Raw genomic sequence first — 144,179 nt, 5'->3', positions numbered from 1 at the left:
TAAAGCACCAGTACACCACCAGACCTATCTATGTTCCACGTGCGGTGAAGAAATAATGAACAGAGTACAACCACCATTTTCAGTCACAGTCATATCTATTGCTGTGGAAACCACAAAAAGTAAATAAATAAAATTCACACACTTGTGACCATGTGTACCAAGTTTGAAAAAGCTAGCATGTATAGTTCGGGCGTTCTGCTCCGGACAAGAGTACATCCTCATAGCCACAGCCTAAGTGGCGTTTCCATGGAAACCGCAAAAAATAGAATTCATTTCTGAGTCTAAACTCCAAAAGGCACATCTATTGATCAAGGTTGATATACCTACAAAGTTTGGGTGAGCTATCTCCTGAAGCAGAATACCCAGGTTTGATTCCATATATGGCATCAATGTGATAAGCTCATTTCCGGTGTCCTCCGCCCTGATATTGCTGGAATATTGCTACAAGCGGCGTAAAACCATATTCACTCACTAATTAGCAAAAATGAAACATACAGCTCTATGGATTACAAGTTCTTGTTTATTACGTTGACCAACGTTTCGATGTTGATTCTTACATCGTTTTCAAGCTAAATGTTTTCAAGCTCAACGTAATAAACAAGAAGTTGTAATCCGTAAAGCTGCATGTTTCATTTTTGACTCACCAACTTCTAGAATGCCCATTAAAGAAGTCATTAGCAAAAGTTGTTAAAATGGGTGTAGGACTGTGAATGTGGGATTATGGTCTGTTCTAATTAGTTCTAAACGGTTTTACATAAGAGCAATCATTGCCTCAGTTATAATGTTTACATTCATGCTAAAAATTAAACCAAAAAATTGAAGAATGACCATTTATTGCACAAATATACTTATAAATAGCCAGATATGTTACAAAAGCGACCAATGAGAAATGTTATGAAATATAAGAAGATATCCCTTTGTACAATGAAAACACATGTCAGTCTATAGAATTTTTAAAAAAATGAAAAACACCAAAAAGTTATTTGGACAGCAAAAAGTGTCCATGTATTAAAATAGTACAGCAGGTTTTGGCTAAACCAAAGATAAACTCTTTGCGTGTAAAAATAACGGCAACTTGCTGAGGTGCTGTAAAATCAGTGAAAAGGGAAATTTAAAGAAGCAAAGCTTTTAATTAACAAATCAGCCGTAAAATAAGTATATGGAGGCCAGTTCAGTAAAACACCAGTTTCATCTTCAACATAGTTTAAACAATTCAAGCAAAATCTATTTTCTACAGGGATGTCCTCATATAGTCCTGTCTCAAAGGGGCGACACCACATCTAAACGAGGAAGACGCACTTCGATGTTTCCTTGGCACAGTCACATTGATATATTTTCTACATCACCATTCATGTTTAAAAGCCTTATACGTCTTCAGTTTTCTATTGGTAGCTGTATTCAGTGCATTTTACCAGGTTGCATATAACGGCTTGCGGGCCGGAAGTTTATTTCGCACACTGCTGACAGTCCATATTCACGCTCCACACTTATCCCTATCTGCGTACTGCTGCAGTAGTGGTGGTGAAGTCAATTCTTGCATGGAAAATCTTTAAGTTGCAATGTATCTTCCAGCTGCCACCGCCTCAACAAGTAAAGGTGAGGCCACATATAATACATAAACGATTGTAAACAGCCTGAAGTTATTACAGTCGTTGAATACAAGTAAGTAATCTACTGCTGGCAGCGAGACAGCAGTTTCGAATCAATCGAAGTGTCAGACGTGCATATTCGGTTTGAAGGTTGGAATATGCAGGTTGTGAACTTGTACGAAGTACTTAATTCCCCTCTTCATTGTCTTCATCACTGGTGTTATTTGTTGTTTTGATTCCCCACTGGTCTCTTCCAGTTTACAAATATGAAGCACTTGTTATTTTACTACACGCTGTTGTTCACTGTTAATAAAGTTGTTGGCACAACATACCACGTTTAGCCTGATAACGATGTAAGAATCTAAATCGAAACGTCGCTCAACGCACTGAACAAGGCGTTGTAATCCATATAGTTGTATGATTCGTTTTGGACTCACCAACTTCTAGAATACAATTGGACATGCTGTTTGGGAGTTTACTTAATGAGTGAGAGGATGTGTGGGCATATGAGAGAGTGGGTGGATGTGTGGTTATGGGAGGGTGAGTGGACATGGGAGAGAGTGGGAGGATGGGTGGGTGCGTCAGATGATGGGTGGGCAATTGAGAGTGTGGGTGGATGAGTGGCACAAACAGCATATCTTAAAAGACATGATGGCATGGCTTCTGATACCGTCCTTGTCATGCCTCTGGCTTTGATTCTGAGGCCCATCAATGATGCGAACCTAAACATGTCCAGGGCCTCATGTAACCTGATGCCTTAAAACTTCTTTGGAATAGGCCCATATGCACCCTGAGATGAATTCCGGCCAACAAACCTGATCTTGTCCTTTTTGATAAAGCCAATCAATCTATTCTCATCACTGAATTTTCTGTCCCTGGTGACAGCAAAGTGTTTGGCAAGATTCGGGAAAAGCATGCTTAGTACGTGGACCTCACCTTCGACGCTTGCATCCTGTACACTGTCGTTACACTGCCTAATGTTCTCGGTGCCCTTGGTTTGTTACTTCCTGATCTCTTGGTACAGATCAGGAGAGTGCCTGGGTCCTCCACTGGGAGCACAACCCGTCTGGCACTCTGGGTAATGCAGAAGGCTTCAGTGTTGGGGAGTCTACACATTCTCCGGAAAGTCATTGGTGGGTTCAAGTAGACATCGTTGATTGTATTGACCTCCCTGAGCGACAGTTTGATTTACTCAAGTCTTTAATGAGCTGCTAGTTGACTTAACTTGAGATGTACTCGCAAGGGCAGCTTCAAACTTCGGAATATATTCCAATCAGAAGAGGAATATTCCAAAAAGATTCCTTAGTCCTTTGCTTTATTGTCAAATCCTTTGAGCTTTCTATTCAGTAAAGAGGAGGCCTACAATTCAGTACAGCATGTCTCTGATTTTCAAACACAGTAGGTTTATCTCCATTCTACCATGACCCATTTAAAATCGAACTTCCTCGCTCTGCGGAAGACACTGAGTGATCCGGCAAAGGATGAGAGGCGAGTTAATCTCGTCTGTGAAGGGAGTGGTTGGTGCCTTTCGTATTTTTTACACATTCCAACATAAAAAATATTCTGTCTAAAGAAAACAAACAACTGTTTATTCAATGGAATAATGTAATTCCTAAGAGCCTGTTTTTATCACCCCAACTCTACACGACTGAAACCAGCTTATTGTTTTGTTTGTCGTGATACTCTACCCCCTTGGTTGCAAAAACTGTTGATTTTTACGCTCGGCAATCGATTGTGCTTTCGTGCACTTGCCTCCAACCCGGCACTCGGCAAAAGGTGACAGTGCCGTTTTGTCAAAATGTGTGTACATGCGACTAACTTGGGATTCCTGGAAACTTTGATTTCATCATCGATGGATTGAGGCCAAGGTTTTCTCAAAGTGTACGAACATAACAGTGACATATCAAAGTGTACGAACATAGTGGATGGATACCAAGTATGTGTGTGTGTGTGTGTGTATGTATGTATTTATGCATGCATGCATGCATGCATGCATGTATCTAAGTATATAGGTATCTAGATATGTATCTATGCATCTATGAATATTTTTTCAGATTTAAATCCCGAATCTGAATATTTTGTTCATATTCGGAGATTTGACCAACAGTGTCAATATACATTATCTCATCCCTTGTAAGGTACTAGGGACCCCTAGTAAACCTGGGTATCTTAAATAAAACATGAACACCCAAACCTACATTTTTCCATATTTCAGCCTCAAGTTTGACTTTTCTTTATATTCGGGTTTTGGCATTTGAATCCCGAATCTGAATATGTTTTTTCAGATTTGGGATTCGAATGCCGAATCTGATCCCTTCAAATGTACTAGCTATAGGTGCTCCTTTGAGCCTTTGAGAGTGAGTTAAGATTTTAAGTCACACCTGCAATATTTCAGCCTTACGGTGACTGAATGACAGGTTATATAATTATTTATTATAGATTAAGGCAAATTAGGAAACTCCCTGAACAAAGGACAGTAAGATAACTAGTTTAATTTAAAACTAATGATGAACTCTAAAATATTTAACTATGTATAACAATTGAATATAAAGGCAGGCTATATATTGCCAGCGGCTGAAGGTAGATCACCATGCTTGGGACCATCGGGGCCTAGAGTACTTTTGCTTCATGCATGGACCGTAGCTGGATTTAAACTATCCCTTCAGCTATTAGCAATTTAGATAATCTAGCCACACATTTAAAGAATACATATACCACGATTAAAACTAGTAGTAGGTTTAAATTTTCCTTGAATGCTTTGGGACATACGTACCCTCTCAGAAGGACAATAATTTTACAATACTTCAACACCTTTTGATGGTACAACCAGTAACCATTTCAGTTATTCATCTAAACTACCAATGATAAAATGTTTATCTTTTTACAAACCAGGTATCAAAATTATCATTTGCCGATACACTGACATTGTGTGTGTGTACAGAGACGATCTGTTTGGCATTTTAGAAGTATGGTGAGTTATAAGATAGTATGATTCTTTCTGGGTAACAAATTATTTTATTGTATACGATGCGACGTTTCGATGTGGATTCGGATACTGTTGTCAAGCAAGAGTTATGTTATGCTCTCTTAATTTGCGTTCAAACCAGTTAAGAAATACCGAGATGGTGAACTACTACCTGGCTGGAAACTGACGTTCGTCCAGGTAAAAAGCAGGACTTGAAACAGACAATCAGAGTTTTCCACTTTCCACTTCGTCAAAATGTCGCGTTGTCGCATTGTCGCGTGTCGCGTTTTTATTATTTACAGCGGAATCTAAAAACTATCACAAGCATGATTATTTTTATATGTTTTTTAAGAGCTGAGATATCCGTGGATCGAACTCAGAACAATGATAAATGACCGCCCATGTTGCCGTGAAGTGTGTGGGTTGAGAGTGCGTGGCTAATGGAATGGCGGATTCAAACTGTCCATTTTGCTGAAAAATATTATGATTGATTTGGTGCATGTTTGAAACGATACAAGCACATAAGTATTGCTGGATATAGTATCCATTTGAGGAAAGTATGAGATATATTGTGAATCATCGCATGTGCAGGGTTAATAAAACAGGACTCAAATAGAACTAAAAACAGACATCGCAACACATTATTGTAATGAAATACTTTGATAATTTGCGAAGGTTCCTAAACCTTGAGAAAGTGGAGGAGTGAAGGGGTTGCGGAGAGGAGCGGAGGAGTAGTGTGGAGCGAAGCGGAGAGCAGTGGGCTAGGGTGTAGTGGAGCGGAACGGAGCGCCGGAGGACTGAAAGAGGGGGAGAGGAGTGGTGTGGTGTGGGATGGAGTGGAACGTCGCAGAGTAGGAGGAGTGCGGGAGGGAGAGTTGGTTTCTGGCACTTCAAGGGTACGCAACACAACCAAGCGATTTCATCGTTTCTAATAAAGCATCCCTCCAAAAAAAACGCATTGGCGATTTGTATCTTTAACAACTCTACTAATTACCTGTTGTGTTCACACAATCGTCAACATATGCAACAAAAGTGTTGATAACATGATTTTACACAATTTACTGACTGGCAATAAAAATCCAGATTACTTTCCGAAATTGGCATTCGTTTTGAAGGCGTTTCAAGGTCAAATCACTACGTCACGTCTTGACACGACACGGAACATCGCCATTGAAAGAGTGCATGCTGGAGATTACCAATCTTCTGTTGCCAGGCGTCTGAATGTTAGTCTGAGCAAGATGTAATGACTTGCAGCTCGTTGCAACCAAACAGGTATAAGAAATCACCGGTCCCGTGCAGGCAGACCTCGAGTTACCACTGCAGCTCAAAATCGCTACATCCGGGTACTACAGTTGCGTGTCGTACTCCCACGGGTGAGAGCACAACAGCCAGGGCACCTGGGCTTCAGAGGATATCCGGTGAAACTGTATTGAACAGGTTGAATGAGATTCGTTTGAGAACCAGAAAACCCGACGTCGGGGTCGTGCTACGTCGTCATCATCGCGCTCAACGTCCTCGCTATCTATTCTATATATATTCTTTGTTTTATAGACATTACCTACTTCTAAGCTCATGCACTCATTACTCATGTACAATTTCATGCACTAAAGTCTATTTATGGACGAGTTATACATGTTTGAACATTTCGCAACAGATTTCTCGTCTATGCGTTTCTTTCTTGGGATAGCATATCACAGTGATAACAGCCATTTGTATGGCGTTTTCCCATTATCACGTTCAAAGCCGACATAAACTGTCTTTGAGGTGTTGGGTGTCTAAGTGATATTTCATTCTACTTGGTATCGATCCACTGCTGGCTGAACAGAGGTAGATCTCGAACAAATTCATCAGCGTCGGATAGGACTGCACCATGAAACTATGACAGGAGCCACACGATCGAACATAGTGACCCATTCGAGGACATCACCTGATGTTTCTGCCGATGTGGCTTGAATTTTTACAATATTTCAATTTTTCACAACCTGTCATCCAAATGTCCAAAGTGATTAATGTGTATGGTGCTGGGATTCGAAATGGTTCATGCACATGAAGCAGACCTGCTGGGTTAGAGTAGTGAAAAAAGGTCTGCTTCGTGTGAATTTCACCAGAAGTGTTAAGCCAATTTTAATTATGCCAGCTAATCCGGATAATATGGATTATGCGCATGGGTGATCAGCTCATTAAGCCTTAGGTCTGCCTCAATATAAGGAATTCAAATTTGATAAATGTGTTTATTTACATTACATTTTATTACATTTACATTTATTCATCATTCAGCATACATTTTGACACGGTTTAGCACATTTTCAAGTTGCAAAGATGCAGAATTTGCATAGTCCATTAGTGTAATTTTGTTGTTACGGAGGCGTTGCTTCAGGTTCTGGAGGGTCTCCTCCATCTTCACATACTTCTTCTGAATTGACTTCATGAAGGTGATTGCCTCAAAGATGTTGGGATCGGCCTTCTTCACAATCTTGTTAAGACGACTATGATAACCTTCAAGATGATTGATGGTTCGTGGCCCCGTGGTGTCGTGGTGATTCCACTGGTGGGTATGGAGATCCCCGTCTATCCACTGGCTGGTCACATAGTCTGCAAGGCTGGTGGAGGCATCATCGGGCTTGTTAGAACTTGTATTTTGAATAAAGTTCAGAGTCAGTCTTGATAACTATTCCTGATTGAACACTATTTAGGGAAATGATTAGCTAATAAGGGCATCTCATAGTTAAGCCCCTAAACAAACACCAATCAGTTAAAAAACCAGATTAGTGAACATCAAAGGAAATATAAGGTCTGCTTCATGTGCATAATTCGAAACCCAAAGGTCTGGTCGCCTTGAATGACAGGGCAACCGTGTGCCGTGATTACAATGAAAAGTTGCGCAAATAATTGTCTTGCTGCTAAAACACACTTCACTGACTAAATACATTTTTAAATAAAATAATTTTCAAACCAACAATGAAGATTTGCATTAAGTTCAAGAAAAGCAGCGCAACTGACATTTCGAGCACTACTTCATTTTAAAAACCATTGGAAGTAACAAAAAGACCACTAAAGTGTGAAATAGAGTTTAACTTTTCCTGCGCATGCGTACTATAATTGACTTTCTACACATGCGCACCGGTAATCGAAAAGGGCGACAACGCGACAATGCGACATTTCAACATGTCGCATTGTCGCGTGTTGCGTTTTAGTAAATGTTTAGTTTTTTCTTTACACATCTTACATAGGGTGACAACGCGACAACGCGACATATTTTGACCTTGAAAAGTGTCGCTATGTTCGTGGGGAAACAGAGAAAATGTTATTCAAAACGCGACACGCGACATCGCGACAATGCGACAAATGGGCGAAATGTCGCGTAGTCGCATTGTCGCGCTTTGGTTAATTTTTGCCTCATTTTGCTAGTTTTTGACAGGGCGACAACGCGACAATGTCCCTTCTCGGATTCCATAGAAAATACACGCTATCACTGCATTTAGGTATGTTTCCATAGATTTACCAACTTCGTTCATATATTTCATACAAATCTATACATTTGAAACATTAGCTCATGGTTCATGTCGTATGCACAAGCACCTCGTTCATGTATGCACAGACCGGATTGTCAGGTACTTCCAAACATGAATTTCAAAACAAATACCCCAGTAAATATATGATTATACAGTATTGTATTTCCAGTGCTTTCCTTTGAATTGAATTTCTATGAGTGCTTAAATATCCGGGTTTACTGAGCTTAAAAACGTAAATTTACGTAGGTAGGGAAATGTAACTTTTCAACTTTGCAAAGGTTTACACACCTTGGATATTGTTTGTATCATAACGGGCTTCAGGGCCGAGTGTTCATCACGTGAATTAATTGTTTCATGTAATTTCATTTTCACAATTTTAATGCTTTTGAAATCAACGTTCACGTGACCTCATTAGGCCTGTTGGACCTCCGAGCCTTTTGTAAAATTCGCCTTCATTCCCCTGTTTAAACTGACAATCGTTAAACTCAGATTGCGAAAGCAAAGGCGACACGAGTAAATGTGACGTTGCATTGCTGTAATTCCTTCTTACAAGATATATATTCCATTGTTTGGAGCAGGTCCAAACAGTTAAACAGCTTGTAGACCTTTAGTCCGACACAGACAAAGACCTCGCATGTTCGTTTAGATCTGAAAATATTGATTCTGACATGAATGCAATAGCTCAACGGTTTATTGTTTTCCTAAGTAAACAGAGTGCATCCTACAACACTGGAGATAACTGTACCGTTGTTATTGTGATATTCCCCCGAAATGAAGCTCTTAAGATTCTTAGTTAAAGATTTTTTCAACTGATCAGATTCTTCGACCTTGTAGCAGTCGTTTGAGAACATTAAAAGAGGAAGGGGTCATGCGTGCCTCTTGATGATGTATCTAACGGGCGTATATGGAGAACGTTCGGAGAATGTTACTGTATAAATACAATAACAGAAATACCGGTTATGTTTAAAAAGCACCCTCAATCTGATTGGCAGAGACATTACTGTGAAAGATCACAGTATGTATCATCATAAAAGGACCAAGATAAAAGTACATGTCATCCATCCCCACATTCTATCCCCTCTTGAATAGAGGACAAAATCCACCCGGACAAAAACCACCTGGACAAAATCCACTTGATTCTGTCTATTTGTTTATTTTCTTGATTAGTTATAGGAAATATATTGCCTCTACGCAGCGTACGTTTCCTGGAGTGAAGCTGTCGACATTCCAGTCACCAATATGATGTATTTATCCGCGTTGTGCGAGTCTATACAGGAAAGCAAAATATTGCTTTATTTAACGATATTTTATTTTTTTAGAATGTGGGTAATAAATGGGATACAAAACTCGCTAAAGCTCGTGACAAGCCAAAATTATTTCACTTGGGACATATAGGACATCAGATCCTATAAATATCACAGGGTTGTCATTGTAAATGATAATGTGGCATATTCTTTATTGCCTTATTCTTTAATCAGCGATTAGAATTTAAATCAGTTTCACGTGATCACCTTAAGGGAAAAGCTGTAAAATGAAGAGCGTTGTAATTGAATCTATAAGCCTTTGTGAAAGCGAGTTTCAAGCTACCATGATGAAAACAGTTTTCATGCTAATCCATGGCACGATTCCGACAACATCATGAGCATGTGTTTGTGAATCATGACCAAATAGTAGTGTCACAAGGCTCCAATGCCACGTCAACAACACATGCAAACGCACGAGAATTGCATACGGGACCCTAAACCACTGATTCTCCTGACCTAGCGATACCTGAATGAGCGTATGTACGGGCACATAATCTATACAGACTCTGAAGCAAATATACCTAAGCACGCACAATTCTAGAAAATGTGTCAAGTCTAGATATCTACAGCTTCAGTAAAAAGTCTCCTTTTCATTATAATTTGTGTATTGAAAATGTGTTCACTTCAGAGACGAGTTAATAGTCTAGTAGAGACGGGTAGAAGACAAAAGGGATAGTCCTGCTGTTATACTTTTGAGTTATATTTAAACATTCGTCCTTGTCTCGGGATAAATGTATATTTTCCAGTTTCAACCAAATGTACATTCGAAGGATATCGGCATTTATTTAATGCTATTTGAATCATATGTACAATTACCAGAACCAAACAATAGTCTGTTGTCCCTTTTTAACCATTGTCTTTAGAACCACTGAGATGCACGTTAACTTAGTGTCAATCTTGTAACACTCTATTTATCCAGTATCAACTATTTACGCGGGTACTAAATATATAACAAACCCAACCCTGGTCATGCGAGATTTCAATGCATGTTTATATGCATGTCCTACAATCACAACATTTACATATTACATATGCTAGAAAACAATGCCCAGATTTACACGCCTGTGAAATACATGTAAAGAGAGGAGTGTTCGTCTATTTTCACACCCGTGTAAACGTTCGTAAATCTGACAGCCATATGACACGTAAATTCCAAACGTTGTCCATATGGCCGCAGGATGATATGTATGTTTCCCGACGTTATTTAATTTGGAAAATACAGTCTTTTTGTGTGGTGTTGTGATACTCAGTGTTATCAACGTTCAACATATTGCGACTATCATCACTGTTATCACTGTTCAACATGTTGCAGCATTCATCATTGCAATCAACATTCAACATGTTGCTATAATTGTCATTGTTATCAACACTCAGCATGTTGCAACAATCATCATTTTTATCAGCGTTCAACATGTTGCAACAATCATCATTGTCATCAACGTTCAACATGTTGCTACAATCATTATTGTATCAACGTTCAACATGTTTCTACAATCGTCATTGTTATCAGCATTCAACATGTTGCGACAATCATCATTGTTATCAACATTCAATGTGTTTCTACAATCATTATTGTATCAACGTTCAACGTGTTTCTACAATCGTCATTGTTATCAGCATTCAACATGTTGCGACAATCATCATTGTTATCAACATTCAATGTGTTTCTACAATCATTATTGTATCAACGTTCAACATGTTTCTACAATCGTCATTGTTATCAGCATTCAACATGTTGCGACAATCATCATTGTTATCAACATTCAATGTGTTTCTACAATCATTATTGTATCAACGTTCAACATGTTTCTACAATCGTCATTGTTATCAGCATTCAACATGTTGCGACAATCATCATTGTTATCAACATTCAATGTGTTTCTACAATCATTATTGTATCAACGTTCAACATGTTTCTACAATCGTCATTGTTATCAGCATTCAACATGTTGCGACAATCATCATTGTTATCAACATTCAATGTGTTTCTACAATCACCATTGTTATCAACATTTAACATGTTGCGACAATCATTATGGGAAATTCAGTTTATAGCATTGGAAATGTTTCTGTCAACAAAATAAAATGTCAAAGTGTCGAACTGAAATCATTGATTTGAAACTGGTACACTTCGTCCCATTCCTGAAAAGTAATGGAGCGAGCAGATTTGCGAACGGAATGACACACACATATACTTTAAGTTGCGACAAATATTCTTAAGGCAATATCTTATCCAGAAGCGTGAATACAAAACAATTTTAGCTCCGGAATAATAATATACACCATACAGAATGAGTAACTAACGTGCCCTACCTTGCTCGCCTTCTACATGTACGGTAACCAGACTGACGACGTTCATTGAGAAAGAGACGTAGGTCATACGTTTGATGTCGCTTGTTTACCTCCCTGATAAGCTGTCCAACACGTTCTTCAACGTCACATGATGAGGATGTGATATTGCTGTTTACAGCCAGCACTGGTGCGTGTTAAATGGCAGGTGCAGGTTACCTTCAGAAGCAGGATGCACTGCAAATAATAATAATTATAAATCTTCCAACTTCAAGTAGTCATCGAGTGTATCAACTGGGAAATAACAAGCATGAACATTTGTGTAGTCATTAATCAGTCAGAGGCAGAGGGGTAGCTTAGTGGTGAAAGTGTTCGCTCTTCGCGTTGAAGACCCAGGTTCGATTCCTCACATGGGTACAATGTGAAAAAGTAAATTCACTCACTCACTCGCTCACTCACTCAGAATCAGTTACGAATCAGTAATAATAAGACTGAGATTTTGAATAAGGGTAATGCGAAATTGAAACAGAGTCACTGGTTATTTAGCATCATGGGGTCTGGTTCTGCTGAAAGCATTTGATACTGAATACTGGGTACCTGTTATGGAAATTGCAGAGCAGGTTTTAATGTTACTTTTTATATCCACTGACCATATTTTGCGGTGCAGTCAAAATTTTGTAGCAACCTTTGTAGCAATATTTGCCAAAACGTCACCAAGAAAACAAATTGCACGTGCAAGTAAGCGGGAAGGCATTTGTATCGATCACTATAAAATACTAGACCTCTAATGACGCATGGAACGATCGATGGATTGCAAATGTTGAGTCTTCGATAGCAACTAATCGATGGTAGAAACGAAAAACCATTGTTGCATCGATAGTATGATGACTAACGATTGTTTAGTAAATGACTTCCAATGATAAATGCAGACAAGATGTTTGGGTTCAGACATCCAAATGCGCTGATTTTATGTTTTAACTGTTTACTTGATATGGGTTTCAAGTTTCTTGTCAGTCAGTAGAGTCGGAAACTACTTCATTCATTATTATTTATTCATACAAACTATACATTCATTTGACAATTCAAGGAGAAATACTAAAAAAGTGGTATCGCAGCAGTAACTTGCAACAGACTATCGTTATCGCAATAGTTGTTTGCCTCTCAGTAGTCACCCCTAATGAAAAGGTAAACGTTGTGTTAAATCTTGTCATTCTTTTTGCCTGGAAAAAAGGGAAATATCATGTCAAGACTGAGTGCCGCCAATCAAAACATCGCCATAGGCCACCTTAAACCTGGGTAGTTGCAGTCTGCAGTTGCCAGATATTTTTTAGTCCCATATCTCGCCTATGGGAAGGTTTCCTGTAGACAATTCCGCCCAAGATCGCCCTTTGTTAGTCCATCTTAGTTTGTCTTACGAAGTTCTTTTTTCACCCAACAGTTGTGAAATTGGAATTGTTTGCATGTAAAGAATTATGCAATAAAGATGACGCGGGCTTTAGAGTTAATCTGCAATCGCGAACAAGTTTTATTGAAAAGTAAATAAAGTACAAAGTGAATTAACCTAAGCAATTGTAAGTCTGTCGTAAACATTTTCAAGACCTACTGAAGTTGTAACTCCAAGACAAAACATCAATGTCACAATATATTTGATGCGAGATTCTCGTAACGACCGTGATGAAAGCAGAAGGGTAAATCGTCACGCTCTCGAAAAGAGCTGTAAGGTCTGTTGAACTGGACGCTGCGACCTCCTATTCGCATACACGGCTGTCTGTGTTGTACACTGACGCCAGTTTAACGAAGGTGGTGGTGGTTGTGATGGATTTCAAAAGGCACACGTACCAGTTTCGTTTCGTGAATGTTATATGAATGCTGTAATGTCTCAAAGCGTTGTAGCAATTTGTGAATATCGGCCCAAACGAGTACTCTGCACACTGACATTAGTTTCAGTACAACGTTAACGTCTCTGAGTGGCATTTCAGAAGTTGGGGAGTACAAGATTGACAAACTTTATGGATAACAACTTCTTTGTCACGATAGTACGACGTTTCGGTACAGATTCATTCACCGTTGTCAAGCAGGGATGTAACATACTGTGGTGGTAAAGTATATATAATGAGGCTAACAAAGACAAGATAACAAGGTAATTAACACAATAGGGTGGGGACTGAGGTGGCGAAGCCAGTGGGTAGACACTGGGGTAGGAAGTAGAGGCCAGTGATGTACAAATATAAGGGATGGTTTAAGAAGGCAGTGATGTTTTATACAACTGATTGGACTTGGATTAGTGCATCATAAGCTGATGGAATGTAATAGCCTTGATCTCGGTTGATGGTAGGCTTTTGACGTTTGATATGAATGGCTTCGGTGAGTTTGCGTTTGGTGAAGCCCTTTTGGATGTTTTCCAGGATGGTGATGTCAGTCCAGTTAATGACGTGATTTGGGTTAGACTGGATGTGACCAGCGATGGCTGATTTGCTGTCGGACTTTGTGACTTATGTCTGGTGTTCTTTCACACGGGTGTTGATCGGTCAGGATGTTTCGCCTATATAGCTCTGTCCACAATCACACATTTCGGGTTTTTTGTTGTCGGCAGTTTCAGGTTTTATACAGTTGGCATGGAGAAGGTTGTTGAGGCTGAATGATGATGTAAAAGCAGTATCGATGCCTGCTTGCTGTTTCAGGATTCGGCTGATTTAGTGAGATGGTTTGCCAATATAGAGGATGGTGATTTTGATGGGGGCTGACTTAGGTTTGTGAACCTTTCAGAGGGAGGTGACAGGGTAGCAGCTATGGTTCTGTGTACTATTTGGGGTGGATAGTTGTTCAGTTCTTCTTCAGATGTTGAATTTCATCATGCAGGTTTGCTGAGTAAATATTTTTCGCCCTTCTAGTTATGGCAGATGTGATGTCAGTCTTACGTTTGGGAGGATGATTGGAGCTGTAGTTAAAGTACTGATCTGTGTGGGTGGGTTTTCTGTACACTGTGGTCTGGAGATGGGTGAAGGGGGTGCGGCGAAATTGGTTGAACCCAGGCTATAGAATTGTTGTTGGCAGACGATGGAGATTCTGAAATCTGATGTTTTACTTGTGTGAAGAAACGAGTAAAAAAATGACCGAATCGAGAAGCCAATATCGAAAGTCAAATCGAGGTCTAGATGAAACACTGCAGCCCGACTGACAAAGCAAGGAACACGATGGCACGAGCCAACACTCGAACCACCAATCATTTCCGGTGTGTCCAATGGGTGTAACTCTGCACAGTGAACTCTAGGCTTCACACGACTGCGCCAGCGGTGCTCCTCACGTCCATGAAGGAAAGCAGTGGGTCTGATGTGGATATATAAGGAAATGCCCATCGTAGTTTTCACAGGTCAATAACAGAAGAAAGTCATCTTGGTGGTGGCGTGTGGTCCTGAGCGTAGAGCTCAGGTCACCCATCAGTTGACGTAAGCAGCGTTGGGCGGGGAGAGTTCTTGGATGGGTGACCTTGTGTGACAGCTTAAATCCTGAGCGTTTCTAGGAATTCTGTCCTGCACCGCAACGAAGCACACGTGGAACATGCGGTGCCCACTTTGCTAGGGAGTTTTTCAAGATTGCTCTCTATTCACCCAGCAGTAAATGGGTACCCGGTGAAAAATTCATAACGCCTAACAGACAGCTTCGGGAGTAATAATGATCAGATTATGAGCAAGGTATTTAGCCTAGAAAAGTGTAAATATTATCTATATTGCATTTGACCACTTTCTAAATGGCATCGTGTAATCATATATAATTGTTATCAGAATAAGCGAGAACTTTGCTCCCACAATGACTTAACCATGGGCAAAGAGCTGGATTGTCCACATTGAAATAAACACAAACATGGTAGGAAATGCATGCTATGACCGGACCTGTATGAAAGATTAAAGCAACTATAGCTGGGCGTAAAGACTGCATTTAGGCCACACAGAACAATCATATCGCATTACACACCTGTCATCTCCCTTCACTAATATTTCCAAAACCTGTACATCTCATATTTACAAAATTGTAAATGTACTGTGGGTACATTTAAAATGTACTTTTACGACTTTGTAAATGTCTCTTTAGTACCTTTACAAATTTGAAAATATCTTTACCAGAGTTACGACAAGTATGGGTTGCTGAAGAAGGGACTTGTTGCTATTGTGTAAGTGCTGTCAAATGAGACAGGCATATTACATATTACCTGCTGCATGTGCATAATTTTTATAACGTGTATTCAACACTGAGTAATCAGAGTATGAACATCCGTAATTTTCAGAGTCAAAGCATCTGACATAAATCCCTCCTTCAAATCAATCAATCTATTTATTCAGTAGAATGGTCACATGGCATAGAGTACAGTTATATGAAATAGCGACAAACATGTTTTAGGAATATTGCAAAGGATCTAAGGATCTGATCACATTTGTTTTTAATTTAACAAGTTTATCATTGTATACATATTCTTAACGTGATATTAGTAACTACATTTTGCTTATACTTCTCATTATATTTGTGAAACTGTACATGTTACATAGAATCAATCCGGTATACATTTTGCTATGTTTCGACATCGATAGGCGTGGAAGAGAATGTGTCGGAATCGTGACATTGCTAGCTAGCCACAACTTTCTTAACGTGCTTCTTGGTTCTTGGTCACTTTTCCGTTTCCCTTCTTTTCTCATTGTCGGTCGACTGTTGCTGAGTAACAATGAATGTCGTCAGTACCAACTGGCCTCTGAGTAAGTCGTATGTCACAGCAGGAATGGTCAAGTTACTTGTAATCACTTTCAGCTGTTCACACACAAAGTGGTGTTAGATGCATAAGAAATAGGTTATGGACGGAAAACCTTGCTTTGTCGTATACATATTGACAGCAGCTTGTGACCCGCAAACCCACTGTCTTTCATTTCTGGATTTCTGTATGTTGTATCAGAGTGCCAGCTTCTTAAAACAGTAAAATCCTTTGTGGACTTTGTTTAGTTTCTTTTAATTTACCCTGAAAGAAAAAGTAGAGGATTGTGTCTGTCGTTGACAATGATATCTAAATGCTTTAACCGTTTCTGTGATAGCTGTGTTGCGCATCACTCAAAGACTGCCCTCGCCAGATTTAAATTAGCTTTGAAAATTTGCTTAAAATGGCAAGACGGTACATGACTATGGCCCAGGCCATGGGTATGGTGAGATCATTCCCTGATGAAGTTGCAGGTCACTTTGCAAACACTGAGTAGCTCATCTCGACTATCTCGTCTTATCTGGGGCAGACTGGTGAAGTTGCAATGGGGAAAGGTGTGTATCTCTCTCTCTCTCTCTCTCTCTCTCTCTCTCTCTCTCTCTCTCTCTCTCTCTCTCTCTCTCTCTCTCTCTCTCTCTCTCTCTCTCTCTCTCTCTCTCTCTCTCTCTCTCTCTCTATCTATCTCTAATAATAATAATACTTCTACAGGATTGAAGATTACCATAATGTAGACAGTTTACGTTCAGAAAGCAGGAAATCGCTTCCGAGTGCATCTTATTTAGCAACATTCCGGTCAGTGGGAGCATGACCCTGACCCTCCTTGCGTGCTGGAGAAGTGTGGAGAGTGTCCCCGCTTATTACGACGACCCTACCAGTGGTGTGACGATTCATGAACACGCATCGAAGCATCGATCTATGCGCCGCCGATACAGTGAATAGATTTAAAGTATTACATATCCCGATACGATACTTCAAATGAGCCACGATACATCGATGTCTAAACTGCCGAATCGCGATACCTGTCAAGAAAAAAGACTTACTTTTGTTTGAGAATAAAAATATATGCTTACTTACTTTCGTTTCATAAGTAAATGTAAGTAAATGTTTTCTCGGAAATTCTTGCGTCAAAAATTGTGTCAGACGTAGCGCTCGCACGTTATCACCATTCACAGGTCCGTGCAATTATCGTATTTCCGATGAACATCGAACAACGCAGGCAAAGTTTGACGAAATACTATAAAAATGGTTCTGTTTTGATCTTGCGGTGCTTTATAGTTGGATGTGCTAGGTTGGAAGGTTCTTGAGAGGTGTGCCCCGCCTCGAAATTTAGATGGTCTCTTCCAGTGCCTCCACCAGTGGATTGGTATCTCGAGGGCCACAATAAGGACACTGATAACTGGAAGTATGCTCAGACGTTGCTAGACAGTTGCGAGAGCACGTAGGGGACATAGTCGATACCGACTTTCTTTATCTAAACTGAAAACAATATATCAAATCCAGATTGCTATGTTTGATTAAAATCTGAAATTTCATGTGATCCCTTAGTGTTTCTCTCAGTATATTATGATGTCCAGATAGTAGGTAGTTCTATACAATGTCAGACGTTTGATGGGCATAAGGTGGAAGGTAACATAACCCATTCACCTGATGAAGGGGCAAGAGCTAACCCACAATCGTCGTGTTGTACATATTAACGGCGAGGAAAATACATACGTATATACCATACGCTGTTATACTATGCATTGTCATTTAATCACCTTGACATTATTGAACGACTTTGTTGGAGACACGTTATTCCACATGTTATTGACAGTTCTGTAACTTACCGCCCACCTAACAGTATATACAGAGAGAGATTTTAGGGTTGTGTATTGACATATGTATTGTATTGCAATAAATTGCGATCCGCGTACTTGTATTCCGATATGTTTTGCGATATACTGAGTTTGTCAATGGTTAGATTTACATGCCAAAATTACGGCCTTGATAACGTTAATATTATGTTTACGTTATTAAATGACATAGAACTGCCAAATATCTATAGATTAGGGTTGTGTATTGGTATATAAATTGTATTGCAATATTTTGCGATTAGCGTACTTGTATTCCGACATGTGTTGCGATACACTGAGATCTTCAATGGTTAGATTTAGATGCTACAGAAACCGGTAGATACAATGAGACATAATTTAAGGACAGGGTTTGTTTATTTTGTAAACTTAAGGAAATATATGTCATTGAAGATGAGCTTAAGATACTGTTTGTCTGTGAAACTTAAGATATTCTTAGAAAGAAATACATATACCCGCTTATACCGCAAGTTAAATCTCGTTATGTGTCGTAAGATATGGTTATTTTACTGACATCAGTCAATGATTTTACCTTGTTTGTATTCAGGTATGGAAATTGAGAGCCAACACTACGAACCCACGAGTACTTTGCAGTTATAGCAGGTACACAGTAAAGTCTCTTACCTGCACAGTATGCATCTGTATGTATATAAAGTATGGGAAATGAGCGCCAACATTGTTAATACTTTCGCACTTAGTTTTGCAGTTATTATTACTACACTATAATGTCTCTATAATGCATAGTCTTGCCATAAAAGACGACTATGCTTGTCGTAAGAGGCGACTAACGGGATCGGGTGGTCAGGCTCGCTGACTTGTTTGACGCATGTCACCGGTTCCCAATTGCGCAGATCGATGCTCATGTTGTTGGTCACTGGATTGTCTAGTACAGACTCGATTATTTACAGATCGCCGCCATACAGCTGCACTATTGCTGAGTGCGGCGAAAAAAAACTCAACTCACTCACTCACTCACTATAATGCATAGTATACATAATATTATGTATTTGACTTAAAGTATGGAAACTGGGAGCCAAGATTGTTAATCCATAAGCACTTAGCCTTGCAGTTATTTCTGGTACACACCATAAGTTTTGTAAATGTCCATATAATGTTATTACAAATTTTCACACCTGTGCCTGTTCAGTAGCTACATTATCATTCATTTATTATATGACATCACCGAGAAAGTATAAACATAGGCTCAAGGCCTCTTTATTGAATAAATCTGTCTGTCTGTCTGTCTGTCTTTATACTCACGGGCACACTGTAGCGAAAATGGGGTTGCGCAGCATAGAGAATATAACAAGTCTTCTTATATGCGAGCGAAGCGAGCAAAATTTGGCAACGTATACGTACTCTCCTCGCTTCGGATCGAAAAACATTTTTCATGTCAAAATATGATATCGCCACTATCAAAAGTACACTCCCATTTCCTCACTTGGTTGTACTCTCAGATTTCCTACCCCATGCCTAATAATTACTACCGTGAAATATGTTTTATTCAACATTTTAAGCGCCACTCGTAGTATTCAGATTGTTCTTCGCCTCCGTTACCCCTGCCAGCTTCCGTTTGAACGGAGTGATGGAACAAAAATAAGGAGAAATTAAAAAGAAATACCATATTGCCAAGTTTATCATCAACCTGTTGGAGTTTATTTGTTTTATCTGTCGTCGGTACTATATGAATTTTCGTAACATTTATTCTACAAAAAAAAAACACTCCTGGCGTAATGGGCGAATGAAACGAGAGGTCACTGTAAGTATTCCATATGGAATAATACCCTCCTGTTCCTTCACTCCTTTGAACCGGAAGCTGGAAGGGAGAATGGAGGCAAAGAACGGCCTGATATACCACAAGTTCCGCTTAACATGTTGAATAAAAATATTTCACGTGAGTATTTGTTCAGCGTGGAGTTGGAAATGTGACAGCACAGCCCGGTGAAGACATGGGTGTATACATTTCACGGTGGCAATATTGTATTTTTCATGATGTGCAAACTTGGGATTTATCGGCAGTGGCAGAAACATCCCTCAGCACGGTGCTCGGGACAAGTTAGTTTTCATTTCGGACAGTTAAATAATGGTATCTTACTTGTCGGGGGGTTACTACATAATTTCCACATTTTCAAACTGTAAACAAATTTGAATTTAATTTCATGTCTGCTCAAAATGTAGCCAATAAATTTCACAAAGATAATAAAATAGTGTTATCTTTCTTTTCTATTTATCACTTATCGATAAACAGTCCAGTAAACATTAACATCAAGCACCGTGTTGATGTATTCTTTCATAATTACATGGCCATGATTATGTCATAAAATCAGGACAAGTGGAAAACTAGTTAGAACAAGTTACAAAAAACACACGATACTAATCTTTCGATCTCATGTCAAATATTTAAAAAGCAATGCCTCAAGGCCCTTGATTTGCTTAAAGTTATCTCTAATACAAAGTGGGGAGGTGATCAGAAAACTTTCCTCAAACTCTACCAAACACTCACAAGCTCCAAACTGGATTAGGAGTAGAGAGAGTGTTTATTTCGATAAGGGGGCCACCGTCCCATTATATATTAAGTAAGTTCACGCTACATATGTTGACGAAGCCACACGACATTCACATATACAGGTATGTGGTTTAATGCAATAGTGATGGACATTTACAGCATCAACATGATGCAAAATATTTATTTCATTTCTTCTCGGCTAAAAAGATATGTTTAGCAAGATTGTTTATGACAACACTGATTCTTGATGTAAGTAATGAAATAAGTTTGTTGCATGATGAAAAGACATTGTAACATTCTTGCAAGAGATATGAACGAAGGTCGTGATAAAATGGACATTCATGACAGAACTGTATGATTCAATAGTGGTTCAAACACAGAATGGGCAAAGACTATCTTTGCGGTGACGTTTGAGACGTCTTCCATACTCAATAGTCCACCCACACCTGTCCAAAATCATAAGTAAACAATATAGTTTTATCTTTTCGAGCCCAGCAGTCAAGGGTGTTTTTTAGCTAAACCAAACCGACACTTATATACATTGTACAAAATTACATCATCCCACTGGCATGTACATCTGATCCAATATTTAATTATCCTAATATATGTATTGGCATTCAAAGACTATCTATCTAGTTCGCCACGAACTACGATGTTCGGTGTACCTGAAGAGTATTTAGTGAGGGGAGGAGGCCCAAACAAACTTCCACTCCATACAGCAAAACAGGTAGAATTTTAACTCAAAGATGTGCCACAAAACCTTTATTGGTAAACTACTGAAATTATTAATCAATGAACCAGTCAGTGACACAACCTTCCATGCCGGTTCTCCTATTCCCCTGAGTGATATACCAACTACCTAGAGTGAACGCCCAAATATTTGTAAGATAAAACGATATCTATGTTCACTCCATTTCTCATGTTTCCTTAGTCTACCGGCTTTCCTAAATAACAATAATTTTACTTTTATCAATTTTCAACTTCCACTTTAGGCGATATGAATTAAGTTTGTTTATTTTCTTTTGCAATGCAAGTGTAGTACTGTCAAACAAAACACTATCATCAGCCAAAAGCAAGATAAACAACTCTATGAAATCTAAGGTAATGCTTCTTTTAACATCGACGCCTAAATATCCACCAAATCATTAATGAAGAATGAACAGAAGGGAGATAACTGACAACCTTGACGTACGCCAAAAACACAATAAAAAGTAGTATTGCGCTTTTCCAGTGAAACACAAGATTTTATATTCATATACATATTTTTTAGCAAATGATACATTCTACCTTTAACATTAACATTGCCAAACCAGAGTTTATATAAAAGGCATATTCTGTCCACAGAATCAAAAGCTGCTTTTAGGCCTATGAAGGCACAATAAAGTCGGCCCTCCTACAACGACAGGTATTTTGTTACTAAAAGTTCTTCATTCTTCATCCCAGTCCCTGTTTTACTAATAACTTTAGCAAATATCTTTCCTGAAATTTCCAGTAATGTGATAGGTCGATAATTAGATGGTAAATTAGTAGTGCTCTTCTTATACAAAGGTAATATCACATCTAAAGTCCAGTCAGACCCGAAAGTAAAAATGCATTAAACAAAAACCATGGCAGGTGGATTCAACATTCTGGCGCGTTCTTGAAAAGAACGGTACTAATGCCAATGAATCTCGGGGCCTTGCCAGGCTGCATTGCCCATAGAGCATCGGTAACCCCCTGAAGGGATGGTTCCCCACCTAGTGAATCAATTAATAGTGGATCTTTATCAATGGAATCAACATGTCCTCACAACATCACTACTTTCCGAACGCCCTTCGTATATATCCGTTAGAAAACTCACTCATCCACCCATCTCTACACGCATTTACGTGTGTTAGATATACCCATTAAGATCTGTCAATTCTTCCTTGATTTCCATTTTTGCATGGTATTGTCTAAACTTTTCTGTTTTTAAAAATATATACTAGCTACTTTTCTATCTTTTGTGATACTCTAGTTATTTTACAGTCCGACGATGACTGTTTTTTTTAACTACTTGTATTTATTGTGTATCTACATTTCCCGATGTGACAATATTGCCGATGTGACGTTAAATTTTAACTCATTAAAATTAAAGTAAATGAAGTTGTAAGGATTTAATCAAGGCAAACCCTCAGATCAGATTTTGTTGTTGCCTTGAAAGTTATCTCCAGGTCTCTAAATTCAACAGGTGTCGGGGAATCATGCCACGACACCTTGGTACCAAATTTGAACAAAATTCATCATTTCTTTCTGAGTTATCTCCGGAACAAGCTTATACAATCTATGAAATACAACGAAACACGAATGATTAAAATATTTTACATAAATACTTATTAGATGTCACCGCAACTAAAATATTACAGATTATGTGATTTTTGTATTACAATTTACGTCAAGGACTTATAGGGACTAGCTTTTGGCCTAGGACCAATACGACAGAATATTAATAAGAAGAGGGGCAGTGAGGCACCCTATAGTGGTTACAGTGTTCGCTCGTCACGCCGAGGACCTGGGTTTGATTCCCCACATGGGTACAATGTGTGAAATCCTTTATTGTGTCACCGGCCATTCCTGGAGTTCCCCCGCCGTAATATTGCTGTAATATTGCTAAATGCAGCATGAAGCCATACTCATGCACTCACTTTGGTTTTCCGTGTAACTTGACCATTCCCGCTGTGAGATACGATTTTTACAGTTGGCACTGGCGACATTCATTGTTAGGTTCAGCAAGAGTCGACCGTGAATGACAAAAGAACGGAAAGGAAAAGTAACAAACATAACAAAGAAGCACGTTAAGAATGCTGTGGCTAGCTAGCCGTGTCACGTTTATCGACACCTTTTCTTCTACACCTATCTATGTCTAAACACACCGAAATGTCTACCGCATTGATTCTGTGTAGCATGAGCAGTCTCTCAAACAACGTGACAAGTACAAGCAAGAAATGTAAAACGAATGTTGAGTTTATGCAGTTATGACACGTTTCAGGCAAGCTTCTTTTTTCTAAACCTATTCCCTGGGCTTAATTTCCAGTTGTCCAAACGTACAATTTGTACAGTTCGCACAGGAGAAGAAATATACGGTGGAAGCTGTCTAAATGATCCGGTTAAGACAATGTGCTGGATTGTAGAGCTGGTAATAAATGTACAAGCTTTTATGAGGAGTGTTGGCAACTTAGGCAGGTTTTGAGAGCTTCCACTGTACATTTTGTTTCGGCGGCATTATCATTTTTTTACGTTTACTTATAAGGATTTTATCACCACTTCTTTCAGTTTCTGCTTTCTCTTTCAACTTCATTTGGTGAAACGGGTTTGACCTCGAGGTTAAGAATACTTCGTTCATATGTGGGTGCGTGTGTATGTGCGACTGCTTGTACTAGCCCCGACTTGGTCTGCAGTGCTAGCTCAATGACATACCATACCGCAGTTAAGTATGAATACCCCACTCAGACACATCAGACGAGTCCGAGCCGACCAATCCTTGTACCACTAATACCGAGCGCCCGGCAGGAACCAACAAGTACCGTAATGTCTTTTGGTATGACGCGGTCGGGGATCGAACCCGCGACCTTCCACTCTCCAAGCGGACGCTCTAACCACTACACCACGGAGGCGGTAAGTTCAGTTTGAGTGTGGCTGGTTATACGTTCTTGCATATATTGTTAATGAACATATCCCCAACTTACCCAACTGTACGCATGTGAACATGACAGTATCGCTATAGTATGTTCTCCGGGACCACAACATTTGGACCGTTATGGAATAATTTGAATGAGTAAGTGAATCTGGTTTTACGCCGCCTTTACCAATATTGTGGTAGACAATATGGGACTCCATAAATGGGCTTTACACATTGTACCCACTGTAGGAATCGAACTCGGGTTTTCGGCGTTAAGAGCGAACGCTTTAACCCCTGGGCTATCTCACTGCCCCTATAATTATATTAGAATGTACAGTAGTTATCTCCCTTCAACACAATATCCTAGCACTATATATAAAATTCTGATTGTAACAAGTAAACCCCTTTAAACTGAAAAGGACACCACAGATTCAGACTTGAAGAAATGTATACTTGCTTTATTTTGGACTTTAACATTGCAGGGACGGCTAGGCTGTAGGGAGGGGAATGCTGCTATTGAAGTAACTGGGTTTGTCCCACCTGTCTGGTTTGTTTGATTTGTCGACAGATAATCCCGGACGGGAGATTACTGTCTTGTCTTTGATGTACCGACCATAGCTATTTACCGACGTTCCCTGCTTGTTGAAAGTTGCCGATCGTGTTTCTCCGAAACACGGTCAATAGAAAGTGCGGTAAAGTAAACTGTGCTTTCCCAACAACTAACAAGACAACTAACAGTTGTCTTTTCTGAATTCAGCGAATGTGACATAAATTTGGTAATGAAACTATTGTGTTTCAAACCTTGACATATTGAAGAAATTTCAAAACTGGTATTTATTTTTTAAAAAAAAAAGAAATCTGAAAGAACAAAACTCGCTCTCTTTGTGAATGTTGACGGGTGCTGATATTAGCTGGCGGGAATAATGGAGATATTGTCACACGGTTGATCTTGTCAAAGTTGACCTTTTGAGTAGTTGTTTCCAATTTGGTTTGTTTTCTCTAAGAAAGGAAATAGAGCTAAAGGTGAAAATTGACAGTTTTATTTTGTGCCTATCGTCTGCATGGTATCTGTCGAGTCCATAAAACCAGGGAGACTGTATAGAGGCTATATAAAAAGTTTGGGTGTATTTGAGGTGTGTGAAAAATATGACATATCGACGATCTGATCTGATCGCCATTGATGCCTGTGATGCTTGGGGGTTACAGCTCCATAACTTCTTTCTTTCTTGTTGATCTTATTATTTGACAAAACTGGAAAGGTGTTTACAATGCTTTGTGACAGTTTTACACATTCTGTTTTAGAGGGTTGTATGACAGTGTCAGTTAACATTTTGTTGATGTCCACTCCAATACCCACATGCAATACGATATCTGAATTAATTATTAATGTAAACAAAAATGTCTCATAGAAGATTTTTAAAAAAGGATAGATGGAGTTAACACTTGTGTTCTTGTGGAGCTCGCGGTGTATCATTTATTCTTGCATTCATTCACATATGTACTTCTTTCTTTTATTGTGTTTCTTTATTTCATTCAATCACATAATTCTTGCTTTTACTTCTTACTATAATTCATTCATTGCAAAATCCCGACAGATACACTAAACTGGCTGAAGTTCTGTTAAACACGTGAAGTAGCGCTGGGAACAAGCCAAGTCACTGTGTGCGTTGGAGCATGACGAGGAACTAATTGATTAGTACAAATGGTACAGAAAGCAAGCGAGTGACCTATCCCTGTTGTAGATTATCCCTGATAAAACTGAGATGGGAATTTAGGTCAATATTCAACGGTTAGTCATTGAGTGTTGCATTTCTTATGGATATGTTTAGACAAAATAAATCTTTCACTTTTCATCGGATGAACTGTAATGTCATTGATTAACAATATAGCCAAAATGGTTTTCCTTCAATTTTCATCATTGTATTAAATTTCATTTCAACACACTAATGGTCACGTGAAATCCCACGACGTGCTATGGTCGAGGCTTCGAGGAGGGGAATCATATTTGTCATGTCTACAACGTAAAATACTTACAGTGATTTTAACTCTCATAAACTATCGCTTTTGTGACGTGTGAATGTATGAAATACTACGGGAAACAAGTCAAACTGTCTGCGCAAACGCTACAGACAGGTGTTGGAGATAACTGGTTGTGGTAGGCGGCGATAACAGGTCGCTGGCCAGTACAGTATTTTCGCGGGCTCTCTGTTATCGCGGCAAGTGCAAAACGACGAAAACTCATGCAACTTGCGTAAAAAAGGTTCATCGCTCTTGAAAAAGTCATCTATTTCATTGGAATTTCATGTCTAATCGTAGAAATATTGAAGTATGCACCATTTCACTTCAGCTTCCGAGATATTTGAAACTAGCATGACCCCCACTGCTATTACATCTTGCATGAATCAAATCTTAATTCAACAACAGTAATCCTGCGATAAGACAATTTGCATATTTTCCGTCCTAAAATTATAACAGGAAGTGACGTTTTTGCAAATTCTCGTCGCACACGGCAGCAAATTGTATGGTACGTTTTGCGGTGGCAAAACAATATTTTGCAATGTTGTTACCTTGTGTCCAAATGAATAGAAGTTCCAGATGTTTGGGTTGAAAACATGATAAAATTACTAACGTGAATGCATTTCCTAAATATTTTTACCAATAAAACTGAAATTCGTTACTTGTCTCAGTAAACGCTTCAGTGTCAATTGCTTGTAATGTGTGCTATAGCTAGTAAGAAAATAGCAATAACGCGATGATATAGAGTTGCTACCCCGAAAATAGAGGGTCCCATAACTAGTGTGGCCCAACACTCCTTACTAAGGCCCAGGTAAGCACTGACGTCCGAAAACGTGTGATGTCCCATCAACGAAAACAGTGTCTAATCTTTACAAAATTGTTTGGGCTCTATATATTTCATCAATACAAAAAAAAATTACAGCCGGGCGTTTTCAACAACGGTCACTCCATTGTGCTACTACCAGTTTACACACCTGCTGCTGCCTGTATCTTGTTGGAATTGTAGTCCGTAAATCATCGTTCAAGTTTAGTCTTCTTACCTTCCCTCAGTTCCAGCGATCTTCTCTTCGAGGTAATGTTTCGAAGCTGAAAGTTGTACATCGAATGAAGGCTCTAAGCTGCAGTGTTATTGCTACGGCCGAATCACAAGGTCATCAAGGGCAGATAACTACCAAGTCATACTGTTTTCTGTACGACTTTCTATATACAATGTAAAGTCCTGAACGTACCCATCTAAAGGTGTCACAGGGGAAGTCACCGTCACCGTGAGTGGGTTAAATAATACGCCATACTTACCATATATTGCAGTTATATGACGGCCGTGTATAAATAATCGAGTGCGTACCAGACAGTCCAGTGATCAACAGCATGAGCATCGACCTCCGCAATTGGGAACCGATGACATGTGTCAACCAAGTCAGCGAGCCTGACCACCCGATCCCGCTTGTCGCCTCTTACAAGCATAGTCGTCACACAGGATGAGCTCAAGTGATGTTCAGATATATATATTTAAATTAGTACGTACTATCAAAATAGTATTTGGAATATTCCACCTTGTGGGATATTATGTACGAACCAACAGAAAGTGGTATGATTGTATCTGTATCTGTATTATTCCATTCAAAACGAGCTCATAAGTTCGTGCAAACACATAATTTGACGTTTTTCAAGATGTGCACGTCAATCTGGTCGGTAAGTAATGTCACGTTAGGAATGGCTGCCAGCATTTGGACGTTGGAGCAGGACAGAGGTTTGTGGCACGAGCTCATAACGTTTCACGGTCATTAAAAATCATTTTTAACACGATACCGGTAGATAAATAACATTGATGACATCGATTCGGTCCACTTGACAGTTCTACGAAACCGTGGTCAAAGTGCCTCTCAAACTGGAGATAGAAACAGGTTGTGAAATGACAACAGATACAGGAGTTACAGCGACATGACAACCAATTCATTATCGCCTACATAGATGGAACATACCATCCCGACGTCCACGCACTAGAACTCATGGAACGTCTTATTACTGCAAACCTTTGTGACAAGAGTTATAAGTGGCAGAGCTGGGACCAGTGTACGAAATAGCCACCGGCCCGCTATCAAGTGGCTAAAAGCAATCAAGACGGGCCATTAAATTTCCACAGTCACTGGCCCGGCCGGCTAGTGAATTGTCATGGGGTAAATATGTACTCTCTCCGACTTGTTAAGTTTAAAGTTTTAAATCATGCAAGATTACGGCCTGGTATATTGGCAGCGTAATGATGAAAAGCGTGGCTCTGTTCAAATTTCGGACAAGTGAATTATTTTGTGGACTAGTGACTTTCAGGCACAACCAGGCCGACTCGCTAGGAAAAATAGTAAACTATCTGACTGGGACAAACGTTATATTTTCACATGGAACAATGATGGTTTTCATGTCAGAGGTGGGGTGAGCTTTAACGTCCCAGTTAACAATATGTCGGCCTAAATCACGACGTGCATGCGTGAGCATGTGTGGCTGCTTGCACTAGTCCATACTACAGCTGGTTTTATAGTGCTAGTTCACTGAAGTTCCATGCCGAAGTTAATCATTAATACCCAACTTAGACACAGTATACTGACTCCGAGCTGACCAGTCCTTGTTGTATCCATTAATGCCGAGCCTCAGACAGTGAACAAGACGTACCATATTTTAAAGTCTTTCGGTTTGTCGCGGCCTGGGATCGACCCCCGACCTTCCGCTGTCCGAGGCAGTCCGTTAGACATAGTACCGTGAATAAAGCAAATAGCTAGTACACTTTACAGATCCTCACGAAGTGGACACGAGGAGGGTAACAGTGCCCCCCAACGACCCCCAAAATAGGAAGCATTGAACATGGGAATACGATAATCTTTATTCACAACAGATAAATTTGACTGTAGACGTTGCAAGAGGTTTGATACAACCTTTATCCCTTTCATGGTTTACTGTTTAATTACAATTGTTCAGGAAATCATTTGCCAGAATCAAATACGTTGTCGACGTACCACCTCGCACACTCCATTATGCCCGTATGTGACACTTTTCTACTATTTCACCAACCCTACTCCCGTCCAACCCAAGCAACTCTAAGCTATATGTGATGTGCGTCCACACACATACACCAACCTCAACCATCACCACGATAATGAGGTCTCTAAGCCGCATAGGATATGACACATCCTCCCTCCAAATCCTAACCTCTGTCGACGCCAGCTACCGAAATGTATGGGGCGTGTCCACCCACCTATTCCTACTACTCCCTCCCCCAACCCCCAACCCCCAACCCCCAACCCCCAACCCCTTCCCCAACTACCCTCCTCACCCTACTACTGTCTTTATGTACCGTACCACTCACTCACCCCTGCCCGCCCTTCACCCTACTACCGTCTCAAGCCTCTGAGCTATAGGTCCTGTGCTTCTCGGGGAGCGAGATGGAAGGGGCGGGTCTCCGGCTCTCCCAGAAGTCCTTCAGGTTTTCCTTCATGTACATCAGATGCTTGTAGAAGGTCGCGAGATCCAGCAGCAGCATCACTGTCAACAGCACTCCCATGATGCCGTACGCTACTAGGCCGACTCCAACTGAACCGGAAGCTTCTACAGCTTCCGGTTCAAATTTCTTGATGACCCCTATGATTTCAGCAGCCGATGGCTTCTCTGCATGAAAATGTAAACGTTACAACCTGCCCAATTAAAAACGTTATCTAAATATATTTTACAAACAAAAATCCAAAAGAAGACCATGCAGGACAATATTCAATTTCGGGAGCTGAAATAGCCTAGACTTGACATATCTTTGTTTTACTCGTGTTTCATTTAGGGTCTGGGAGACAAAACGTTTAAACACATTTATCGCTTGTCTTACAAAATGTTTACACATATATGTTTCCAGTAGGCAGCATAAAATATATCAGTTTCTTTGTTGTTGATGCCGCACTCAGGAATATTCCAGCTACTGTAAATCATGAAACTAATGCGTCATGAATTTAATGCGAGCTCAGGAAGCTGTGTTGATCAGAAAATGCGACACCCTGATTCTTTAATGTTCATTTTCTTTTCGTACATGACGCCTGGTTTTAAACAGGGTCTGGACCAGAGAATCCCGTGATTCCTCATATGCATCAGCGACATCTTGAAATATATCCATTACATTATTCATGAGGATATATACTTGTGCATGATAACGTATCTGCGGGACATATTTATAGAGGAATATCCAAATTATATTATTATATGAAGGCAAAAGTACGAGGCAAATCTTCCTAAACTTCCGCAAAGTATTTTTTTGTTTTGTCACTGGACATCATTAGCTTCAAGAACTGGCCGGGCAACAAATCATTCTGAATAAAACGAGACCCCTTAAGATCCGGGTTTGAACTGATCTTCAGAAACCCATTCTTGTCACAAGAGGCGACCACGGGGTCGGGTGGTCAGACTCGCTGACTTGGCTGTCACATGTCATCGTATCCTAATTGCTTAATTGATCCTCATACTGAAGATAGATCACTGCATTGTCTGGTCCAGACTCGATTATGTACAGATTATGGCGCGGCGTAAAACTACCGGCGCACATTCACTCTGAATAAAACGAACCTTTGCACTTTAACCTTATCCCATGCCATACTCCCTCATCAGTGCAGACAAGGGTGTTGTTGCCGCCATCTTCATCGTAACCAAGGTCACAGGAATACTTGGCTGTTGATTGGTAGGTTCGAGTGTTGTTCCTGGTGAGGTGGGCGTGGCTTAGTTCCGGCGGAGTGGGACAAGTCACGACTGGAAGCACAAAGTTTCCATCGAATACTTAATTCGGTAAATGGTACAAAATGATCTTTTCATTATAATATAGTTTGGAGACACAAGTTGTCAATCAGTATTTTAGGAGCTGTGGTTCATGTAATCACAATGTTTCGTATTTAGAACACGTAACCTCAAATCCTATATTTGAAACATGAATGACAGTAAACTATATTTCTGTGGACGGAAGGCCAAAATTCTACCTATAATGAAGGGGCGGTGGGCAAAGCCTAGATTTAAAGCTTTCGCTCGTCACGCCAGGTTCGAGTCCATACATGGGTACAATGTGTGAAGCCCATTTCTGGTGTTCCCGTCCATGATACTTCTGAAATATTGCTAAAAGCGGCGTGAAAGTTAATTCACTCATTCGTATCCTCACCGAATCATGATACAAACTGATCCATTTGTGCTCTGGGTTTAACGCCAACCCCATGTATGGTTTCACACCGCTTTAAGCATTACCACGACTTGAAATACTGTTCCCATGTGGGTCATCAAAGCCAACGACGAACATCAGTTGCGCTTCACATTCCAGGTCCGTAACGCACTCCTTACTTGAGTGAGTATGGTTTACGTCGCTTTTAGCAATATTCCAGCAATATCACAGGCGGGGACAACGGAAATGGGCTTCACACACTGTACCTTAGTGGGGAATGGAACACAGGTCTTAAGCGTGATGAGCGACCGCTTTAACCACAAGGCTAACCACAAGGCTAACCACAAGGTCACCCCACCGACAATGAGATGTCATTGCCCCTGTTAGAACGCTTTCGCCACCAAACAGTCGACTTTGAACAATGCACGCGTCTCTTCGTCTCACGTTCACTTCGCCGTCTGTACACCCTTGCCCTGGCATGTGAGCTGTCCAGGTGAAATCTCGACTTGTCAGTGAACAAAACACCATCCTTATTATGTCTCCTGCTTCACCAGGCCAGACGGGACTGTCGGTGACCTTGGAACAAAATTGCAGGCCATTAGGGCCGGATGCTGTGCTCCCTCAGTCGGTTCCGTAATACCTGGGACTGATTGAACGTAAGCCAGGAATGGTCCCAAAAGTCAAACTGGCACTCTGCAATCGATTCCTCAGATGGGTCAGCCGAATGTTGTTGCCTTTCTAACGCCCTGCACGAGGCACGTGTTCAGATTTTATTGAAAACGTCACCTTAGAGATGTGGATGGACACCAAAATGCCTAGCCACTTCATTTTGGGCCATTCCAATCTCCAGCATACCAATGGTGTGAAGGCGCCGAATTCTGTAAGCCGTGGAGTTCACGCAAATGCAGTATTGGTTGAAACTAACGTGTTATATAACGATTCAACTAACTTGTCATTGTCATTAAACTAAATTACACATGACATGTAGGAATTGTGAAACACGTATATAGAACAGGGTTTACACAGGGAAACAGTTCACACCTTCTCTTACTGACATCTGACCGATACAAGGAGGCATTCGTTTGTTTCGAAAGCGAGGACAGTCAGTGAGGCGACCTCAATTTAACACAGCTGTCAGGAAGTATGTAGTGAAGGTATTTCACCTGTCCGACACGAGACATCACGGATTCTATAACAGATTACATGGTCTCTGGTTGTTCTTGTTTGACGAGAGTACGAGTCCGACTGGCCAGTGTAGGCCAAGGTAACACAGTAGTCCTCATCAAGGACGCCCAGGTTAACTTTGTTATCTCCTCGCTTACGGTAGACATCCACATAACCCTGGAGCATATACCGTGGATCATGTGACCGCAATTTACCTGCCCTTGATTTATATATACATTTTACCAATCAGACGTTGAGAGGATAAAGGAAACGATGTTCGTAACTACTCGCGTGATTCCGGCAAGCTTCTTGTAGGTTACGGAAAGAGGCGAGTAGTTGCGAATGACGAAACGAGTAAGGTAACTCATATCGCCTCAAAACCCATTCGTGTTATTCCGGGTGTACCCGGGTGGCACTTGCGGTTTACAGGGAGGGGTGAGTGGTAACGAATGCTCAAAACCATGTTTCGAAGGACACGAAGACAACGTTTCCAAATAAAGGATCGTTAAGACTTTCTTTTGCCTGGCAATAGCATTTTCAGTGTGGAATTTCTTGCGACCTCAGTCGTAAACGGCAGGACTGAACACGGTGTTTTCGATATCTTCAATGAACACTGAGGCCTTTAAAAACTCACATTCAGGCTGATCCGTCAGACAGGTGATGTGAAATGGGGTTTAACTTCGCATATATATATATATATTGCTCAAATGACAATGTGCATGCGTGTGTATATGATTTTAAAGTGCTAGCCAATTGACATACCATGCCTCAACAATCATGCACATGTACACTCCTTCACTCCGAGCCGATCAGTCCATGTTTTACTCATTAATATCGAGTGCCACTCAGGGACCAACAAGAACCATATTTTAACTTCTTTTGTTTTGACGTGACCGGGGATCGAACAATCAAATGACGCCATAGCAATATGACAATGACATAAAATATGACGCCACTGTATGCAGTTATTTCGTCACCTAAAGTAAGTTCCATACCATCACACTTACATTTGAATAAGTCCGAATATATGTGTGAATGACTTTGAAACATCCAAATTGAAGAATCTTAGACACCCCAATGTGAGATGGTCAGTAGTTGCCTTTCGCCTGGGAAACTCACTTGTGCAGTTGAGATCCACACCGCTCCATTTGCCGAACTCGGTGCACATTTTGCTCTCACTGCCACCGTCTACCTTGTATCCCACAATGCAAGAGTAAGTGGCGTTGGCCTCAAACACGCTTCCGGTACTGGTATACGTCGCCTTGTTAACTTCCGGCGGAGGCCCGCAGTCCACAACTGAGAAGATACCGGTAAGATTTGTCAATATTCACCCAATCAATGAGTTACATTCAGGGAGCGTGAACATGAGTATTATCAAACAAACATATTATTCAGCAAACAAGTAGTAGTGATGTCTTTTTCTTAGATGCTATGGAAGTCAAAACATTGATTACACAATAGTCTCGTTTCCCGTTGACTGGGTTCCGCCCTATTGCCCAGTCCTAATTTTTTACAGTAATTCATTTGCCTGGATACATAAATAGTAATCAGTATGGTTTGATACAGCTAGGCACTGGTATATTGTAACCATGCTCTTTCTTATCCTTTCACACACGACGTACAGCGTGCTCTGTCAAACGGAAGCTGGAAATCGTGGAAATCTCAAAACGAGGATCTGCCCCCTAGAAAACTTTGGCGGTCTGTTACGGACTTGATATTGTATTATTCTCACTGTGCGTTACAGAACTGCGTTGAATAGCGCAAAAACCACCACAAATTAGGTGTATCCAGATGCATTGTGAATCATCTTAGGACCTCATCAAACAGGGACAGTCTGACGTCTTAGTTAAGGTCGTGCAGCCTAACCCACGACATAAAATATAGAAACACGGTGTTATTAGAGTTTAAAATAAAAAAAATAAGTTTGTAAATACCAACAAGGAGTTGGAATTCAATGCAACCAGAGTTGTTTGTGATGTCTATTTTCACTTCCACTAGAGAAAATTTGGATCGGCTTAAAAGTAGGTCATTGTCTGAAAAGGTTAATGAGACTAATGTTTCGGTGCGGAACGAATATTGTATTGTACCCAGCGATTCAGTCCGCCAAATAGACAACCATTTTATACAATTTATGGGTTTTTGAACTGTTACTTTCCGTTTTCGGTTCATTTTCATCTGGGGTGGTTGGGAGCCAGTGGCTAAAGGGTTCGCCCGGGTTCGATTCCCCATTTGAGTGCAATTGCAGGAATATCGCTAAAAGCGGTGTAAAACCATCCTCACTCACCCATTTTCTTCTGTTGATTTTGGTCAAATGCTATGGTTGTGTTTTCGTTAAATTTAACACTTACTCTCACAGTTGAAGTCGGCACTCTCCCAGTGACCAGTGTCTGCGCATGTCTTCTTGCTGCTCGTGCCGACTAAGTTATACCCATGGTGGCACGTATAGGTCGCTTCTGACTGGTAAGTTGTACCCCGCACTGTGACGTCAGCCATTGCTACTTCCGGTGGACTGTTACAATCAATAACTGAAAGACACGCATGGAAACGCCACTTATTGACTTAAACACGCTACATATTCTAGGGGGTCTGTATAGACTAGAGGTGCATGGTATTATCGGTATTCCGGTATATCGCAATACGTCTTAACGATATGTATTGCAACTTGTTTCCTCAGAACCGTTACACTGGGTAATAAGAATATATGTATATATAAACATTTGGGATTATCTTACACTGGGTAATAAGAATATATCTATATATAAACGTTTTGGGATTATCTTACACTGAGTAATAAGGATATATCTAATAGTATATATAAACGTTTTGGGGTTATCTTACACTGGGTAATAAGAATATATCTATATATAAACGTTTTGGGGTTATCTTATGGTTCAGTCAAAATCTACACAGACCTCCATTCACGCTGAAGTTTTCCATTACATTGCATTTACAAAACAGCATACTTTGCTTAAAATACATTTTCTGAAACTTAACGTACAACCCCTCAAAATTGAATTTAAATTCATGGTTTCAGTTATCACAATCATTTGTATTTAGGGCTAAAGAGTGTAGGCTCCGTCTTTAAAATTAATGTCACTCACCGTCAAACGCTGAAGCTCCCAGCAGATCGCAATACGTATCGGAAAACGGGCACCAGAATCGCAACATATGGCAATACAAATTATCCACCAATACAAAATTGCTCACATAAACGTACACACTGTTTCTACCGGATGTGATGCCAATTTCTGGTATCCACTGCCGTGATATTGCAGGCATATTTCTAAAAGCAGCGGAAAAATATACTAATCATTCATTGCTACTAGCATTTTTTTCAGTTCCTGGAGGGAGGGGTGGGGGGTGCTGTATATCAGGATCAAAGACGCTCCAAAGACCAGCCCGATCAGGCTTTCCTCATACCAGTGGGTGAGTTTAGTTTTATGCCACTTTTAGCAATATCCCAGGGCTTTAACGTCGACATGGGGTCGCGTGGTCTGTGGCGCCCAGTCATTTTTGGAAAAATCTCCCAAGGTCTAACAGAGGAGGTGTTTCATTGTGGAGCTCAGTTATCCTCTCTATTTCAACAACATGACGTTGTTCATGAGATGGAGCGACACCAGCTGCAGTATGGAGACGTCAACGAAACTTCTACCGATTCGGATCGAATAAAAAAGTTACAAGGCTGTCACAGTTGCCAAAATACTGAAATATTAAGGACCAAAACAAACGTATTTCAACGGAAATGCTACATAAATTCTCTTACAAACGCAAGTTCGTGGTTTGGTTACCGACACTGATCTTGTCGCCAAATAAGGTCCGTTTTATTAATTGTCGCAGGACATATATAGGTTTAGTTTGAGGAGAATACGTACTGAAGCACGTCGGTAGGGCGCCCATCCATTCTGCCGACTCATTGCATGTGATGGTCCAGTTGGGCATGGAAGAGTTATATCCCTTGATACAGCTATACTCAACAATTGATCGGTAGGTGGTACTAGTGTACATCCTGTCGGTGTTGGGCACGCTCGGAGGGGTGCTGCAAGCGACAGCTGCGGGAGAACATATATTTTGTTATTTCACATGTAAAATCACGTTGTTTTCAACATTTTTAAACTGATTACGTTGCATCACTACCTACATGACACACCATGCCATCTTTACGTCCAAATCAGTGACAAACTAAGCGCCCCACCCCCTTCTCCAAGCACACCACCCACCCATCCACACAATCCCTACCTCCCAGAACAAAATCGCTCACCCCTCTATGAATCATTACTTCCCCCACCCCACAACACCCTGTTGCCATAGATTATGAACAGTCCCATGTTGAACATTTATGTTTGAACATTTACGGTATATGTCACTGCTACCGTATTTCCTGTTTTCTCTAAGACACTCTTTACATTTCGACCACTTACTTGGTTTTAATCGAGGAAATACGGTAAGTCAGTAACCACGTTCTTTAATCTTTCATGAAAAGCCCGAAAAAATATGGATGCCGGTATGTGTCAATACCTGTGCACACGATATCCAACCCTTGCCAGTTGCTGGTGTGGTCACATGACCTGATGACGTCACCTCCGGTGTGGTTGTAGCCTGTTTTGCACATGTAGGTGGCTTCAGAGAGATAGGTGTCGTTGTTGTATGTGACGTCAGCATTGGCTAACAATGGCGGAGATCCACAATGTTTGACTGAAGATGCATGTCACATGTTCAAGACTAGGGTTAGATATACAGATCAAATTCTAGTAAATTTTAATGGTTCTTCAAGACATTGTATACATTATCTTAAACAGGTATCGTTTTGTAAGTATCACTGGTAGGCAGATCGTTACATTGACATTCGAGGTGATGGCATAGCTTTGTGTTTAAAGCGTTCGTGTCATGGGTACATTGGGCGAGGACCAGGTTTTGGTATCAAAACCACAGTCAGTCACTCACCTACTCACTCAGGATTTTGTTGTGGCCTTGATCGTAAATGATGATCTTGAACTTTCAAATCTAATGAAGTCGATCGTTTTACAATGACTCTGTGATATTCTGTGTGTTGTGAGATGGCCATGTTATGTTCTGGGTGCTTACTTTCACATTGTAGGTCGCTCCCATCCCACGCCCCAGTCTCGCTGCAAACCTTGATGCCATGCCCTCCTGTCTTTTCATACCCAACCACGCAGCTGTATGCGGCTTCTGATTGGTAGATGTGGAACTGGGCCGACCACTCCGTGTTCTCCACGTCAATAGGGGGGCCGCAACTAACAGCTGCAAAGAATATGATTAGTGAATATTTAGAAGTAGATGAGAGTGATTTTATGTTTTCCAAGTTTTCTTTTCTTTTTGTGTGTTAGTTTGGTTAAAGTCTCTATTAGCAGACTTGCCTAAAATCGATAACTGAAATTTCGAGTTTAACAGCTTCCATACAGACAACACTTGCCATATAAGGAATGTTAACAATTGCTCCGCTCATCGAAAACAGTGATTGAGACAAATGCATTATTCATTTTCAAGAAGTGTGTTGTGAAAGTGGCTTTTACTATGATCCCGTGACATTTAGTGGTTGACAAAACATTCAGTAGGTCAAGGACACTCACTTTCACAAACAAGGTCAGATCCCGTCCAAGACGCGTTCTCTGAGCACACCTTTATAGCTTCTCCTCCCACGGGGTTATGCCCCTTTGAACACGTGTACACTGCCTCTGACCGATAGGTTGTGTTGACATGCATAATTCCCGTGTTGTTCAGGCTTGGGGGCTCCCCGCATGAAATCACTGAAATAATCGGCAAAATTAGAAGAAAAAGGCATTTGGCTTTTCAGTAAAGACATTCTGAATTTGAAGTATGTAAAGGAATCACATACCCGATTTTAACGAATCAAGTATTCTTCATTGCCTTGGTACAGTTTGAAATGAATTCTTAAATATGAATTTATCAAACCAGATGTCAAACTGATTCCGGAGTATACAGCATCTACGTACCCGATTTTGACCAATCAGAATCAAGTATTCATCAGTGTGTTGATTCAATTTGAAATCTTCTTATCGTTAAATGAACACAACAATTATCAAAACAGGTGTCAAAACGATTCTGGAGTACACAACGCCTTAATGAAAGAGGTTCATTTTTCTCTTTTCATTTGTTCTTTTTTCACAGCCTTTTGGGTCATGTTTTCCGAGTGAGTGAGTGAGTGAGTGTGTCAGTATTTATAGCATTCCAGTTGTGTCAGTTGCGGGTGGTACAAAACGCAGATACGTACTGCACTTTCTGAAAATTCACAATCAACACAGTGATGACAAACCTGGAAGATGATAGAAGGGAACCGAAATTCAAACCCCGAATCACTGTGCCAGATAGACTCCATTGGGTTACCTGTGTCCCCACTCACCACTACCCCCATGCATCCCCCAACACCCACAGGATTTCCTAAGTTATTTTCAGAAATATTAATAAGTGAAAAAATAAAGCATCTATCAACTGCCTGGAAGAACACTTTTCTGCTTAAGTAGCACGGGAGGTGGGTTAACCTAGAGGTTAGAGCGTTGGTTCGTTAAGCCGAAGACCTGGGTTCGAATATCGACTTGGGTACAATGTGTGAAGCCCATTTTGCGGGTCCCGCCACGAGATATCGATGGAATATTGGTAAAGGCGGCGTAAAACCATACCCACTCACTAGTATCTCAAGTAAAAACTTGAAATTGCATTTATTATCAAATCTCCTGTTTCACTGTATTTTTGGCTCTATTATGTCTCACTTGTACACTCGAGATCCGGCCCCGTCCAGTTGCCGTAGACGGAACACAGTTTGACGGCTGATGGCGAGGTGGCGTTGTACCCGATATCACAGGTGTACGTCGCCTGCACGAGGCTGAAGGTAACGACGGTGTGGTTTATGGAGGGTGGATCGCCGCAGGTCACCCCTGTGTATAGGGTAGATACAAATCATAAGTAGAAATGCACCTCACAGCAAATACAATACACGTGTATAATACATGAACTTTATATCTTACTGAAACTACTGGGTACAATATGTGGAACCCATTTCTGGTCCTGGGACGTCATGAAAGTGGACATTTGACATCAACAGTTTTGAATGTTTACGTAAGAAGTGCACACCGGAACATATGTCTCATTAACTTATTCAGGCAATGACCTACTTTTCAGTCGGTCCGAATTTTGTCCGAAAGTAAATAGAGACACCACAAACAACTCTGGTTAATCTGACTTCCAATTCCTTGTTTCATAAGAAAATGATATTTACAAATGAACTTTAATTTTCAGGCAGCATACCCTAAATAATAAATCACAGACTACTCGCTGGTTAAACCTTTATTTATTTGGGTTTTTTTCTTTTGGAATCTCTTACTGTAGATTTCTTCTATCCACAAGTTAAACGTGTTAAACTAGTCTTAGCCTGTATATACCTTATGCCACATAAAGCGAAACTCACTTTTACGTTATTGAGGCAGCGCAACAAAGGGTCGGTACCATATATGGGTCGAAACATACCCATGACTTAAAGCAAAACCAGTTACATAAGTGTCGAGATACTACAAGAAACACTGGGGTTACCAGTGCACTCAGAAAATACCGAAAGTCAACCCAGGTGCTTACTTTCACACACGAGGTCCTCCCCTAACCACGCTCTGCTTAAGTCACATGTTCTGACGTCATTTCCGCTTACAGCTTCGTAGCCGAGTTCACAGGTATACACCACTGAGTTGTTGAACTCAAAGGAAGATCCTTCCCAGGACGCATGCGCAATAGTTGGAGGTTTCCTGCATTCTATCACTGCAAATAGTATTAGAAGCCTGAGTTTTAGTGAGGAATCTAAGAGTGTTTTCCGTGTGTGCGAAAACTTTCAGCATCTGCGAAATACGTCAAGCCAGTAACTTTTCTCGTAGCATCCGTAGCTCCCGTGTTACAGTATAGCAGGAACGATGGCTACGAGAAAACGGGGCCCAGAACACCAATCCGGATCGGGACGAGCTTTAGACAGGAACCGAATATAAGTGGATCTTGACAGATAAGAGGCTGCTTAGATACTGAAAGAAAATATCTATATGAAATATCCTGAATGATCTGTTGTTTATCTCGTGGACTTTTATTTAAGACTAAATTATCATAACTTCTTTCTATGACTTTTTGTTGTTATTGGCAATATTTCAGCTGTATAGTTGAGGTTTCTAAATGATCAAGTTTGGACCAGACAATCTTGTGATCAACATCATGAGCTTTTATCTACACAACTGGGATACGATTACGTGCATTAACCAAGTCAGCTAGTCTTACCACCTGATCCAGTTAGTCGCTTTACGAAGTTTAATTAATTGAAGATCAATTCTAACTCGGATCTTCACGGATGTTGACTGACATTCTGACGTAGCGCAAGAAATGTAGACGATCCGGAAGTCTGGTCTACACTTATTGCATTGTACATCATCTATAATCCTATGTTCCACTACAATAAGGTTACGGTTTGAAATACAGATTTATATAACCATCCTTGTTTAAACTGACAGGTTGCAAATACGTTTCCAAATTATCCTTTGTTTTGTCTCTGCTCAATGCCCAAAGATGAAGGTCATCAAGAGCGTTCAGAACACGTTGGTACATGCGTACCTACACAGTCGGGGAATGTGACTTTGCGAGCGTACTTCCACTGCGCTGTCTCGTTGCAAACCAAAGCAGGCTCGGACCCCACGTTGTAGTAACCTTCGTCGCATTCGTAGTTCACGGTGTCGAGAAAGAAGTACTTGTTCTTGATGGGGACCGTGTGCGCATGGGGAAAGCTAGGTGCATCTGGGCATTCCAGCACTGGAAATCGGATATAGGTATCGGTAATTAACAGGCATTCTTTTAGAGTCTCTAAATCTAAGTAGACTATAGTTAGTGACAGAAATATAATTATCACCTTTACAAATATTACATGTATATCCACAAACTACAAATATGATATCCAAATGCAATCCACTGTGGTGTTGTACAAAGGATGTTAGCTCTCAGACTACAGCTCAAATATACTGGGTCAAAAAAGAAACTTCACATTCTTTCTTCAGGGCACTACCAAAGAACAAGATATGGTGAGATGGTTAAATTGTTATTATTTCATTGCCGAGATCTGTGTGATGTACACCGATACACTGACAGTGCCACAATCAAACGGCTACACCGCAGTTTCAAAACATGGGTATACAGAATGTCAAGTCAGAAGAATAAAACTTGGAGATTGGCATCCCGCAACCGCTTCCGAATGGTCTGTGAGGACAGTCGACGTCTAAACATCTCAGCCCTGGTTCATGTAGCCCGCAGAAATATGTCACGTTGGTGACGTGGGACGTTTTGACGGTCTTCTGCTCGTGACGTCACACGTGGACGACCCGACCTTGGGCGATCAGAAGTGGTGCCAGTTTGTTGTAGACGCCCTCGCAAGTCATACACAGTACGACGGCTGCATCCCACTGGCCTTCTCGCTTGCAACATGCCAACGTTGCACATTTGACAATCGTGGCATTTCAAGTACCGTTAGAACTTTGGTTTAAAAGTGTGTCTTTTTCCAGTTCTTGAGACCCATGCAAACACATGCAAAAATAATTAAGAAAACCTCGATGCGAAGATCACGTGATCGACTGCACGTGCAAAACCTGATTTGCCACTAACGTCATTTGCACGACGATGTTTTTGAGAGGATTTTGCTAACGTTTTTTTCTAGCGTCGAAAGATAGGGATCTCATTTCGGATATCATCATTATTTTTTAAAATAACATTTTGTGAAGTTTCTTTTTTGACTCGGTATATCTGAACTGACATTCGTAATCGTAAGTCCCATACTTGAACACAGACATTCGAGTATTATAGTGCGAAGGTGATCGTAAGTCCAATATCTGAACACAGACATACTACCCTCATACCAGTCACAGCGCTATTAGGTGATCGTCAGTCCCACATCTGAACACAGACATTCTACCGTCATGGCGCTATAAGTTGACCATAACTTCAATTCCTGAACACAGACTTTCGACTGTCGTAGCACTACTTTAGGTGATCGTAACTCTCAAATCTGAACACCGACTTTCGACTGTCGTAGCACTACTTTAGGTGATCGTAACTCTCACATCTGAACACCGACTTTCGACTGTCGTAGCACTGCTTTAGGTGATCGTAACTCTCACATCTGAACACCGACTTTCGACTGTCGTAGCACTGATTTAGGTGATCGTAACTCTCAAATCTGAACACCGACTTTCGACTGTCGTAGCACTACTTTAGGTGATCGTAACTCTCAAATCTGAACACCGACTTTCGACTGTCGTAGCACTGCTTTAGGTGATTGTAACTGTCAAATCTGAACACAGACTTTCGACTGTCGTAGCACTGATTTAGGTGATCGTAACTCTCAAATCTGAACACCGACTTTCGACTGTCGTAGCACTACTTTAGGTGATCGTAACTCTCAAATCTGAACACAGACTTTCGACTGTCGTAGCACTGCTTTAGGTGATCGTAACTCTCAAATCTGAACACAGACTTTCGACTGTCGTAGTACTGATTTAGGTGATCGTAACTCTCACATCTGAACACCGACTTTCGACTGTCGTAGCACTGCTTTAGGTGATCGTAACTCTCACATCTGAACACCGACTTTCGACTGTCGTAGCACTGATTTAGGTGATCGTAACTCTCAAATCTGAACACCGACTTTCGACTGTCGTAGCACTGCTTTAGGTGATCGTAACTCTCAAATCTGAACACAGACTTTCGACTGTCGTAGCACTGATTTAGGTGATCGTAACTCTCAAATCTGAACACAGACTTTCAACTGTCGTAGCACTGCTTTAGGTGATCGTAACTCTCAAATCTGAACACAGACTTTCGACTGTCGTAGCACTACTTTAGGTGATCGTAACTCTCACATCTGAACACAGACTTTCGACTGTCGTAGCACTACTTTAGGTGATCGTAACTCTCACATCTGAACACCGACTTTCCACTGTCGTAGCACTACTTTAGGTGATCGTAACTCTCAAATCTGAACACCGACTTTCGACTGTCGTAGCACTACTTTAGGTGATCGTAACTCTCAAATCTGAACACAGACTTTCGACTGTCGTAGCACTGATTTAGGTGATCGTAACTCTCAAATCTGAACACCGACTTTCGACTGTCGTAGCACTGCTTTAGGTGATCGTAACTCTCAAATCTGAACACAGACTTTCGACTGTCGTAGCACTACTTTAGGTGATCGTAACTCTCACATCTGAACACAGACTTTGGACTGTCGTAGCACTACTTTAGGTGATCGTAACTCTCAAATCTGAACACCGACATTCGACTGTCGTAGCACTACTTTAGGTGATCGTAACTCTCAAATCTGAACACAGACTTTCGACTGTCGTAGCACTACTTTAGGTGATCGTAACTCTCAAATCTGAACACCGACATTCGACTGTCGTAGCACTACTTTAGGTGATCGTAACTCTCACATCTGAACACAGACTTTCGACTGTCGTAGCACTACTTTAGGTGATCGTAACTCTCAAATCTGAACACAGACTTTCGACTGTCGTAGCACTACTTTAGGTGATCGTAACTCTCAAATCTGAACACAGACTTTCGACTGTCGTAGCACTGATTTAGGTGATCGTAACTCTCAAATCTGAACACCGACTTTCGACTGTCGTAGCACTGCTTTAGGTGATCGTAACTCTCAAATCTGAACACCGAATTTCAACTGTCGTAGCACTGATTTAGGTGATCGTAACTCTCAAATCTAAACACAGACTTTCGACTGTCGTAGCACTACTTTAGGTGATCGTAACTCTCAAATCTGAACACAGACTTTCGACTGTCGTAGCACTACTTTAGGTGATCGTAACTCTCAAATCTGAACACCGACTTTCGACTGTCGTAGCACTGATTTAGGTGATCGTAACTCTCAAATCTGAACACCGACTTTCGACTGTCGTAGCACTGCTTTAGGTGATCGTAAGTCCCACATCTGAACACAGACTTTCGACTGTCGTAGCACTACTTTAGGTGATCGTAACTCTCAAATCTGAACACCGACTTTCGACTGTCGTAGCACTACTTTAGGTGATCGTAACTCTCAAATCTGAACACAGACTTTCGACTGTCGTAGCACTACTTTAGGTGATCGTAACTCTCAAATCTGAACACAGACTTTCGACTGTCGTAGCACTACTTTAGGTGATCGTAACTCTCAAATCTGAACACCGACTTTCGACTGTCGTAGCACTGATTTAGGTGATCGTAACTCTCAAATCTGAACACCGACTTTCGACTGTCGTAGCACTACTTTAGGTGATCGTAAGTCCCACATCTGAACACAGACTTTCGACTGTCGTAGCACTACTTTAGGTGATCGTAACTCTCAAATCTGAACACCGACTTTCGACTGTCGTAGCACTACTTTAGGTGATCGTAACTCTCAAATCTGAACACCGACTTTCGACTGTCGTAGCACTGCTTTAGGTGATCGTAACTCTCAAATCTGAACACCGACTTTCGACTGTCGTAGCACTGATTTAGGTGATCGTAACTCTCAAATCTGAACACCGACTTTCGACTGTCGTAGCACTGCTTTAGGTGATCGTAACTCTCAAATCTGAACACAGACTTTCGACTGTCGTAGCACTACTTTAGGTGATCGTAACTCTCAAATCTGAACACAGACTTTCGACTGTCGTAGCACTGCTTTAGGTGATCGTAACTCTCAAATCGGAACACAGACTTTCGACTGTCGTAGCACTACTTTAGGTGATCGTAACTCTCAAATCTGAACACAGACTTTCGACTGTCGTAGCACTGCTTTAGGTGATCGTAACTCTCAAATCTGAACACAGACTTTCGACTGTCGTAGCACTACTTTAGGTGATCGTAACTCTCAAATCTGAACACAGACTTTCGACTGTCGTAGCACTACTTTAGGTGATCGTAACTCTCAAATCTGAACACCGACTTTCGACTGTCGTAGCACTACTTTAGGTGATCGTAACTCTCACATCTGAACACCGACTTTCGACTGTCGTAGCACTACTTTAGGTGATCGTAACTCTCAAATCTGAACACCGACTTTCGACTGTCGTAGCACTACTTTAGGTGATCGTAACTCTCACATCTGAACACAGATTTTCGACTGTCGTAGCACTACTTTAGGTGATCGTAACTCTCAAATCTGAACACAGACTTTCGACTGTCGTAGCACTGCTTTAGGTGATCGTAACTCTCAAATCTGAACACAGACTTTCGACTGTCGTAGCACTGATTTAGGTGATCGTAACTCTCAAATCTGAACACCGACTTTCGACTGTCGTAGCACTGCTTTAGGTGATCGTAACTCTCAAATCTGAACATCGACTTTCGACTGTCGTAGCACTACTTTAGGTGATCGTAACTCTCAAATCTGAACACCGACTTTCGACTGTCGTAGCACTACTTTAGGTGATCGTAACTCTCAAATCTGAACACCGACTTTCGACTGTCGTAGCACTACTTTAGGTGATCGTAACTCTCACATCTGAACACAGACTTTCGACTGTCGTAGCACTACTTTAGGTGATCGTAACTCTCAAATCTGAACACAGACTTTCGACTGTCGTAGCACTACTTTAGGTGATCGTAACTCTCAAATCTGAACACAGACTTTCGACTGTCGTAGCACTACTTTAGGTGATCGTAACTCTCAAATCTGAACACCGACTTTCGACTGTCGTAGCACTACTTTAGGTGATCGTAACTCTCACATCTGAACACAGACTTTCGACTGTCGTAGCACTACTTTAGGTGATCGTAACTCTCAAATCTGAACACAGACTTTCGACTGTCGTAGCACTACTTTAGGTGATCGTAACTCTCAAATCTGAACACAGACTTTCGACTGTCGTAGCACTGCTTTAGGTGATCGTAACTCTCAAATCTGAACACAGACTTTCGACTGTCGTAGCACTGATTTAGGTGATCGTAACTCTCAAATCTGAACACCGACTTTCGACTGTCGTAGCACTGCTTTAGGTGATCGTAACTCTCAAATCTGAACACAGACTTTCGACTGTCGTAGCACTACTTTAGGTGATCGTAACTCTCAAATCTGAACACAGACTTTCGACTGTCGTAGCACTACTTTAGGTGATCGTAACTCTCAAATCTGAACACCGACTTTCGACTGTCGTAGCACTACTTTAGGTGATCGTAACTCTCACATCTGAACACAGACTTTCGACTGTCGTAGCACTACTTTAGGTGATCGTAACTCTCAAATCTGAACACAGACTTTCGACTGTCGTAGCACTACTTTAGGTGATCGTAACTCTCAAATCTGAACACAGACTTTCGACTGTCGTAGCACTACTTTAGGTGATCGTAACTCTCAAATCTGAACACAGACTTTCGACTGTCGTAGCACTACTTTAGGTGATCGTAACTCTCAAATCTGAACACAGACTTTCGACTGTCGTAGCACTACTTTAGGTGATCGTAACTCTCAAATCTGAACACCGACTTTCGACTGTCGTAGCACTACTTTAGGTGATCGTAACTCTCAAATCTGAACACAGACTTTCGACTGTCGTAGCACTACTTTAGGTGATCGTAACTCTCAAATCTGAACACCGACTTTCGACTGTCGTAGCACTACTTTAGGTGATCGTAACTCTCACATCTGAACACAGATTTTCGACTGTCGTAGCACTACTTTAGGTGATCGTAACTCTCAAATCTGAACACCGACTTTCGACTGTCGTAGCACTGCTTTAGGTGATCGTAACTCTCAAATCTGAACACCGACTTTCGACTGTCGTAGCACTACTTTAGGTGATCGTAACTCTCAAATCTGAACACCGACTTTCGACTGTCGTAGCACTACTTTAGGTGATCGTAACTCTCAAATCTGAACACCGACTTTCGACTGTCGTAGCACTACTTTAGGTGATCGTAACTCTCACATCTGAACACAGACTTTCGACTGTCGTAGCACTACTTTAGGTGATCGTAACTCTCAAATCTGAACACAGACTTTCGACTGTCGTAGCACTACTTTAGGTGATCGTAACTCTCAAATCTGAACACAGACTTTCGACTGTCGTAGCACTACTTTAGGTGATCGTAACTCTCAAATCTGAACACCGACTTTCGACTGTCGTAGCACTACTTTAGGTGATCGTAACTCTCACATCTGAACACAGACTTTCGACTGTCGTAGCACTACTTTAGGTGATCGTAACTCTCAAATCTGAACACAGACTTTCGACTGTCGTAGCACTACTTTAGGTGATCGTAACTCTCAAATCTGAACACAGACTTTCGACTGTCGTAGCACTACTTTAGGTGATCGTAACTCTCAAATCTGAACACAGACTTTCGACTGTCGTAGCACTGATTTAGGTGATCGTAACTCTCAAATCTGAACACCGACTTTCGACTGTCGTAGCACTGCTTTAGGTGATCGTAACTCTCAAATCTGAACACAGACTTTCGACTGTCGTAGCACTACTTTAGGTGATCGTAACTCTCAAATCTGAACACAGACTTTCGACTGTCGTAGCACTACTTTAGGTGATCGTAACTCTCAAATCTGAACACCGACTTTCGACTGTCGTAGCACTACTTTAGGTGATCGTAACTCTCACATCTGAACACAGACTTTCGACTGTCGTAGCACTACTTTAGGTGATCGTAACTCTCAAATCTGAACACAGACTTTCGACTGTCGTAGCACTACTTTAGGTGATCGTAACTCTCAAATCTGAACACAGACTTTCGACTGTCGTAGCACTACTTTAGGTGATCGTAACTCTCAAATCTGAACACCGACTTTCGACTGTCGTAGCACTACTTTAGGTGATCGTAACTCTCACATCTGAACACAGACTTTCGACTGTCGTAGCACTACTTTAGGTGATCGTAACTCTCAAATCTGAACACAGACTTTCGACTGTCGTAGCACTACTTTAGGTGATCGTAACTCTCAAATCTGAACACAGACTTTCGACTGTCGTAGCACTACTTTAGGTGATCGTAACTCTCAAATCTGAACACCGACTTTCGACTGTCGCAGCACTACTTTAGGTGATCGTAACTCTCAAATCTGAACACCGACTTTCGACTGTCGTAGCACTACTTTAGGTGATCGTAACTCTCAAATCTGAACACCGACTTTCGACTGTCGTAGCACTGCTTTAGGTGATCGTAACTCTCAAATCTGAACACCGACTTTCGACTGTCGTAGCACTGCTTTAGGTGATCGTAACTCTCAAATCTGAACACAGACTTTCGACTGTCGTAGCACTACTTTAGGTGATCGTAACTCTCAAATCTGAACACAGACTTTCGACTGTGGTAGCACTACTTTAGGTGATCGTAACTCTCAAATCTGAACACAGACTTTCGACTGTCGTAGCACTACTTTAGGTGATCGTAACTCTCAAATCTGAACACAGACTTTCGACTGTCGTAGCACTGCTTTAGGTGATCGTAACTCTCAAATCTGAACACAGACTTTCGACTGTCGTAGCACTACTTTAGGTGATCGTAACTCTCAAATCTGAACACAGACTTTCGACTATCGTAGCACTACTTTAGGTGATCGTGACTCTCAAATCTGAACACCGACTTTCGACTGTCGTAGCACTACTTTAGGTGATCGTAACTCTCACATCTGAACACCGACTTTCGACTGTCGTAGCACTACTTTAGGTGATCGTAACTCTCACATCTGAACACAGATTTTCGACTGTCGTAGCACTACTATAGGTGATCGTAACTCTCAAATCTGAACACAGACTTTCGACTGTCGTAGCACTACTTTAGGTGATCGTAACTCTCAAATCTGAACACAGACTTTCGACTGTCGTAGCACTGATTTAGGTGATCGTAACTCTCAAATCTGAACACCGACTTTCGACTGTCGTAGCACTGCTTTAGGTGATCGTAACTCTCAAATCTGAACACAGACTTTCGACTGTCGTAGCACTACTTTAGGTGATCGTAACTCTCAAATCTGAACACAGACTTTCGACTGTCGTAGCACTACTTTAGGTGATCGTAACTCTCAAATCTGAACACCGACTTTCGACTGTCGTAGCACTACTTTAGGTGATCGTAACTCTCACATCTGAACACAGACTTTCGACTGTCGTAGCACTACTTTAGGTGATCGTAACTCTCAAATCTGAACACAGACTTTCGACTGTCGTAGCACTACTTTAGGTGATCGTAACTCTCAAATCTGAACACAGACTTTCGACTGTCGTAGCACTGATTTAGGTGATCGTAACTCTCAAATCTGAACACCGACTTTCGACTGTCGTAGCACTGCTTTAGGTGATCGTAACTCTCAAATCTGAACACAGACTTTCGACTGTCGTAGCACTACTTTAGGTGATCGTAACTCTCAAATCTGAACACAGACTTTCGACTGTCGTAGCACTGATTTAGGTGATCGTAACTCTCAAATCTGAACACAGACTTTCGACTGTCGTAGCACTGCTTTAGGTGATCGTAACTCTCAAATCTGAACACAGACTTTCGACTGTCGTAGCACTACTTTAGGTGATCGTAACTCTCAAATCTGAACACAGACTTTCGACTGTCGTAGCACTGATTTAGGTGATCGTAACTCTCAAATCTGAACACCGACTTTCGACTGTCGTAGCACTGCTTTAGGTGATCGTAACTCTCAAATCTGAACACAGACTTTCGACTGTCGTAGCACTACTTTAGGTGATCGTAACTCTCAAATCTGAACACAGACTTTCGACTGTCGTAGCACTACTTTAGGTGATCGTAACTCTCAAATCTGAACACCGACTTTCGACTGTCGTAGCACTACTTTAGGTGATCGTAACTCTCACATCTGAACACAGACTTTCGACTGTCGTAGCACTACTTTAGGTGATCGTAACTCTCAAATCTGAACACAGACTTTCGACTGTCGTAGCACTACTTTAGGTGATCGTAACTCTCAAATCTGAACACAGACTTTCGACTGTCGTAGCACTGATTTAGGTGATCGTAACTCTCAAATCTGAACACCGACTTTCGACTGTCGTAGCACTGCTTTAGGTGATCGCAACTCTCAAATCTGAACACAGACTTTCGACTGTCGTAGCACTACTTTAGGTGATCGGAACTCTCAAATCTGAACACAGACTTTCGACTGTCGTAGCACTACTTTAGGTGATCGTAACTCTCAAATCTGAACACCGACTTTCGACTGTCGTAGCACTGCTTTAGGTGATCGTAACTCTCAAATCTGAACACAGACTTTCGACTGTCGTAGCACTGCTTTAGGTGATCGTAACTCTCAAATCTGAACACCGACTTTCGACTGTCGTAGCACTACTTTAGGTGATCGTAACTCTCAAATCTGAACACAGACTTTCGACTGTCGTAGCACTACTTTAGGTGATCGTAACTCTCAAATCTGAACACCGACTTTCGACTGTCGTAGCACTACTTTAGGTGATCGTAACTCTCAAATCTGAACACAGACTTTCGACTGTCGTAGCACTACTTTAGGTGATCGTAACTCTCAAATCTGAACACCGACTTTCGACTGTCGTAGCACTGCTTTAGGTGATCGTAACTCTCACATCTGAACACAGACTTTCCACTGTCGTAGCACTACTTTAGGTGATCGTAACTCTCAAATCTGAACACCGACTTTCGACTGTCGTAGCACTACTTTAGGTGATCGTAACTCTCAAATCTGAACACAGACTTTCGACTGTCGTAGCACTGATTTAGGTGATCGTAACTCTCAAATCTGAACACCGACTTTCGACTGTCGTAGCACTGCTTTAGGTGATCGTAACTCTGAAATCTGAACACAGACTTTCGACTGTCGTAGCACTACTTTAGGTGATCGTAACTCTCACATCTGAACACAGACTTTTGACTGTCGTAGCACTACTTTAGGTGATCGTAACTCTCAAATCTGAACACCGACATTCGACTGTCGTAGCACTACTTTAGGTGATCGTAACTCTCACATCTGAACACAGACTTTCGACTGTCGTAGCACTACTTTAGGTGATCGTAACTCTCAAATCTGAACACAGACTTTCGACTGTCGTAGCACTACTTTAGGTGATCGTAACTCTCAAATCTGAACACCGACTTTCGACTGTCGTAGCACTGATTTAGGTGATCGTAACTCTCAAATCTGAACACCGACTTTCGACTGTCGTAGCACTGCTTTAGGTGATCGTAACTCTCAAATCTGAACACCGACTTTCAACTGTCGTAGCACTGCTTTAGGTGATCGTAACTCTCAAATCTGAACACAGACTTTCGACTGTCGTAGCACTACTTTAGGTGATCGTAACTCTCAAATCTGAACACAGACTTTCGACTGTCGTAGCACTACTTTAGGTGATCGTAACTCTCAAATCTGAACACCGACTTTCGACTGTCGTAGCACTGCTTTAGGTGATCGTAAGTCCCACATCTGAACACAGATTTTCGACTGTCGTAGCACTACTTTAGGTGATCGTAACTCTCAAATCTGAACACCGACTTTCGACTGTCGTAGCACTACTTTAGGTGATCGTAACTCTCAAATCTGAACACCGACTTTCGACTGTCGTAGCACTGCTTTAGGTGATCGTAACTCTCAAATCTGAACACCGACTTTCGACTGTCGTAGCACTGCTTTAGGTGATCGTAACTCTCAAATCTGAACACCGACTTTCGACTGTCGTAGCACTGCTTTAGGTGATCGTAACTCTCAAATCTGAACACAGACTTTCGACTGTCGTAGCACTACTTTAGGTGATCGTAACTCTCAAATCTGAACACAGACTTTCGACTGTCGTAGCACTACTTTAGGTGATCGTAACTCTCAAATCTGAACACAGACTTTCGACTGTCGTAGCACTACTTTAGGTGATCGTAACTCTCAAATCTGAACACCGACTTTCGACTGTCGTAGCACTGCTTTAGGTGATCGTAACTCTCAAATCTGAACACCGACTTTCGACTGTCGTAGCACTACTTTAGGTGATCGTAACTCTCAAATCTGAACACAGACTTTCGACTATCGTAGCACTACTTTAGGTGATCGTAACTCTCAAATCTGAACACAGACTTTCGACTGTCGTAGCACTACTTTAGGTGATCGTAACTCTCACATCTGAACACCGACTTTCGACTGTCGTAGCACTACTTTAGGTGATCGTAACTCTCAAATCTGAACACAGACTTTCGACTGTCGTAGCACTACTTTAGGTGATCGTAACTCTCACATCTGAACACAGATTTTCGACTGTCGTAGCACTACTTTAGGTGATCGTAACTCTCAAATCTGAACACAGACTTTCGACTGTCGTAGCACTACTTTAGGTGATCGTAACTCTCAAATCTGAACACAGACTTTTGACTGTCGTAGCACTGCTTTAGGTGATCGTAACTCTCAAATCTGAACACCGACTTTCGACTGTCGTAGCACTGCTTTAGGTGATCGTAACTCTCAAATCTGAACACAGACTTTCGACTGTCGTAGCACTACTTTAGGTGATCGTAACTCTCAAATCTGAACACAGACTTTCGACTGTCGTAGCACTAAGGTGATCGCAAGTCTGTATCTTTACAGAGGCATTTGTTCGCCTTAGCTCTAAGGTAATCGTAACTACGATATGTTAACACTGACTTAAGCGCTAAGGTTTCTTTGCACGTGTCAGTCATTCTACATTCTACATGTGATACAGATGAGTTTGTACGGAGCAGTAGGTACTCACGGTCTCGGTGCTCGCAGGTAGTGGGACAGTCTGCCCTGACAGATGAGGCGTGACACAACCCTTGTTTGGCCAGACTTCGGCACTCGCACTTGGTGTCGTTAGAACTGGTGGCTATGAAACAAGAACTATGATAAGTCAGAACACCATGTAATGATATGTTCGTTATCTGGGCTTCTGAACGTAATTACATACTTCGTGGTTATCATATATAGTGTAGTTCAAGTGCCCTTTACACTCTATGTTGACGCCGGCATAGAATATGTTGTTGTACCTGCATTCCGTTATAAATAAGTCTGTACAGGATTTAGAAACGTGCCCAAGTTATGTAAAGGGGTCCACAGCTACATATACAGCGTTCCCTTCTATAAGGTGCCCTACGTCTGTACAAGTGTCAACAGGTATCTCTATAAGGTGCCCTACGTCTGTACAGGTGTCAACAGGTATCGCTATAAGGTGCCCCACGTCTTTACAGGTGTTAACGTGTACCCCTATAAGGTGCACTCCATCTGTACAGGTGTCAACAGGTATATCTATTAGGTGCACTACGTAGGTACGGGTGTCAACGGGTATCTCTATAAGGTGCCCTACGTCTGTACAGGTGTCAACAGGTATCGCTATAAGGTGCCCCACGTCTTTACAGGTGTTAACGTGTACCCCTATAAGGTGCACTCCATCTGTACAGGTGTCAACAGGTATATCTATTAGGTGCACTACGTAGGTACGGGTGTCAACGGGTATCTCTATAAGGTGCCCCTCGTCTGTACAGGTGTGAACGGGTACGTCTATAAGGTGCCCTACGTCTGTACAGGTGTGAACGGGTACCTCTATAAGGTGCCCTACGTCTGTACAGGTGTGAACGGGTAGTCCATAAGAAATGTCACTCCCATGATACTCATCAGTCAGCACACGTCTACATCTGTGTTAAGACATCGTATACTCACGGTCACACGTGCTCGGTTCGTTGCAGGACTTCTTACAATGACACATGGTGTAAGCAGGTGTGATGAGACACTCGTCCACGCTTGCCCAGTATTCACACTGACCGTTGCTGTCCACGCACTGACCATTCACATCTGCAGCATACGTGATATATTCACAGGTCTGTGCAATTAACATATCTTGCGCTGGACTGACCTCAACATCTGCAGCACAGGGTAGGTGGGGTAGCCTAGTGGTTACAGCGTTCGCTAGTCACGCCAAAGACCCAGGTTCGGTTCACCATGTAGGGAAACCCGTGAAGGTGCATGGTAGAATAGGCCTTCAGCAACCCATGCTTGCCATAAAAGACTACTATGCTTGTCGTATGAGGCTACTAACGGGATCGGGTGGTCAGGCTCACTGACTTGGTTGACACGTCATTGGTTCCCTATTGCGCAGATCGATACTCATGCTGTTGATCACTGGATTATCTGGTCTAGACTCGATTATTTACAGACCGCCACTATATAGCTGGAATATTGCTGACTGCGGCGTGAAACTCAACTCACTCACTCATTCACTCCTACATAGGGACTCTGTGCGAAGCCTATTTCTGGTGTACCCGCCGTGATATTGTCGGAATATTTCTAAAGGCGGTGAAAAACTGAAACTCACTCACTCACTCATCCGCAGCCCGTGTGATATATACATAAGACGGTACAATAAGGCATATATCACTCTGACAATCATAGCTAGTGAGCGAGTTTAGTTTTAGTTTCACCAATATTCCCGCAATGTGAAGGCCCGGGACCCGAGAGATGGGCTTTACACATTGTATCTTTGTGTGGAACTGATCCCTAGTCTCCGACATGATGAGCGAACGAGAAATATCATTCAAAATGGCTAAAAGTCAAACTCACACGCTCACTCATGGTGGTAATAGCAATGGTAGAACACGTTTGAGTATAACTCTTTACGTTTGCTTACATCAGAATGCACTTTGAAGATTACAGCATTATCTGTTTGCGATTAGCCGAAATCAGTTGGTATTTGTTTAAGAGAGCTTGATGCATCTCAGTGTATGCTTGCACTTACCATGTACGAACAAAAGCAGAACTATCACAACAAGAGTTAGTTCCCTTCCTGACCGCATTGTTTCTTCCGTTTTTTACAGTCCAAGCGAAATCAGGATCATCTGAAATATATTTTTCTAAAATGACGGCAACATAGCTTTTGCAAATTTTCAGCATCAGCAACTATCTATCCCTGGCACTTTGTACAACTGAAACCCACATGTTGATGTGAACATACAATCGATGGTTTCATTTCACAGATTGTGCTCTTGGGATGCTGCTTATGCTCGTTGCAGGATCCGCTGATTGCTATACCGTCCAAACTGTCATCCTTGTACTGTCAGATTACTTTCACATTTAGGTGATGGGCCGGACCGGAAGATCAGTTTTGAGTTTACACAGCCTTCGGCACAGTTTCAGCAACATCACGGCAAAAGGCACCAGAAATTAGCTTTTCTTATTGCATTCACGTGGGGTATCGAACCCGGGCGAACCCGCATGCGCGCGAACGCTTTAACCACTAGGCTATACCAACGTCCCGTGGTAAACAGTACTTACTCACTCACTCCTTTATAAGAAAAATTGTGAAAAATCGGATAGATATGAGACCAGCACCGACTCATCCAGGATATACGTATGTGTGCTTGTACTAGTCTCAAGTAAAGGCAGTTTCACAGTGGTAGGTGTCCAGTTGATAACGCGCATACTATAGTCTGGTTCATAATTATTGAGAATTTTTCTTCTTACTTTGAGCTACCATAACACCTCAACCGATTCACTGATACTTAAAACTAAGTAATGGTATAAGGGAGGTAACTCATCTTGGCCTACTGAGTATAGTACAATTAGAGTTACCTCCCCTGAATTTGTAGCAGACGTCATTTTCCTCAGCACTGTCAACAATGTCTGCTGAAGATAAAAGAAGGTTGATTTTTGAGTTGTATAATCAAGGAATTGATGATGTAAATACATTGGCAGAGAGAACAGGAACTCCTCTTTTTACTGTGTATAGGATTAGGAAGAATTTTAAAGAGGGAAAGGATTTTGGGCACCAGAAAGGAGCAGGGAGACCCAGAAAATTGGACTTCTCAGATCGCGCCCGGCTGGGAATTTTAGCGTCTAAAAAGCAAAGGGCAAGCATCTCCAACATCAGGTATGAAATGATAGAAAGGGGATCAACAGTTGTATCAAAATCTACAGTTAGAAGAAATTTGATTGATCTTGGATGGGAGAAAAAGACTGGAATTCCTTCTCCTCTCATGAAACAAGAACATAAAGACAGGCGTGTTGAGTGGTGTTTGGCACATGAAAACTTTGACTGGGAAAATGTGATTTTTACTGATGAAAGCTCAATATGGGTATATCCCAATAATGTGAAAATATGGACAAAGTCTGCGTCAGCACCGTTGTATCGACGACCTAAATACAGCCCAAAGTTTCATGTATGGGGAGGGATATCCTTATTAGGAACGACCCCGCTGTGTGTGTTTGAGGGAAATCTGACAAGTCAACGCTACACTAACATATTAGATAATTTTCTCCTTCCAAGTGCACATGTGTTTTATGGAAATGACTGGATTTTGCAACAAGATAATGATCCTAAACACACCGCAAAACATGTCAAGCAGTGGTTTCAGGAGAAAAATGTGACTGCATTACCATTTCCTGCATATAGTCCTGACTTAAATCCCATTGAGAACATTTGGGGGATGATGAAGGAATGTGTGAATCAAAAGGGGTTGACAAAAATTAAAGACATGAAGAGAGAAGTGGTCCGATACTGGGACAGCATAACTCACGAGACACTAACCTCTCTGATAGGAAGTATGCCTACCCGTCTTAGACTGTGCCGTGAAGCTCAAGGAGACTTGATAAAATATTAAATTGTTACCTACACAACATGAAAAGGTCAGTTCACTTTCACAATACATTCAATTTTATCTGATTTGTTCTCGTTTAATAATATGAAATGCTTTAGCTATTCTCAATAATTTTGAACCATACTGTAAGTCTTATTGTCTATAGACACATTATACCGACTCAGAGCCGATCGGTCCTTGTTTCATCCCTTCAACGTCCAACGCCAGGCAGGGTAAAAACAAGAACCATATGTTAACGTCAGCATGGCACGTCGGAATCGAACTACCAACGCTCTATCCACAAGACCAAGACATTGCTTGAAACCAATATGGTTCAATTGAGTTGAACCACGTGATCACTCAAACAGTTATTTGAATGCTGAAGAGTATCAACAACACAGCAAGTTTGAGTAGAGTCCTACCTGCATGCTGCATCAACTGTAACCAGCTGTAACCAGCTGTAACCACACTCGACATCAATGTTGGAGTGAGTCCTGCTGAGGTACATACAACGTTCCCATTGCCACCCCCTGAAGGAAACAAGAGCAGGAATTAACACTAAATACGTCACCTCCCTGTCGCTACACTGGCTGAGAGGACTCGTTGACGAGTTATTGGTCCTCTCGGTTGCGACACAAAACACCTCCCGTTTCGAACTCATAGGTTTTTCTTGCTTGTTTTTACGCCGCACGCAGCAATATTCCAGCTGATATGGTGGTGGTCTGTAATCGGATCTGGGCCTGACAAGCCTGTGATTGACATCATGAGCATCTGCTTACGTAGTATATAATCCCTGCTACCACGAGGATGGGTGACGGGAACGCATGTATACTCAAGACATGAGCTTCAGGGCTTGTTTGTTATTTAACGTCGCACTCAGGATCCGAAATATAACTAATCGAGTCTGGATGGATCTGACAATTCTTTGACTGATAGCGTGAACATCGATCGCATGTGTTAACGAAATCAACAAGCCTGACCACACAATCATTTTAGTCGCCTTGTACAAGCATGGGATGTTGAAGACCAGTTCAAACCCACTGTTCACCTGTAAACATTAGCTTGTTAGATATAATGTAAATTAGCCTGACGGACAACGCAAACGCCCACTGGTATGTACATGTCTATGTTCGACTCTCAACAAGCCATTAATTGTGCTTAGAGGGACAAGGTGTCGAGGGTCTAAATTCTGTTATTCAGAGTTGTCTCCCTTAGTTTTAAGGATCCCGCTTGTTAGTTAGATTCCCCTGCTTATATTTCTACCCTCGGTGCGTCAGTGCATGCGCAGTCAAACATAAGTGTGTTGAAGTTAAAAGAACCAACGCAAATACATCAGTTAAGAGGTTCGACACAGCCGTTAAATAATGACTAAATAAGAATACGCTGGGATCAAGTATTTTACTTTGAAACAAACCGTAAGTTCGAAAATACAGAATTTGAATGTATTTGCACATTTGGTCATCTGCTCTTGCGATGGAATATTGTATGATCATTATTTTCGAATGAGATTGTTCAAGTGTAAAATCTGAATGTCTTGTCAATAGTTCGTGAAATTAACGGATTGTCTGGTAAAGTTATTCTTATTCATGACAGACAGGGGCGGTGGGATTCCTGATGGTTAAAATGTCACGCTGAAGACCCAGGTTCTATTCCCCACTGGAATATTGCTAAAAGCGGCGTAAAACTATACGTTCTCACTCTTAACTGACAAGAACACATGCCTAGAGATAAGCATATAAGGTGTACAAAGAAGTATATTTCTCCTAATGTCTTGGCCTGGCAACGGTTAAAGGGTTAAGGTAGTCACTGGGCGCGCAGGGGCCCTGGGGATTCCCCAGCAATAGTGCACGCAAGTATACGTGAGATGTTTTTGTTTCAAAACGAGGCGAACCAGAGATCAATCTTAGCTGACAATAGCGTGGAATGCATCTGTCAGTTCAGAACTCCAGTCTCAACAACAACGTATTCATGGCGATCGTGTCACCACTGTCGTTGCTGTGACTAAGACGAATGCGTTGTTACTGTTAAGTCTTCAGAATGCCTTACCTCAGAGATTAATTAACTGCCAACAACACACATTAATTAAGCATGTGAACTCACATCAAAGCGCGCGTGTGTGTATGATGCACGACTTGGGCCTGTCGCTCTATTAAGTGGCCCAAACTCTGATTTATACGCCAATACTTTCCACGCCGGTGTAATTCATGCAAGGCTGTACGTCGAAGATGCTGTTTGCAATTGGTTCTGTACTTACAAGAAGTATTACAATATTCAATGGATTTAGTGAGTGACGTTTTACTCGGTGTTTGTGCAAATACTGGAGCAAGTAACAGAGAGTGGAATTCGACCTCAGAATATTCGAATTTCAGGGCGAAGTGAATACATACTATACCTCGGTCTGTGCCAGAGTCACACAACTTCTCGTGTACTGAACCTATAAATGGATACCGGACGTTTCACTGACCCATCTCTCAAGGGCTCCTCTTCAATAAACATGGACCCGATGGTTTCTGTCCATGTTTTTTTCTAAAGATTTTCTGAAACTAAGCGTTAGTCCACGAATAGCCAATCGCCCCCTTTTTGCAGGGCGCCTTGAATCTTCCAGTTATCTTAGTGACAACTTATGTTTAGGTTTTCGCCTTACAAGACTTGTAACATGGTAGGGCTTCTGTCAACACATCCACTACACATGGTAGGGCTTCTGTCAACACATCCACTACACATGGTAGGGCTTCTGTCAACACATCCACTACACATGGTAGGGCTTCTGTCAACACATCCAGTACAAATGGTACAGCTTCTGTCAACATATCCAGTACAAATGGTACAGCTTCTGTCAACACACCCGGTACAATTGGTACGGGCTCTGTCAGCACACCCAGTACACATGGTACAGGTTCTGCCAACACACCCCACTATGCTTGTCGTAAGAAGATCCGGTGGTCAGACTCGCTGACTTGGTTGACACATGTCATTGGTTCCCAATTGCGCAGATCGATGCTCATGTTGTTGATCACTGGATTGTCTGGTCCAGACTCGATTATTTACAGACCGCCACCATATAGCTGGAATATTGATGACTGCGGCGTAAAACTCACTCAGTCACTCACTCAACACACCCAGCACACACAATAGGAGCAAAGAAAGCAGATGACAGTATCATACAAACAAATGACAACAAACCAATTACATACTAAAATATAGCTTTTACTTTGTTTTTGATACAGGACCTATCACAAGGCATCTATAAAGTATCAAAATGTCTACACATACACAAGTTCAGCGGTTATCCCCCCTTGTTGAGAGTTATGGATTCAGCCACAGGTGGCAGCACAATACAAATAATTTACAAGCGCCTGCATGCCACCTGCAATAGCGGATAATGAATTATACACTCAGGATAAATATCTCATTATTAGCTGCTGGGTAAGCAGATTAAATTGTTTTATGGCAGGTCATTACAAGACCCCATCCACATTATTATCTTAATATTAACATTCTTATTTTGTTTACCCCGTGAACAATAGCTATCAAAGCAGCATCAACACATTTATCAACATCAGTTGATATCAGATGAAATCTCAATAGGCATGCCACAGAGATTTAAACGTGTACTGAACAGTGTCAATATCTTTGATTTCAATCTATTCTTCTAACTTTTCATTTGTAACCAGTACTAGCTAATGTCTTGGGGGTAAACAGAACAACTACAACTGTATTCAGTAGAAAGCTTAGTAATGTCATCTGACTGTGATATCACTCTAACCAGAGATGTCACAATGGTCTGCAAAGCATTGTCATGCAATTTTATTGCAATGATTATTCATAGGAGACATTGAATGATTTTACCCGAGAGATATCTCCTGTATTTCGTATGATAAGGTGACTTGGTCACGGTCAAGTGTGGTAATGTGATGCTGAATGGAAAATCAAGCAGTTGTAAATAGTTCAATGTAAACTGACTGCTGACAGTAAGTAGAAACACTTCCAACTGTTTTTATCCTCTTGGGTTGGTATCAGTATTCATTGGCAAAAAATAATCTTGGAAAAAACAAACAAACCATAAATATATTGTTTCAAAAATAAAAATTTGTAGGACAAAATAAAGTGCCAAATCAAAAAATATTATTTGTCATATTCTGTGAATTCATTCATGGCCAAAAACAAAAAAGGAGATTTTTTGTATGGGATAATGACACAAATCATTTGAATAGAATTTCCCAAGATGAATGGTTGGGCCACCAGTCACTCTACTGACATCCTTGACAGGTTATGTCCTGATGGACAGTGTTGCTGACACACAGGCTGCTGTGACACAACTATCTGAGGGTCAGTGCTGGTCCTGTATGGAATGCATTCAAAACTTGTAACATTTAGATACCGATAGGAAGAGATTTTATCAGTGCTTCTAGCAATGCTGATTGTGCACTCAGGTAAGTATGGAGGGAAAGGACTGTCAAAACCAGAATAATATTCTAACATATTAAGCAAAGGGTCTCAAAAACTAACCATGTGTTATATTAGCACAATAGGAACGCTTTGCTGTAATTTTCCCTGTGACGGCTTCTCAACCCAAGACAAATTTCACACTCAGCTTCTATAGGGCCCAAACCATGAAGGACAAATACTGCATCTACACTGCTTGGTAGACACAGCAAGAAATCCCTACACTCATCTCTGCTGAGGAATAATATTCCCCATCCTCCTTATCTTTACTGACACAATTTGAGACTAATAAAAAATCTTAAAGGGAGACAACTGTTCAGCAAAATGGTTTTGGTAGGGTCACTACTAGCCAGTTTGAATAGCAATGGAGTCTGACATCGTTAATGCTCTGACTTTCAAGGGCCATGATCTGACGTTAACACACTACACTGCTCATCAGAGAAGACTGAGTATACAACTGAAAATTTGTAACACACAATGCAATGCAGGATACACTACTCAAAAGAACTTAAGGATCACTATATTTTCATATGGCAGATTAATTACAGTTATGAAACAAATGTGTGTTCTTAACCTCTTTTGAGTAGCTTATATGTCTGGTCCAGTCTACACTAATATATAAACCCTAGAAGAAGGTCGTGTCAGCCAACCTTTTCCACTGACCAATGAGAACACAGCTTACCAAGTTGACATTCATTCGCACCAACCTTTTGAATCTTGACCTCGAAAAAAATAATACCTGAAAGATTCCGAATGATACTTTCTGTACGATCACTTCCGAGTGATGCACATGAACCATGTCACAATGAGCAAATGGTCGTTCAAAATAGCTTTTTTGTCAATTTTCAAGAATGTCAGCTGGCTGAAATATTAGCTAATGGTAACCATGTCATCAGAAAGCACGTTACTGCAGGTCAAGCATCTGTGTCTTATATGGATTTTCATTTGCTGAGAGATGCTGAGACAGAGTCAGTGTAAGGAGAATTTTACAAGTTGCACCCATCCCTAAACAGTGGCCACTGCCCAACCGGTTTAATCCATTCGGCCATCTCGCATTTGATTGGACAGTCATAGATCTCTCAAAGGTTAGCTGAAAAACCTTCTACTAGGGTTTGTTAGACTCAGTGTAACAAATAATACTGTGCCTAAGCTGTCTTAGACTAATCCAATGCTAGATTATGCCTGCTGCACAGGACCACACATCTACAGCTTGTCTTCTAAGTCTACAGGTCAGAGAAGCAGTTAATATCACATGAAACACATGGCAAACAATCAGATTATTGCTATAGGAATTATGGCAAAATGGCGGTCACTGGCCAGAGAAAAATAGATTATTCATAAATGTTACAAACATGAATACAATTGGAAGAAGTCATCAGTCTAGAAAATAATCTGTGTAGACACCAAACATCAGAACAGAGAAAAGAAATATGTTTCCATTAAAACAGACTGCTTTATGGCACACTTTCCCAACAATGGTATTGATATTTTTATTCGTAGCAAGATTTAACACTTCAAGGAATCACTGAGATCATTCTTTTCATCCAATATTCACAAGTCACACATACAATAATGGTCGGCACCAATGTTTGCAGACAGAAATAAAACTTTTACATTGTCTGACTTTGTGACAAATAGAATGGATGAATAAGTATTAGGTGGTTATCAATGTGTCACAGTAATAAAATGTAACAGGCCCTTAGGTCAACCCTGTTCTTTTATCAACTGGATCATGGGTCCATTTTCAGAAAATTGGAATGAAAATATATTTAACATACTCACACACATAAGAAATGCAAGTGTTTATCCAAACAGGAGACAAACTCAGAACCCTAAACTTATATGAGTTCTTGGAATATAGTGAAGACTGAAGGTGTTATCAATAATTACTTTGTGTTTTCGAAGGCCCAAATAAAAGCTCATGAATAGAAGGAAACACCAAAACGCATCATACCAATGATTATGTAGGTATCATGCACACACTTCTCGTGAAATCGAACAAGCACTAACAGTCACCACCACTGGTAGGTATAAGACTGCACAAAAGTTGGGTCGGTCACTCATTGTTCAGCAATGCCACGCTTGGAGGCTGGAGTGTCTGGTCAAAATGTTGCCCGTCACTTCTATGTAAACATAACCACAATTCATCATCTCCAGCATCTATACAATGCAACACAGACCACAGATGACCTTCCTCAGAGTGGTTGTCCACGGGTCACCATCCCTCGACAAGATCGGCACGTTTCCAGGCAACACCAGAGAGAAGTGTTCCTGTAAACCCCTTTACCTTTCAAAAACTTAATAATGTCAACACTAGCGAGATCCTGTTTACCTTCCAAAAACTTAATGCCATCAGCTGTGGTAGTCAGTGAAATGTCTTCACTCAGTGCTATTGTCTGTCGAAACCTGTTTGCATTCCCTGTATGTAATACTCAAAATTACATACATATATTCTTTATACATGACTTGCGTTACTTTTGTATGTGAACATGTATTAGTGTTGCCAATGAGACAGTTATAATGTAAACACAACTGCCACAAACAGTTTAGATCACAAACAGGATATAATTTGTGAATTTTTTAAGAAAGAGACAGTTTTTTTTGTGGACAGTCAGTAAAATACCAGTTGATGTTATGGCTCATTCCTCTCCAAATGTTGGGTCAGTTTATCAATAACTGAATCAATAAGAAATGGTTTTCTTTTCATATTTGATCTTTAAGCTTTAGGACTAAAGAGTGAGTGAGTGAGGGAGTGAATGTTTTACTCTACTTTTAGCAATATTCAAGCAATATCACAGAGGGGGACACTAGAAATGAGCTCAAATGTGGTGAATTGAATTCAGGTCTTCGACATGACAAGCAGATGCCTTAATCATGCTACCCCACTGCCCCTAAGGGCTGTAGAAACATGTTCATATACTACTCAAAAGAAGCCCTAGAACACTTCATGTTTTTCCCATGTATCTACCACTCATCATTTTAGTTGTATTGCAAACACTGAATTCTATTTGGAATAGCTCCTTAACTTCTTTTGAGTAATAAACATGACAAATGATAGATTTCACTGATCAAAGCAGTCAAGTGAATTTGCAGGGAATTTGAAAGAACATAGAGGTGACCTTCACTTTTAACAACTGCCTTCTGCCACTAAATATTATATCTACATCTGCAATAAAGATACTATATTCCTTACCACCACTTCTTACAGCACTTTTTAAAGCTAGTTAATCCATAACAATGCCCAAAATAGGAACAAGATATGAGTACAGCAATCAGTACTGACAACAAAATTGATAATCATATCACAACATAAAACATTTCAGTAGCACTTCCTGAGAACCATTCAATGCCTGAACATGATAGTCCACTTGTCTACAGTAAGAAACAAAAGTTGGTTGGAAGCATGTGTAATGCCAGAGCATATATGGATATAAGGACCGTATACATCAGCTGTCTGTCAGGGGTTTTGGATAATGCCTATACACTACCAATTACTTGGGCAAATACACTTGTATACAACAGCTGAGGTATTTCTGTGATTGTCTGAAAAGCTAGAAATTTCAATAATGTATTCCAATACATATTTGTAGTGTTCTACAGCTATTGAAAATGGACACAACTTTGATATCTGACAGATTGATATACAATGACTGGAATGCACTGATGTGTTAGGATGTATCTGATAAAGATGTATACTAACATTTCTACAGAAACAAAATATCCATTTTAATGGGTTTCATTTCATTTCCAACAGTTCATTTTAAGTAAAGAAATTATGGTTAATTTTATGGAAATAAACAAAAAAACAAATCAAACTATATAAATCAACTTCTTATCTAACCACGTCACATTATGAAATTAGCACAGTGGAGTTATCTCCCTCAAATACAAATTGACGGGATAGTTCACAATTTCTTATTTGTCTGAATTATTTTTTAACATCCATTATGTCATTAAATCAGGTTGTTAACTTCTGTAAGTATAATGAAGGATTTACATAGACTTTGCAAAAGGTAGTTACAAAGATGTTGTGGAGATTTTTACTTTGCTGTTGGCCTTTGCTGTACAAACAACACTCCATTTTCAATAAAACTGGGTCTACATCCGCATAGAGACAAACCCTGCAAATCCAGATGGTGCTTCCTACTATATGAATGTCAGTCACAAATTCATAGGGTTTGGTTATTAGAGTTCAGATTTACTGGCTCTACATTGTAGAATTACGGGGTTCAGACTTATAGCGGTTTAACCATTCTGTAGAATATAGACTTGCAGGGTTGAGCTGTATTGTAGGGTTCAGACCTACAGAGGGTTAACTGTTCTGTAGAATATAGACTTGCAGGGTTGTGCTGTATTACAGGGTTCAGACCTACAGAGGGTTAACTGTTCTGTAGAATATAGACTTGCAGGGCTGAGCTGTATTGCAGGCTTCAGACTTATAAGGTTTCTCTCAACAACTGGGTTCAGACTTACAGGTTTACTGTATTACATGGTTCGGACTTACAACGTGTTGCATTTCATCTCAAACCAGGGACCCGTTTCACAAAACTCTGGTAAGCCTAACATCTCGTAACTTTTCTCGTGGCATTTGTACCTGGTATACTGTAACACAGGAGATGCATATGCTACAATGAAAGTTACGAGATCTTAGGCTTACGAGGGTTTTGTGAAACAGGTCCCTGGCCCATGTCTTCCTCATGCCCTGATACACGGAAGTTATCACCTTTATCTCCACCCTCATGTTGTAGACAGACACAAAATAAGATAACACTTGTATAAAACATGACGGCTCAGTCATCCATATCTCCAACATGCAGCCATCCACACAACTGCTTGGTCGTCTCTGTAAGAAACCCACTGCAAAACAAATTCAGTATACAAAACAGCAACCTGTTTAAAATGTCTTACAAAGAGGTTGCAGAATTCTCCACCATAACTGCAGAACACAGTCTAACAATGTCACACATTGTGCTCAAAGGGCAACTTCAGCTAAGGAATGCATCAGGTGGTTCAATTCAACCAATCACAGGTGACGTTACAAGTGAGGGCACCTGCTAGCAAAAGGACCTCCTCATGTCACCTTCAACCTGAGACCAATATTACGCAAAATCTGTACAATTGCTACTGTACAATATAAGCACATGAGGACAATGTCGATCCAATATGTACAACACAAATCTGTCATTTGTATATTATGCAAGGACGGTACCTCCTTGTAGCTACAGCAACAGATCCACAACTTCTTGTCTTCATGGTAAATCTCCCTCTATTACCAATGCTACTCCATCAGATGCACCACTTTCTCTGGATTATACCAGCTCATACAACTATCAAACACTTTGTCAGCAAAGAAAACTCTCTGTTTAAATCATCTTTTCACAATGCAATAAAAGCCTGGCAAATATGTAACCATGGTGACATCCTGTAGCTACCTGCCACCTCCATGTTGCCACAGACACAACTTGTGGCGGTACTTGTATCAGGCTAATATTTTCCAGAATCACTCACATGAGGTAGGGTAGCACAAAGCTAGTTTATACACATCCAGTACACAGTGCCAACATTGTGTACCATTCCACATTAGTTCTCCTTCCTCAAAGCAGACAATAGGGTTGGTCTCATACAAGAATGATTACTGAAGTTCAAATAAGAGGCGGCATTGTTCCTTTTGGAAATGTCCAACCCAGGTTTCTGACTCGATCGTCACGAAGCATCATCGTCATGGACTGGTGTACTAAGTATCATGTGACCACCTACAGTAGGCACACCAGCCGCAGCATTGGCCAAAGCTGTCGCCGCAGAGACAACAATTGGTTGTGACGGTGAGGTAGACGGTGCCGCTGACACATTTGGAATGACCAGGCTACCCGCAGTGGACATGTTCAGTGGTGCACTGTTATTCACAAAAATGTTTTGAGTCTGAGGTGCGGTTACAAGCGTCTGTGTTGGAGACGAAACATTCATGCCAGCGTTGGTGCTCTGGGTGGTGTTCTGTGGACTGAGGAGGTTCTGACTCATGTTGATGCCACTCATCAGCTGCATCTGGGTGGAAGTCAGCGAGGACGGAGGATTTATACGCTTCTCCTTCTGGCGCCGGTTACAGAACCACACACGCACTACCTCCTTCTCCATGTTCAAGTTGTCAGCAAGAATCGTGATCTCCTCAGATGATGGTTTAGGATTCTGAAGAAAACTCTTCTCCAACGCAACACGGACCGATGTGTCAATACTCGTACGTTTCTTGCGACGCCGACTGATGGATTCTGGAGTGACAGAGCCCCCACTGGCACTGCTAATGGCTGCAGGATTCTGTGACATGGCGTCTGCATCTTGAAGCCACTTGTGGAGCAGAGGTTTCAACTTGCACATGTTCTTAAAGCTGAGGTTAAGGGCCTCAAAGCGGGAGATAGTGGTCTGGCTGAAGTCGTTGCCATAGAGCTTCCCCATGGCTAGGCCAACATCACCCTGCGTGAAACCTACATGGAGAGAAGAGGAGAACTTGGAACATGTTTGGGTTTTTTGTATTGTACAATATTACACTTACATTTAAACACTCAGCTCTATAGTTTACATGTGCAACTTCTTTCACAATAACACCCTCTTAAATGATATACAGTGAACCTCTATTACAGTTGGAAAATTTCAAACTCTCAGGCTTGCCAAGACACAAGGGTTACATGCTCTTTTCTACAAATTTTTTCCTGCAACTTTTTCACTTTTCAGTTCCTAAATAGGACAAAAGAGGATGAAATAAATCTTTAAGCAAGTTAAGTTTTACGTCGCTTTTAAGCAATATTCAAGCGATATCACTGGGGACACCAGACATGGGCTTCACACAGTGTACATATGTGGGAAACCCAGAACTTTGGCGTGATGAGCGAACTCTTTAATCACTAGGCTACCCCACTGCCCCTTGTATCCTTGATATGACTTCAGACTCTTGAACATTCTCCTTACCAAGTTCAATCCGTCTCCTCTTGAATGTCTTGGCAAACTGCTCCAACTCCTCAAGGTCAATGTTTTCTTCCTGGAACAAAGAAGGTGAGGTGAGGTGAGGTGAAAACGAGGTGAGGTGAAGAAAGGTGAGTAGGTGAAATGGAGTTCAATTTAACAGTCAATGTTACTCTTCCTAAACACAATGTTCTCTTGAAAAATAAGATGAAAAGGTATACTCTTGCAGTGAAACCCTTGAATACATGAGGCTGCTGCATGCTCCAGGCGAACAATACATTGGCTGAAACATGTTAAATGTGCATGTATTCTGTTAATCACTTGGTACATGACAACCATAATGTCAAGCTGCATTTGAACAGCTTTGAACAGTTTTTTATTATGTTTTAGTAGCTTGTTTGATGAAAATGAAAAACAATTTTTAGGGATAGGCAACTTCTTAATGCAATAGATGCATCAACTGATGCATAAAAATTGTTCCTCTCCAGTGACAATAATACATCTGTTTCAAAGCAAATACTACAATAAACGTCTGCATGGTCAGTTGCCACCGTTTTGTAGTCATGGATACAGGGGAGACCAACATAAGAAAATCAAAGTATTTGTAGTGTTCAGTTAGGAAGGGAAACATGAAATCCTGTGTAGACTGAAGGTAATAACTGTAAGAACCTTGTAAATTCTGTATTTCCTAAGGAGCAGTACCCTTTACATATCTTCCACCCCCAAGTCGCGCAAGTAATGGCTCACAAATACTGTAGAGGACAGCCAGAACCATCCAGCCGTAATGTCAGGAACTGTACAGTTCCTGTGCAGTGCCATAGTCGAGGCTAACACTCTTGTGCGGATTGTTAGATGACAGGTGTGGAAGGTTGTGTGTGTTGTAAGCCGCCAGGATGGTCTGCCTCGACCATAAGGATACTGTGTTCCTGGTGACTTTCCCTCTAGTAGTCATGGAAAAAGGCAGGAACAACCTCTTCCTAGTTCCCAGACGAGGAGAGGACTTTTTTGATATATAATCTAAGGCCCCGAACCGGACAAAGTAACTGCTCTTCCCAATCCTCTGGTCCGATGATGGCAGTAAGAGGGGGGATGGTGAATAACCTGTCTGGTTGACCTCGCAGCTGGTTCTTCGCCAGGAAATCCCAGAGAAGGCCCAGGCGAACAGCCCCATGTCTGGTGTGTTCAAACCGGACCCCAATCACATCCAGCATGTGAATTTCACTACCTCTCAAGTGCTGTAGCGGTGACCTCTCAAGTGCTGTAGCACAACGTTGAGGTCCCACGCCAGTGGCCAAAACTTAAGCTTGAATGCCTTCAACATAGCGACCAGTTCAGGGATCTTCAAGACCTTCCAATCTCCTCTGACAGCTAACACTGAATTTAATGCTGAAAGGTAAGTCCCAATGGTACTGCCCCTGAGCTTCCTCAAGCACTGCAAAGAATGTAAAAACACCGCCAGAAACTGGGGTGATGCTAGCAGCTGCGACTTTTGGGCACAGAACTTCTCAAATGTAGCCCACCTGTCATCATTGAGTGATCAGGTGGAAGCTCTGTGCACCCAGGCAATGATCTTCGCAACTTGAGATGAGTACCCTTTGGCCCGCATAGTCCTTTGCAAATGGTGGAGGTGCATAGATGAAACCATGCCAGGTCCGGGTGCAGTGTCTGGGGATGGCACAGCAACTGATCCCACTCTGGGAGCCGGAACGGATCTTTTTCTGCGAGGCGGCATATTCTGGGAACCACGTCCTCGCTGGCCACCAGGGCGCGACCAAAAACAGACGGATCCTCACCATGAGCTTGAGTTTCGCCACTACTGCTGGTATTAGTACTGGTGGTGGGAAGGCGTACGCGTCCAGTCCCTCCCAAGACATCAACAGTGCGTCGACCGCCCAAACTGCTGGGTCTGGTATTGGAGACACGTACACTGGAAGCTGACTGTTGAACGTCGTGGCGAATAGGTCTATCAGCGGGCGCCTATGATCCTGACATATGAGCCGAAATATCTCCGGATGAAGCATCCACTCAGTCGGGGACGGCTTGGTTGGGAGAGCGCATTGGCTAGGACATTTCTGCAACCTGAGATATGACGAGCTCTGGCCTTGATGTTGTTTGCGTCTAAAACGCTGGCTAGGCGGAACATCTGATCCAGCAGGGGCTTGGACCTGGTTGTCCCTTGTCTCAATATCAGCCATACGACAGTATCATTGTCTGAAATAATCAGTAGGTTGGAGTGGTGTAGCAACGGCATCCAGTGGCTTACAGCTAGAATCAACGCTTCCAGCTCGAGATTGTTGATGTGCCATCCTGCTTCTACGTTGGACCAGAGCCCCGAGGTTGTTTGATCATTTAGGTGTGCACCCCAACCCTGAAGTGACGCGTCGAGAAATAGTTCATGGTCCTGCACAAACTTGGTCAAGCAAACTCCTTTGCAGACGTTCCACTCGATCGTCCACCAGCACAGGTATTGGTGCGGATGTACCGGAAGCAACAGCCACATCATAACATCGTCTGTAACCTCTGTAACACTCATAATATCATGTGCCATCTGCGTGTTAAGTCCTGCGCGGACTCCCTGTGAAGCAACGGCTCCAACAGTCCCTTCGCTACAAACAGAGAAATCTTCTCCCTCCAGTCGAGACAGATCCGAACACGGTCGTACTGTGTCTGGAACAGGCCCCTGATAAACACCAATTCCTGCATGGGAAGCAACTGCGACTTTTCCCAGTTGATTATCCACCCCAACTGCTCCAGGAGACAGATGGCAAAGTCTAGCTGTCTGCGTAACAACTGAGGTTCGAACTGGTTGAGCAGGCAATCGTCTATGTATGGGTCGAACTCTATTTGCCTGAGATGACATGGGGACATGCAGGTAAGCATCCTGTATGTCGACACTGCACGTTCCCGGGACCAAGTTGAGGCACAGCTGTTCCAGGGATACCATCTTGAAGTGAGGAGGCTCTATCAAGTAACGATCGTTGTATGCAGTCATGTTGTGAATCATGCGTAGCTTATCGGAGTCCTTCTAGGGAACGAGGAAGACCAGAAGGTAGAACCCTGGCAAGAGGTGTGGGTCCAGCACTTCCTCAATGGCACACTTCTTTAATAACACCTTGATGTTGTCTGCCAGCAACTGATGAATACCTCTGCACCTCTGGATACACACTTGTGATGTTGGCTGGGATGTCAACGGTGGAGGTTGTATGACCGGTAGCTTGTAGCCCTTCTCTAGGATTCTGGTAACGTAAGGATCTTTGAGGATGGACCAGTTCCTCCAAAAGATGCCCAGTCTCCAGCCTACAGGTGTAGGGAAAACTGGCACAGCTTGGACTGCCGTCATCGCTAAAGCTGTATGGACATGCCCAACAGGTCATGAGGCACCTTGCCCTGCCACAGGAATAGCAACGACAAATGCTCCAATTGTGATTCGTTAGCCTGCGTCCAATCCACAGCCGCCGCTGATGTAGGTGATGCTAGCGCTGAGACTGGCTTCAGGATGCGCTGCAGCTCTGTGTCAATAGCTTGCATCCTGGAGTCCTGTTCCTTATAGTGGTGGTGGAAGATAGTCTTCTAATGGCCTCATCCAACACCGCCCCAGAGTCCGCAAAGTCGAGACTATGCACCTTATAGTCCTGCTTCTACTACTTCTCCTACGGTGGAGGGATCTGCCCCGACGATCCAGTGATCTGGATGACAAACGGCGGCACTGACATACGCTGGACGAACTGCTCCAGGGATTCTCGACCTTGATCTCCTGACACTCACTCGTCCTGCTCTCACTCTTCCGCAGGTGATAGTAGTGGAGCCCCTTGGTGCTCCATACGCCACTGCCTCCAACCCTGGCGCTGATCTCTCCAAACCCAGCGTATCTGTTACTTGAGATGCACCCACAGGCGCTGACGTCTCTTGGCGTCACTTGGCGTCACTTCTGTGAAGTCCAGAACCAACGGAGGAGCCCTAGTCGGAGGCGCCATCTGATCCTGAGATACACAGGGGCAGGGGCAGGTACAAGCAACACTCGAAGTATCCGTTGCACCTCTGGATGCGCCAGAGCATCAGACTTGGACAAATCCACTCAACCTCCCGTCTGGGTGGTAGGCGTTGGTATCGGTATCGGGATAGGCGTCGGCATAAGTAGCGTCGTCAAAGTCTGCCTCAGCGACGGCTCCTTCCTTGCAGAAGTATCAGACGCACTGTGTGCATCTCTAGCATACAGGGTACAGATAATCTGGATCCAGATGAGGACGCAGGGGAACATGACATCTTCCGCAGCCTCCGAGTCTTCCTCTTCCTGACCACAGCCAAAAACGCCTTAAATTCAGCACTTAATAACCCCGTACACGCTGCACAGCACTGCTGAAGGGTGCACAACACCTTACCACAGACCAGGCAATAAGGGTGAGGGTCCTTTCCGGACTTCAGGCCTTTGCAAACCACACAAAAGTGACGTGTCATGCACAACTACTGTGATAAACCGAATTATAAATGTGATAATAAGGATAAAAGAAAAAACACCCTTTACCACATAATGGACTGCTCCACTCACATGTGCAGCAGCATGCTTGCAATAGACAAGGGAAATGGCTGCCACTCCGAAAGGGACAGAAAATTAACACTAAATACAGCACTAAGGGACAAAAATTAGAGCACGAAGATTATATACAGCGGAAAACTATCAACAGAAAACAAACCGCTGATAAATGAAATCGAACCGGTAAAAATTACGGAGACAACAGCGAAAACGGGACACACTACCGAGTCTCGTACGAGGTAGCCGACAAGCGTACAATAACGAAATTATACGTTACAACCGACACAAAGATTGAAAATATTACATACCACAACACCAAGAACCAGTAAGGGAATTAATGCAAAAGCATAGTAAGTCAAACTTTATAAGCTGACAAAAAAGATAGTGCCCCAAACACATCTAGACAAGACGACACTTGAAGTAAAAGTGAAGTTCTTGTGGAGTTTGCGCACTTGCGCAGTGGGGAGATCCAGATACTTCTGTATCATGATAGTCGTCGTTTGCTAGGTAGCCATTCAAGATTGAATAGCCATTCAACTCTGTCAGATCTCCTACTAAGTGAAGCTTGAAGTAATACGCTATAGACCTATGGTAAGGTAAGTAAAAAGTATTTTATTTCACAAAAAGGAAACTATGGCATCATTGTTATTACATTGTAATTACTCATAATTGTATAAACCAACTCTATAAAATTTCAAAGCAATCAATCATTTGTCAGCCATTTTCCACCTAACGTCAAGGTCATTTGTACAGTGTTGGAGTGTAGTGTGTCACATGACAGATTTGATGGGGTGTACAGTTGTACACCCTCGCAAATTTGCCTACTGATACATGGCTTCATAAACTTTATTTTACAGATAATAATGAGCAGTATTAGCAGGAAATACCAACCTCCATCACTGAGAGTTGCATAGTCTGATGAGTCGGTGTGGTTGGGCTCATCGCTGTTGTTGTGGCCATGGTTGTGACAGGGCTGGTCTGCTGTACTTGCGGCTGTTGTTGTTGTTGTTGTTGTTGCTGCTGTTGCTGTTGTTGCTGTTGCACTGCCTGCACGGCCGGCTGTGCTGAGGGTGTCTGCTGTGGGGCCACTGCAACAGCTCCAAGATTTTGCAGTACTGGGAGGCTATGCTGTGGACACAGAACATGAGGGTCAGACAAACCAGTAATTGATACAACGAAACCTCTGTGTGTGCTGGTTAGAGCATCCACCTGGAAAGCAGGTGAGAGTGTATGTGTGTTCGATCCCCAGCTGTATTGTACCAAAAGATGTTAAAATATGGTACTTTATGGTCTCTGCTTGGCACTTGGCATTAATGGGAACATCAAGGACTGGTCAGCTCGTAGTCAGTGTAGTGTCTGAGTGGGGTATCATGCTTTACTGCTGCATGATATCACAGTGAGCTATCACTATAAAACCAGCTGAACCCTAGGCTATTACAAGCAGGCACACATACACTCTCATGCTCAACATCATCTGACCAAACATTCTCAAGTACAACGTTTAACCTAATTACACACCTTCGAGTCGCTCTTTCCTTTTATTTAGCAGGGAAAGAAACCTTCCAAAATTTTCAGTCAGTGGACAATAATTAGAGGTCCTGCCTGTACTTCATTGGACCAAATTAGCATGCATAGATTTATGTAGCTATCAATACAAAATTCACTGTATTCAATTCACTGTATAGGCTGTTTCTGTAACTCCATCATTGAGCAATAAGATGACTTCTCTAAGTTGCTAAACAAGCCATGATTGGGGCTAGTTATAGGAGGAATACTGCCTCTACCCACCTGATTCTGCACAAGCAGCTGAGGCTGCATGGAGGTCAAGGTCGTGGGGTTGATAAACACAAGCTGCTGCATGCCGGCTAGAGCCTGTCCCCCAAGTTGGGCAGTCTGCAGTTGGATGGTCTGGACCTGCAAGAGAAACCGTGGGATCTTTCCATACTGCTGAGATCATCCAAACCCAAGGAATATGCAACAGACTCAAGAAGATTCAGGATAGTATTGTTCCTCATTCACCCAAGCTTCTTGTAAGGCGTGACTAACTGAGATAGGATGGTCCAGCTTGCGGGCTTAGTTGTCATGGCATCATATCCCAATTGTGTAGATTACTGCTCATGATGTTGATCACTGGATTGTCTGGTCCAGACGTGAATATTTAAGCACCATTAAACGACAATCCAAACAACCTGAGTACTATCAACTTATACAAACTGAAAATTCAGCAGCAATTTCTCATCATCCTACTTGTTCATTTACCCCCAAATCTACAGGAGAGTAAATATCATGAACAAATCCAGAAGCAGGGTAGGCACCCATACATGTCGGGCACACTCATTCCCCTCAAAACAGTTTCCATGAGGAGTATTTCCCCCAAACCTTTAGACTTCATGATTTATGTACACCCTACCCTCTCCAAAATCCTGGGTCCACCACTGAATATACTATTTGAATACCATATGACATATCACTTCTATCAATGTTATGTGCCCATTCTCTTGTGTGTACTTGATGCACACTTGGGAGTCACATAAAACTCTGTTACATATCATTTTCAGGTACAAACTCCTTGTACAGCCACACTCAAGAGGTGAAGTTCAGCACTGTAAAGGGAGATAACTGAAATTACATCCCTTCCATCAAAAAGAGAGCATTTTATATTCTGCTGCACTAAATCAGAAGTAGTTGTGTGGCCAGCTGCTTGTGTTTGCAGTGAAGAAGTGAGCACCTGTTACTGGTTGGTAATGTGTAACATTTACATGCATCATAAATCCACATCCACGTAGTAATTTATACCAACCATGTTTTTCAATACAAGTCCTGTTGTTTTTAACATCATGACTACACTGAAAGTGTACATAGATATTTCAAGTTTTTACAATTAGATGCAGAACTGCAGTTTGAGTGTTTTGTTCTATGTACTCGGAACTGACATAGCTACCTGTATTCAGTGATTTCCCACTCAAATAAGTTATACCATGTAATGTTTAATGTCACAATGCCCCATTATCCCATGCCTGTGTTATGCTTCATATCATTGTACCCCATCCCTGTTTAAGCATCATATCACTCTACCCTACAATCCCATCCCCATGTTATGCTTCATATAATTATACCGAAAATCTCACCTGTTTAAGCATCCTATCACTCTACCCCACAATCTCATCCCTGTGCTATGCTTTATACAACTATACCCAATTACCCCCATCTCTGTGTTTGGCATCATATCATTATACCCCATTATCCCATTCCTGTGTAAGCACCATATCATTATACCCCCATTATCCCATCCCTGTATAAGCACCATATCATTATACCCCCATTATCCCATCCCTGTATAAGCACCATATCATTATACCCCATTATCCCATCCCTGTATAAGCACCATATCATTATACCCCATTATCCCATCCCTGTATAAGCACCATATCACTATAACCCATTATCCCATCCCTGTATAAGCACCATATCACTATAACCCATTATCCCATGCCCCACATGATAAGTGACCTCCCTACCTGTGGCTGCAGGGTGGCTGCTGACTGGCCTGTGGAGACTGGCGTGGCAGCCTGGAACTGGATGCCAGACATCGCCTGCTGGGTTTTGACAGGTGTCTGTGTCGGCACCTGCACCATGGATGTTGTCTGGGCCTGTCGTGTGGATGAGGGCTGCTGCACGGAACTTGCTAGTGTTGTCTGCGCCTGTTGTACCTGATAAATACCAAGACAATGATTGAAATTATAATCCATCTTTAGCAATATCATATTTGACATGCAGGATAGTTTATACAAACAACAGTGAGTTGCTAAGATGGTGGTCTTCTCCACAAATAGATCGCAGCACTGATCGTACATAAAATCTTGGGACTTATGATGATTTTAGCGGGACCTTAGTTTATTTGATTAGAACCCAAATCAACTCATTGTAACCCTCCGATCCATGATCATAGCAATGACGCTAGGCAGAATCACAACACAAACACAATCATAGGAAAAGGGGAGTTGTGACGAATTGAACACTTTAGACAATTTCTTTAACATCACCCACTTATTCAAGTATCACGTGGTGTTGCTACCTGCAGTTGTTGCTGTAGTAGTAGCTGCTGCTGAAGCTGCTGAATGTCCTGGGGTGTGATGGACAAACCAGCCGGGAGCGCAGCCGTCACAGGAATCTACAACCAAAATGACATCATCAACAAACATTCAGTAACAAACGAAAGACATCACACCCAAGAATACTTAATTATCGTTATTTCAAAGATACACAAAACTGTTCCACAAAATTTCCTTCTTTTTGAATGCTTACACGTTTGCTGTCTTCGCTTGGATGTTTAATATTTAATGCACACTGAGCAATTTTCCACTATGGGATGGCAGCCCCTGAATAACACTTGTTAGTCAGACACTTGTTTCTTGGGTGAGTAAGAGAGTTGAGTTTCCAGTAATGTCACGGTGGACTTCACACAATGTACCCATGTAGGGAATAGAATCTAGGTCTTCAGCATGTTGAGTGAACACTTAACAACTAGACTATCCCACCACCTGTTTCTTGGTGGAGAGTAGGGGAGTGGTCTCAAACACCAAACTGGCAAGCACCCAGTGCTGAGATTGTAGATAGCACTGATTGACCAGAATGTTATTGAACGGACCAAACATGTTTACAGGTCTTTACAATGTTGTCACTCCCCCAATGTGCACTCCAGAAGGTAGAAGCACAAACACAAATACATGCACCCAAAACAAAGGTGTCAAAAATGTGGTGTCACAACCACGGTAACACTACTGAGCAAAGGATGTGGTTCAGACGTGTCAGATGAGAGTTGGTACAGTATGTGAAGTCAATGTGAAAACTCTCTTGCTTTTGTTTGCTGTTTAACACATAGCAACCATGTGATCTAGTGATCAACAGCATGAGCATCAATCTAAGCAGCTGGGTTGCAATGACATGCATCAACCCAATCACCAACCCTGACCTCCTGATCTCGTCAGTCACCTCTTGTGAAAACAATTCGTTGCTGAAGACAAATTCTAACCCGGATGTTCACTGTTAGCTTCAAGAGAAGCATGGCTTGCTCTATGTATGTCACATATACTGTATGCAAAGAATCTAAGAATCTGCATCTATGGACAAGCAAGGACATAAGCGAGCTGTGTGAGTTCTACTGGGTACGTACAACAGCATGTTGTCCAAGGTGGTTCTGTATGATGATGCCTGCAGCTGACATGGTGAGAGGTAGTTGTTGGGGAAGCAGCTGCTGTATCTGTTGGGTTGCTGCTGTATTGGTTGGGGTCACGGCGGGGGCATCAGTAACCTGCAACACAAGGTCAATCTCTGAAAACTGGTTAGGTATAGACCCACTTTGAGCACGAACCAACTAGACTGCCTCTCACTTTTGACTAGTGTATGCAACGTATCCACCACCTGGAACCACTGTCCTCCAGAGGCACAGTGATGGGTTGACTGTCCGCCTGTGTTTGCAGTGATCACGTGCTTGCTTTGGTGGCGAATGTATGATCAGTGTTAAAAATCTAGTGACCATTTGAGAAACACGAAAAATATCGTATAAATATTAACATTTCACGAATGCATAGGGTCTGATGGTGATATATAGAAAGTTTCAAGTTGCAGGCTTAAACATGAAGAAAGCAATCGTCGATTATCGGCAGAACATATCTTTTCACGTAGACAAATACTGATTTTATTTCAAATATATTTCCATTTTTCTTATGAATGACAAACAGAGTTAATAGGTATCACCAGCAGTACCCTCTGTGAAAAGAGGAAGTCATTCAGATCAAAACTGAAGATGTTATTGTACAAAATGTAAACCTGACATTCAGTGAAGTGATCGCGGGAGTACAGTGAACACATAATTCAGTGATCGGAAATTTGGAATATGCAGTGATCGGAACTTTTTGTATACTTTTTCTTTAAAATTATCGAAAATATGAAATAAATAGGGTTTTCAATGTAGCAAAGTATATTTTCAGTCAGTTTCAGACCGAGCAACATGAATGGCGGGGTTAGGTGTGGATATTGCCCTTCTATGGATGACTTTTCTGCAATCACTGTTTGCAGAAACACGGAGATTTGAAAAGAGAGACAATGACCATAACGCTTAAAAAAAACAAAGGCAATAATTCATATTTACCATGCATACACATATGACAATGTATATCAAGGCAATTTGAGGGTACTAAAAAGACATTACCCATCTGCAAAAACACAAAATCTCAACCCATAGTACCTAAAGCCTCAGCTAGTCCCCTATACAAACCGCGAACCAGAGACACATGGATGTATCGCCAAAGTGTGAAAATTGATCAGTGATGTCATTTGGCGGAAATATGCGTCAGTTTCCATTAACATACTCACAACTACTCACAGAGATTTGTTGTTGACCAACTGATCAGTGGTCACCACACAAACAAACATTTATAGACGGAGAAGGTTTCCACAGTGTGGAGGAGATACAATTAATCTGCGTATCATATGAGACGTGGAAAGAGAAAAAAAAATTCGTACTTTTTGTACTAATTAAATATTCTCTGAATAAATTCCATAAGACGTATTCTGGGATATTGGTAGATCCAAATATATTAATAGTATTACACATCATTAGTATCATCAATACCGGTATTGTGAATTTAATTTTACGCAGCCTTAACAATATCCCAGCATTTAGGAAATCTAGGCTTGCTTCATTTAGGACTTTAGCACTGCAATTCAGGAACTTTGAGAGTGTCAGACCATAGGCCTGGTCAAATGCAGCAGTAGGTTGTAATCCGCTTTTATGTGAGTCAGGGTGCTGTTGGTAGACTGTGACAGAGATTTCAAGGATTCAAACTAGTCAGCAGTCATAGATGATAGGCACATGATTAACGCTTCAGTATGACACCGATTCCTTTAGAAGCAGCAGATCTTCCAACAGAACACTTGAATGTTAACAATGTGAGGATATCCAGGAGCACCGGTCGTCGACGTTTACAGGCAGCTGGACTCTGCTGTAGGCGACTTGCATTTCGTCCACCACTAACACCACCTCACAGGCAAGTGCGTTTGAGATGGAATAGACATCATGGCCAGTGATCTCGTGTACTCTTCACAGATAAAAGCAGATTCAATTGGTACATCCAAGGTGGTCGGCAGAGGACAGACAGACAAGGCATTGATTGTATCTCCTCTCCACCTCCCCAGGATAACAAACCCATGCAGCCACTTTTAGCATACACACAATACAAGTTGTTCACTGGTCAGGAGGTGAGCATGGGTTGATGTACCCTTGATGTTTGTTTATGTTCCCTATGTTAATTTTTAATTGTTTGAAGCAAGGGTACAAAACTTTCTGTAGCCATTGCTAGAATTTGCTAAGAGACCAAATTTTGAGTTATCTCCCTTCTATCGCATTCGCAAAATATCAATAATTTCTGTATATCGTACGTGATTCATTGTAACTCGAGATAAAGAATTACTACAACAATGTACCAAATGAGGTCGGCATTCCCAGCGGCGGGGTACATAGAACATGTTACACACTTGTAAGCAGGGTATATTGAAAATAACAGAAAAGCGCTCAGCCAATCACCAAGCAACATCTAGGCGTGAAGTGTGATAAACATTATGATGACACACTTAGTTCTATTATTTCTAATAAACGTTTCTAGGCTTGTGTCAGGCTGTACATCATTTGACCCTTTATTAATGACGACTATAGTCCGTTGGCTCAAAAGAAGACGATGAATTGCAATCTAACTCGGAAACTGTTAAACATAGCATACTCAGTGAAACGCTGATCATAATAAAACCATCACACCAACTATGTGAGGATTTTTTGTCCTAAAAATGAAAGTTGTTTATCATATTAAAATATTAACAGTTCACAGTTAGTTTCGAGGGAGGGGTGCAGAGAAACGGACAGCCACATGCACAAGTGCATAGAAAGTCATTTTTTCATTAACGTGTGGTATGCCGTCTCAATCCTTTCTCGCACAGTAGCTGGGACTTTAATTTCTGTTTCTATGCCAATAAAGCTTAGATCCAAACAATATATTTCAGTCATCTTCACTTCTATATGGTCCATGCATATGTTTGAAAAGACTGTACGATACCGATCACTGCAAAGAAAACATGATCACTGCAAGCATGCACAGTGGGTGTACAGTCATAGGAAACCGATCACTTCATGATCACATTTAGATAGATAAAATGAATATTATGCATTCAATAGGGCAAAGACGTCACATATATGTGGAAAAGTGTATCATTAACAATATCGGCTTATTAAAATGCTATAAAATCAAATGTGGGTTTCCTGAACACTACTATGACTGCAAGTAGACCTCAGCAACATTTGTCCCTTCAACTTACCCACACACTGGGTTGTGTACACTGGCAATGGTCACACCAATGTTAAGCTGTGAGATTGAGAGCATCACTGATAAACAGTTCAATGGAGTGCAAATATATAGATTCTGAATCATTACTAGGCCTTCCCTAACGAGGTTGTTTTGAACCATTTGTGAATCAAATATTTTAACAATTTTTAATGAAACATTATAATGTTTTAACATTTGGGAATCAAACATCTTTACAGAGGAACCAAACCTTTAACTACTGTGCTTTCCCAATGAATATGAAATACAGAGAGTTTGAAATGATCCCCCTCCTGCTTACTTCTAACTCTCCGGTGGCATTCTTTTTCCACCCCACTGTGTCAGGTGGCTAGACAGCTGTAATTGAGGCGAGACACATTTAATCCTTACTTGCAGTAGAACTATGCCCACACTTAGATTGCTGACTTGTGGTGATTTGGAGCCTGAATCTGAGAGTCTAGGTTTGAATCCTGAGATGGGAAACAATATGAAAAAATTACTAGAATTTCCACTGAAAAAATGGTATCACAAATGAGCATATGCTCACTTGACCACTTTCTAAATGGCCAATTTACACTTGTCTGAGGGATACACAGATCACATGAGGTAGACTACTAGCTGTCAGACTTCCAATTAGTGATTATTGAAAAAAATATTCATTCATGCATTATGACATAACCAGAATTTTCAGCAAAATGTTCTTTCATTTGACTTCAATCTCCTTTTTTCAGAGTTTCTCAATGAACTGCTTTCTTTCTGATTTTCCCCAGCTGAGATTACTGAATGTGGTAACTGTTTATATTGCGACACATCACTCCATATCCTCTCGATTCAGGACCAGCTGCCACACAGACAGCTAGATATACAACCTATCTATATTCATTGAATCCATATTCATGCATAGGTTCATAAACAAATGGAGTGTTGTGATTACTACTAGCTGAAAGGTCCGTGAAGTGTGTTAGAAAGATAAACACCAGTATCTAGGCTAACATGGCAGGAGGGGTTTGGGTTAGGCTGGTGGATAGAGTGTTCACTTGTCAAACCCAAGACCCAGGTTTAATTAATAGTGTTTCATAGTCACAGGACATTGGGTCCTGTAAGATTCAGATGTCTGTCTGACCCATTGAAAATTCACCCACAGAAAAAATTAACCACACATTTCATATTTAACATTTCTCATTATTGGCACTGAAATTATGAACACTATATAATGACAAAGATTACAAACATACATTGATAAACTGTGAACATGTGTGCCATGCCACAAATAACGACTTCAGACAAGTTATTGTGATATATTTAGTCAGACACTGGGGCCAGCAGGTTGGGAACTTCTGTCTGACTGTTGGCAAATCTGCCGGATTTGTCAGAGGGTCAGACACTATTCATGAACACTGCCCATGTATACATAATATATAGACCCAACATCAAACTAATCTTCTTTGTGTGTTATAGGGTCAGTTGGGTAGCCTAGTGATTAAAAAGTTTATCACATCTAAAACCCAAGTTCAATTCCCTCTATACATGTACAGAGTTGAGACTTTTTTAAAGTGACCTTAAGAAAGTAACTAATTTTCCACTTGACTTAATTTTTATGACATAATCATGATGATATAATTATGAGAGAATAAATCAACGTGGTATTTAATGTTAATGTTTACATGACTATTTTCGAGAAGAGAAAAAATAAAAAAGAACGATAATTCTACTTTATCACTATGAGGTTTAATAGCCACATATTGAGCATATATGAAATGAGGTCCAAATATTTTTGCAGTTTGAAACTGTAGGCGAAAATTATCTAGTAGTCCACAGACATGTAAGACACCATTACTTGACTGCCCAAAATGAAAACTGACTTGTTCTAGGTATCGGGCAATGGGATTTTTTAACCACTCTCTGTACAAAAAGTAAATATACCAAACATCAAACGAATCTTTTCCTTGTGTTAAGAGGGCGGTTGGGTAGCCTAGTGATTAAAACATTTGCTCAAGATGTAGGTTCAATTCCTACCATACATGTGAAGCCTGTTTGTGTCTCTAACCTGAAAAGAGGCACTAAGTCATACTCATGTGGGAGGAGCAGGTATGGTTTTACATACTTCTACATACTTCGTATTCCAGGACCTACATTTACAAGGTTTTTCCAGTGTTAAGATGGTCTTAAGTGCCATACATTAACGTACAACTGTCTTTTCCATGTGAGCTTTGAAAATCTTGGCTCAGGAGATTTACAGGGGGAACACCAGAAATGGGCTTCACATATTATACCCTACTATGGCATCAACGCTGGATTTCAGCGTGACACTCAGTGCAATTAACAGATCCTGGCATGACTAAGGGAAGCAACAATATAACTGCCAACACAGGGAATATTTGTTTTTATCATAACACAACACACCACAGATACCACACTTTTATGGGGTGGGGGGTAGTCTCGTGGTTAAAGCATCTACACTGAATACCTGGGTTCGATTCCACACATGGGTACAATGTGTGAAGCCTTTTCTGGTTGTCTGGTGTCCCTCAGCGTGGTTTTGCTGGAATATGGTAAAAGTGGTGTAAACCATACTCACTCACTCTATTTGTTCTACTGAACTTCCAATCACAGACTTATGTTTTCAGTGAAACATTTGTCAGTATTCAATGTCCTTCGCTGAGATGCCAACCCTGAATCTAACAAAAGTGCATGGAGTCATGACGTGCTGGAAGTCCGACTTGTGTACCAAAGGTGAGAGTTAGGGGTCAGCATGTGGTCTGCACAACCATTTTGTTTCACTTGCATTCAGGCTACGACATGCATTCGCAAAAACACTTTTTCATCAATATCATGCAACGTGTCATAATCTGAATCCTGCTGTAGGAAGCATTCCCTATGCTTAGTGTGCTGTGGTGATTAATTTCTACTGAACAAGTTCAATAAACATCTACGCCAGTATAAGATGCACACCTTTTGAGTTACAGTGAAACACATGTGTGAGCTTAATCAGTTCTGTTGAGCAGTTTTTGTGGAGAAGTGGATAGACTTAATCCCTATTTCAATATCATCAGAGATAAATTCCACGAAATTTATCTAAGTTCAGACATCTCTAAACTTAAAAAAAAACCCAAAGATACAAAAATAAAATATGAGATGCACACCTTAAGAGCGTCTTTAAAAGACATATGTAAGCTACATGAGTTTTGTGCAATGGTTTTTTTAGGAAAAGTGGATAAAGTACACCCCCTGTTGTATGGGACGAACAGGATTAATAGAACCAAACTCTACAAAGTTCAAATATCTGTAGAAGTGACAAAATTAAGAAATTGGATGAACTAGGCATGAGATGCACACCTTTAGCATCCCAATGAAAAACATGTAGAAGCTCAATCAATTCTGCTGAGCAGCTTTTGTGGACAAGAGGGTAGACTTCATCCCCTGTAAAACTATATCAAGAGAGATAGTCAACGAAATGTATGTAAGTTCAAATGGCACTAAAACTGGACAAAACTAACTAAAATACAAATGAGATGCACACCTTTAGAATCCTCATAAAGCACATGTGTAATCCAAATGAATTCAATAAAGCTGTTTTTGAGGAAAAGAGGATAATGTACCCCCTCCCCACATCCCCTATTCCACTATCATCATAAAGAAATACAGCAAACTGTACCTAAGCACAAATGTCTCTAAATTTAAAAAAGATATAAAATAAAATACAGAAACAAAATATGCGATACACACCATTAACGTCACAAGAAAGCCCATGTACAACTTCACTGAATTCCACAGTCTGTTTTTTGTGGAGAAATGGATAAAGCACATTCCCTGTTTCGTACATATGTACAGAGGAGGGTAACCCTATATCACCCCTGCCATATATGGCAGGAGCATAAAAATCAAAGTAACTCCACCAGAATTTGAGTGGCTGGCATCTCTGCCTTTGGTTGCAAGAGAAATTTGAGCTTCAGCTTTTCCATCAGGATGGCACTGATGCTAGTTTAAGTGCAATTTTCTCATGGTTGGTTTCAAAGACAATAACAATACTCTGGTAGTTCTGACCCATCAACCAAGGATCAGGTGAATTAAATCATTATACCTCAAGAGACCACTGATGGGGAATACAACAAAGGGCAGAAAATTGAACCTACAGTATATGTGCAGTATCAAATATACAGCATAAATATACTTATATATACCACACGTTCTGAACAGAACATGTTTTTAAAGGATAAAGTCAACATGCTTCATAATGTAAAAATGTAACTGACTTGTTTTTAACAGATGTGTGTTGAAACAGATACATCGTTGTAAAAATACTGTCTGGATTCCAGACCAAACCATATATTTCCATCTCATATTTTTCAAAATGGTAATCACTTAGTCTATACCATTTACATTAACAGCAATGGGGTAGCCCAGTTTAGTAAACCTAGGATTGATTCCCCACAGGGGTACTATGTGAAGCCTATTTCTGGTGTGCCACCATATTTCAGAAGTACCAAGAAAGTGTCACCAAATATGGGCTACACATATTGTACCCAAGTGGGGATTTGAACCCATGTTTTGGTGTGACAAGTGAACACATTAACCACCAAGCTAAGCCACTGACCTTATACACAGTGAAGGGGAACAGTTTAGATTTGTGGAAAAGACATGGATGGTGCTTAAAGTCGTGGCAAGAAACATTTTTTGACCAAACAAAACAGTGAGTGAGTGAGTGAGTGAGTTTAACAACATTCCTTCTATATGGCAGTCTGTGAATAATCAAGTCTGGATCAGACAATCCAGTCATCAACAGCATGAGCATTGATCTGCACAATTGGAACCCAGGTATCAGACCAAGCCATGGTTGGTGTCATTTCATTCTGAGACCACACCAATTTCATTTCTTGTTTGTAGTTGTCAGTTGTATTTTTTTCAAGAATAAGAAAAACAATACTCAAAAATTTCCCCACTCAAAAATTTAAATCCTAATGCTAACGTGATGTATGTCAAATACTCTTGAAATCAAAGCAAAACTTGAACTCACCCAACATATTTTCACTTGACACAAACACACCAAAAGAGGGAACATGGAAACTCATGTGGAGTTTTGATTTCACTCATGATTTTTCTTTAAAAAACTCCTCCTGCCCTTAGGTTTTCTGTGGACCAAATTCCATAAAACAAGATAAAAAATGGTCTGAAGAGGACGTGCCTAATTATAAGTTTAAATAACTACACAGACATGTGTAACAAGCTCCAACTGCATTCACTGTAACTGCTCAGAAGAGACTATCAAAGCTATACAAGCTGTGGTAGCATGGATATTCCAACAGAAATATTAGATTCATGGAAAGACAGATATGGTAATTGTGGACGTCAGCATCAGAATGCCTAACTCGATTTACTATTGATAATTATCTCATAAATATTTACATTATGACACTGAATTGCATATTTGTTAACCTCTGTCAGTGCCTGTTTATTAAAGATGCACAGCTACTCTGCAAACATGCAATTCATCTTTATGGTTAGGTGAGATGAGATCATGTAATGGTAGGTGTCTGTCTGTCTGTCTGTCTGAGAGCATCTGTATGTTCCTCTATGTGTGTCTGCCTCTCTCAGAGTCTGTGTGTCTGTCTAAGTGTCTGTTTCTGTGTATGTGTGTTTCTCTGTGTCTCAATGTCTGTCTGAGAATGCATGCCTTTATATGCCCCTATGTATGTTGTCTGTCTGAGGATGTGTCTTTATATGCCCCTATGTATGTTATCTGTCTGAGGATGTATGTCTTTATATGCCCCTATGTATGTTGTCTGTCTGAGGATGTATGTCTTTATATGCCCCTATGTATGTTGTCTGTCTGAGGATGTATGCCTTTATATGCCCCTATGTATCTTGTCTGTTTGAGGATGTATGTCTTTATATGCCCCTATGTATGTTGTCTGTCTGAGGATGTATGCCTTTATATGCCCCTATGTATGTTGTCTGTCTGAGGATGCATGCCTTTATATGCCCCTATGTATGTTGTCTGTTTGAGGATGTATGTCTTTATATGCCCCTATGTATGTTGTCTGTCTGAGGATGTATGTCTGCATGTGGCTGTTTATCTGTTTGTGTGTGTCTGCGAGTCTGTTTTTGTGTCTGTGTTTATCAGTGTCTGCATGTCTGTCTGAGAATGCATGTCTGCCTATGCTTTTTTATGTGTCTGTCAATGTTTGCGAGTCTGTTTCTGTGTGCTTCTCTGTGTCTATGTCTGAAAGTGCATGTCTGCATGTGCATGTGTATATCACCAATTAGGGGGTTAACACCTGAAGGTGAATTTCTAAAAACAAACAATCTGAAAACAAAATAAAATTAATCACATTTTTCTGGCTGACTTCAAAAAGGCTTGTCTAAACAAACGCCTGAAAAAATCAGACTGGCCATTTTCAGGATTATTAGCCATTTTCTGAATTTAAAATTGGACACAGCCCTTATGTCAATAGTAAACTTCAAAATTTTAATGGGCCATTTTGAATTCTAAAGTGCAAAAAGGCCCATGGTCCCTGCCTTTCCCAATCATTGGTAATCTGGGTTTGAAATAATGTTGGTGACTGTAGAATTAACATTTTTCTCATTTAAAAAATTACAAAGAAGTGATTTATAATTAGTTTTTATAGACTGGGGTATGTAGCTTATCATTGTTTACTTAAAACAAACATTCTGCCTATTCATTGCTCACTTTAACAGTCATAAAGGGCTGAAAGCAGATATATAACAGGCAGAAGTTGAAACAGACTTTTCAAATCTCAATCAAACTGTGGAGGTGAATCAAGGTTTTAAGTTCATACAGAGAAATATATAATATACAAAGAAAAATAGATAGAATTGTTCTCATTTGTACACCTCATTCAACTGACATGCTACCACATTCCATAAAACTGCCTTTGACTTAACACTATATACCATATGCACCATATACAACCAAAATACCTCTTACTACCACAACACTACTTCCCGCCCCTCAGAGAGATAATATACCACACCACTAGTAATCACCCCTCAGAGAGATAATATACCACACCACTAGTAATCACCCCTCAGAGAGATAATATACCACACCACTAGTAATCACCCCTCAGAGCAACCATACCTGAAACCACAAATATTCTTCCCTAAGAGCTACTACATCCCATACTACTACTACTCACACTCAGCTGCTATATACCATACCATTACCGCTCACTCCTATGTGCTACTACATACCACACCAGTACCTTGCCACCACCCTCAATGACACTATATACCATGTAACTACTTCCTTTTCTTCAGAGCTACTATACACCAGATCCAACAAATCACTCTAAGAGCTACTATATACCACACTACTAATCAGTTTTCAGAGCTACTACATACCATACCACAAATGCTTACCCCTTACTGCTACTACATACCTCACCACTACTAATCATCCCTAACTGCTACTACATACCTCACCACTACTAATCACCCCTACAGCTACTACTTACCTCACCACTACTAATCACCCCTAACAGCTACTAAATACCTCACCACTACTAATCACTCCTAACAGCTACTATACACCACACCACTACTGATCTCCCCTAAGAGCTGCTGTACATTACACACTACTAATCACCCTTAGAGATACTATATATCACAAAACTACTAATCACCCTAAGAGCTACCATACACCAGATCCTACAAATCAACCTAAGAGCTACTATATACCACACCACAAATGCTTACCCCTAACAGCTACTATATACCACAGCACTATTAATCACTCCTAAGAGCTACTATGCACCACATCAAAACTGCTCATCCTTAAGAGTTACTATATACCATACCACTAATAATCACCCCTAAGTGTTTCTACATACCACACTACCACTTCTCACCCCTCAGTGCTAATATCCAACACAACTAGTTCTGATTATTCACAACTGATTTGCAGTTTAAAAACAAAAACAAAAAAACCCTAACAAATATTGAAATAAATATCTCACCTGGCACATCATGATGACCACCAATGGGGCCTATGCTGACGTTTAGATGACCAATAGTTGTACACAGATACTATACACCTAACAACTCCTCCTTTCTTTACCCCAGATATGTGCCCAGCTGAGTGTCCCCCATATCAGAATACGCATGCATGATATGGAAATGAGACACTTAGTAGTCATGAGATGCAGCCTCACAATGAAATATTTTATTAGCAAATCAGCTTATTTGTATGCATGAACCAACCACAGCTTGAATATGGAGATCGCTGCTATTCTCCTATTTGCTATTCTGGGTCTGTGACAGAGATGAATTGCAAATGTCATTTATATGCAAAATGGTCTCAAGTGAACCTCTCTATTACACTGGATGAGATTATACCAATGACTTGACTCAGTTTTCTGTATAACGCGGGGCATTGTGGATGCATGGACAAAAGCCCACTTTTTAAACAGTATGAATAGCTGTCTTGGATTAACAGTGTGTCCAGTTGTGAGAGCAAGGTTCAACCTTTGGCAGAAGTTCTGCAGTTTTAAAAAGGAGTTTCAGAAAAAAACCAACTCCTTAGTCATCTTCCTGCAACATGAGTAGAGTTTCAGTTTGGACTTATACTGGTATTGCATAAAAGTTTATGTACAGTCTAGACACAGGTACAGAACGTGGGTTATACACTACAAACCAACTTACAGGTATACAGGTATACAGGTACATAATTGCATTGTACACTGGAAGTAAATCTGTGCCTAGATGCTGACATATAGCTGGGATAGTGCACTGCAATACACTGATAAGATCTTTAATGGAATGAAAGAGGCTGTTGTACTGGTGTATAACATGGGTTATACACTACAAGCATACTTTAGCAAATTCTGTATCATTTGTTTTCATATCCATAAGAAGCATGTCAGGTTGGGGCACTATGAAATTCTGCTATTTATAGCCACCCAGGCAATACTAAAGAAACTGCAGTGATTCTAGAACAGTTTCTGTTAAACATTTCACGTTATCACACAGCTCTACTCTGTTATGAAATGTACTTTATGCACTGCAATTGTAAATTGACGTATTGTATGGCTCACCAAAAATACCGATACAACAGTGCCTTATCATTACACTGGTGTAATTAATATAATTGAAACGGTCAGCATAGATGCACTACAGCAACCCTAATTTTAGCTAATCATGTTGCATGTAATATACATGATGATGAATATACATGCTCATGATTTATGAGTCAAAGAAATTGGTACATTTACTCTGCCATACAAACTTAAGTCTGAATGAAGAATCAGTGTTATCAGTTGCAAGCAATGAATTCATGTAAGACTGAAGTTATTTATTCATGTCTGTTCAAGACCCAATATTTACTCCTAAATTAGCAGCAAATGACACAAAAATCCTGAAACTTTCCTCGAGTCCAGACTATTTACCTACAGAGGGCTTTTAGTTTAGAATTCTTGATGCAACCTTCATGTGGCTATTTAATATTCTGGTGACAAGACTGGAAACAAACCAACAGAGTGAGTTAAGTTTTGCACTCAGCAACACTGCAGCTACATTGCAGCAGTCTGTAAATAATCCAGTCTGAGCCAGACAATCCAGTGATCACCAAAAGAAGAAGACTTACAGAAAACAACTGAAACTATTAGAAAAACAAATATTTGCCTCATGAGTTTCCTTTGTTTGTTTGCCACATGAGTTTTGTTTGTTTGCCTCATGCATTTTGTTTGTTGTTTCACACCACACTTGGCAATATTGTAGTTTATATGGCAGCAGTCTGTAGACACTCAAGCCTTTTCCAGGCAATCTAGAGATCAACAGCACAAGCATCGATCAAAGAAATTGGGACACAATGAGATTTGACAACCAAGTCAGCAAGTCTTAGATCCCCAATCCCATTCGTCACCTCTTACAACAAGCATGGATTGCTAAAGACCAATTCCTCCCTCAAGCCAAGATATACTGTCTGCTCCATCTAACCACAACACTATAAATAAAATATGCCTTATTTATATCAGATTTACCAAACTACTTACCTATTTTTGGAATGCCTAAATGTATGACCTTTGTCGTCCAGTATAAGGGAAACTGCATGTTTTATAAAGGACAAATAAACATTCATATTTCAAATGAAACACAACTTACAAACATACAATACTGTGAACATGATAATAATATAACTGAAAAATGCAGTAAATCAGGAAAAAAAGTAATAAATCCTAAGTAATCTTCAAAGTTAACCAAACAATATTCTCTACTAACAATATATTTTACAAATATAGGTATAGACAGGTACTGGCCACCCCCAATACGATCTTGTAATGCATGTTTGTAATATACACTATGAAAAAGTCAAAGAATGATAAGTAAAACAAACTGGAAGAAGAGACACCAATAATAATCAACTGACGAAAAATAACAACCTGACTGAGATGTTATAGGAGTTATATCATGGCTGACAGACATGAGAGTCATTAATAGAATTAGCACTTTACTAAAAAAAGTGTTATCCCGAATATAACATGTTACAAAGGGAGGTAAGTGCTGGTCTTTTCCTCCAAGACAAAGCTAGGCCGAATGAGTGAGTGAGTGAGTGAGTGAGCATATTTCCACACTACTCTTGGCAGTCTTCCAGCAATATCACTGCAGGGGACACTAGAAATGAGATTCACCCATTGCACCCATACACGGAATCGAACCCAGGTCTTCAGGATGATGAGTGAACACTTTAAACTACAAGGCTACCCCAAGCCCCAGGTGAGCGAGGACAATAAAGCTAGAAGCATGAAATCTGGTCTCAGGTAAAGATGAAAGGTCTGGAAGACAGTCCAAAGCCACAGACGACTGTATTTGGAAAATAAGCAAGGCAGGTGACAAGATTAAATGGTAGTAGATTGTGAAAACATAGAGCTTTCTGTTTTTCAAAACAACTGTCACAATTGCAGGTTTAGAGGTACCTATAAACAAGACACTCTACCCTCGGAAATGTAGAAGAATGGATATGTACTACAGCAACTCACATAGGTACACCTCATATTACATCACTGAGGCATGCCCCTCTGATTGGTTGAAACGTTGTCAAAAAGGTTGATTTAAGGTAATGTTGACATGAGAAGTTTTACTGACAGGGTTTAATTTTTAATGACGTCAATAAATGATCTATGGATTTGTACCCCCTTGAGTATATATGATCTTTAACAGCCACTATGGCAACAACAAGCATCATTTTGGCATAACACACCTAGGTGCACACCCACCTGCTCTGACTGCGTTCGGTATCCCTGGGGCTTCATAGTAAACCAAAGTACAAAATGTTGCACTCTTGATTTGAGATTGTACCCTTATAATGTTGATATTTGTTTTTTCATAATAAGAAATGCATATATGTCGTGAATAGATGATAACTGTGTTTTAATTATGTTTATTTTGTTGGTTGCATCTAAGCTTTAAGTTAACATTTAATCATCTGTATTGTTTATGAGTACTCATTTTATGCAGAACAGGTCATAAAAATGTTCCCAATACATAAATGAGATGTTTGTATCTCAATACAATGGTCCTAGCATAGAGATGTTTGCATCTCAATACAATGGTCCTAGCATTGAGATGTTTGTAACTCAATACAACGGTCTTACTGTTGAGATGTTTGTATCTCAATATAATGGTCCTAGCATTGAGATGTTTGCATCTCAATACAATGGTCCTAGCATTGAGATGTTTGCATCTCAATACAATGGTCCTAACATTGAGATGTTTGTATCTCAATACAATGGTCCTAGCATTGAGATGTTTGCATCTCAATACAATGGTCCTAGCATTGAGATGTTTGCATCTCAATACAATGGTCCTAGCATTGAGATGTTTGCATCTCAATACAATGGTCCTAGCATTGAGAGGTTTGTATCTCAATACAATGGTCTTAGCATTGAGAGGTTTGTATCTCAATACAATGGTCTTACTGTTGAGATGTTTGTATCTCAATACAATGGTCTTAGCATTGAGATGTTTGTATCTCAATACAATGGTCCAAGCATTGAGATGTTTGCATCTCAATACAATGGTCTTAGCATTGAGAGGTTTGTATCTCAATACAATGGTCTAACTGTTGAGATGTTTGTATCTCAATACAATGGTCTTACTGTTGAGATGTTTGTATCTCAATACAATGGTCTTACTGTTGAGATGTTTGTATCTCAATACAATGGACTTAGAATTGAGATGTTTGTATCTCAATACAATGGTCTTACTGTTGAGATGTTTGTATCTCAATACAATGGTCCTAACATTGAGATGTTTGTATCTCAATACAATGGTCCTAGCATTGAGATGTTTGCATCTCAATACAATGGTCCTAGCAGTGAGATGTTTGCATCTCAATACAACGGTCCTAGCATTGAGATGTTTGCATCTCAATACAATGGTCCTAGCATTGAGAGGTTTGTATCTCAATACAATGGTCTTAGCATTGAGAGGTTTGTATCTCAATACAATGGTCTTACTGTTGAGATGTTTGTATCTCAATACAATGGTCTTAGCATTGAGATGTTTGTATCTCAATACAATGGTCCAAGCATTGAGATGTTTGCATCTCAATACAATGGTCTTAGCATTGAGAGGTTTGTATCTCAATACAATGGTCTTAGCATTGAGATGTTTGCATCTCAATACAATGGTCTTAGCATTGAGAGGTTTGTATCTCAATACAATGGTCTTAGCATTGAGATGTTTGTATCTCAATACAATGGTCCAAGCATTGAGATGTTTGCATCTCAATACAATGGTCTTAGCATTGAGAGGTTTGTATCTCAATATAATGGTCCTAACATTGAGATGTTTGTATCTCAATACAATGGACTTAGAATTGAGATGTTTGTATCTCAATATAATGGTCCTAACATTGAGATGTTTGTATCTCAATACAATGGACTTAGAATTGAGATGTTTGTATCTCAATACAATGGTCTCACTGTTGAGATGTTTGTATCTCAATACAATGGTCTTACTGTTGATATGTTTGCATCTCAATACAATGGCCTTACTATTAACATGCCCATAACCCCCTATGATCATCCTAGTTTTAAATACTTTAAAACTCCCATTATTCTGCTTATTGTTAAGAAAAAACTCCCTACAATGGTCTTAGCATAAAGATATATGTAAATTCACATAGTGCTATGATGTTTCCACTCCTCATGATACCACCCATGACATTTTAACTCCCTTCATATCTAATATATAATATCTAATCCCTAATATCTTTTGATGAAGATTCACTATACCAGAATAAAGGTGGCTCAGAAACATGTAGTGATCTTGTATTTTCTTGTGTTTTGTCCAGTGTCCCTAAATAGTGTAGTGAGCCACATCTATGAACAGGAAACAGCTCAGATGGTTCCTTTCTTTATCACCAACATCACTTGATTACAGCATCTCTTGATGCAGCCAATGCTAAGCCAGAACAAACATACAAAGAGCCTCATGTGATATAACACCATGAACATGTGCACATTTGCAGGAGATAAGGTCAATATATACCAGAAAAACAGCAGCGTGCAGACTGCAGCATTTTAACAGAGAATCTTTGTTTAATACACAATATGCTATGTTTTTATCTGTCTAGCTATCATTATTTGTATTTTGTATTATAATAACTGAAGAACAAGATGGCTCTCCTTGTCAGTAAGAACAAGAGTCAGCTTGGTTCAAGCTTTATGACTGTGCCAAACTTTGTTTTGTGTTGTTGATGCCATAGTCAGCTTTATTCCACTTCTATGATAGTCAGACCAAACAATACAGTGACTGGCATCCTGAACACTGAAACAGAGTCTTACCTAGAATACAATCAAGTCTGTAAGTCATCAATTGCACCAAACACAGGAAGATCTGGTTAGAATTGGTCTTCAGCCACTCATGCTGGGTGTAAGAGGTGACTTACTTATGGGATCAAGTGGACAGACTCATTAATTTGGTTGACACGTCATTGTATCCCAATTATGTAGACCGATGCTCATGTTTTTGATCACTGGATTGTCTTGTCCAGACTTCACTACTTACAGACTGCCACTATACAGCTGGAATATTGCTGAGAGTGGAGTTAAACAACAAACACACAAAACAGCTAGACAATACAGCTTTATTGGTTGCTCATCAAGCAAAACATCCAGGTTTGATTCCCCACATGGGTACAATGGGGTGAAGCCAACTTCTGGTACCCAAGAATATTGCTTAAAGTGGCATAAAATCTTAGTCACTCACTGTGCTGCCTATTGTGCAAAATAACACCATCTGAGATACATAAATTCTTCTCCTGGCAATTGAATTTTACATTAATATCAATAGACATCCTCAGTCATCCCTCCGAAGAAAGAACATGACTTACATCTCTTTTTGCAACAATTTACAAAAACCCTTTTGTACAGAACTCAGTATCCTCTGTTCACACCACACATTTCATACACTCACAGAAAAAGAGTAAAAAGTATTCAAAATGCATAACACACCTCAAAAACTTGCCCAGACACGTCAGGTGAGCTAACACACCACTCTCTGCTTTATGCCTTCAAAATCCACAAAGGGGGGCCATTATTACTGAATTATTCCAGCAAAATTGTCTTGCTATGAAAGCCGCATAAATCTCGCTCGTCGATGACCTCTGCCTGATTTTCTGCGATTCTGCAACTGATATGATGTATGGGGTTCCCTTCACATCTTTATTCATGAATGTCCTGCAGCTTCTTTCTTCTGTCTGGCCGCTATGCAAATACTGCTGATGAAGACATGCATTATTCATGACAACTAGCTTTCTTAAGCCAAACAAAAGTTCACTTAGCAGCAAAGAATGTGCATGTTGTTCCAATGGCTTCATAAGCAGTTGTCTGCTAGTAGTATAAAAAGTATTTCAAGGTGCTGACACGGCAGTAGAAATCATTATTACAAAATTCTGCCTGAACAGCCAGGGGTATTGAGACTGTCTTCACTTCCTAGAACATTTTCTGTACCGACTCTACTCGAGAAAAAGTTAATTCTCAACAGTTCCAACCCCTACTCTCAAGACAACTGATCAACATGACTAGAGCTGCAACCAATGCACTATGAAGATATGGTAACATGTATGAACACTTGCTAATGAATACTTTATGGTTTATATCAAGAAATTAAAACGTATTATTTAATTGCTTAGGTTAAAAGACTGCAGGTATGCTTTTCTTATGGTCAAAAAGCTATACATCATGATGATGAAGTCTTGGGAAAATCACAAATTCCACTATACGTAACTCACATTGGTAAATAATGTCTGAGTTCCAAGTCATATACACTCTTTTAAAAAAATTTTTTAATATTCATTTTTAGAGAATTGCGTTCATGAAGCAATATGGTTTGATTACCAAATATGCAAGTGAATCGTTACCAGGCTGGACTTATATACATTACTCAGTAGCAGTGATTAGTTATTTGGTTTTAATTGTTGATTTACCAAGATTTACCAAATAAACAAGGTTAAACTGTACAGAGAGGGTTGCACTTAATGTTGTGTGCTTGTGAAGATTCAGGTTAAAGTCAATATTCAATAACCCATACTTGCTGTAGAGGCAGCTAACAATATGGGTGGTCAGGCTCGCTGACTTGGTTGACACATATAGATAGATACATATATTGATGCTCATGCTGTTGATCATTGTATTGTCTGGTTCAGATTTTATTATCTACAGGCTGGAACTATATGGATGGAACATTCACCAAATACGCAATCATTATTGGACTAGTTATGACTTGTATACATTACTCAGATACTAACACTGACTGGTCAAACACATGGCTGCCTCACCACCAACTTCATGTTATGACTAACTGCTGTGTCCATAGTCACTTCAGCATCATTTCAGCTAGATGTTTCAAGAAAATTATTTTCTTCTCTCAGTGCAAATGGATGGAATGTGCACATACCAAAAAAGACTGATTATCTCCCCTTTCCTGTTTGCTATGTGTTATACAAACCTATTCATCCATTTATACATAAGGAATTTATACTACTCAGAAAAAGTTACAGAACAACAGATTATGTCATATTATGTTATGAAAGAGATACCTGTTCTTTAACTTCTTTTGAGTTTTAGATATAATTCAGCTTATCTACGGTAACATACGGTAATACAGTAAATAGTGAAAACATTTAAAAAAGTACACTTGTTCGGTTTTGAAGACTATTTTCATTACCTTACTAGATTTATATACAAGTCACAAGTAGGTAATGTTGCATGCCACTCTGACAAATATTCACCCCATACTGCTAAAGCAATTGCTTCATTATTCAAATTATTCAAACATGACACTGTCATCATGTTCATGCAAAGGTCTTCTATGACACGGGCAGTGGGGTAGGCTTGTGCTTAAAGCTTTTGCTTGTCATGTAGCGACTTCTCACTCACTCACTCACTCACTCACTCACTCACTCACTCACTCACTCACTCACTCACTCACTCACTCATGTTAACCAGCCTCCTGGCCCTTCTAACACATACACACTTGTTAAATTTAACTTGAATAAACCAATGCAAACTTACCAAACGAACATCAGCAAAATTACAAGGTGAAACAAGAATATTTCCTTCCTTTTGTTTGCTTTTAGTAAGTGTGCTTTTTTAGAATTACTGAAATAATACAGTTGTTTTTATCATGTAAAAAGACACTCCTGATGTTTATTCAAATAGCTGACCTGGAGAAGATTTTAATATGAAATGGTGATCTTCTGAATAATTTGCTCTCTTACTGTCATATCCTAACATTAAATGCAAATTAAATGTCCCTGTAACAATCATATTCTAAACTTAATTATTTTTTATCTTACTTTTTTGACAGTATACATTTCACCAATATATAACTTTATCAGCATTATAAGATCCCTGAATTATGTATTAAATTCAAATACACACAGAAACCCAAGCTTAATGTGCCCTGTTTCTCTGATGTATCTCTGCTCTGTTTTACCTTGACTCACAAACATGGGGGTCCTTGCGACCCCCAGTTATTAGTTTTAAGGGTCCTTGCATGAAAATGTTGGGGGCCTGTGAAGTGTGGAGAATTGCATGTTTTGGTAATTGTTTTAGAGTCTGAAATGAATCATTGATCATATTGACCGGTTAATGAAACGATCCATGTAACTGCTCTGAAAGAAACAACCAAACACAAAGTCGTAGGTGTGTTGTCGGTACAATGAATAATTTTGTGTGTGCCTCATTATGCAGTGAATTTTAGTTCTGCATCCATTTTCTACATTTGTCCATACTGGGCTCAAATTTGCATGTCCTGTAAAACCCTGGATAGGTAATTAAGTTTGGCAGCTGACTCCTCACAGTTTCTAGGACGTAGCTGACCTGTCGTCTCACCTTAGTCAAGTGAGTTTGTTAAAAACTGCCTCTCTTGAACCCAGCAAAAATGGGTACCTGGTAGGTTAAGCTAAGTGACTATAAACATTCTAGCAGCTCACAGCTTCAGATATACAAGGTAATTATGTCCATCATGTTGTTTGTTCCTAGTGCATGCCCCTGCATCAAGGAGTTCAGTGCTATGTGAGAGGTGATATAAATTATTATTGATATTAATTCCAGAAGCAGTTTCTGCCTATATATCATGAGTTCATCTTCAGATATTGATGTTGTGATGATCTTAACTAACAAAATTTGCTACATTCTATTCAACAGTGTACATGTTGTGTGATAAAGTGAGAATGTTTTGTTTGTTAAGGGTGCAAAGTTACCTCATGTGGTACCACTCACAAGATAACTTTTCTCTTTTATAAAGCTTAAAATGTTACCTCACTTGGTACTATTCACACAACAGCACTACTCATTTATTAGGTGTGAGGTGTTACCTGATATATAACTATTCACCTGACAACAACATCTCATTTATCAAGATTGACATGTTATCTGACTTGACACTATTAACCTGACAGCATATAACACATATCAGCTGTAAATAGTTATGTGACTGGTACTATTTATCTGACAAAATGGTCAAGAAACAGTATCAACTGGTATGCCACTGAGGTACTACTAATATGAAAACTGCCTTTCAAAAATCTTCAGGAAAAGTTTTACAGGATAGCTGTTCAGGGAAAAATAATGCAAGTTATTATCACCTATTCATTGAGACTCCATTAGGAGTACAAACCATGATCTAAAACCAAAACACAGGCGACCAAAGATGCCCCACTTTATAAGCCACTCAAGTCTCTACTAAATGAAGTGTATAAACCCCATATCACATAGCAATAACTGATAGCCTATGAACCATCACAAGCATTTCCATCACAATGTTACACTACAATAGCGCAATATAGACCTTTATACACCACTATTATTTGAAGATTACGAATCACCCTGTAATATTCAGAATGATTGTGGAGGCAGTATTTATGGCTTACACTCATCCTCCTACCCAAATCATCAATTCTGCTGAAAATGAGCACCACTGACGAGTAATATGTGATGGTTGTCTGTGCCAAAATTTTGTGCCTCTCAGTATCTTGCTAGTACAATTCTGCAGAATTTACTTGACGGACTAGAATGTTACTTGACTTAGGCTGGGATTAGCAGATAATGTAACAGACCAAACTCCACCAGTTCCAAATTTGTGATTTCTCCAGCAGGACAAGTTACAGACTCTACAGACTTCTCCTTGGTGAAGTGGACTGAGCATCTGCCCAAACAGCACAAGTCAGAGGTTCAAACCATTATCTACATTACAGATGTTATATGAATGAACTTGCTGGTACCTAGCTTTAAGCAATGGTCAGATTTAGGGTCAGCTGGTTAAAAATGGCCTTAGTCTGGACAAAACAGAAAGATACATTTCAAAATTTCCCACAAGACCACAGAACTAAAGAGTGGGCAATAATTAGTGGTCCTGTCTCTACTTCACTTGTCAAAAAACCAACATTCACAGATTTACTTAACTATCAAAAAAACTTCAGTGGCCACCAGTACCACTGCAAACTTATCATACTGGTACTGATGAATTATTACTAACCAGGGACCATAGAAACACTGTGTAAATTTCACACACTGGACTACAAAAATCAGCTGCACAGATAAACACAAACATGCCAAATACAGTTAACTTGAACATGACGTTAAACCCTGTATCACATCACCTGAACAAAAGACACGTAAGCCAAACCCCAGTCCCTTCAACTTGCTGGAAAAATATTCAGTTCCAAGCTATGTATGCGGGGTGAATTCCCCCTGATTGAATCACTCTGGATTTTTGAGCAAAGGAAATTGCTGAGGTGTAAAAACAGGTCAGGCCAGGTGTAGCTGAGACTGGGCCACCCCGAACATGGCAAGAAACAGTCCAGAGAGTCAACCTGCCTACATAAAGATTCTCTGATCTGCTGATGTATCTGGGCCTGAATGCTTGAGTACCTGTGTAATAAGACACAAGTACAAGGTGTGAATAGCAGCCTTAACCAAATAGCCGTGGAGAATTAACTAGTCAATCTTGGTCGGGATGATATTCATATTTATTCATTATCACTTGTTAGCATGTTCATTGTTATGATAATAACATCATGCATAATATAAATGGGTTTGGAGGTGAAACCAAGAACTGTGTCTGAACCGAATGACTTCTCACAATGAGTGAGTGAGCGAGCGACTATGGAAATAATTATTTGTGCTAAGACAAACCAATAAGTGCTAAAATAAGCAACGATTCAATACCTTGAGAAAAACAAATTTAATGGCCCAAATGAAAGTTGTTTTTACAGTTAAAAAAATCCACTTGTCAAACATATTTTAGCTACTTTGATGAGGCGAACAATATACTTTACAACTGAGGATACGCCCTCTTGCGATATGTACATGAGTATGTTGTTTACACAGCATGTTTATGAGTATGTCGTATGTCTTGATTTACAAAACATCACTACAAACATTTTTCTTTTGATGATTCATTTTTATGAACATCAGTTTGTTTTCAGATCTCATCAATAATCGCTGAAGCAAGATCAATCGATTGACTGACTATTCCATCAGTTGCTCCAGAAGTAATGACAACACTTTGTAACAAGATCAAATTAGCAAACACTACTCACAAGGTTGAGAGGTTTCATATTATCATCCTCTCCTTCTTGTCCTCCGTCGCCGGAGCTCTGAGCAACGTCGCCGTTCATGCCGATGCTTCCTCCACCTCCTGGAAACAGAAATGAATTCTTGACAAGAATTTTCAACAACTCCAGTCGAACATCACACTCACTTTCTGTCCTCACCATGAGAGCCCAAATAATTCCACTATTAGGACAGATCATGTATATTTCTTGTTTTACAAATCCACTAGTCATATTTTCTCAAGAATGATAAAAGAAAACAAAAATCCTAATGTGTTTATTGGACAAAAATGTAAACTTACATGAAAATTCTTTGTAGATTGCTTTTTGCTTTGTATCTACTTCACAAACTGCCCAAAGCTAAAAACTTTTAGTATTCAAAGAAATATTTTGTCAAGTTTTGATCTTTTTTCCCCTTCTGCCATGAGGTTTTCTGAAAACAAAAATCTGTAAAACAAGAAATAATATTAGTCTGACCTTACAAATTTATTCAATCTTACAAAAATTGTGAGGCTGGAGGTATGTCATATGTGTTCCACTTTTTTTAGACAACTTCAAAATTTATAGAAACACACAAAAAATTATCTGTGGCAGGGTGTAAACTGGGAATAAAAAATGTGAAAGCCAAAGAGAGGTGACTGATAACTTCTGAGCCTTATGTAAAATGGTTTATTTCCATGTAAATTCCATTCCACTTTTAATGATATTGGAAGGGTTATCCCAGTTAAGTAGAGTTTTTCACAGCTCATGTGGCATTTTTGTTCTGTATGCCCAATAGGTAAGGCTGAGAGTTTTGTTCATATTTGGGAAATGATGTAAGTCTGATGGAGACTGATTACGATACAATAAGTATCACAATAAAATTGATTTACACAGTATGTATTCTGATACAGTATTCTGTCAGAAGCTCATATTCTCCCATTTTTAGCATGACAACACTGACTCATTTGTTTTTTAATTTCAAGCAGCAACAATGCAATATTGTAAGGAAGAAACACACAATACTGGGGTCACTGTGAAGAATTCCTCTGTTTATAACCAAACAGGAAATACTATAGAATCTGCATAAACTGGTCTTTGAGCAGTTTCTGTTATTATTCACATTCTGTTATAATGTCAACATCAATATCATCAGTAACATAATGAAACGTATGTATTGCAAAACAGAAATTACAAATCGATGTATTGTGTTGTGAGGCTCCTAATGTGATACGACTCTGTATTGACATATTGTTACACAACCAAGTTTGAAAATTAGGATGATGGACTGTACACATGGAAAACACTGTGGGTGGTGGGGTAGCCTAGTGGAATAGAATACACAGTGATCTTAATCCCTGCAAAGCAAAAAAAGCTAAATTGGTAAACAATGTTGTCTTGTCTAATGATGTTAAATCGCAAATTTAATGTCTTTGTTGACAAAGTTGTTTGTTCACACAACATGATATGCTATGCCATTTTCTTACCCCTGAGAAAAGCTTCATGAAAGTGAACTCTTAGATAATGACAAGATAATCCGCGATCTAGGGATGTTCACTATGCTCCTGCTGTTGCAGCATGGAAAACTAAGTGTTGAGACAAAGGCTAGGTAAGGAAACTCATGTGAATAGGTAAACTTTGTTGTAACGTCATAAACATTAGAGCAAATACCTGTCTATAGTCAATATGTTATCCCTCCTGTTCAGTATCAGATCGCACTCTTTTGGTAAAGTTCCCATTAATGGACCACTGAACTCAATTTTTGGGTACTCTTTTCATCACTGCATATGAAAGACTTGTGGTTAGTCATAAACGAAACATCATTTGTTTTTTGAAAAAACTTGTGGTTAATTAATACCAAGCGCTTAAAAGTTGCTAAAAAACCGTCTGCTTCTCTCTCGCCCGCAAATGAAACCACAGACAGGTTACGTAACTCTGTCGCCAGAGCCCTACAGTGACATCATAAAAGGAACAATATCCAATTAAATGTATAGAAAATGTGTAGGAAGCTCGTCATTTTGCTGATTTCTCGATGTCACCAAAGACATGCCGAATTGTTGTGTTGCCGTCAATTGTTCCTTGGGGTCGGGAGATGATGTCACTGTGCACAGATTTCCACCAGACTCCGTAGTTTGTGCTTAAATTGATCGTTAGTGTGTGCGAAGTGAGCTTTTTGGAAGCCTGTGGTATATACTAAATCGGATGGTTCGCCCCCCTACCACGATTCCAGGATAGAAAATGGAGTTAAAGTTTCATCGAGTTTATGAAATAAAGACTGCTTACTACACATTGCTGACCAAAAGCATTTTACATGGATATAACGCTTTCTTCCCCTGAAACGAGGTTGTGGTCGAAGTGACAACATTATCGTAAGTAATATTATATTGACCCCTTATATTGACCGATTCCAAGAGTGAAATTGTTATGTTATAAGCAATGTCATGTAACATCCTAATGTCCATCAATAAAATACATATTTTACTACCAGTAGAAAGTAATTTTGATTTTGTAAGTCGGTGAAAACAAACTTAAATAGCATTCATCCTCAGACAGGGTGCCACCATTTTTGAAAATCGTGAAGTCAAATCCATTTGAATTAATGAGATCATGTATGGTTTGTTCTCATCAAGTTTGAAAATCAAATCTACATAAATATGTATTTGAGTCATTACCAAAAGGAGTTTGCATGACACAACGTGTAACATAACCTAACCGTGGTCGGGGTCGAAGTGAAAATACTGCGCGATAAATTTCTTCACTTGCTAAATTTACTTGGTTTGTAACGTTCACTCACCAGTATGTAGATACTTGTCAATATACGTCTTTATACTTGGTCTCATAATCCTAATTACTTTATAATCACACTTGTATGCATTTTGAAACTTAATAAAAAGAAGCGATCTGCGAATGTATAACAGGAATGTAATATGTATACATTTCATAGTTTTCCTATATGAATCATAATTCGCACGCACACCCTGGTGTATGTCATCTGCATCATTACACTTAACGATGAAAACAATCATTCTATTGAAAGCTACGACAACTTTTAAAAAACATAACTCCAAATATTAAAATTAAAGTTATAGGAGCAATGTCAGGCTATTACCTTCTTCGAGGAAAGTATCCATCAATATCCACAAAAACAAGTGATATATAATTCATCTGCAGATTTCCCAAGTGATGTGTCTTTTAACAGTCCAATCTACAAAAACGTGACGTATCGTTTCAGGTTTTTCACATTGCTGTATAATTTCATTGGCTACCCAAGATAGTACACTTGGCAACTAAAACGTTTTTAAAAAGTTATTTAGTTAGCCAATAATGATCAATCAATCAATGTATTGGCGGTTAATCCTTTGAAAGAAGGGTGTTGTTTCACACAGACACAGACACAGACACGACAGAGTGTATTCAGTATAGATTAGTAAATGTACATACATAAACACTACCTTTTGACAAATCCCCCATTTCGTTTGCGGCTGAGAATTGTGCACTGTTGACAAAAAGGTCGATTTAAGGTAATTAAAGATCGAAATGAGCAGTTTTGCATTTGTACCCTAGTAGAGTATATATGACCTTTAATCCCAATTTCAGGATGCATTTTCAAATAAAGCAAAGACGAAATAATAAGAACAAGAAGACAGAGTTATCAATATCCGCCGTACTGGCATAATACTCTTCATGAAAATGTATACTAATTGTGAGTACACCACTAGGCCAAGCTATGAGCCAGTTTTGGTGAAGAAATAGTGAACAGTTGTCGAGTCCTGCCTCAAAAAAGAGGACAACCACCAATTTCAGTCTAAGTCAAACTTGTTGCAATGGAGGGGCCCAAAATATATTAGTCAGAATTCCAAAACTACCAAAAGGCACCAGTACACTAATCTATCTAAGTGCCAACTTTGGTGAAGAAAATTTGAACAGTTCTAAAGATCTGGACTTAGATTTTCAAAGCTCTCTTGGCACTAAGACAGTAATAAATACCATACATCAACAGTAACCTGCGACTACCTTTGCGCCAAGAGAGCTTCAAAAATGTAGGCCCTGCTCTGGAAAAGAGCACTACCACCAATTTCAGTTGAAGTCAAACGCCAAAAATATTTTATTCAGAAACTATCAAAAGGCACCACTGTACCTGAAGACCTAACCACGTGCCAAGTTTGGTGAAGAAGCAGTGAACAGTTTTAGAGTTCTACTTCTGAAAAGATAAATGTATAGGGACGGATGGTCGGACACACGGATGGGTGGAGTGAATTTTAATATCACGCACCAAACATGTTGTGGGGTGATTATAACTAAACTTTAACTACTTGAATTTGAGTGGCACAGATACCTATAAGTAGGCTCCAAGCTTATCTGTACATCAAACCAAGTTCATGAAGTTCCCATGGAGTTTCTAATCCTTCACATTGTTGACTGTTTGAACAGTTTTCTTGATCAGTGATCACTTGGCATTGGATTAATACTGAATAAATGAGTAAGTGAAATCTTAGCTTTGTGTAACCTTCATTATATAAGTAGTTAACTTGTCTGCATTGCTTGATTTGACCACTATCATTTAACAAAAAGGAGGTAATTCTTTAATTCACAGACTTTCAGGCATATACCTGAAAAAAGAAATTAATAATTATAAATTGATTATCTTTGTCAATTGTTTGACCGACGAAGTTTTATTTTGACTCCCCCCCAAAAATGTAGAGAGTCAACCTGACCCCCAAATATAAATGCCTAGTGGGAACCCTGGTCCCTCTTCCCCGGAACTTTGAATTATTAATTGTTTTGAAGATTGATACAACTTTGCCATCACTGAATATGACCATAAAATATGACATTATTGACAGTTTCCAACACATGATGCCAACATCTGGTTTCAAACCCGTAACTTCTCACTTAAAGGCTTGGCTGTTTTCTCCACTAGGCTACAAAGGATCTATGGTGAAGAATGGTATGAACCATGCATTCCTTGCAAGATGGCTAATGTGGGTAGAGCACGGGCAGGGTGCATTTAGTGAGCAAGGCGAGGTGTCAGCTGCCAGTCTCATCCCCGTTGATTTCATCAGTGAATACCAAATATTGAAATTATATCTAAAGTATATCTTCTGTCGGTTTATAACTTGGATATAACATGACCCTTGGGCATTATTGAAAAGTAAGCCCTCTTCTCTCTTATATCCTACATATAAACTTCATAAATCATTGCAAGAATCTTTCTGCATCAACAGTAGAGAATGGGGCTCAGGCTAAAGAAATCTTTGAAACAAAATGTCATCTCATTATAAATCATAACTGCAAGAACCTTTCTGCATTAACTTCTAACTGAACTAAGAACAGGGTGATTCTGATATTAGAAATTTAGAGCCAGGATTTTAAGTGATGCTGGCGTGTGCATCCAGTGTGAACAAACACATCCACAAAAGAAAATGTTGCATTGCAAGAGATGCACAATAATCACAATGATAATACTCAACAAAATTCTTGAGTACATATATATAGTTTAAAAAATTATAAAATCTTACCATCCACCACATAGCATCATTTCATTACTACAGAAGAGAATCCCTTATTTCCTTTGGACTCTTGAATCTGGTGGGTAACCTACTGGCTACAGCCTTTGCTTGTCACACCAAAGGGCTGGGTTCAATTAATTCCTCTTTTGAATTCAAAAAATGGGTATCAACTGGGCCTAGTTTACTGAGGGGTAAAATCTTGCCAACCTTCTATTGTCTAGGTAGACCCTGAGTAACTAAAACTTACCCAAGGAGAAAATATATTCATGTCAGCTTCTGTATAATGAGGAACACACACTTGCAGAGTATATTCTCACTCCTTAAGGTAAATGAAAGCTATGAAGCAGAGAGTGAGTGAGTGAGTGAGTGACTTTAGTTTTACACTACTTTTAGCAATATTCCAACAATATCAGCATAGGAGACCAGAAATGGGCTTCACAAGTTGTATCCATGAGGGGACTGAACCTGGATCTTCCTTGTGACGAGTAAACACTTCAACTACAAGACTACCCGACCGTCCCATGAAGAAAAGATCTACAAGCACTGAAACATCACCATGCTCATATTGAATAAATCTTTAGATGACATAATGAAACAGCAAGATGTCTCAATGGTAAATGCCCTTCAAAGATAAGAGATATTGTAAGAACTCATTTTTCAAGAGTACCTTTGGAAAAAAAACTCAGAAAAATAAGGAAAGTAATTCTTCAGCAGCTTTCAAAATACACAAATCCAAACAAATTCCATCAATATCAAGCTTCTTATCAGCAATCACACACACACCTGTCTCAGGTAGTTCTGCTTACCTGGCTGAAAGAACTCGTCCTGTGGACAAAAGGCCGAGGACCATGTGTTTGATCCCAAATGTTTAACAAAATTGAACAGTCAGAGGCAGAGACGACTTTTCAAAAGGCAAAAAACAACATTAATATTAATGTCACTTCTGTGTCTGGCACTTCATCCACATTCATAATTCATACAGAGAAACAGCGCTAATCTACATTATTCTGAATAAATATACAAAGATGAATTACATACATATCTGAATTACATATATTCAAATATCGGATGAAAAATAATGTATTGATTATTAGCAGTGAGCAGAGGAAGGATCAGTTAGTGTGCCTGTCCCACACTTTATACCACTTGTAATAAGTAGTTTTGCATCAATTGTATGTCTGTCACTGTAAGCAAAGTCACCACGAATGACAGAAAATTTAAGTCACCAAATTCATAAAACTGGAACCACAGTCAAAGTCCGATAGGGAGCTTTCACATGAACATCAGGTAAAATCTGAATTGTCTTCAAGTGCATTTATACAGTATCACTGACGACTGGTTGGACAAATATGTCAAGACCTACACAAAGGCTATATGTCAAGACCTACACAAAGGCTAACAATCTGACCCATATCACTAGACATATCTGACCCATATCCCTAGACACATCTGACCCATATCCCTTGACATATCTGACCCATATCCCTGGACATATCTGACCCATATCCCTAGCCACATCTGACCCATATCCCTAGACATATCTGACCCATATCCCTAGACATCTCTGACACATATCTATAGACATATCTGACCCATATCCCTGGACATATCTGACCCATATCCCTAGACACATCTGACCCATATCCCTAGACATATCTGACCCATATCACTAGACATATCTGACCCATATCACTAGACATATCTGACCCATATCCCTAGACATATCTGACCCATATCTATAGACATATCTGACCCATATCCCTGGACATATCTGACCCATATCCCTAGACACATCTGACCCATATCCCTAGACATATCTGACCCATATCCATAGACATATCTGACCCATATCCCTAGACACATCTGACCCATATCCCTAGACATATCTGACCCATATCCCTAGACATATCTGACCCATATCCATAGACATATCTGACCCATATCCCTAGTCATATCTGACCCATATCTATAGACATATCTGACCCATATCTATAGACATATCTGACCCATATCTGACCCATATCCCTAGACATATCTGACCCATATCTATAGACATATCTGACCCATATCCCTAGTCATATCTGACCCATATCTATAGACATATCTGACCCATATCACTAGACATATCTGACCCATATCTGACCCATATCCCTAGACATATCTGACCCATATCTATAGACATATCTGACCCATATCCCTGGACATATCTGACCCATATCTATAGACATATCTGACCCATATCCCTGGACATATCTGACCCATATCCCAAGACACATCTGACCCATATCCCTAGACATATCTGACCCATATCACTAGACATATCTGACCCATATCACTAGACATATCTGACCCATATCTATAGACATATCTGACCCATATCCCTGGACATATCTGACCCATATCCCTAGACACATCTGACCCATATCCCTAGACACATCTGACCCATATCCCTAGACACATCTGACCCATATCCCTAGACATATCTGACCCATATCCCTAGACATATCTGACCCATATCCATAGACATATCTGACCCATATCCCTAGTCATATCTGACCCATATCTATAGACATATCTGACCCATATCACTAGACATATCTGACCCATATCTGACCCATATCCCTAGACATATCTGACCCATATCTATAGACACATCTGACCCATATCCCTAGTCATATCTGACCCATATCTATAGACATATCTGACCCATATCCCTAGTCATATCTGACCCATATCACTAGACATATCTGACCCATATCTGACCCATATCCCTAGACATATCTGACCCATATCTATAGACATATCTGACCCATATCCCTGGACATATCTGACCCATATCTATAGACATATCTGACCCATATCACTAGACATATCTGACCCATATCTGACCCATATCCCTAGACATATCTGACCCATATCTATAGACATATCTGACCCATATCCCTGGACATATCTGACCCATATCCCAAGACACATCTGACCCATATCCCTAGACATATCTGACCCATATCACTAGACACATCTGACCCATATCACTAGACATATCTGACCCATATCACTAGACATATCTGACCCATATCCCTGGACATATCTGACCCATATCCCAAGACACATCTGACCCATATCCCTAGACATATCTGACCCATATCACTAGACATATCTGACCCATATCACTAGTCATATCTGACCCATATCACTAGACATATCTGACCCATATCTGACCCATATCCCTAGACATATCTGACCCATATCCCTAGACATATCCTGAACCAAAATATCCACAAGAAGACAAGCATCACAAACATATATTCTGATCCCGAATTCATTCAGTGACACAGACAATGCTGATGTACTAGAGACAAATTCAGACCAGGAACAGTGAGACAAAACATTTAATTTGTACATGCAGTTCACCAGTAAGTGAGTGAGTTTACTTTTTTGTCAGTTTATGCAATAGTCCAGCAATAACACCGCAGGGACACCAGAAATGGGCTTCACACATCATACCCATGTACTCAGATGCTCAGTGTGACAAACAAATCCACTGACTACTAGTGTAGCTAATCTGGACTGATAAGCTGTTTCACTTTGATTTAACTAGGTCAAGCAGCTAAACACTGCAGTAAGACTGATATATAAATAAAGACACAAACAGGAAGGAAATTTCTTTTTTCACTTCATACAGAATCTTTGCGTCTTTATTCAGGGATTGGGAAAGGCAGGGACCATGGGCCATTTTGCACACTGGAATAAGAAACGGCCCATTAAAATTTGGAAGTTTACTATTGATACAAGGGCAGTGGCCCATTCTAAATTCAGAAAATGGCAAATAATCCAGAAAATGGCCCAATGGCAAAGCTTTCTTTCCCAATCCCTGTTTATTGAGAGCGATTTATACTTCATTTGCACCAGTATCTTTTGAGTATTGGCATGAAGATATGTGAAGATATGTGAAGATATGTGAAGATCTAGGTTAGAATTGGTCTTCAACAACCACTGTTTATTGAAAAAGCGACTAACGTGATCAGCTGTCTGATTTATCATATTTCAATACTTAAAACGACCCTCATATACTTATGAAATATATTGATGGAGGTCTTCTGGACCCCTCCTGTTGTAACTCAAGGCAAAAACCCTGGAATGAGGATGCTGGTTCTGTGTGGTCTTGTGGACTGGACCTGTGAAGATCCATGTTCGAACTGACCTTCTGTGACCCATGCTTGTACTAAGAGGCGACTAATGGGATGAGGTTGTCAGGTTCATTGACATGTGTCATTATATCCCAATTGTGGGGATCAATGCTTATGACATCAAACATTGGACAACATAGTCAGGTCTCAGTTATCTACAGCAACGAAAGTAAAAAAGAAAATCTTATTGCAAGATTTAGGCCCACCCACATCACTGAAATACCCATACAGAATTCCTAACCAGTCCAAAATAACATGTAAATAGGTGTTCCTTATTCTTATTGACATTAAAAATAAGTGTTTGCATTTATGTTAATCAAGCAACAATATTAATACTGTCATGAAATAAGGTATTCTTGCTATAAAAACGTTTTAAAACACAGCATATATTTAGCTGCAACAGCCGATGAATTGTGTACATCTGCTGGGATGTAACACAGACAGCCTTGCAGTGAAACATACCCAGTTAAAACCAGCGTAGGGAGCTGGAAACCAAATACACTATCACAGTCCATAATTATTGTTACACCTTTCACTCGATTTTTTATTTTATTTATCACCAGAACACTACTTACAATAGCAACCAATTAAACTCATCTTTGACCATTGGGTTCATTAGCCCACCTCGGCCAAATAACAAAAATGTTGTGGTGTCGATTTCACCTCTTTAATCAGGGCAGGTAGCACTATTTTTAACTTTTTTCTTATAAGTAAAGTTCAAACTATTAACACATTTATGAATGGGTAATTGTCTATTCAATCAAGCTTGTAACCATCATGGCAACTTGCGCTATCAGACTGATCAGTGTCTGTCAGTGCCAGGAATAAACAATGGAATCTTAGAGTTTATTTTATTCATACAGCTAAGAAAATTGGATCAGCATCAGAATTCAAGGGTTTAGTTTTAAACAGCTTTTAGCAATATTCCATAGTACCCATGGGGGAATAGAACCCGGGTCTTCTGCTCGACGTAAAACCTATAGGCCACCCCACTGCCCCACTTACAACAGTGGGGATCATTAAAACACATTTTGCAGGTGCTGGCAGGTAATATGACTCTATGAGGGTCCCATAAAGTATTGAAAAGGTGCAGTGTACATTCAAACAATTACTTCAGTGCTCCAAATGAATCAGTGATCATGTGGACAGTGGACATGACTAAATGGGGGCTGTGTGATAGCCTAGTGGTTAAAGCGTTCTCCTGGCATGCCAATGGCCTGGGTTCTACTGCCTTCTTGGGCACAATGTGTGAAGCAGATTTCTGGTCTCATCCTCTGTGATATTGCTGGAATATTGGTAAAAGCGGTGCAAAACTAAACTCACTCACTCACTCACTCACTCGTGACTAAATGTTGAAATAACAGACACTCAAAACTACTCTTGATGATGTGTAAGGCAATAACGCAGTGAATCTCACTCAGGGACTACATGGAAAAGAACTGTCATGTTGGTGCAGTTCTACCAGGCACTGTAGATGTTTTAAATACTTTTACATACACTTAAAAACTAGTGAGGTAAGGTGAAATGGGGTTTAGCGTTGTACATGTATATGTACTACATGGGACGGGTAACCCGGATACCCAGGCAGGATGGGTAATGACTTGGGACACGGGTACCCATCTCAGTACCCAGACCTTTTATGATCATCTGACTAATAGATTAAGCAATGTAATCTGCTATTCTTTCGATAATAAAAGGTAGTTTTAGACGTACTCTAGAGTCACTTCTATTGAATATGACTACAGTTAAGTATTAATACACCACTCAGACACATTATAGTGACTCCGAGCTGACTGGTCCTTATTCTACCCATTAATGCCTAGCATCAGGCAAGGAACTTCAAGTACCGTATTTTAATGGTATAATTCAGCTGGGGATAAACAACCCCACTGTTTCTTATAAATAAAACCGTTTCAGACTGTCAGTTACAAGGAATATGAAACATTTCAATGGTTATAATTTTTCACATTCTATGTCCCATTTGCCTGTTAACAACTAACCGATAACAACAGTATTATACAAATAATATTAGTTTCACAAAAGTGACATAACAATCAATAACACATGGCCTTGTTTCCATGCTCAATATTCATTTTACAATCAACCAAAAACAACTATTAATATTAATGTTGTAACATCCCTCAAACTTGTAAAAAAACCTGCATGCATATAGCTATAAAAATATTTTCCATAATATTGAGACAAATGTATTTGTTAATAGCACATCATATTTACATATGCGACTGTCAGTGATATTGAGTCAGTCAGTCAGCTTAGTTTTACACCACTTTTAGCAATATTCCAGCAATATTACAGCAGGTGGCACCAGAAATGAGCTTTACACATTGTACCCATGTGGGGAATCAAACTTGGGTCTTCGGAATGATCAGTGAATGCTTAACCACTTGGCAACTCAACTGCCCTATCAAGTGATTTTCTCTTGTTATTCACTCAGTTATCCTTCAAGATCTCCACAAAGGATTGCAGTTTACATACCTGCCATCATTTCTGCATGTTTAAGGTATCATTTATTGTGTAAAGGTGTTAAATAAACGAGAAAATAAATCATAACATTATCATATATATATATTGATATAATTATCATTATTATCTATAATTCTTTTTAAAAATTTACTGTCCAGAGATATTTTATCACACCTCCATGTTCAGGATGAGGGAGTCTATATTCTGGCTAATGTGTTGCAGTGAGTGAGTGAGTTGGGTTTTAAGCCAGTTTTAGTAATATTCCAGCAATATTATGACAGTTGACACCAGAAAAGGGCTTCACACAATGTACCCATTTGGGGAATCAAACCCGGGTCTTACCAATGTGATAACCACAACATTAAAGACAATCAGCAGCTGGAAAAAATTTTAGGCCTTTTCCTGATATCACAGGGGTTTAAAACTTCCATACCCCAATGCCCAGGACAAGTCAGTCTGCATTTCAGGCAATCAAATTTGGGTACCTTACTTGTCCTTGGTCTACTAGATAATTTTTGTTTCAAACTGGAATACACTTGGAATCCATTTCATGTCTGCTCAAATATAGCCATTAAATTTCACCAAGATAATAAAGTAGAGTTATCTTTCTTTGCTATTTATCAAACAGCACTGGTTAAGTGAATAGGTTCGCAGAACAGAACTTGAAACGGTATGCCTGCCCAGAGTATGAGGTCATGAGCAGTAGTCTAATCTTGGTTGTGTATAAGACAAGTAAATGATCTACTCGCTACATAAAAAAAAACATATAAAAAGCAGACTGAGACTGTCACACAAGGTATGTCTGCCTGTCTATCTGCTAATGACAATATGCAATGCACAACTTCAATCACTGACCACAAGAAATTAACACCTATTGGGCTTATACACCATAAAAAAAAGCCAGCTAAGCATATTGGCAAATGAACCAGTGGCGAATGAAAAAGCTGTGTTACACTTGAGTGCACATGCACCGGCTCTGACTGGGTTCAGTATTGCGGCTGCTTCGTTTCAAAGCAGGTAAATCAAAGTGCAAAATATTGCACTTTTGATTTGCGATTTTACACTTATAATTTTGTTTATTTGATTTTTCTTAATCAGCAATGCATGTTATATATCATGAATGAGTGATAACTGTGTTTTTAATTATGTTTGATATTTTGGTTGCATGTGACCTTTAACAGGCCAACGTTAGTGACAGATAATCTTATCTAATAAACTTCATACTTGGCAAAACAAATGGGGAAATGAACTTGGGTTTTTGCAGAGACAAGTGAACGCTTAACCCCTTGGCCAACTCACCACCCTTTGTAAGTACCAGTGGTCACCAGGATAAGTGTGTGTCTTTTTGTTTGTTGATTAATGCCTTGCTCAGCAAATAACATGCGGTCTGTAAATAACTGAGTCTGGACCAGACAATCCAGTGAACAACAGCATGAGCATCAATCTTGCAAATGGGATATAATGACCAGCTCAAATCAGGATCTAAACATGCCTGAGAAGTGAAAGTGGGAGTATAAGAGCCGCTGCATACATGATTTTCTCTAAGGCTTCAAAAAGATGTTGTGGTTCTGATTCCCTGACTGTCTCTTCATTTCTGGTGCTGACCCTATTTTCTTAAACGGTATGACTAATATAAGCTTTCAGATACCACTGATTTTTCCAGCAGTGATGGACATCGGTCATTCCGATAAAGAAAGTGGACATGATGCCCACAAGCTTGATTGAAAAAACAGGAAGACAAAGTCATCAATATCCCCCACAACTGCAAAATATCTTTCATGAATATGTCTGCAAGTTATGATTATGCCACATGTTTAGGTGTGTATATAGAAAAGTGGTAGGAGAGTAATGATAGGTTTTAAACTTCAGCTCCTGAAAGGAGCACAACCAGCAATTTCTGTATAAGTAAAACTTGTTGCTATGGAAACGCAAAAATATTTTAATCAGAATCAAAAAATTACCAAAAGACTCCAGTACACCAGTAGACCAAGCTATGTACCAAGCTTGGTGAAGAAATAGGGAACAGTTTGAGAGACCTGCTCTGGGAAAGAACACTACCACCAATTACAGTCAAACTTATTGCCATGGAAACACCAATAATATTTTATTCTGAAATCCAAAACTATAATAAGGAACCAGTATGTCACTAGACCAATCTGTGTCATATCTGGTGAAGAAATAGTGAACTGTTTTGAAGATCTACTCCAGAAAAGAGCACTACCACCAATTTCAATCAAAACTGTTGCCATGGAAACATCAAAAATAATTTTATTCTGAAAACCCAAACTACCAAAAGGCTCCAGTACACCACCAGATTTGTCTATGTGCAAAGTTTGGTGAAGAAATATTGAACTATTTTAAAGTTCTGCTCCAGAAAAGCTAAATGTGCACCAACAGACACACGGAGCTCATTATTAAACCTCTGCAAAACGTGTTGCGGGGAAAAACAATTACACAACGATAAAAGTGTTACTGATCTGTACTTTACTTCTTATAAAAATGTAAAAAAAATCTGACCCTCCTACCCTAAATTTTGAAGAGGTATCATCACTACCATATTTTGTATTATTTGCACTAGGTACTGTCTCTGTATTTTGGGGGTATCTCTTAGTACACTGCATTTTGGGTTGTCTGTATCCATTCAGTACATCTGTGAGTCACATAAAACCTTGTCACATGTTGTAACCACTTTATTCAAATAATCAAGGAGATTCAACCCACATCCTTATGTGTCTAACCTGGAAGAACAGGGGGCACAAAGCATGGCTGCTATGTGAAGATACATATGTCATCTTCAAGTCTACACACACTTAATGATATCTATTGCACACCCCATTTTACTTCTCTTCAAATTTTCAAAATAACTTAAAACCGCCAGTGCAAAATCACAACTATTAAAACCATACATATTGTACCCTTAACTAAACAGGAACCATACAAAACACATCACTGTAACATAACTTTAGAGGTACAAATGACACAAAGCTCTTCATCTGTTACTCTTGTCAGACAAGCCCCAATGAGCTGCATGCATGGTCTGTCATACACAGTCAGCTGTAGCCCAGTATCAGTCAACCTGCTTATGGCAAGACACTGCTTACAGGGTGTGGGTAACACAGATAAATCTACTGCATACCGAATATGTAAATAACACCTGTCGAATTAATGGTAACCTGGTCAATTTGTGCTATTAGAACAGGATTATTTCAGGTCAATGGGAGAGTTATCTCCCCTTGTCTGAAAGTTGTATTTGTATAAGAGCTCTACATACAACACCTAACCCTTCATGAGATTCTCGTGTATCAACTTTTAACTCAGCAAACAGTACCTTCAAGGATTAAATTAGTAGATTGACCACAGAATTAGTCATCAACTAAATACTTAATCTAATAATTGTAGTGATTTGGATAAAATCATCAAGGTTGGCATCCCTGTAACAGGAAGGAGGTGACAAAATGCTTACAAGGAAGGAAAAACAAATCACTTCTCAGGCAATGACTTTTTAAATACTAGTAGGGACATGTCCAAATGCATAAGTTCATACGAGTATTGAATGTTACTATTTTTGAACATTTTAAGTCCATGAGCTTCATCAGGCTTGTGTAGATACTTTGCATATTTGACAAACTGAAAAACTACAAAACTTGCCCATTATAAACATGACTAACAGTAGAGGTCTAATGTTAAAACAGTGTTTTATAAAACAGACAAGGGAAAATGCATGGAGCATATACCAAATTCTTTGCTAGTACTGTAGTAGAGGTGTGCTGATACAGAAACTTCAAGATACGATATGATACATACCATCATATCTTGGAACGATATATATATATGATGATATAGAATCATGTTAGTTTAGTTCTTTCCTTTAAAGAAAGTACATTTTGATAGCAAGTAACCCTGTGAATTTATACATTACATATGACAAAAAATGTATTAATTATCATCAGATAAAGTATGACTATCAATACCATGATAAATCTTCACAGCTCTATAAGTTTGCTTGTAGATAGTTTTCCACTGTATAAAATATCACCTGCAGGACACAGAATCTCATGTGCATGTCTTAAATTTGTCTTTTGATATCAAATACATAAACACAAGTCTACTACTGTACAAAACATGATGGTTTCCTAAGTAGTTTTCGTCTTTTACCCACAGATTAATAGATTTTATATTTAAAGGCACTAGAGTGACATTCTGTTTATCATTTAAAATCAGTTTGTAAATGTCAATATCCAGTGACTTGGGACAATGAACAAGCTGGAGTATAAGTCTTTGAAGGGCATTTAGAAGTGAAATAAAAATCTTCTTAAGCTGGAGTATAGCTAGCCAGCATCTCTGGCACAGTGATGTAATTTAATTGTCATGTCACAAAGTCTGCAAACCTTTGTGATTGAATTTCACACTCAGCAATATTCAAGTCATGTGGCAGCAGTCTGTAAATAATTAAGTCTAGATTGGATAATCCAGTGACCAATAGCATGAGCATCAACTGGGATATGATGACATGTGACAACCCTTTCATAACAGATGTACACCTGATAAATCCTGATCTCATCCAAAGGATACTCCCCCTCTAATGATAAATATGTATGCCATTTGAAGATGGAACTAAAAAGATAGATAAAAGACATGAACCTGGGATCGTGTATACTACTCAAACAAAATTAAAGAACTTGTTTCTTTCATATGACTATATTTGATCCGTCATGGCCAGTAACTATACACATGAAAGAATATGTATCCTAGAAATCATATTTACAACAATGATTTTCTTCTAACCACAACTCTTCAGAGGAGAACTGGGGAATTTCCAAGAAAAGAAATCCACAAATCTTTTCCCAGGAAGGTTGCGTGTTGTAGCTGTCAGTGACTGGAGTGGGAAATAAATGGGCATTTTTCAAGCCAAGTAAAACCTATTCATTTGTTTGTTAGAGATTGTCATGATAAACAAAAGGCTGTCAGAAACTGATACACTGACCATTTGTAATTAGGGAAACAAACCAGTTACTGAAATAAAGACACAAAATATTTAGACATTTGTTTGTATAATAATATCGATTGATGTTGGACATTATTGGACTTTTTATTATACTGTTATACAGTTTGACTAAAAACAAATGATGCTGCTGGACAGAATTGTAGTTCATATTGCATATACAACAGCATTTGGCATAACATTATTGATTATTGGATATTACTGGTGATGATACTGTTTCTTCACATGGGATTCTGTGTTAACTAAAACACCTGAATGCCTGTAACCAAGTGGTTAAATCCTTGCTCATACTGCCAGTGGCTCTAGTTCAATTCCCCACATGGGTACACTGCATGTAGCTCATTTCTGGTGCCCGTGCCATGATATTGCCTGAATATTTTGAATATTTTTAAAAGATATGTAAACCCAAATTCCTTACAAGTGTAATTTTATGATACTGATTGTCTGAAGGAGAATTAAATGCATTCCCACCCCTTGTACAAAGCTGAATTCCTGTTCATGTTAAACTACAATATCTCAAGAAGACAGAATACCTTGTCAATAGGTTGAACAATCAGCTATGACATGCCTTAAAATTTTACAGTAGTACAACAGGTAGAAACCCTTGACAAAGAATTATTTACAATATTCATGTAAATAAAATATCAATTTCTTTTATTTATCAGTCTCTTTTGGACATTCATTTGAATATGGTCAATATAAAGGAATGTGGTTTTACGATCATTTGCCAGGTCTGTGCAGAAAGAAAGTATCGAAAAATATGCAGTTAATGATATTCATGTAAATGAAACATCAATTTCTTTCAATTAACAGCCTCTTTTGATAACTGATTCAAAAGATAATTAAGCAAATCATGCTTATGTTCAGTATATACAGGAATCACACGATGTATTTACGACTGCTAAGTCTGTGCTGAAAGAAGGCATAGAAAGATAAAAGTAATATACAATTATGCTCAACAAATTTTCTCCTTTCATAATACATCAGCTAGTAAAATCATGCAAACACAAATATAGCGATATCTTTATGTACATGATAAATAAATAGTAATAAAACACTATGATCCTATGTTTATCACAGAAATTGCCAAACATCCCAACTCATTGAATGCTTTATCTAATTTATTTCAGCTTACACACCAAAGAATAATGGTCAAGCCTAACAAAATGACACTAATGAAAATATAATATTTTTTCTCATCGCCTGCATAACATGCTCTCTGATTGCATCGATAATCTTATTATTACCCACGGTCATGAAAACTTTTTGAAACATATATTTCAAGAGAAATAAGTATTGTTTTAATCTTACGCCAGATCATATTTAATCCTTCCGCTGGATTAAACTGACCAAAGATATTATGGCTCACCAAATACAAATGACACCATCTATAACCCTAGAGCAACTTTTATAAGAGTGTTAACATGATACATTATTTGGCCAAAAGTATTATCTGTGTGTATACTTTAATTGATATGACTAGTTCTGAGAGCAGAATAGGTTTCATTCCTTGTTTAAGTTGTTAGAATGTAACTGGGACGGCCCTTGCCGCATGAGGTCATCGTTGTGGATAGAGCGGTCGTGGTCTACCCGTCAACTCCGCATCAAAATACCTTCACAAGCTATCAGCGTTTATGTTTACATCGCAACACATGACATCTCTGTGTATACTAACGCGGATTACAGAAATAAAAGGTGGTAATAAATGACAAGCAGCCTAAACTGTGTAAAATACGCAGCTCCTTTATCAATCGACCCTCATTTTCAGACCCCAGTCAACCTATTTTTTATTTGGGACAGTGCGGCTCTCGCTTGACAATAGAACTGTCAAACCAACGCTGACTACATGCCCACACTTAAAACTTCGTGTCTGTTCACAAAACAACGTGCATCATAGGCATCGAAAACACGTGCTGCAATATTTTGTGTTATTTTCGTTTGACCTGCATTTGCATGCATACAGATAACGCCGCGCACACACAAAAACACCCTCACAATATTTCACACTCAATGCAAATTTGGACGGGCACCTGCAAATGCCAAAAAATACCTCCATGACCCGCCGAGAAGAAATTGATTGTCAGTTAAAATCGACTGACACTCTAATTAACGCAATTAAGCCGATAGTTAATGAAGGAACAGGGCATATATTATGCTAAAACTGAAATATGAATATGTAAAAATCGTATTATTACCTGGCTTTTCATTTGGGGACGACGCGTGCTCCGCCATTTTGAATAATAAAATCCTACAAATTAGTCTCCGGCGCACTACGGAAACTAATTAGCTCTAAATATGCACAATCACAAATGTCTGTTGAAGGTATCACACGTCATAGCATCAAAAGGGTATTGAAAAACAAAGTATACCTTCCTAAACTCCGCCTGAGAAAATCTTCTACGCTTATAATCAAACCCTGGCTGAGAAAATCGAAACTACTTTATTATTCCGAAATGTGCCGATGAATAAATTGTCCCAGTGTGCTATCCTCCTAACAACAAGTAAATGCTTAATGTGTCATGGCCGGCCCTCTGCTGAACTGAATGCATTTTCTCCCTGTGAAATATAGGCACGTTTACTCATATTATCACTCGATTTTACAGCTGCGCGTCTATGTATTATAATGCTAATTTGCAGGAATGTGAATTCATATTAAATCGTCTGTTTGGAATAACAAACAGTAACACCCAACTGCTAAATAAAATAGAAAAACAGCGTTGAGGTCATTAATGTTATTGATTTTCTTAAATACATTTCAGTTGTGTCAAACTAATGTCAGCATCAGAACAATTTTAAAGGGACACTAGAATGAATGACTTCCACATCCCACGCAATCACCACGCATTTTCCTTTAGATTAATGATGAACTGAATCTTACAAAAATAAGATCACTCACAAGTCCACGTCACATTATACTGACACTGAATGATTAGGGCGGCAAAGACGAAAACTGTGTGGTATATTTTGAAAGAGTGAACATAAAGAATTCAGTTTCTCCATACATCTTATGGATGGGGCCTATGTTAAATATTAATGACGTCACAGTGAACGGCTGAACAAAACATACAACGCGACATAATCCACTTCCCCGCCTCGACTGGCCTGTTGTTATCCCTCTCTTTTCTCTCCCTACTGTTGTTTATAAAGCAGTGATATATTATTCACTTCTTCACTACTATCTGTTTTAAGTAAACTGTAGTGTTTTGTGTCTAACAGGCTAATGGATAGATGTTATATTTCACTGTGCGTTTTAAATTATCTTCTTATGTTTTATTTAGAACATGTCGCACACAAATAAAAGTATTTTCTTCTTCTTCTCAAAGAAAAACAAACAAAAACTCAAACAGCGTCCATTATCAATAAAAATATTTATGCATTTTTGCAGCAGCCAATCAAATGAAATGTATTCATATGCGTGATGTCTTTTATGACGGTGTAATGCACTCGTTTTGTAAGTAAGAGATATTACTTTGCAATGGCGGACAAACGTACTTTATTACCCTAAAATGAATTTGTTTTGAATCACACTGCTTGACAAAGATACAAATGAACAACAACATAAAATATGAAATTACTAAGAGATAAACGTGTGTTGAAAAATAATTAAATGAATAACATGACAACTGGACATTTACAGGGTATGAAATTCCCACAGATTACAGTCAGACCACAGGGCCGGTTAGTTGGTAAACTTGCCTGCCCTGACTAAAAATTACCCGCCCACAAAAAAATTAAAAATTTACTTCATGTAATTAACTAGGTAGTTATAACTTGTAAATAATAAAAATTCAACTCGACCGTCGGGCAGGTAAATTTGACACTCTGACAGTCCGTGTTGAAAAAAACCCGTCCTGTGCGGTCAGGCTATTTCGACCGCTAGCATTCAACCTATGTTTAGAAATGCAATACTTTAAGGTACAAAAGACGTTCGAAATTGTTTAGTTTGTGTGACTGGCACCGTGTAGCGGCGGCCCGACGGTAAAAGCTTAAACTCAGATATACAAAAATGCCTTGTGCCGTTATTGAGTTTTTCAGATGTTGGAATTACTTCCCGTTCAGTGAAATATTATCGAAAGTGACCCGGGCTATTTTAATAGCTGTATTTACAATTTCTATTTGTAATTTGTATTTGCTTTTTACTGAAAGAGGCTCGAACCAGCATCAGCATTGAGAAGAAAGAGTAAGTATACTCTGAATGAGAGAGGTATAAAACAACACTATTGCAGACTGGGAATCATTAAAAGATCACAGTTTGCGCATTAGATGGAGGTGTTGTTGACATTGACCAGTGCATCTGCGTTGTTGTTCCACGTTATCCTGCAATCAATGAACGTTCCAAGGTACATGTACTTGTATTCAGCAATTGTCTCAAAGGTGGTACTGTTCGGGAGTTTGTTCTGAAATCAATACACAGTTCTTCAGCAACCTTTTTGACATTTAAAATCAAATGATTCTCTGTGCACCATGATGTGAAATTCTTCACATGATCACTGCATCCTCGCTCTGATTCGTAGTCATACTTATGAACATAAATGGCTGCATCATCAGCACGCTTCACATTTATACAGTTATTTTCTAAGCTAATGCAGTCATAGGCGTATAGAATGAACAGAACTGGTGTCATCGCACAACCTTGCGGTGCTCCTGTGTCGATAACCTTCTTTGGGTTAACAAATGTTGGGTGTGTAATAAATAAAATACTATACATATCCCGTAATAATACCATACCAGTATTTATTATATACCAGTTATCATTTTATACTCACTAGTACTAATGCACATGTCGATTGTACATCACACGCATTGTTCACGTCATTTGAAATACATTGTGACGTAGGGTCGAAATAACGTCACCCTAGAAACGGCGTCATAGCTGAAGACGTCATAGTGGTTCACATCATTTTACCAAATGTGGGTTTCTGTGTTGACGGTGGTCGCCAGTGCAGTTTCCCAAATATAGAAGCTAAATGGGTAAAATAGGAACTTACTCGGTTTACTGAAGGCATGTAAGACTGCAAGTGGTCACACACACGCATGCACGCCCGCACGCACACAGGGCTGTATCCACTCATGATCTTCTGATACCCTGTAGATACGTGGCAGCGTCAATAGCTGGGGTTTCTGGGGTTTATCGAAAAATGTATGCTACAAACATTGATAGGAACACCCTAAACGTTGACAGTAACTTAAACGTGGTGCTGTTACTGATATCCTAAGGTAAATCCAAATTTATGTGTGGTCAATGGGAGTTAATTAGAGTTTGCGGTGAAGCAAGTGATTAAATATTTCTTGAGTTTGAGTGAAATGAAACAGTGTCAAAACCTGCGAAAAGCAAGCACTGTGTATGATTCAAATGCCCAAACACAACATACTTTTCGTTTGTAGCATATTTTAAGTTGCTAGTAATTAATAAATATATTGTAAATGATTTGAGTGTTTTGACCTTTGAGCTACCTCAAAATAAACATGACATATGAATGAATGAATGAATGACATAAATTTAGGACGCATTGGTGATTTTTAGAATACATGTATTGGACTCACGTAGTTGCGGCACAAAACAATACAAATATACTATTTCTTTGCAAAACGCCATCTTTGTGTCAATGATCAGCTTCAGTGCCCAAACGGGACAATTTTAACTTTTCCGTTTGATGTGAAATAAACGTGTGGTTTAGAAGCGTCGGAAGAAATATTGGCCGAAACGCAACGTAGAAAAATGCAAAAGAGCATGCACGTTGAAGTAAGCAGAAAAGCATGCGGTATCGATACCTATAAAAAGGCAATCGTTGTGTTAAATTTTGTCATTCGTTTGTGCTTGGAAAAGAGCCAGAAACTCATCATGCGACGACCACCAATCGAAATATCGCTTTAGGCCGCCTTGAATCTGAGTATACAGTTGCCCGACATTCATCAGAGCACCATATGTCGCCTTTTGGATCGCTTCTTGCAGACCAATCCCGTCCAAGATCGCCCGAGAAGCAACCGTCCAAGCCCAACCGCTACCTCCGAATTGCTCACATGCGTCATCGTCATGCCACAGGTGTAAAGACATCGAACGCATCCCTAGTTTGAGAAGACTCTCCGACCAAAGTGTCAGCAATCGACTGCGTGAAGTGGGAATTCGACCAATGAGAGCGGCTGTCGACTCCGTTTTGAAAGACTTCCATTGGTGCAATCGCTTGCGGTGGTGTCGTAGAGTCCTTAACTGGAACAAACTGTAGGTGCGTTTGGTTCAGTGAAATCACAATGTCATCTTTACTGACGGAGAAATTAACGTTTTGACCTTAAATGCATTCGACAGGTCCACAGATTCGGTGATGACAGCGTCATGGTATAGGGTAGTGTATCCAGCACACAAAAAACGATCTGATTTAGTGGAATCTGACTTCAAATCGGTGCATCAACATAGTCCTTGCACGCCACATGCCTCCAATTATGGACCGACAAGTGGGAGTTGTTCCAGCTTAACAAAGCTACTTCACATACAGTACGCGTCACGGTCAGCTGTTTCGCCAGTTCCAAAGTCATTGTCTTGCCCTGACCTTCCCGATCACCTGATCTAAACCCGACAGAATTCCTATGGGATGAAAGCAGCCGACGTGTACGTCAAAGTCAAAACGCGTCTGAGACACTTCCACAGCTGGTCACGGCACTGCAGGAAGAGTAGGGAAGAATTCCGCAAGAGCGACTTCGTAGACGTATGCAGTCTGTACCGAGACGGTGCCGAGAAGTAGTTGCTGCCAGTGGTGACCATGGCGTACTAAATATGTAACTTAACCAAGATATGCCGTCATCAACCTTTATGACGACGTAATCAATACACCACCTCAACCCTCTTTGTAAATTCTGGATCCGCCTCCATGCTGATCACAGAAAACTGCCGTCGTACAGCATTGATGATTTAGATTTTACAGCTGCTTCGCACAATTGTTTTTCATTGGTTTGGATGGATACGTGGACATTAGACTTTCTGCCCCGGAAATCCATGTCAGAGTATCACAGAGGTATAACCATACGAAACTAGCATTAGACAGGCACATCAACTTCAAATATATTATCCCCACTTTTCCTAGCTAATTCTTGTTCTATCAAGTAAATGGTGATGAGAACTGGATCTATTCATGTAGCACTAACTACATCCCTTTCAAGGACTACGCGCACATCACATGTGTGCAGTCGCAAGTCTGGGAAATAAGTGAAACAATCTTGGACCTCATATCACATCACCTGTATGTCAAAGTCAAATGGTAACTTCTCATTCTGCCAGCACTAAAAACGTTTCCTACCAACCTCTTAGTTGAGGAGAGAGACGGCGGTTTGTTACCACATGTACAAGGGTAATAAATTGTCAGAAAAAGACAAAGATATATAACAGAGAGGTAAAAAGAACAGCAACGAGGGTGCCGGCACAGGTAAGGGACCTAATTTACGAGGAAAGACTAGGCAAGAGAAAGACAAAACTACGTCTCACGAACCTTAGATACAAAAGGTTGATAGGCGACACGATGCATGAAATGAAAGATATACAAGAGTCGTGAGCATATTCCAAACGATGAAGTAAAGTTCAACAGGATAGCACAGCTACAAAATAGAACTGAAGCAATGGAAAACATATCTGAGGCTTAACTTCTCACATTTCGCGCACCAAGGATGTGAACAAACCATCAACTGCTTCAAGGGAAGGCTGGAGAAGCATTGGATGAGCTACGGGTACAAACTGGACTTCTCACATATCGCCATAACAGTTCCGATCCGCTACCATGACAACGTCAGGACATCAAGGATGAGAGCCAGGATCAGCTAGAGGCAGAATTGCCTACCTGCTAAAGCTGAAGGGGATATGCATGGATATCCACGAATGTATCTGTGTTTAAATGGTTTTAGTTTTCATACACATAGGATTAATTTGCATATGTGGTCATATCACAAAAAGCGCTGGCAGCATTGATATTTTGTATTGAGTTCATCATAAACTTACGTAGGGAGGAAAAACACATGCAAGATGTTTCAGGATTTTATTAATAAAATGTATACCACACAGACACGGTGTTTGTGGGTTTGTGGGAATATTTTCAAAATAATCATGTTTGTTTTGGGGCTGTATGGGTGGGGTTATAAACAATCCCTGTGCAAATGTCTGTAGATTTTTGTACGTCAGTTTTCTTCTTTCACGAATGCACATCATCACTACGTACTAAGACATCGCGTCACGGCGACAACTACAACTAAAGTTAACGCGAGGCCAGAATCAGGGCCTTTCTTCCTTGCTTTGGAAGCGGTGTGGTAGACTGTTATTAAAGCGTCTGTTTGCAACGCTGAAGATCCAGGATTATATTCCCAATGTGAAGCCCATTTACTGTGTGCCCTGTAGTGATACTGCTGGAATATTGGTAGCTGTGCCCACGCGTAAAACAATACTCAATCACTCCTTGCTCATCTGTGAGCACTGCGTTAGCTGCTCCATTGGCAATTAGATTCCTTTCTGTGAATATGTGTCCTCAAAATCTCTCTCCCTCTCTCCGAATGTGACTCTTCAAAATCTGTCTTTCTCTGAATATGATTCTTTAAAATATCTGTCTTTCTGAATATAATTATTCAAAATCTCGATGTCTCTCTGAAAATAATGGTTCAAAGCCCTCTTTCTCTGAATATAATTCTTCAAAATCTGTCCGTATGTAATTCTTCAAAATCTCTCTTTCCTTGAATATAATTTGTCAAAATAAATTCTGAACATAATTCTTCAAAATTTCTTTCTCTATTCCTCCGAATTTTCACGGGAATATTGTGATTGATGATTAGGCCACAACATCTCGTTTTGAGCAGTCGTGAAAATTGTTTGAAGCCTACAGAACATGTCATAATTAATTAACGAATGGTGACAAATAGAGTAATCGTTGCTTGTTGTCGTATTTAAGCCACACAGACTGACATGTTACAACTGAAGATTTCACAGTTCGACATCCACTCCCAGTGAATCCAAGAAAAAAACGGTATTTGTTGCACTAACTTCCAGTTGTCGGTAAAGCAGTGTCTAGCCTCGGAGAGTGTGCCTCTTCGCTAATTGATTTGTTGAAAAGACTTGAAAGCAAAGCTCAACGATTTCAATTGTGTCTTTTTTAGGCCGCTCACATGAGTTTGCTTATAAATAAAATACGCATTTTATGATCATATGTTACGGTGATAAATATTCACTGCGGGGTCATATTTTCTTCATCTCCAAAATGGCGTCCATCGTCTCCGACGGGAAAAATGTTGGCGATGCTTTGGCCCTACATGAAATGTTCCGCATTGTCGGAGATCAGCTTACACCAGACGACATTAAAGCTTTAACATTCATCTACGGAGGTCTCTACCATGCGAACGATTTCTTTCTCCAAGCCAAAGATGGCTATAGTTTTCTCTTGAGCTTGGAGAGGTTGGGCAGAATCGACGAATCGAATTTCAAGCATATTTTAGAACTTTTGCGAATATTAACCAGACAGGATCTCGTTCAGCACTTGTCACTCAGGAGGAGAAAGACTGGTATGGAACATCACAGCTTCTGACCAATTTTACCATTTAAGAGGCCGTTATTTTCGTTGTTACGCCTTGGCCCGTGTTTACTTCTGAACATTCAAAAGTAAACAATTTGATACGCATTTGTTCGTTTATTTGTGACATCCGCTCATGTTACACCAACGAAAGTTAGGACACTATTGTCACTGATAAATAAATAGCCTATTTGACTTTTTCATTCTTAAATTATATTTTAACCATTCAACATCATAATGTAACCTTAATTGTACTTAATTGTTATTGTCAACCCCTGGCAGTAGCGCTTGAGAACCTTAGTTCAAAACATGTTTAGGTACTCTGTTCATTAAACATGCAGATGTTCAGAAGCAACTGAAATGACTAAAGAATTTTGGGTGTTTTATGCTGTTGGTTTCTAATAACATCCAGGTCACCACAACACATCTTCTGTCTAAAATATCATTGCATATAGTTTAGAGTGAGTTCAATTTCATGTCATAGTAGCAGGGATTGACTTGGGCCACGATATCACAATTTTCTCGCACCAGTTGCTTTAAAATCACACTCAAATCTACCTGCAGCGATTTAAAATCGCATCCTGCTCACCTGTATGATACTGACCAGTCAGTAGTTGCATAAAAATGATTTATACTTTTAGGCACCTAACTAACATATGATTCATTTATCAAATCTATCACTCTTCATAATGCCTGTCAACACTTATTACATTTCAGATGGCCATATTTTATCGACAAGATTAGAATTGTAAACTATTTTCCGCATTGTTATTGAAAAAACATTATTCTCACACACACGCTTTGGCAACTGGTCCATATCCGAGTTCTCAGTGAGCAAATCAACAATGCGTAGAGGATATAATGAAACAGATCACATAAACTGAAGAATAAAATCAACAACAGTACTCATAAAAGTTGTCTAACAAACATTATAACTTACTATTTCAATCTTGATTGCGCGACCATGTCATGTCATTCTTTTTCATTTGTGGGGGGTAGGGGGAAACAGTATCCATTGCTGTTATCTGATTGCCTGACTTAGGTCACTTGTCTGATTTTGACCAATCACGATCCTTACTGTAGACTGAGGCTAAAAAGCGTCATTAGAAACCAATGTTTATCCAATAAAACCGCTTCTTACAACTGAAAATACTCTTGGCAAGGATAGTCATTTTGTTGATGTTCAGAGCCACCAAATGAATCGCCTCACATGTTATTCATTATCAGACAAAGATTTTAAAACGGAGGGTTTGTCACGCTGTTGTATCAAGTTACCAAGCGAATTGCCACTGATATTGGGAAATACACAACCATACATAATACTTCAGAAATTTTTCTAGAATAATTTTCTGATCGTGTATAAATGAACATATGAAAGAAAAAGTGAAGGGGATGTCATGACTTGTTACAAATAGAAGAAAAAACGCACCAGGTTTTTCTTCCTCCGTGGTTCATCGAGACATAAATGTCTATGCCTGCATTTTCATTAAAAATTAAGTTATATAAGTTGTTGTCGTATTATGTGAAAAATATGAAAAAAATAACTTTCATATTTATAAACAGTAAGATTAGTCCTTTCAAGTGGTGTATGATATGCAGTAGCAATAATGATTTATAAGTTGATATTTCCTCTTGATAAACAGAAACTTCATCTATGACCTCAGAGTTGATAGTTGGCAGTATATGCCTCTGGTTGACTTGTGTTAAAAGAGTTAAGTCGTTGACCTTAATGACAACCAGAATGCAGACACCAATGGTGATGCTAGTAGATCTACAGACTTCAGAATTCATTGCTTGATTGCTTGACAATGTCTTATTTGTCTTGTACTCTTTTTCTTCTTAACGATCATGAACAGTTAAATCTCATACGATTTGAAAAAATCTCATGCTTTTGATCCCATGTGAGATTTTATCTCACATGTTTTCTGAGCCAGGTTTATCCGTGTAGTAGATGTGATATTGACCATGATGAAGATTTTACGCCACACTCAGCACTATCCCAGCTATGGCAACCGTCTGTAAATAACTGAGTTTTTGGACCATACAGTCCAGTGATGAACAGCATGAGCATCTATGTACACAATTGGGATAGATGCAGCTTAGAATGCAAACAATCCCTTAATGACATGACATCATATCATATTTACGAAGATTGATGCCAGTGCTGTTGTTTCGTGGATTGCCTGTGAAGACTTGAGCATTTACAGGCATATAGCTGGAATATTCCTGAGTTCTTGGTTAAACGGCAAACAGCATTGTCAACAATTGGCTCCTGATCCTCTGACAAATCTTGCAGATTCGCCAATGGTTAGGTTGAAGTCTGCAACCTACCAGACCCAGTGTCTGATTGTATATTTCACAATAACTCTAACTCAAGTTGTCATATGTGATAGAACACACTTGCCTGCTGTTTATAAATGGGGTCCTCCATTTCAGTTTCAATAGCAGTGTGTCGTTTGTTGTTGACAGTTGAGCCAGACCCTGTAGATGAATACCTGGAAAACAGCACGTCCAGAGTCCCATCCTCCCGGAAGCGTGTGGGTTGTTCTTCATGTCTAACAGTCTCCAGACACACAGACCAGTCTGAGGCATCAGCTGCTGCAGTCAAGAGGAGGAAGACAAGGACTAGCATCAGGAAGTGTGAAAGGGTGGAGCCGCCATGTGCCTCCTCACAGGAGGTGGAGCAGAGGCCAGCAGAAGATGAGGAAGAGATAAAGAAAAAAGTAACCTGTGGTGAGTAGGCAGTTAATGCAGACTCAGTAGATGACTCATGTTGCATCAGTAGACTTGTGATGATGCAAAGCCATTTAAGAAGTTGTCAAATGCAACATGTGCTATATTTAGGGTTATACTTTCTTAATGAAGTACAGATTTTGGTACTTTTTGTCGAGTTGAGTGCTATTCGGGCGATTAGGTGCCTGTCTCTGAGGGTGTTGGTTAGAATCTTGGATGGGATGCAACCCAACAAAAATACTAGGATCTGTGCTGTACCAAGAAAGTGTAATCCTAATTCTACCATGACTCAAGAAAATACTGGATTCTGATTGGTTGTTCAGAAAAATCAACACTTCTGGATTGACACCATCTGATTTTAGGCAGTTTCACAGCGCATTAACAAGTCTTATTGTGAGAACTACTTCCATTTGACCATGGTCATAACAACAACAACTCCATGGATTTTGACGCTGACTCGGGAATTTGCCACATAGATCTATGTAGTTTGAAATTTGGGATTGAACATGTGTCTGATTTCAGGGCGCTTCACTACGCATGTATATACAAGATTGACCACCAACACGACTGATATCAACACAACAGACATGATGGAAATGCTGATCAAAAACATTTATTCAAACTCAGAAAATACAATTATGATATTTCCTCCACAATTCTATGGGAATTTCACTATCATATTACCCTCTATTATAAAAACACTCAATTACAATACATATCCCCTGACATAAACAATACCTAACACATTAATCAGAATGCCTTGCCAAAATACACCCCTATCTATTCAAAATTGTGCAGCAAAACGTTAGTAAACATTTAGCTCCCTGGAATATGGTATATTTGTTTCCATTTATAATGGGAAATTTGCAAGATAACGGTTCTGCCAAAACGCCAAATTTATGCTACTCATACTCCCATCATGTCACAATAATATCTATATGTAAAAAATTGAACCACCAGAGTCCTGCTCTACCATCATCCCCGCAAGGCAGTCTTTCTAATGTTCATACACTTTGAGAAAAGCTTGGCCTCAATACATCCATGATGAAATCAAAGTTTCCAGGAATCCCAAGTTAGCCATATGTACACACATTTTGACAAAATGGCACTGTCACTCTTTCGCCACATGCCGGGGTGGAGGCAAGTACATGAAAGCTCAATCGATTGCCAAGCGTAAAAATCAACAGTTTTTGCTGAGATACAGATTGTAGGTCTATCACAAAAGAATCTATTCTTCGATTCTGGAGGGTTCTGATTCGACATCCAATCCATTTTTTTCCACTTTCACGTCAAATTGAAACTTTAAAATGTAAACACTGTCTCGTCCACCATTTCAAACTGTTGCGTAACTCTACTTCCATGAAAATAAGTAGGTCAGACGATTCCATTATTGTCTAACCAAGGGGGTAGAGTATTACGGCAAACAAAACAATAGGCTGGTTTCAGTCGTGTAGAGTTGGGATGATAAAAACAAGCTCTTTGGCATTACATCATTGCTTTGAATAAACTGTTGTTTGTTTTCCGTAGACAGAATATTTTTAATGTTGGAATGTATAAAAAATATGAAAGGCACCAACCACTCCCTTCACAGACAAGCTTAAATCGCCTCTCATCCCCTGCCGGATCACGCAGAGGAAGTTCGATTTTAAATGGGTCATGGTAGAATGGAGATAAACCTACTGTGTTTGAAAATCAGAGACATGCTGTACTGAATTGATGGCGACGAAATATTACAATTGAAACCTCGCGCTGCTGCGCGTTCGGTTCCAATTGAAATTTAGTCGCCATCAATTCAGTACAGCATGTCTCTGATTTTCAAACACAGTAGGCCAACGGATTGCACTTTTGATTTGCAATTATACGCTCATAATTTTGTTTGTTTGTATTTTCTTAACTAGCAGTGCATTTAACAGATCATGAAAAAATGATAACTGTTTTAATTATGTGTGATTTTTTGGTTGCATGTGACCTTTAAAGTAAATTAGGCCTAACCACAGTTCCAGTGGAAAGGAGCTGATAAACTTGCACATAGGACTTTACTGAAGAGAGATTAGTACAGAAATGAGCAATGCAGATTTTTTCAAAGCCCAGAGCGGCGTATTTGGAAGAGACAGTTTTATGCAAATTGTGTGCGATGATATTGTATTACAAAGGGCACGTTTTAGACTTATCTTCATTATATAGGATAGCTGTCGTAAAAATAATAACTTTCATGCTGAAACTATTAAGGATGTAGCCACCATACAGTCTCACTATCACTGTCAAAAAGAAACAGACAGGTGGGGTTGTCTCAAAAGCAAAACCAGGACGGCTGAAGCAGACCTTCTGGTGGGGTCAGGCTAGGTGATAGAAATATTGGTTAAGATATGATAATCCCATTGGGGAACTGAAGTAGTGAAGTGCATGTCCTAACGTACGTAACAATATCCAGTCCTGTCGATTTTCATGCAGTATGCCACCTATATATTTAGAGACATTTAACATGATGCTTTTATGGGTATCAGGTATCATACTCTTTGACATATCTTAACATAAACTTCATGAAAGAAAGACACCTAAGATATTAATAAGTAAAAGAGACATATTCAACACATGTGAAAAAGCACAAAATATCTTTGAGATGACCCCTTGCACTTACACTTTTGCCACAACACATTTTTAGGTGGATCTGATGGAGGTCTGGATGGAACTTCACCAGCGAGACAATCCATCACTTTCGTGTGAAATTCATAGAGGACTCTCTTACTGGCTGCTCTTGAATATGATCTGTGATGAAAAATCAATGATTGTCCTGACAACTTTTTCCAAGAATTTTGTGTTTTGTCTCAAAATGTTTATCAGAGTATGAGATTTGCATTTGTTCCAAGTGTGACTTTCTAAAAAGAATTGAAAGGGATAAGAGACATTGAAATCATATGGATTTATCTATGGGGTTTGTTAATCATACTTCCTAGAATAAAATATTTTTGAGAATTTCAATCCCCCGGAATGAAAATGTTGAAAGATATTTAGTATATGGTAGAGAAATATAGGCATGTTTTTTTTTGTAGTCATTGCAGTATGTATTCAGTTTAACTCTTTTTCATTTTCATTGCACTCTGCAACCAAGGTGATTCAGTTTCCATAGTGTTTTTAGAAGATAACCCTGTTTTCCACATTTACATAATTTTTAACAGCCGTAACAGTGCTTACAGGACAAGAAGATAAAGTGCACTATCTAAAATACACTGTCAAGACAGGTTTTCACTTTGTATCTGTGGAATATTAGATGTCAGGGTGGTCTGAATGTCATTTGAAATCTGAGGTAGCCTGGTGGTTTAAGCATTTTCTCACCATGGAGAAGATCGGGTTTGATTCCTTTCAAGGGTACAAGACATTTTCTGGTATTGAAGCCATGATATTCAGGGTTTTCCCTGGCATTTTGCAACAGCTGGACATTGTGACCGGCTAGTATTTCAAATATTGGCCATTTGTAAATTTTACTTGTCAAGTAATAATACTTTTCATTATGTGCAAGATCTTGCACATAATGAACCATTACACTTTGATGGCCGTGTATGAGAAAACCAGGTTTTGTTGGTAGAATCATAGAGCCCCTCTTTCAAGGGAATTCTTAATTGGTTAAATATGTTTACTTTCTCCACCCCCCAGGGCTGTTCTTCTGTTTTGCTGCAGAGTCACATGACTTGGAGGCTGTTGTGTATGGATGAAGGAGGTTCTGCAGTGTTTGTATAGTACTTGGATGGGTGACCACCAAGGAAGACCACCTCCAGACCCTGCTGAATGTGTGTCATCATGGCAATGGTAGGGATCAGTATTCTTCTGTATATGTCCAGTGGCTTGTCCAGCTGCTCTTGAAGACTGCATGCCATAGGAGATATAAGTTGACTCAGCATTGGACACAGCTGGCCCAGTCTTGCAGACTTGCATTCCTTTAGGATTTGAGCTACACTAATGGTAGGTTTGCCCCAGTTATGTTTGTGTGCACCAAACATGTGTTATGGGTTTTACCAGTGGTGCAGTTCTAAGCAGCATTGAACCCAGCTAACTCACTCACTCACTGCAGACATAACAACATGGCTAACTGACTATTCCTTCTATCCCAGATATCCGTCTCCGTGTCCGAGCAGAATACTGCCAACATGAGAATGCCTTAGATGGGAATGTGTTTTCAAATAAACCTGAGCTTATCGAGAGACAGTTTGAAAAGTTTGCTCAGGCCAACACAATACTGAAATCCCGAGACTTGGGATCAATCATTTGTGACATTAAGTTCTCTGAACTGACGTACCTGGATGCGTTCTGGAGGGACTACATCAACGGCTCCTTGTTGGAGGCACTCAAGGGAGTCTTCATCACAGGTGGGTTGTCAGGCTTTATTTTGTTGCTAGGAAACAGCTGCTCAGAAGGTCTTTGTTTTTGCTTGTTTAAATTTTGTGCTGTCAACTAAATAGATCCTAAGAGCAACAACTTGCTAATGCCCTCATTGGTTCTTTGCTTATATATATTGTAAGATTTCAAATTGTTGTCTCCTTTGCCATAAGAGGTGGATGAATATTGGTACTGTTTTTTTAAAACTTAGCATCCAAACTTACAACAGGAAATCACCAAGTGTGTAGTTAATGGGGCTGCAACGAATACTCTAAGAGGTGTATCTCAATATCTCCAGGGTGTATGTATCAATGAATCTCCAGTATACCCTTTATGCAGCTAGGGTCGTCATGATAATTTTATTACCTCTCTTTGCTGGCTCAGCATTCTCACATTAGCCATTCAGCTAAGCCACCGTTACAACAGAGCTTGCCAGTGTCAACAACTAGCTATGAATCTTTGTTCGCAGTGCGACTCAGATTTGAGGGAAATCATGCAACGACTTGATAGGTTTTAGAGCACCTCTGCATAGTTTGTGTTGCCAACTTTAGTCGGTTAGATAATTTAAAAGCAAAAGTGAGTTGTTATTTGTACATTAAACTTCCCAGCATAGACACCTGATTGGACAAAAAGCCAGCTAAAAGGTAATAAAGGTAATAAAATCATCAAGCTGAGCTGTAGATGCCTCTAGGGTAAAGTGGAGACTTAACGGAACATATACCCTAAAGATATCAACGTTGACATACTACTGAATAAGAAAATTTATTCATGAACACTAATGCTATTATGCAATTGCTAAAGTTGAAACATTAATCGGATATTTTTTTATTACAAAGGGGAATGCGTCATAAACCAGTGTTCTCTCAAGAGAGGGTTTTGGAGTATTTTGACTCATCAAATTCAGTGAGGACCCCCTCTATTTTACATCTGCAAATTTATTTAACATTGGACTCAATTTGGAGGGGGGTTCAGAAACATCATTTTAATCAAGTTGGACCCACTTAAAATTTCACCCAAATCTAACACTGATAAACAATGCCAATTCTAATTTAATGACTGTGCAGTGAGGGGCCCTTTTCAAAATGACACAGGGCAATGGAGAAGCCCATTGGTTAAAGAGTTTGTCACACCAAAACCTGGGTTCAATCCCCACATGCGTACAATATGAGAAGCCGGGTTTCTGGTGTTGCCAGCCATGATTTTGCAGGAATATTGCTTATTGTGACATAAAGCTAAACTCTGTCAAAGTAACACAAGTCACAGTATTGTGTGGCGTTGATATATGTGTATTTCATTTTGTGTATCTCACTGAAATTTGTAAATATTCTATTCTAGTGACCATGAATAATTAATTAACTCTTTTTCAGAAGAAGTCCTCCTTGGGGTACATATATAGCATTAAAATGTCCATTTAAAAATGCCTACGACAGTTGTAACAATATTGAATAAATATTTTACAAAACAAAAACTCGTTTTTGTCTTGTGAGACCACCCCTACAGGGCCCCCACCCGGGCCCCTAACAGCCAAGAGCAGGTAACTCTCGCCGTGTACCTCATACCTCACTTTTCATGCTGTCGTCATTGAGGACAGTCGTCTATCAGCAAGCTCTCATATGTAGAGCCAGAACCTACGAATTGAAGAGAAATGAGTGAGAAAGCTACGAAAACCGTATGTATGGTTCCTCTTTAACGCACGGGCGATATTAGGAATGCATATTTCACTCTTTTTCATTCATGAAATGTTGTAACTTTCCGTGGCTACCGATGGCGGGCGGCACGTACCTGGTGGTTATTTCTTCTGCCTATTTGTATGGTTTTTTACCTTTCTTTTCCATGGTAAAGAAATCCTTATATGCTATTGTATGTTTTCAAAAATAGCTTTATTATTATTTAACGGTTAAATATCACCAGTGCATATTATTGTTTCTGTTAAATACTCATGTGTTTGTTGGATTAACGGGCCTTGCTATTAATCATAGCGCGGTTCGGTTTTTTCCAGTTCAAGGGGTGTGCTACTTGTAACGCAAAACTCCCCCCGAGGGATAAGCATATTCTGTGCCTGCGTTGCTTGGCGGAGGAAGCTCACGACGAGCAAGGATGCACCATGTGTCAAAACTTTTCCCCCAGGGCTCAAAAATCCCATCATGCAGACTTGATCTTTTATAGATCTTTGATCCAGGCGGGGGGGGATATTTGGGCGCAGGAGCCACCTTCGAAAAAAGCCAAAAAAGATATTAAGAAGGCGTCTTCGGCTTCAGTCTCGAAGGGGGGGATACGGCAAAACCAGCGAAGGGGATTTACTTTCGTCTTTGTTACAGCAGCAAATGGCGTTGGTGCATACCCTGATTTCGGACGCGATGTCCGGTCTCCGCCAGGAGATCGGCGTTCGTCCGGAGTCGGGTGTGTATCCGGCTTCGGCTTCCATGGGACTCCCCAGCCACGCCTCTGGCGCCGGTGTGGGGACTTCCATTAGGGGTGCGCAGGAACCGACTTTAGAGTCTGTTGCCAGCCACTCTGAGGTTGCCAGTGTTGGTCATGGGACCATGCCTATGTTGGGACTCAGTCTCGGGTGTCGGGTCTATGGCATCGGGCCACTCGGCTCTGCTCGGGCCTCTCTCTCTTTCGGATGTTCCCTCGACCGATCCCCCGAAGCTATCCTTAGATGACAGATCTGAGGTGTCACTCTTGGGGGATCGCGCCGAGGAGATCATGGAGGAGGGGGAGGACCGGGGTGGGCCGAGTGAGTTTTCGTTTTCGCTCGGCGCCCTGCTGAGGCTGGTACGGGAGCGTATAGCTTCTGTCCTGCCGCAGGTCGTGGTTGCTTCGGCGACACCTGACCCCGAGGAATTCCGACTGCCGGGTGAGGCTTTTGCCCCAGCCAAGGTGGTGGAGTCTCGGTTGCGCATCCTCCCTTCTATATTGTCAGAAGTGATTAACCCTCTTTTAACAGGAGCGAGGTCACGCTTCGATTTGCCAGAGCTAGACCGACGTTACCTTATGGGTGATCTTAATTTGTATAACCCTCCAGTTGTCGACGACTGTATCTATGCATCGGTCGCCCTGGGGGGTTCCTCTGGCAGCTCCTTAGCTTCGGCTAAGCAAGGACGCCGCCTGCCTCCGTTCACCTCTAACGTTACTGCCTTCAAATCGGCTTATAGGTCGTTTGAGGAGCAGTACCGAAATGCAGCTCAATGCCTTAAAGTCACAATACACGCTGCATATACTTCGGTATTGCAGCGTCGGCTTGTTGACGGCGGCGGTGTTGAGGAGGAGTGTGTTTCCCCTACGCTCGCTCAACAGCTTACGGAGGTGCATCTGGCGCGGGACTCGATCAGGTCCTCGGCGTGCCAGATGATGTCTGCAGTTATGGGCCTCCGTAGACTGTGGCTGTCCGTGGCACGGTATTCGCCGGCCACTCAACAAGCGCTACTTTCACTGCCATTCCGGATGGGATCTACTCTCTTCCCGGGAGCGGCATCAGTAGTCCGGGAGGCCGCGGAGGCTGTGTCTACATTCAAGGAGTCTAAACCCTTGTTAGAACAGCCTCGCACTTCTCGTGCGCGTCCCCCGGTGCTTTCCTCCGCTTATCTTTCGGCTCCGGCCAAGGACTCTGCTAAGTGGGCACAGCCCTTGCAGGCGCGTAAGGGTAAGGGTAGGGGCAAGGGCAAGGCTGCGGCGCCCCAGCATCCTTTTCCGAGGAAAGGGAAGTCGGCCCCGGCTTCCCAGTAAGTCATCCTCCGGAGCCCTTGCAAGTGAACCCGAATCAAGCAGTCGGAGCACTGCCGACGTCGGGCATTCATTGCCTTCTGCCAAACCTTCCTGTGGGTGGCCGCCTTTCCCACTTCCTGTCGGATTGGGAAAAGGTAACCTCCAACCCCTGGGTCCTATCCACACTCAGGGACGGCCACTTACCACTATGGAAGAGAGAACCGCCTCCCTTTTCCGGAATTCAGCTCACTCCTGTGCCGGTAGTTCCGGAGAAAGCCGAGGTTCTCCGCGCCGAGGTTCAGTCTTTACTGGACAAGGCGGCCATCGAGGTGGTTCCAGGGGGCCAGGAACAAGAGGGATTTTACTCCACTTATTTCCTTGTCACCAAAAAGGACGGAGGGTTCAGACCAATTCTCAATCTCAAACGGCTGAACACTATGCTGCAGGTACCGTCATTCAAGATGGAGACACTACGGTCAGTGATCTCATCTGTAGAAAGAGGCGACTGGCTTACGTCCATCGACCTCAAGGATGCGTACCTGCATGTTCCGATGCATCCCGAGTTCAGGAAGTACCTGCGGTTCTCCTTTGACGGGGTATGCTATCAGTTTCGGGTGCTTCCCTTCGGCATCGCTACAGCTCCGAGGGTATTCACCAAGCTTATGTTAATCCCAGCGCAAGTGGCCAGGTCACAGGGCAGGTGTTGTCACCCGTACCTGGACGATTGGCTTATACGAGCACTTGCCGCTCACTTGAGTCAAGACGCAACATTCGCCATAATGTGTATTCTCACCAGGTTGGGCTGGATTATCAATCTCAAGAAGTCGGACCTAGTTCCTACACAGGATCTGATCTTCTTAGGGCGCACGGTTCGACACAGCGAGAGGCATAGTCTCCCTGTCGCCGGATCGGATCTCCAAAGTTCAGAGATTTGTTATGCAATTCCTCGAGTCCCCCTCGGCTTTGGCTCGGGTTTGGCTCCAGTTGCTAGGCAACATGGCAGCGACGTTGTTTGGGCGCGGTTGAGGATGCGACCCATTCAGTACGCCTTGGCGCGAATGTGGTCCCACGGCAGGAGTTACGAGATGATTCTCCTCACTCCGGAGTGGCTCCTTCCTCATTTACGGTGGTGGACAGTGGTAGGGAATCTATCCAGGGGGTTACGTCTGGACGCTCCCTCACCAACCCTTTCAATTCAGACGGACGCTTCCCTCACAGGGTGGGGTGGCGTGCTGGGCGCTTGTTCAGTTTCGGGCCTGTGGTTACGGCACGAAACGCGCCTGCACATCAATGTGCTTGAATTGAGAGCTGTCCGGCTAGTGTTCCAACACTTTCGGGAGACGGTTCGAGGCTGTGTGGTACGTCTAGAGATGGACAACCAGACGGCAATGACCTATATCCTGAAACAGGGCGGTACGGTTTCCCCGTCCCTCCTAGAGGAGGCGTGGCACTTTCTACAGTGGTGTGACCGGTTCAATGTTCGGGTGTGTCCCGTGTATCTCCCCGGGGTGGACAATGTTCGAGCAGACGCGCTCTCTCGACGTGTCCTAGCTCCTCACGAGTGGATGTTGCATCGGGAGATATTCGGGATTATCTCCCGGTTGTTCGGATCGTTCCAGGTGGATCTGTTTGCCTCTGGGCGAATGAACCAGATTCCGGTGTTTTGTTCTCGGATACCGGATCCGAGAGCCATCGCTCAGGACGCTTTCCAGCTCGATTGGACGGACAGGGTATTGTGGGCGTTCCCACCTCTGCCGCTGATTCCCAGGGTCCTCTCGCAGCTTCCCACCCAACCAGCTCGACTGTTAGTGCTTCTTGCTCCTCTTTGGTCGTCTCAAAGCTGGTTTCCGGTAATGATGAGGTTTCTGGCATTGCCTCCTGTCCTTTTACCCTTTCGACCGGACTTACTATCCCAGAACAGAGCGCCGCACCCGAATCCCAGGATTCAGTGGGTGGCCTGGCCACTGTCAGGAATCGCCTCCAAGCGAGCGGAATTTCTGCACCAGTTGCAGACACAATTCTGGCTTCGCGGAGGGATTCGACAAACGTTCAATATGAGGATAGATTATGCGCGCTGGTGTGTCAACAGGGGGATTCTTGATCCCTTTTCTTCAACTCTAGTTGAAGTACTGGAATTTTTGCAGTCCCGGTTAGAGTCAGGCCTAGCCGCCTCTACTATCCGGGGCTATTCCACGGCCATTTTGGCATTCCATATTCCTGTTGACGGTGCTCTCTTGGGGCAGCACCCTCTTGTTCAGCGTTTTTTAGCGGGTGTGGATAGGATCCGTCCGACTGTCCGGCGGATTAGTCCCCCGTGGGACTTGTCAGTCGTTCTTGACTGGTTGTCCGGTCCTCTTTTTCACGAGCTATCGTCTCTTTCTCTCCGGCTGTTAACGTGGAAGGCTGCCTTTCTTGTTGCGGTAACATCTGGCAGGTGGGTAGGTGACATTCATGCAATGTCAGCGGATCCTGCTTTGACTGTCTTTCACAAAGACAGGGTCAGTATTAGACCGCCGGATTCTTACCGTCCTAAGATCGCAGGCGCTTTTCATGTTACAGCGCCTATCGAGCTCCCTAAGCTCATGCAGCCTCCCTCGCCCGGTACCTCTCTGCGACGTGCTCACGTCTTAGATGTCCGCAAGACCCTTAGGGCTTATATCAAACGAACTGCTGATATCCGAAAAGATAACCAGTTGTTTTGTTGTCTTTCGGCCCTATGTTGCCACGCCCCAGCCTGATTGACATCAGCGGCTTGGTGATTGGGTAAGTGTATTTCTCTATCTCTCGCAGCTTCGGCAGTGTATGAGAGTGTGTGGAGGGTACACATCAGCAGACAGTATGTCGCTCCCGACTCACGTTCGTTGGGAGTCTGTCTTATGCTATATATGTACCCCAAGGAGGACTTCTTCTGAAAAAGAATTATACAAACCTGTAGAGGTTATGAATTCTTTGAAGAATGTCCTCCTTGGGGTACGGCCACCCGCCTCCCCACATTCTGTCTGACAATCTCAGCATGAAAAGTGAGGTATGAGGTACACGGCGAGAGTTACCTGCTCTTGGCTGTTAGGGGCCCGGGTGGGGGCCCTGTAGGGGTGGTCTCACAAGACAAAAACGAGTTTTTGTTTTGTAAAATATTTATTCAATATTGTTACAACTGTCGTAGGCATTTTTAAATGGACATTTTAATGCTATATATGTACCCCAAGGAGGACATTCTTCAAAGAATTCATAACCTCTGCAGGTTTGTATAAATTCATGAAGGAATACGGTTCAATTCATGAATATTCAAGTGAATCATAACGTGACTAGTACTTCTAATTGTAATTGTAGCATAATGAGTATGCACAAGTGCATGGATACAGGTACATTATAAATATCGATTGTCATTATTCTTATTGTCTGAAGTTTTGGTTGTCTTATTGGTGATCATGTGTTGATTGTCCTGTTGTTTTAGAGTCCCTGAAGCAGGCGGTGGGTCATGAGGCTATTAAGCTGCTGGTTAACGTGGATGAGGACGACTATGAGGCTGGACGTCTGAAACTCTTGCAGAATCTGTCAGAATAGGGAGTACTCCACTAACACATCTTTGTGGACTGGAGGACGCCTCACTCTCACCTTGTCAGCTCATATTTACATCATTGGAATGTTTGTTTGAAACTTGTTACCATGTTTAACTTACTTTCAGGGTTGAACTAAGTGTGGTTTGAGTGTTCAAATGAGTGCGAATTGAAAAGTTCAGTCTTGAATTAAGTTAAGATTACATGTTAAACTTAGGTTCGATGGAGCGTTAAGGAATACTTAGAAGGGTCCCAAACGCCTCTCACATACAAATTTGGCTTTAAAGTCCTCAAAAATACTTTCCTATTCAGTTCCTGAGTTATGGCAGTGTCATGTTTATCATAAACCTTATTCATGGTCATTTGTATTTATGTATGGATTTCAAAATGTCTTTGTCATCGTGTTAAAATCGAAGAATTTTTTGATTATTTTTGGTCAAAACACTCCAGGTATAAAGTTGAAGGACCATCTTGCAGCCGTACATGTTTTATACTAGTGATAGTAGAGGGCTTCTTTCACAAGGATTTTGTCAGAGAAACTCTCGGCCTTCGTGCAACTTTGTTATGTTTTCTTGTTACACGGGTTGTACGGGATGAAGAGATCAGGGGGTACATCATTATCATGATTATGTTATATGTAAAATTGTACTTTATTGGTTCAAGTTGTTGAGGTAAACAAAAGTCATTTGAAATATATGTTCATTTTTGGTTGTCCTGTAGCTGGAGACAGACAGGTACAGAAGTGCTGTGTATGTGCCATGCTGTTTTTTTGTGGATGACCTTATCACCTTGGCAACAGATTTGTTGCGGTCCTGTTTAATCTGATTGAAATCTGCCCTTTACTCTGTTTGATACCTTTCTGTTTGAAGATACACAGACAGTCATGAGAGGCTGTACAGGTGATGCTCTAATATGCCAGTAGGTGTGGTCAGTATCTGTGTATAGTGCAGGCAAACCTACAATAGTCTATGGTTATAACACACTGATGGGTATCATGCACAGTGTTTTCAGTCCCAGTCTCTTTCTGGATGTTTAGTTGAAATACTTATAATGATTAGAACTAGTCAGTATATTGAAGTACAGTTATAATGGATCAGTATATTGAAGTACAGCTATAACTAATCAGTATATTGAAGTACAGTTATAACTAATCAGTATGTTGAAGACAGTTATAACTAATCAGTACATTGAAGTACAGTTATAACTAATCATTATACTGAAGTACAGCTATAACTAATCAGTACATTGAAGACAGTTATAACTAATCAGTATACTGAAGTACAGTTATAACTAATCAGTGTACTGAAGTACAGCTGTAACTAAATATATTGAAGTACAGTTATAACTAATCAGTGTATTGAAGTACAGTTATAATAGGTTAAGTACATGTATTCTGAAGTT

General features: G+C 40.4%; 3 protein-coding genes across 4 annotated transcripts; 1 reads left to right on the top strand and 2 right to left on the bottom strand.

The window, feature by feature from the left end:
- Nucleotides 1-29,260: 29,260 nt before the first annotated feature.
- LOC137278072 (sushi, von Willebrand factor type A, EGF and pentraxin domain-containing protein 1-like) lies at nucleotides 29,261-55,762 on the bottom strand. Its single transcript, XM_067810160.1, has 14 exons — nucleotides 55,495-55,762; nucleotides 54,423-54,554; nucleotides 53,482-53,592; nucleotides 41,351-41,545; nucleotides 40,343-40,519; nucleotides 39,484-39,648; nucleotides 38,326-38,502; nucleotides 37,820-37,996; nucleotides 37,253-37,429; nucleotides 36,610-36,786; nucleotides 35,086-35,262; nucleotides 33,857-34,033; nucleotides 30,997-31,176; nucleotides 29,261-30,060 (listed from the first exon to the last, which is right to left on the bottom strand). Exons 1-14 carry the CDS (start codon nucleotides 55,550-55,552, stop codon nucleotides 29,795-29,797), a joined length of 2,346 nt encoding a protein of 781 aa, XP_067666261.1. The 5' UTR covers nucleotides 55,553-55,762; the 3' UTR covers nucleotides 29,261-29,794.
- A 10,699-nt stretch (nucleotides 55,763-66,461) lies between these two features.
- On the bottom strand, nucleotides 66,462-121,297 carry LOC137289870 (POU domain, class 2, transcription factor 3L-like). Of its 2 annotated transcripts, none has more exons than XM_067820883.1 (9): nucleotides 121,246-121,297; nucleotides 101,700-101,797; nucleotides 78,433-78,570; nucleotides 77,335-77,430; nucleotides 76,778-76,969; nucleotides 75,048-75,173; nucleotides 74,151-74,387; nucleotides 68,735-68,804; nucleotides 66,462-68,253 (listed from the first exon to the last, which is right to left on the bottom strand). In XM_067820883.1, exons 2-9 carry the CDS (start codon nucleotides 101,775-101,777, stop codon nucleotides 67,481-67,483), a joined length of 1,710 nt encoding a protein of 569 aa, XP_067676984.1. In that variant the 5' UTR covers nucleotides 101,778-101,797; nucleotides 121,246-121,297; the 3' UTR covers nucleotides 66,462-67,480. The 2 variants fall into 2 exon arrangements, with proteins under 2 accessions (XP_067676984.1, XP_067676983.1); XM_067820882.1 differs by lacking the exon at nucleotides 121,246-121,297 and adding an exon at nucleotides 121,072-121,098.
- Nucleotides 121,298-128,096: 6,799 nt separating this feature from the next.
- Nucleotides 128,097-142,856, top strand: LOC137289854 (death effector domain-containing protein-like). The gene is made up of 4 exons (XM_067820881.1): nucleotides 128,097-128,401; nucleotides 130,879-131,142; nucleotides 135,249-135,503; nucleotides 142,676-142,856. The coding sequence occupies exons 1-4, from the start codon at nucleotides 128,101-128,103 to the stop codon at nucleotides 142,783-142,785; spliced, it is 930 nt and encodes a 309-aa protein (XP_067676982.1). The 5' UTR covers nucleotides 128,097-128,100; the 3' UTR covers nucleotides 142,786-142,856.
- The last annotated feature ends 1,323 nt before the right edge of the window (nucleotides 142,857-144,179 follow it).

This window comes from Haliotis asinina, chromosome 1 (genome assembly GCF_037392515.1).
Source record: "Haliotis asinina isolate JCU_RB_2024 chromosome 1, JCU_Hal_asi_v2, whole genome shotgun sequence".
Classification (NCBI taxonomy): domain Eukaryota; kingdom Metazoa; phylum Mollusca; class Gastropoda; order Lepetellida; family Haliotidae; genus Haliotis; species Haliotis asinina.
The sequence above is the reverse complement of the archived record's forward strand: the minus strand, read 5'-3'. Positions and strand labels throughout refer to the sequence as shown.

What these genes read in the sequence shown, in the direction of transcription:
- LOC137278072 (XM_067810160.1), bottom strand. Translation starts at nt 55,552, where the DNA reads ATGCGGTCAGGAAGGGAACTAACTCTTGTTGTGATAGTTCTGCTTTTG. An exon ending in CGCCCTACCGACGTGCTTCA is followed by an intron (nt 35,263 to 36,609) that starts GTACGTATTCTC and finishes CGTGTCTTTCAG; the next exon opens with TTATTGATTGTAACAGTCCA. An exon ending in TGTGGATCTCAACTGCACAA is followed by an intron (nt 31,177 to 33,856) that starts GTGAGTTTCCCA and finishes TTGTGCTTCCAG; the next exon opens with TCGTGACTTGTCCCACTCCG.
- LOC137289854 (XM_067820881.1), top strand. Translation starts at nt 128,101, where the DNA reads ATGGCGTCCATCGTCTCCGACGGGAAAAATGTTGGCGATGCTTTGGCC. An exon ending in ACTCAGGAGGAGAAAGACTG is followed by an intron (nt 128,402 to 130,878) that starts GTATGGAACATC and finishes TGTTGTTGACAG; the next exon opens with TTGAGCCAGACCCTGTAGAT. An exon ending in AAAGAAAAAAGTAACCTGTG is followed by an intron (nt 131,143 to 135,248) that starts GTGAGTAGGCAG and finishes CTTCTATCCCAG; the next exon opens with ATATCCGTCTCCGTGTCCGA.
- LOC137289870 (XM_067820883.1), bottom strand. Translation starts at nt 101,777, where the DNA reads ATGAACGGCGACGTTGCTCAGAGCTCCGGCGACGGAGGACAAGAAGGA. An exon ending in CAGCCACCCTGCAGCCACAG is followed by an intron (nt 75,174 to 76,777) that starts GTAGGGAGGTCA and finishes TTTCTCTTGCAG; the next exon opens with GTCCAGACCATCCAACTGCA. An exon ending in TGCAACTCTCAGTGATGGAG is followed by an intron (nt 68,805 to 74,150) that starts GTTGGTATTTCC and finishes TCTTTGTTCCAG; the next exon opens with GAAGAAAACATTGACCTTGA.